Below are 144,179 nucleotides of genomic sequence, written 5' to 3'. Positions count from 1 at the left end.
GTACAAGAATACCAGAAGGTAACCCCACCTTTCTGGCATGGTGACCACTAACAAAACTCACATTCTGCCTAAACAGGAATTGGATCAGTCCAGTTGGGATGTGCTGTTCTCTCGCATCAGCGGATCAAATCTCCACAAGCATACTTAAAAATGCAGCTGATAACATTGTTCAAACCTTTTAAAATAAAGCCTTAAAGAACAACATGTTTAGCATAAATCGGATGAAAACTGTGAACAAAAAATAAAGTAAATGAAAAAAATATTTATGAACTTCAAATACTACAGTGCTAGTTTGATGAAGCTTGTTTTCTTGTTTTGAGGAAAGGGCCAAACCTTCCAGTTAGTGGAATAATGTATTGAGAAAACTGAGGAATGGGAAGAAACTTAGAGGTTAATTTGTAATTTGGGGTTATGTTAATCAACAAAACGGAGAGGCATACAGATATTTCCTAATGTTAACTTGAAAGTGAGCCAAAATTGTATCACTCTAAAGAAATTATATTAAGCCTAGGCTAAAAAAGGAAAACCACTGCTACAAAAATGAAATCTTGATTCCTACTGACAGACCTAAATATCCAGTCCCCAAGGCCAGTCAATATGTATGGGGACCCGTAGAATACTGGCTGTCATTGCCTGTGGAAACGTCTGGTTAAGTTTACATGTGTATTTGCTTCTCCAGGGCCCAGTTGCTGGGAATGTATAATTCCAATAAACACATATATTAAAGGGTAATTAATCAAACTGTGTAGAAAAAATAGAATACAATGTTAATGTCTGTCAGTGATATACTAATTCCTAATCGGATTTCATTGATATTTTGATAATTTTTAATCTTATACCTGGGTCGAGTTCAAAAATGGTTCCGTCCGCTTAAAACCATGGCCGTTAGGGGCAGGGCAGTTTTCCTTACATGGGTATTGTAAAATCTTTTTACCACTCTAGAAATCACCTTTACTGTCTATCCTTCAAGAAACTTGGTCAGGGCATTTGTTCTAACGATATCTTGGCTGATTTGTTTATGAATATTTATCTTCAAAACTAACATTGGGCATATAAATTAAGCATTTATGTTTCATAAAGTACTTTCATTTTTTAGCTCGGCTGTTTCCGGAGAAAACCCTAGGTATTGTCACAGCCAGCTCGTCGTGTCGTGTCGTGTCGTGTCTTTCTGCCGTCCGGGGTCCGCCCCTAAAACCTTAACATCGGCTTTTAAATCAAAGTACTTCCACCTACAACTTTGAAACTTCATATGTAGATGCATCTTGATGAGTTCTACACGTCACACCCATTTTTGGGTCACTAGGTCATAGGTTAAGGTCACTGTGACCTCTTAAAAAATATTCTGACCAGTTTTTATTATTTAAAACTGCACCCGCAGCCGAGCGTCGGCATCCGTTATGCGGTGCTCTTGTTGTGATAATAGTTTAGTTCCTTAGAGATTGGGAAATAAATGTGGCCTCTAGAGTGTTAACAAGGTTTTACTATAGCCAAATAGGGAAAAATGCTCCGCCCCCTTGCAGCCATGTTTTTCAACCAACCAGCATCATTTTGAACGCTTCCAAGATATTATCGGGATGAATCGTCTGACCAAGTTTCATGAAGATCGGACAGTAAATGTGGCCTCTAGAGTGTTAACAAGATTTAACTATAGCCATATAGGGAAAAATGCCCCGCCCCTTGGAAGCCATGTTTTTCAAGCAAACATTATTATTTTCAAACTCACCAAAGATATCAATGAGACCAATCTTCTTACCGAGTTTCATGAAGATTGAAAAATAAATGTGGCCTCTATAGTTTTAACAAGGTTTTACTGTAGCCATAAAAAGGAATAATTCTCCGCCCTCTGGCGGCCATGTTTTTCAACTAACCGACACCATTTTCGAACTCTTCCAAGATATTATTGGGAGTTTCATGACAATTGGACAATAAATGTGGACTCTAGAGTGTTAACAAGGTTTTACTAAAGCCATATATAGCCATATAAGGAAAAAATCCCCGCACTCTGGCGGCCATGTTTTTCATTTTCGAACTCTTCCAAGATATTATTGGGATAAATCTTCTTACCAAGTTTTATGAAGATTGGACAATAAATGTGGCCTCTAGAGTGTTAACAAGATTTTACTAAAGCCATATATAACCATATAAGGAAAAATGCCCCGCCCCTTGGCAGCCATGTTTTTCAAGCAAAGGTTACCATTTTTTTAAGTCATCCAAGATATCATTGGGTCAAATCTTCTGAGCAAGTTTCATGAAGAGCGGAAAATAAATGTGGCCTCTAGAGTGTTAACAAGGTTTTACTATAGCCATATAAGAAAAAATGCCCCGCCCCCCTGGCGGCCATGTAATTCAACCAACCATCATCATTTTTGAACTCGTCCAAGATATTAATGGGATGAATCTTCTGATCAAGTTTCATGAAGTTTCATGAAGTTCAGACAATTAATGTGGCCTCTAGAGTGTTAACAAGGTTTTAATCTAGCAATATATAGCCATATAAGGAAAAATGCCCCGCCCCTTGGCAGCCATGTTTTTCAAGCAAACGTAACCATTTTCAAACTCATCCAGGATATCATTGAGACCAATCTTCTGACCAAATTTCATGAAGATTGGTCTCTAGAGAGTTAAGAAAGCAAATATTGATGGCTCACGACGCACGACGGACAAAAAGCGATCACAAAAGCTCACCATGAGCACGTTGTGGGCGGGCGGGCGGGCGGGCGGGGGAGCGGGCAGGCAGGCATGCAGGCAGGCAGACAGGCAGGCATTTCCCTAGGCGGTTTTCGCTCAGCAGCCCCGCGGTACTTGGACTTAAAAATATATTTCGCCGCGGCGCTTGATTTTCCGATCATGTCGCCGCAACGCTTAAATATTTTACAAGCGCTTGCAAGCTATGCAAGCTATGGTCCGAATGTTTGTCTGCATTCGGCCAACGAACAACCAAAACATCCACGTGCTAATAATCATTGTGAGAATAATAACTTAGATAAGAGATGTAGACGTTTTACGGGTCGTCTTTGGTGGTCAAAAATGCTGTTTATCCACTAATAATGGTCGATATCCATCGATTATATCGGTACATATTACGTAATAGCAAGTAAATGTAGGCTACATTTGTTTGTTTTATTTTAACTTTTAACGACTACTTCAGCGGTGTTTTAACAATAAACAGTACCAGGTGTTTGTTGCGGTAGTGGGTAATTGAATTTATAATTACAACTTAATGGAGTCAAATGTCTCATTTGATTTCTCTCGCCTTCTTAAAATGTTATTTTGCTTGTTATTTAATATTATAATATTTGACATAAATAAAAAACTAAATTCAGAAAACATAAATAATAAAATAATATGTTGTGTTTTAATTGCTGTCTCGCCGCTGTGCCTGACCCAAGTCCTGGGAAAATGCCTGATATATACATATATATATACATATATATATATATATATATATATATATATATATATATATATATATATATATATCCACTAGCTTTCAAAAGTTGGAGGTCCTGACTTCCAAGCCTCAAATTTTAGAAGTCCCAGATAATACATTTGGAAGTCCAAATTTTATTTCAATGAATATTTTAGTTAACCCTACCGTATGTGTTGATCGCTGGATACATACATGTTCCAACACTATCCATTACCCTTTAATCCAGTATAATTGCGATTTCAATGTTCAAATCCAAAATATGACCAGTATTGACGCTGATGTATTTAATTTTTGGATGAGATAATGGAACATGTATAGTGAATGGTGCAGATGCGTACAAATGAACTGAAAGAATAGTATCACATGGCTGTAGAAAAATTGTAATTCAGTTCTATAAATGGACATGATGAAATATACTTGTACTGAAATTCAATTGTTACCGCATACAATTTGTAAAAAGCGGCTTTAGTAAAGGTTATTGTTTTCACAACTTAATCGCCATAAGTAATTAATTGCTAACAATTTGCATTTAACTTCACATAAGGAACAATTGTTGTTTAAGTAATTGTTTACCATAAAAAGTTTTGATGATGATTGATACCCGACACCGTCTTTCATGTACTGTTTTATAACCGATGGATATTTTGTACATTTTAAAACTGTTATTCCTTGTAAATCATTCTGCCATAAACGCCCGTTTAACGCTAACTTCAAGACTGATGTCAATCAAAAATTATGATCGCCAGTTAACCCTGCCGAGCTGTTTGATCAAAACAAACCAGGTGCTTGGAGTTTGTTACGTCACCAGCAATGTGTCAACGCTCTTTCTTGACAATAACGTAGTGACGTCACCATCTATGTATAGAATGACGTCACCAGCAAAAATAGCAACTTTTTGTTAAACTGGTTGGTAAAATCCATTTTATTTTAAAGTTAAATTATCGATCAAGTAAAATAAAGATAAATCAGTCCGTTCTTTTTTGTAAACATATTTTTTGTAAATATATTTCAAGTTTCTTTTCATTTTAACTAAAACACATTTTACTTCTTTTTTTGTTGGAAACAACGTCTTACAGTTTCCGGAATAATATCGGACCTTAGCAAATTTTATCGGAAATGTCCGAGGTCGGACGTCTTTTGCATGGGTTTGTACATGGCGTGTTTAATCTATAAATATTATACAGGAGCCGCTGTTCGCTAGAAACGTACCTTTTCGGACCTAGAACACAGTGGGCCGCCATTTTAATTACAAGGCCGATAAGGGTCCCATATAGGTCCCATATAATGCGCTTACAGGAAAAAATAAAAACTTTTATTTATTTTATTAAAAACTCATTTCTTAAAACGTATGCATGACTAACTTGATCTTAACTGCTAATATTTTACCCAAAAATAAAAAAAAACAATACATAAAATGATAAGAAAATAATATTCAGCCCATATGGGTCCCATACGGTTCCCATTTGGGCCGCCAACAAAGGACAACATCAGCTACCGGGCTGTTTCTGTGCAAACCCATATGGGTTAGCCCATATGGGAGTTATTTGGGACCAATATGGGCTAGCCCATATGGGAATGCCCATAAGGGCCCCATATAGGTACCATATTATTGCGCTATCAGGAAAAATATGTAAACTTTTATTTATTTGATTAATAACTCATTTCTTAAAACTTATGTATGACACACTTGATCTAAACTGCTAATATTTTACCCCAAAATAGCAAATCAATGCATAAGCAAATAATATGCAGCCCATATGGGTCCCACACGGGTCCCATTTGGGCTGCCCAACAAACAACAAAATCAGCTACCGGGCGCATTTTTTTGTGAAAATTCTGTTTTCATATGGCTTTGTTTTAAATAATGTGTATAATGTGATTGATATGAAGTTATGTTCAAAAGATAATTTTAATTTCAATTATCGCGCAGAAAAATAAAGTATTTAAATAATGTGCGCATGCGCAGATGTTGATATCGCCACGCCAAAACATTCAAAACAAAAACACTGGAAACGGCAAGTATTTGTTAAATTGTTACATTATACACGTAATTATATATTTGTTTGAAATCAGATAGCTGATAACGCATTATTTATTTATATGTTACTTAAATGAATGCTTGTGTGTTTAATTTTGAATTATAAATTATTAGATTCCTTTATTCGCTTTGCCTCTGTCATGTATTTTCGCGATATAAGTCGTAACGTTCGTTTGTCACCATAGATCAATCTCTTAGTTAAACTGCTTATTTCAACTTGTTTTGCCTAAAGTTCAATACATACTATTTATAGAAGACAGGCGCATGTCAGAAAAAAATGGAACACTAAATTAGTAATCATGTTAATGCACGAGAATCTTACTTATCTCATATATTGATAACGTAGTAGCCACTTTTCCTATGGTTTCGTTCATTTAATATTTTGAACAATCGTATGCGCATAGATAAGAAACAATTCAAAGAACATTTTGTATCATGAAATAGAGAAATATATGTTTGTTAGAATAAATAAAACAGTTTGTATAAACAGATTGTGTTAACGCTAAAAAATAACAAGAACATAAACATGACCTACACTGTATTACTCACCATGTCATTTCCTGTGGTTTCGTGAATTTTGATTGGTTGCCAATTTGCAGGTGCTAGATGAGGCCCGAACTGGTGTTAAAATGCATCCATATATCGTCACACACACAAAAAGAGTTAACAACAATGAAATAATTGATTCAAGTGCGCTATATTAACGATGTCAAATAAAAATTAACTAGAAAAAGTTAACTGGAGGGAACTGAACGCTTCGAAATAAATCTAAAAATAAACAGTTATGAACAGTGACGACACATGAACACGTCTCCTCGCCGCAAAACTATTTTTATGGCAAAATTGTAAATGGACCCAGTGTCCACATTGGTCACATTGGCCCCAGTTAACAATTTTTAAGTACGGCCTCTTGTCCAAGTTCGGAGGAGACGTTTTATTGCACACACAGCATGTGTCTGAATCGTCCATCTCCGAGTCGTCATCGGTCTCTGTGTCCGTGTGCGTGTTTCGTCTGTCTATTTGAATGCAGCTTGTGGATGGAATAGGGCTTGCAATAGTGGTGATGGTGTTGATGGTGGAATTCTGATTTAATTGAGACTGTACTGATATTCCGTTTTCCTTATTTTCTTCATATCTATCCAACTCGGCAATGAATGATGGGCTGGTTAATTCTCTACCACCTGCACTTGGTCGTTTTTTGTTCTCGGTGCATTATTTGATGTGCACGTGCAGCCGGCTTGTTGTTTCGATGCAAGCTTCTTTTGAAGATACTCTTCTACTTCATATCTTCCAGCTTGCATTGCCTTGACCTTCAGCACTGGCGTCGTGTCACGGAATGACTCACATTGGAGAAGTCGCTCTGGGGCTACCGCGTCTTTGTTGGGTGGGTGTATTTCCGTTTTTTTTAAAGCTGACATAATGTTTCATGGAGACATTGCCTTCAAATATGCCTTACTTGCAATGGCTGCCACTTCATATCTAGAGATAACCGTTCCCATATGCTCTTTCATGTACGCGGCGCACTCACTGTAATAATAGCGCTTGAAGGGGGAGAATACTGCAACATCCAAAGGCTGCAGTTCGTGTGAAGAATGGGCAGGAAGCACAAAGATGTGGACGTTTTTGGATAAAGACCAGTCTATCATGCTGCGCGACGTGTGTGTGGTGTGTCCGTCGAGAATTAACAAAATCGGTTGTTTGCCTTCCGGACCTCTACGTACGTATTTCAGGAAGTCCTGAAAGACGGAGGCTGTTGACCAGCCGGAATCGGACATGACAGCACGAGCCCCAAGTGAAGTGTTTTTCATTTTTCATTAAGTCTTCATTCATCCTCTTACCTGTTATATTTGACACACAATATAAAAATGTAAATATGGATTAATTTGTTTGCATTACTGTTTATTCTTCATTAACTTATTTTGCATTATATTAACTGATACGTATAACGTAGCGCATGAAAAGTTGGTTCGAAATGAATGATAATTGAAAAATTATGTGAATGTTAAGAGTGACTTTATTTTGAAAACTTGTATGTGCAGTAGAGGGTTTTAGTAAAGCAAGTATGCAGCATATATGTATATAGACCTTTGAAAAGAAAGTACGGTGGTAGATGCGTTCTTGCTGCGATTACGCAAGCAATAAAGGTTGTAGTGGAGGATCTCGGAGAAGTAACAGCTTGTGCTTTTTCTCGCACAGGGGCTATTATGTTGGGAGGTCAATGCTCTGGACTGTTGCCTGTTTCATCAAGGTTATATATAAATTCTGGTTTTTCGTTAAGACCCAGATTTCCGACAGCTTCGTTAAGGTTTTTGAAGTATTGATCTACGCTTTCTGGTGTTACATACTTTGCTTTATTTGAATCCAAAGCTGCTGGTTTCAGTGATGTAACGTTCTCTTTCCAACGATTAAGAAAGCTGTACAACCACGAGTTGCTTAGTGGCTTATCTGTTGGCCGCCTAACAAGTTCAAATGCCATCTCGCCGGCCGTTTTCTGAAGCCCCGTGTTGGAGAAACCATACCCTAACCTGGCACAAGATTGCAAGTGCTCGACAATGGCAAGCTCTTCTTCTTTACTAAATATAGTGTCATTTCCATAGTTTTCTATGTCAACCTTCCCAGTTAGTCTATCTCTAAGTGTTTGGTATGGTACGCTGTACTGCAGAGCTGCATTGCGTACACTGATTTTGTCTGATTTTACGGCGCTATATGCCTTCAACAAATTGTCAGAATTGTACTTCTTATAATTTGAGTGATATTTTTGGGGTTAAGGCTGAAGAAAAGAACAAAAAACAAATCTGTCTTACTAAATGAGCTTAAGAGAAAAGTATTCATATCATTATGATTAATCAAATAGATCTAACCACATGACGGGCCTCTTGATAAAGGTTAAGTCCCTTACGATCACGTGATATATCGAAAACAGCTGACAGCGTCTGCTGAAACTGGTGAAAGAAACAAATGACAGAAATCGCGAAATAAAAGGTTTTTTATCTTAAGAAATGGACATTTGCATTACAAAAAGTTTGCATTTACAGCATGGGATGTGGTAAACAGTGTTTAAAATACCTGTTTCTTCCGCGTTTCACTGTTTTCTGGAGAGCAAAATACTACCGGCAAAAGACGAATAGAATTCGGACGCGCGTGTGAACGTGCAGTGGTTTTAAATTGCGTCATCGATAAGTTCACGAAACCATACGAGTGAATGAAACCATAGGAAACAAGCATTAAAGAAGCAGTAATTCCAAAACTGCAATTATTTTAAGTTTAAAGTTTCAAGCACCAAGATTACATGTAGTTACTTCGTCCTCTGTACTGTCTTTGGGAAGGCTCTTCAGCTGGACTGTTAGTGATCGGCTTCTGTCATGCACTGCTGGATAGTCCTTGTAAAAGACGATGTTGGCAAATTTATATGAGTCCACAGACAAACACCCTTGGCTTGAGTGCATGTAATCAAAGACGTATAAAATGTATTACATTATATTTTAAATGTCCGTCTGTCCGCTGTCTGTCCGTCCGTTGTCCGTCACACTTAGCGTTTATAACTTCTATGTCCCTTGAGATATAACCTTCATATTTGGTATGCATGTGTATATGGACAAGGCCTTTCCATACGCACAAAAAAATTTCCCCTGTGACCTTTACCTTGAACTTTGGGTCCGCGTTTAGGTTTCGAAATCTGCGTTTAGGTTTCAAAAAATGCTCATAACTTATATGTCCCTTGAGATATAACCTTCACATTTGGTATGCATGTGTATATGGACAAGGATTTTCCATACGCATACACATTTTTATCCCTGTGACCTTGACCTTGAACTTTGGGTCCGCGTTTAGGTTTTTGGAAATCTGCGTTTAGTTTTAGAAAAATGATGTAGTTACACAAATTTTAACTGCGTTGGAAACAACAAGAGAAGAGAATAGGGAAATGAAGCGGATGCTGCTGCAGCTCATGGCTAGGTCAGCTACTGATGACCAGCCAGTGCAACTGCCAGAGAACATCAGTCTTCCAATTCGAACATTTGAGCAAATGGACGCGTTTGAAGAGCATCTTGGTTATTAAACTACAATTATCTTTTCTAGGACTGCTGCATAGTTCAAGCTTTTTTATCAAATATAAGCAATGTTGTAAATGTAATTGACAGTGCTTTCTTCATTGATCCTAAACCATTTATTTAAGGCACTTCTTGATGTAGCATGAAGTTGTAGCATATACATGCCTTAATATTTTATATTTTTTGTTTTGACATTAGATTCTTTTTTATATTTAATATATAACATACAATTTAAATATGTGCATGAGCATTGAGCAAGAACATATTTGTGATATATGATGTGTGTGTTTTTTTTAAATATATTAATCAAAACGAGTTGCTTAAAATGGGGTAGAAACCAACTGTACTGGATTGTGAAAGTTTATATGTTTCCATTTTTTGTTAAAAAATATGAAGTGTGTCGTCGTTGAGGGCTATTTCTTTTTCATTTTGCATCTGTACTTTTAAATAATGTATGAAACTGTTCAAAGTAGGTGTTTATATTTTTACTTAGTATTATATTGAAAATTTCGCAGTGCGCTATTAATTGTTGCTTGATATGGCATGATATATATGTGTTTGCAATTAAGTCTTGTTCTCAGGAAATTTGTTGAAGGTATTCCATATATGTAACATATTGATATTCGCTGCATGTCAGGACAATGACAAGTACCTTTAAAACCAAACACTAACTTTTAACATGATCTTTTAACTGTAACCTTTTAATCTGTTGTTCATCTGTATAATTCCTTTTTATTCACCTGAGCATCTACACAGGGCATATGACAGCCAAAACATATAATATATGCATTACGGTCCGTATTATTCACGACCATTTTACCCATAAACAATATTCTGGTTTTACGCCTGTGGATTATTTTTATTTCGTTTCCGAATAACTTGTCCGAATGTGAGTGCTGTCACCTGCCTCGTGATTTTCACTGTTGTTGTATTTGTATTTTAATCTCATCTTTAGCACTATGTAAAACATTATTATGTATATTACATTACTGCTGAGTAATAATGACCACAGTTACATATTAACAGTTATTAAACGATAAAACTTAACTTGTACATGAGACGCCGGTTCATTGTCAGCCATTTGTCGCAGTGCTTTATGGTCGGATGAGTCATCTCTTTTAAAGTAGCTTTCTTCACGATGTCTTATTTTAGATCAACGGTAATGTTTACATGTTCTAGTATTTGACCCTTTTGTAGTCGTCGTTTAAAGAGACATATCGACTCTGATTATTTTCAATTCTTGAAGCCATTTTCTCAAGTGATTGACGTTGCTTAGTGAGCGTTCTAATTCCGACCAGTTGGTCGCCCCGATTTGGCCATTTTTGGGGCGCCTATGGCCAACTGGCCCGCTCAATGACCAGTTATGGCCTTAAATGACCTTGTTTGGCCACATTTGCCCATACGCTAGTATAAAAGGACGACCAATTTTTGGTCATCAGCTCAGTTCCGTCACGAAAACTTAGAGGCAGGTCCTTTTATAAAATTAACAGCAAAAGCTTTATATCCACTTATATTTATTCGAAAGAGCTCATTTAACATCATACTTAAAGTACTTACCTGTGGCATTTCATTACGACATTTGGAAGCATTTTTTTGTCATTTGATGTACTTAAAATTGGTGCCATTATCGATTGTGAAAGACTCATAAATTAAACAAGTAAACTTGTAACACTTCAAATAATGAACTGTAGGAAATCTAATGCTCAGGTGAAAATATACCAACTGCCTTTATAAGAATATATAAACAGATACTAATGTAATGATTTTTGAGTTGCATACAGAATTGATTATTTTGTTCAACGTGCGACAATAAAAGTTTATAACTCTTCGAACAGTGTTGTTTGCATTCCTCATATGTTAAAAAGTGCAGCATGGACGGCTGAAAAGTCAGTGTATTACTCGTACGTACACACGCGTTCACAGGTGGAACGCAACAAATGGTGGCAGCGGTGGGATGGAAGTTATACCTTTTTCACAGTGATATGAACTTTACTCTCCGAAAATAGAAACTTACGGATAGAAATTACATTAAACTGGCAAACGTAAGAGCTATATGCAACACACGTTAACAGTAAAATAAAGCGCTGTATGCAACGTTGAACATTAAGAAGTTAAAATATAAGTAACCTACTCAAAAGTAACGTAAAATACAATATTAATAGCATAATTTTGATAAACGGTAAGGGTTACAAATTTTCACCTATAAAGACTATTTAACAAAAATAAATTTACACATAAGCTAGGCGTTTTAAGTACAAAATGAATGAACCGCAACAAGTAGACAGCGACGGCGAAATTTACTTCCGGTATCGACCAAGAAGTGCCGGATGTGAAGGGGAAAGATCGGAAATAACAGGTGATGGATCAAGACAATGCTTGGCTGCAGAAATGACGGAATCAAGCGGCATTGCGGAAGACGAGACGTTGGGTTCCAGCACAAGGGCGACCGAAGGGGCAGTCGTAACCAATTTAACGGGTGACGGATCGCTACAGAAGACTGTTGCAGAAATGGCTGCTATTCTTAAAGATGTTGTAAGCGAGCTGAAGATTTTAAAGGGATCCGGTATTAGTGATGCAAGAAGTGCCGAAGGCAATTACAACCATAACAAAACGCCAGCGATACACATAGATACACCATCGCCAGAGTATGCAGTGTCAGATGTTTGTGCCAATGTCCCGCAACGCGTGCAACAGATGCAACCTATATATCATCGCGACGGATGCTACACAGATAAAACAGGCTACGCCGAGTACCAACAGGTTCCAAACAGGGAGCACGCCTGGCAGAGACACCGCAGCGCTCGCAACTTTCATCATCACAATGAACGGCTCTATGCAAACGAATCAAGAGCAACAGCCGCGCGTCACAACAAACAAACGACCGTTAAAATAACGCCCTACAACGGTACCGAAGAATGGACCACGTGGATAACGCAATTTGAGACTATAGCGTACAGGTGCGGGTGGAGTGAAGATGAGAAACTCGATCAACTCCTACCTAGTCTTAAAGGTGTCGCGGCTCAATTCGTGTTTTCACAATTATCATCGCATGCCATCAACTGTTATGCTGACCTTATAGCGGAAATGAATAGCAGGTTCCGGGTGATCGAGACTCCGAGGTCGTTCGCGGCTAAATTTAGCAGAAGAGCACAGCGTCATGGTGAGACAGTAGAGGAGTTCGCAGCAGACTTGAAAATGCTGTATGATAGGGCACACCGTTGTAGAGATAGACAAACGAGGGAAGAAGATTTGGTTAGGCGTTTCCTTGACGGATTGTATGATGAAGAAATCAAGTTTGAAGTCGAGTTCAACAAAGAACCACTTACAGTAGATGAAGCAGTCTACCACGTTGTTAATCTGATGCAGATCCGAAATGGGAGTAGGAATGATAGAAAAGGGCGATTCAACACACGCCGAGCATACGAAACGAAAACGGACGAGAAGCGATATTCGTGAAACAACAATCGCCGCCGTTTTACTGATAATAACAGTGTCCCGAATACAGATCCTAGTAAGATCCCTGTGATAACAACCAGTGATAACGAAAACAATAGGCAAAGTAGTCCGATTCAGAACGAGCTCATTCAAGGGTTACTGGCCAGAATTGAGAAGCTTGAAAAGGAAAGAGTAAGGAAAAATGCAGTGAACAAAAGTGAAGTTGAATGCTATAGCTGTCATGGAATTGGTCACTACGCGAGAGAGTGTCCAAAACGGACCAATGAAAATCGTGAAAAGGATTCAAGCAGTACTCAGTTTAATTTAAACTACCAAGGACCGACCCTTGCGGCCAAAGGGAGGTCCCAATAAAGAAGACTGGCCAGAAAACTGAAGAGATAGCAGATAGTACGGTGCCTGCTAAGCACGCAGAACATATCGCAAGAGGTAAAGTGAAGAGAAACTTGGCTGAATGTGTCTACGTTAGAGGTTACGTGAACGACACGCCTGTTACTTTCAACGCAGATACGGATGCCTCTCACACAGTAATTTCCACTAGAGTTTTTGAAAATATTTGCGCAGCGAAAAGGCCTTCGCTAGTTAAGTCCTCGTGTTTGTTTGGGGCCAGTGGGTTGCCAATAAAGGAGGCAGGAAAAGCGAGCCTTACGTTAGAAGTAGGACCGATGAAGATTGAACAAGTGGCCATAGTTGCAGAGATCGAAGACGATGCTCTGTTAGGATATGACATTTTGAAAGGTTCAAAAGGTGGTCCGGCGGATATACTTCTTTGCAGCAATAAAATAATTCTCGACGGAGTGGAGATTCCAATATTTCAAGTAGGGAAGCACAATAAGACCAGGCGAGTGATGGTAGCTGAAGGACACAAAAGTACCTGGGTTAACTGAGATGATTATAGATGTTTTTGTGGAGCGATATGAAGAGGACGAAGCTGACGAATGTGAGTTCGTAATAGACCCAGATGACAGGTTTTACGATCAGTACCCTTTGCAAATGGCATCAACATTGGTGGATTTAAATCGAAATCCAACCTGCCAATTAAGAGTGTTGAATCCAAGTGACACAGTGGTGGCGTTAAAACAGGACGCAGTTATCGCACAAGCTGAGAGAGTTGAGAGAATACTTAGTGTAGTATCTCCGGCTGAAAATGCAGGCAAACAGCGTGACCGTTCAAATATTCGCCGAATACAGGTTGAACAACAATCAACGGATAGTAAGACAATGGAGTTTCAAGAAGCCAGTGAGTCTGAAGTGCCAGAACATTTAATACCACTTTACAAAAAGGCAATAGAAGGCAAGTCTACATGGGGAAAACGGGTTATAGCCGGTACCCTACTAAAGTTTAGTGATAACTTCTAAAAAACAGAATGGGACATTGGGCTCACAACGCTGGCTGAACACTCTATTAATACGGGCGACGCAGAGCCAATAAAACAGAGACCACGACGGGTGCCATTGGCGTATGCCGAACAAGAAAAGACGGCCATAGATGATTTGCTGCAGAAGGGCGTGATACAGAAGAGTACCTCGCCATGGGCATCACCTATTGTTCTCGTAAAGAAGAAGTCTGGTGCCATAAGACCCTGCGTAGATTATCGGAAACTGAACGCTTTGGTTAAACCGGACGGGTTTCCGTTACCAAGGGTACAAGACTGCTTAGACGCAGTTGCCGGATCAACTTTGTTTAGCAGCTTCGACCTCACTAGCGGATACTTTCAGATCCCACTGAAAGCCGAAGACCGACCAAAAAGTGCATTCTGTTGCAAGTATGGTCACTATGAAATGACCAGAATGCCATTCGGTTTAAACAATTCAGCGAGTACGTTTCAACGCACGATGGAATTGGCATTGCAAGGACTACAGTGGGAGACGTGCCTCATTTACATCGATGATATTGTGGTGTTCGGGGTTTCGTTCAGTCAGCACATGGAGTGAGTCTCTCAAGTCCTTCAGCGGATACAAGAAGCCGGAATGAAGCTTAAGCCAGAAAAGTGCAACTTACTGCAAACGGAGGTAGTTTTCTTGGGACATGTAGTCTCCGGTCAAGGTGTTAAACCGGACCCATCTAATGCCCAGAAGATCATTGACTGGCCTAGACCGGAAAATGCAAAGCAGGCAAAACAATTTGTGGCCACTGGTTCCTACTACAGGCAATTCATTAAGAATTTCAGTGCCATAGCAAGACCCTTAACAAACCTTACAAAGAAGGGGATCACTTTTGCATGGACGGCAGATTGCGAAGAGGCGTTTCAATGCATTAAAGACAAGTTAATAGGACCAGATATAATGGGATACCCACTGAACGAGGGCGGCACATTTTATCTTGACACTGATGCTTCTGGCATAGGTATTGGAGCCGTACTTTCACAAATGCAAGAAGACCGTGAACGAGTGATTGCATATGGAAGCAGAGCCACAAACAAAGCAGAACGCAACTACTGCATAACTGAACAAGAAGTCTACTTTATCCAGTATTTTAGGCAATACCTATTGGGACGGCGATATATAGTAAGAACGGATCACCAAGCATTGGTTTGGTTGTTTCAGATGAAGGAACCTTCGGGGAAGATAGCAAGGTGGTTGAAAATTCTTGCTCAATATGACTTTGCCATCGAAAACAGATCCGGAAAGAAACAAAGCCATTGTGATGCGTTATCGAGATGCGCAACTCCTAAAGATTGTACATGCGCAGAGGTCGATATGAGCGAACCACTTAAGTGTGGACCATGCAACAAATGCAAACGAAAGTCAGAGATGATGAGTTGGACCCCTAAAGTAAGCCTACAGTACGCGAACAAAGTAAATGAAAACCAAACAGAAGCCAACAAAGAAATCACAAATCCAGTAGACATGCAAATTCAGCTAAGCGAAGCAACGCATTCAATAAGAACGGCTAAGGGAGACAAACAATCCAGTCAAAAGACCGATGAAAGTAACAGGGTATGGAGTGAGACTTCGGATACATTTGCTATTAAACAGAGTGCAGATGAAGATTTAGCTGTCATAATCAAGGCAAAGCGAGAGGATAAGAAACCGGGAAGAGATGCCATCGACACTTGTAGCTCAGAGTGTAGACATTATTTGCTCATGTGGGATGATATATATCTGAAAAATGATATTATGTACAAGAGGTTCACCAAACAAAATGGAGCTGGTCAATTCGAACAAATTATCATGCCAAAGGAAAGAAGACGGGAAGTTATGAAGCAAATGCATGACACCCTTATCTCTGGACACTTACGAGTTAAGAAAACAAAAGAGAAGATATTACAAAGATATTACTGGTACAACCTGAAACAAGACCTGCAACTGTATATTAAACAATGCGACATATGCGCAGCTGACAAAACTCTTAACAAAAACCCCAAAGCTCCAATGGGACACCTTCGAAGTGGCGGTCCATGGGACACCCTTGCACTGGATTATATGGGGCCATTTCCGAAAACTGAAAGAGGAAATAAGTATATCCTTGTAATAACCGATCAGTTCACCAAGTACGTTGAAGTATTAGCCGTACCAAACCAGAGAGCAGAAGATTGTGCATCACGACTCCTCAATGAGTTTATATCTAGATGGGGAGCGCCTTTAAAGATTCATTCAGACCAAGGAACCACTTTTGAGAGCAAGATTTTTCAAAAACTCTGCAAACTGCTAGAAGTAAGGAAAACACGAACAAGCCCATGAAACCCACAGGGAAATGGCCAAACCGAGAGGTTTAACAGAACGCTGCTGAAAATGATCAAAGCGTACCTTACTCAAGAGCAGGAAGACTGGGATATGCATTCGGGTTGTTTAGCCGGTGCTTATAGATGTACGCCAAATGAATCAACTCAGTTTTCGCCGAACATGTTATGCTTAGGTCGTGAAGTACGCTTACCAGCTGACCTGGTGTTCCAATACAACGACAGCGACGTGGAAGTTGTCCAGTTCGCAGACTACGTAGAAGGCCTGAAAAATAAGATGCTGCATGCGCACGCCATCGCTAGAAAATCTCAAAAGGAAGGCGGAACTCAGCAAGGAGATCTACGACACCAAAGTAGCCGAGTACAACTACAAAGAAGGCGATTTAGTGTGGTGTTTACATGAAATAAGAAAAGTGGGCGTTACTCCAAAACTTGAAAAGCGGTTTGAAGTAGTGATTAAAAGAACATCGCCGTTTAATTTTGAAATAGCGCTGAATAATAAGGGTTCAATAAAAGTTGTTCACCACAATAAACTTAAACCCTACGAAGGCGTTAATCCACCAGTTTGGGCGCGACAATTTTCCAAGAAATTAAGAAGAAAATTTCGCAATTCAGTTATGTTCGCTCAGTAACTGTATTTAACACAGACGTATAAAGCATTATACGTAATATTAAACATTTAAGAAACGTTGTAAATTGTGAACATTAAACATTTAATTTAACATGTAACATTAAGCGATTTGTTATTAAGAGAATCATTTAAATAGTTCGTTAACATAGTTCGTGGTATTCAGAGTTGTGGGTAAAGCGTTAATCTGGAGGATATTTCGCAATTATTTGCATAAATATGACATTTGAAGGCAACAATTAAATATATTTTGAAAATGAAGCACGAAGCCAAGTAATAGGAAAGTCATTTTACGCGATAAGTCACAGATTACGTGGTTAAGTGACACGGACTATTTCGCACAGTGGCAATGGCACCAATTTTTTTTTGTCAATCATTTAATAAACAAATGTTCTTTTACATAACATGTACGCATGTAAGACAGCCAGCTACAGGAAACTGTATAAATGTCGATTCTGTCCAAAAGCTGACCGAAAACACCGTGCCATAGCACATGCACTCAAACACCATGTTCAGCTCGACAGAGTGCCGTTCTACTGCACATTGTGTAATTTCCGGTGCACGGCTACAGTAGACCTCCTGCACCATGTTAAGCAGTACAAGAGGCATGTAGAAGAGGTAGCCAGGAATGGTATCACTGATGAACAAACAGTACTGAGGCAGAGTACGAACCCGGTTGACCCCAACTCGCTAGTGGAAGTCATCGACATGGAAACGAGCGCGGACGACCAGGACGAAGAAGAATACACCACCACGCTTTCGTATCAGCGTCCAATGGTCAACCATGGTCAATCCAATTCGTCTATGTCCAATGTCTACGTTCTTCCGCCAACGTCTTCATCCATAGCGTTTACTTCAACCATCAACAACGAGGGCACCGCAAGAAACCCGACACCACACTTGATCAGTATCCCTGACCCATGAACGTCTCAAATTTCCATCCAGTCAATGCCAGCACTGTCTAGTATTCCAGTTGTAAACCTGACGTCGCCAGTTCAATTTACTGGTGTGTACAACAATGCACTGAAGAAAACTAACACGATACCGGTGTCTAGACAGGTTATTGTGCCACAGCAGTTGAGCTCAGCAAAAGATGGTTTCAAATCTGCGCTCTCCAAGTTTAAGACATCTGGGGACGCAAGGGTTTTCCAGACAACCCCTGTCCAAGCAACAACGTCCTCGGTGTCCGCCTTTACATGTGTGCCTATCTCCATAAGCAATACCGCATCTATAACCTCTATCCCAACCAGCACCGCCGTTCAGTCTAAACAACAGCAGCTGACTCCAACTTCAAATGAGACAGAAAACTATCAAAATCTTTTTCCAATAGCCACTCCATCGCGAGATAAAAATATCCTTCCCGATCTCCTAAAGTATGATTTAAACGAACCACTGTTCAGCAACAATGAGGAAAATGTGAAGAATACCAACATCGAGCAGAAGAACAAAGATAACAACAACAACAACAACAAATTGGAACTCATAGATTTATCAAACGTGATTAAGCAATCAACACTCGAGGTCGTTAACGCCATAAACAAAGGAAATGATGTTTTAAGTGAGGAAAATAGGGGGCGACAAATCCAACAACATAAGGAGACAAACAGACTCCTTCAGTCGATCTTTGAAGAACTGAGAAGTCTCAACAGACAAGTTGCGATGCAGAACCGGAACCACGCATGGACTCGACGGGCGCCGTCATCTCACAGAACCCCATCTCGTAGCCAGGATAAGAGGGTCAAAAGTGTAGTGAAAAAATATAAACCTTTCAATCACCGCCAATCGTTCATGTCATCGCCGAAAAATATGTAACATTTTAATTAATATTAACGTATGTGAATTTAAACAATAACTAATTACCGGTGACAAAGTGCAAAGACTTGTTTTTAAAGTGTAAACTGTGAAAAAAAGGATTAGTGACAGACAGAATTGATATTTTAATCGGGCATTCTGTGTACGTGTAATCTTTCGTGAAATCAAAGGACTGAGAGAATTTTTGGTGTAACATAAACGTATGGACGATTTAACTGTCATTTGTGTCAGGACAGTCTTCTATTACATGTGTATATATTTCATGATCTTTATTATATAGAGTTGTGAAGTTTAATATAAACTCTTGTTTGTGTTCCCAAACTTGTTGTGTAAGCTAAAGCATGTTAAATATATATTATTGTTGTTAATAAGATTTTAAATGAGTAAATCATTATAATTTAGTACAATGTGATTGGTTACAGGAGTAAACCAAACTCGTTGGAGGGGAAATTTCTTGAAGGTATTCCATATATGTAACATATTGATATGCGCTGCATATCAGGACAATGACAATGAACTTTAAAACCAAACACTAACTTTTAACATGATCTTTTAACTGTTTCCTTTTAATCTGTTGTTCATCTGTATAATTCCTATTTATTCACCTGAGCATCTACACAGGGCATATGACAGCCAAAACATATAATATATACATTACGGTCCGTATTATTCACGACCATTTTACACATAAACAATATTCTGGTTGTACGCCTGTGGATTATTTTTATTTCGTTTCCGAATAACTTGTCCGAATGTGAGTGCTGTCACCTGCCCCGTGATTTTCACTGTTGTTGTATTTGTATTTTAATCTCATCTTTAGCACTATGTAAAACATTATTATGTATATTACATTACTGCTGAGTAATAATGACCACAGTTACATATTAACAGTTATTTTACGATAAAACTTAACTTGTCCATGAGACGCCGGTTCATTGTCAGCCATTTGTCGCAGTGCTTTATGGTCGGATGAGTCATCTCTTTTAAAATAGATTTCTTCACGATGTCTTATTTTAGATCAACGGTAACGTTTACATGTTCTAGTATTTGACCCTTTTGTATTCGTCGTTTAAAGAGACATATCGACTCTGATTATTTTCAATTCTTGAAGCCATTTTCTCAAGTGCTTGACGTTGCTTAGTGAGCGTTCTAATTCCGACCAGTTGGTCGCCCCGATTTGGCCATTTTTGGGGCGCCCATGGCCAACTGGCCCGCTCAATGACCAGTTATGGCCTTAAATGACCTTGTTTGGCCACATTTGCCCATACGCTAGTATAAAAGGACGACCAATTTTTGGTCATCAGCTCAGTTCCATCACGAAAACTTAGAGGCAGGTCTTTTTATAAAATTAACAGCAAAAGCTTTATATTCACTTATATTTATTCGAAAGAGCTCATTTAACATCATACTTAAAGTACTTACCTGTGGCATTTCATTACGACATTTGGAATATAAAGAAGTGAAACTCCAGCTGCTGGAGCAGTATTGAATTTTCATTAAAAACAATTAGTTGGTCATTTATTTAAGGCAAGTGACCGATTGCCCAAACAGTACAAAACAGCACAATACAGCACAATACAGCACAATACAAACCAACATAAACACAAAATATGAATAAAGCTGGGGTCACCGCCTTGGAACGGTCAAGCATTTATTGTCATTTGATGTACTTAAAATTGGTGCCATTATCGATTGTGAAAGACTCATAAATTAAACAAGTAAACTTGTAACACTTCAAATAATGAACTGTAGGAAATCTAATGCTCAGGTGAAAATATACCAACTGCCTTTATAAGAATATACATGTATAAACAGATACTAATGTAATGATTTTTGAGTTGCATACAGAATTGATTATTTTGTTCAACGTGCGACAATAAAAGTTAATAACTCTTCGAACAGTGTTGTTTGCATTCCTCATATGTTTAAAAGTGCAGCATGGACGGCTGAAAAGTCAGTGTATTACTCGTAGGTACACACGCGTTCACAGGTGGAACGCAACAATATATTATCAAAAGAATAGAAGTCCTTAATTCTATAGTTGTATAACTGGTCGACATATTTAATGTTTCATTCAAACCAAGGTTAATAGAAAAACGTCTTATTGTTTGAAGTTATGTCTTTATTGTTCCATAAAAATAGTTTTACTGTTGGTTTGGGTTTCTAGATTATGAGTAACATCACTGCATGCTGATAGAACATTAGAAAGATACATGTTTTCGTTTGCAATTTAATGTTAAATATTTTGCTGATGTTACATTCAAAAAGTAAGGAATCACCATACTTTTTTTTATTTTCTGGTAGAATGGTTAACATAGGAACTAGGGATCCTCCTGATATGTTTGTATGTATCCATGTATATGCGTGTAATACTATATGTGAATCAAAGAGGTTGAGATTACTTAATTAAATTTTTAAGTCTTTAATATAAACTTTGTTGTTTTTCTTGCAGGATAATTGAATGATTAAGCTAGACTTACCTTCGTAGAAGTAACGCGAAGGTTGATCATAATTTCATCCGACACAAAACTCCCTAAGGGCTCACACAGATTATGACGCGGCTCCGCCGCAGCTCGGGTAGGTTCATATTTTAAAGCAGATTTAAAATAGTGTTTTATATTTTGAAGTAATCGCATATTAAACAGGGCGGTTGTAGGCGGGTGTGTGAGCCCTTAGGGAGTTTTGTGTCGGATGAAATTATGATCAACCTTCGCCTTACTTCTAAGAAGGTAAGTCTAGCTTAATCATTCAATTTCATCCAACACATAAACTCCCTTAAGGGCCCCACAGATTATTTAGAGCCGATTACAACAAATATAAAACAACAATAGTCATTTGCAAATTTGTATCGTATATTAAACTTACATATACATTTTTAATGCTCAAGTATAGCATCTTGAAAAGAACATGCTGACTCGTGTATTGGTTAGTTATAAAATGTTGCAAATGTTTTTGAGTTATTCCAACCCGCAGCATTAATTATATTATTCAAAGGAACACCTTTGCAGAAAGGTTTGGAAACCGCTGCTGCACGTGTGCTGTGTGGTTTGAAATGTTCCTGAACACCCGCTTTTGTCATAACTATTTTTATCCATCGTCCAACAGTTTGCTTTGAAACCTGCGCATGAGGTTTTAATGTTGAAATGAGAAAATGTGTACATGTATTTTTACGAATATTTTGTGTTCGAGATTTATATTCATCAATAGTTTTGACAATACATATTTTTGGGTTGGATTTATATTTCATTAATACAATCGGTTTAATGTGAACATTAGGTTTGGTTTGTTTCAGAACACAGGAAACAGTTATTGTAATATGATCCTTGCCAAAATGAAAGTAAGACATTTTTAATACAAGTAATGTTTGGCATCTTTGTGCCGTGACTAATAAGAACAACATGCACAATTTACATGATAAAGCCAAGAGAATACTCGTGTACATACGTTAGGAATGGAGAGTAACGTAATGAATAGACCGGGGGTGTCCGACGATGCGTCTAAGTTATCATATCATGAAAAAATTCTTCACAATGGCAACCTATGTAAAAGACAGAGCCAATCCGATTGAGATAGCTCGATTTTTCTAATCGGCATTCCTCGCTGATTATCATTGATAAAGGTATAGGAAGCTCAGTTAAAAATAGGACAGCATATTCTGGGAAAAGTATTAATAATAGTTTGAAAACGTTAATTTTAAATCAGTTATATCCAATCCATTATATGTTTATAGATCAATGAAACAACTATGCATTTTCTGTATTGTATTTGACATTTGTCGTGATTCAGTAAATAAATTGCGAATTAAAACGTGTATAATTAACTTTCAACGCGATCATGAGTGTAAAGAAAACGAATTATTTCGAACCTGTCATTTGTAAACGTTGTAGCGACTATGGTATATAAACAGCATAATAGCCGTATCATATCTGTGATACTTGCTCTTCTGCGTGCTTTCTCATCTAGCATATTTTATAAACTTTTCAAACATAAATTACAAAGCCACATCAGTGCACATACTAAGTTTGACAATTCATTCGTTTGTTGGATATTGTTTGCTGTTTTAAACACATATTAGGTCATATCGCGGAGATTTAGTTAACCTTACCATGTGTTCATTGGCGAACTCACGTATTCAAGTGCTCTTACGACTATGTGCTCATACCCACTTTCGATCGGGAATCATTATGAAATAATTGCCGTACTTAACGAACAAACATGCCTAAGCTAATTGAATTAGAGAAAAAGAACAATAATCAAAAGAGAAAAAGTATATGTTCATGCACATGGGATTGTGAAATCACGTCCGTACACATAGCATCATTAACTTAGGAAAGGAAACAACGAAATATAAAGTTTGGTATGATATACATGTGAAATTAAAGAGCATGGTGTAATTGAAGAGCATGTCAAGTTTTGCATTTATATGCTGAAACGCAATGTTATAACCCACAAACGTTTTACTGTAACAGACAGTTTTTTAAGATAAGTGGTACAGAAAATACACGTCGAATACCTTTTTAAAGATATTTCTTGTTGTATTTGATCGAGAATGTAACGCGCCTCCCAGTTTCGCTGAAAGGATCAAGTTCCCCACGGGTACTACTTCCCCGTACCCCCAATTTTTTTTCGTACCCTACATTTTTCGTACCCAATTTTTTTCGTACCCAAGTTTTTTTCGTACCCAAATTTTTGCTCGTAACCAATTTTTTTTTTCGTACCCATTTTTTTTCCTACCCAAATTTTTTTCGTAACCAAATCTTTTTACGTACTTATGTTTTTGTTGGCATAATTGTTGTACCCAAAATTTTCGCACCCATTTTTTTCCTACCCAAAATTTTCGTACCCACATACGCAATTGTGGTGATGTAGATAAACTTAAATAGATGCTTTTATATCAATCCTGATCAAAAGCATCGTCACACCAGTACTGTCAGTACTTTGATTTTCTCTATACACCAGAGCCAAAGCTGTCTCGCAATTATATCTAATGACATTATTTCTCCGTATTTATTAATATATGCACAACATGTTGTGTTGTCAGTGAAAATTCGAGCGTGGGTATCATAAGTATGTTTACAGAAAGTTTTTACACCGATCTCACAAGCTTTGAGTTCTAAAACGTTTATATGTTATTTTTGTTCCTCAACTGACCAATAACCACTTGTTCTAATATTGTTTGTTTCATCATAAGCTCCATACATTTCAAACGACGCATCCTTAAAAAATATAATTGACGGTTGTTCTGTGGCGATTTGTTTAAAGCTATTCCTTATGTTTTGAATCCACCAGATTAATGTACTAGTTATCGAAGGGGGAATTTTCATGAATTAGTCGAAATTGCCCCGGTGTAGCGTAAATTGGTTATCTCGTATTTTCTCCAGTGGTCTTATAAATAACGGCGCGTATCGGACACCTGGAGTGGCAGCTGTTAACTTCCCTATCAGTTTAGCAAATTGTCGAATGGTTGAACGCCGTTTTTCTAAAAATAGTGTGCAAACGTCTATTATGTCAGTTTGTCTTTCTGGTGTTAATCTCACGGTCATTGTTTCTGAACAAAGGACGAATCCTAGAAATACAAGTCGTTTGCAAGTTATCAATACTGACTTCTGTTTATGAACGGTAAGTCCAAGACTGTCCATTAATAGCATCGTATCCCGCACATTTATCGCGCATGCCTCTAGTGATTCGCCCATTAAACAAGAATCGTCAATGAAATAAACGCTGATATGCCCCAGCGATCTGAGATAAGCCAAAACTGGTTTCATTAATTTTGTCCAAATTTTGGGACTACAAGAATATCCCATCACTAATGCTGTAAATTGATATTTTATACCATTAAAAAAGAATCTGAAATATTTTCGGTCGCTGCGACGTATCATGATTGAATAATATGCATCCGACAAATCTACCGATGCTAAATAGCAATTTTTCCTCAAAGCGTTTAGTGCAGATTGAAGCGTTTCCATTTTGAAATGAGTCTTATTCACGTTCATTTCGTACCCCCTCCCCTCTTGGCTAAAAAATGACCCCTACTAGTAGTTGTACTTTTCATGGTTGTTAATTGCGTTTTTTTTTCTTTAAGTTTGTTTAATTTTTCATGTAAACGGTCTCCAAATAGTTGAGTTGCTGATGGTGTGTATTCGCAGATCAGTTTATATGTTGGCAGCTAGTCCCTTTTTATTTTATCCATCCTTGTCTGGTTTGTTGTTGTGATTGTATGGGCCAAAGACTTGAATATGTCACCAACAAATTCTCGCAATAGTTAAACGTTGGGGTCGTTTTCCTTAAGAAGTTGCAGTGCTTTGATCGAAGGCACTAATGCAGTTGCAATTTCTTGCGGACATTTTTGAATTGCATAATCGTATGCTTTTGTCTCTGGTCGTAACGGTCTCCATATATGTTCATCCACTTTGGATATTTGCAAATTTTCAATATTGCATGGTCTTTTGTGTTTATCTTGCATCAGTTTAGCTTTTTCCGGATTCGCCTTCGATCGCAACGCGTTATTGACAACGCTTGCTAAAGTGTCATCAATTTTCTCACCAACGTCATCATTCGATTGGAAAAATCACTTAATTGCAACCATTCATCGTCCCCGTCTGGTGCCCCTTGACTGGCCTGGAGAAATTGGTCTAACTCATCATTGCTTGACTCATCAGTGCTGATAAGCTCATCCACTTGACCCACTTTTGCTTGTTTGTTTAACGGTTGCGAATCTAGGTAATCACCAGAATGTGCACGCTTTAGTGTATTTACGTCTTGTTGCAACCTTCCCATGGTTATGTTGACTTGTTGTAAGGTGCTCTCCAGTTTATTGGAGCCTGGTGGGGCGGAAGAAATCGTTGCGTTTCCCATCTGTGATATTCGGGCAAATAAATTGTCCGTAGCAGTTTGTTCGTCCGCAGCAGTACTTCCGCCCTGGCGTTCAGCCAAATCATTCTTGAATATTTTACAATCGACTGTTAAACTAGTTATCCGTGATATATAGTGGTATGGTATCTACCAACTGTATAATGCATATATAGATATACATATATAAACTCATATATGTACCGACAATAATATAGTGGCATGGTATCTACCAACTATTGTATTTTATGTACATCCAAGTAATGTGTGTTATATAGTGGCATGGTATCTACCAACTATTAAATTATATACACCAGTATTTTCTATATGTAGTGGCATGGTATCTACCAACTATTAATTATATATATCGGTATATTTTTGTGTTATGGTAGCATGGTATCTACAAACTATAAGATTTTTTTTTCACCGGTATGTTTGGTGTTATAGTGGCATGGTATCTACCGACTATAAAATTTATATAAATACCGATACGGTGTTTGCTTTATATTGGCATGGTATCTACCAACTATAAGCTTTATATTTCCCCTCGTTATGTTCTGTGTTATAGTGGCATGGTATCTACCAACTATATGGTATCTAACAATTATTTAAATGTATGTCATAATATAATAGTCCTACATGTATAAATATAGATTCACTGTATTCGTACTACAATCAACTATCTAGTATTTTATTTTGATTGATAACGTATTTAAAGTTATTACCTTTTTTTAACCTTCTATTATGTTTAACTGTAGTAATCCATTTTTACTATGTTTAATCACACCTAGTAATTTGTTTCTGTACACGGCCTAACCCTAGCTGCTGAAGCCTCGTTATGAACCTACCCGAGCTGCGGCTGAGCCGCGTCATAATCTGTGGGGCCCTTAAGGGAGTTTATGTATTGGATGAAATGCTATTAAGCAATGCTATTTAAACCCTATAATACCACTCTGTTCCAGCTAAAAGAAATCGATAAAACATAAAAAAAATGAAAGTGGAAGTACATGTACAAGAATCTTATGTCTGATGTTAAATTGAACATACAGTATTTCATGTTTGCAGCCTACATATTATTTATAACAACCTGAATTTCCATTAATGCGTTTAAGTCATACGTTATCAAAAATGTTCAGGCTCTGTTTACGTTTGGGACCCATATTGAATACAATTCCATCCGTTTGTAGCCCATATTCAGTACAAAGGCTGCCCATATAAAGCCCATATTGAGTATAAGGGCTGCCCATGTGGGGCCCATATAGGCACCTATATGGGTCCCATGTGGGCTGCCATCATGGACCAGACATATATGGGGCAGCCCACATGGGACCCATATAGAGCCCGGTTGCACTCCCCTTCTGGGTCCCATGCTGGCAGCCCACATGGGGCCCATATAGGTGCCCACATGGGTCCCATATAGATTGTTAGCTAGGATATTACACAATACATTAACATACAACTCTACTCAATAAACGGTATAATAATATACTTATCTTTACACAACACATCCATTTATTTGCAAACAATATTACACCAAACATAAATCTTTACACATAAAACATAAAGATATAATCAAATGCATTAATAATTTTATTATTATTATTGTATTATTATTATTATTATTATTATTATTATGAATTTTTATTATTTGGAATTATTATTATTTGGAATTATTATTATTTGGAATTATTATCAATAATATTAACATCATTATTATGTATAATGTAAGTACCCTAGCAGTGTATGTATATATCCATCACTGCTTATCAGCTTGTTGCCGCTATTTACTCTATATGTATAAATACACACAGTTTGTATAATCCACGCTGCCAATTTAAGCCTACTCTATATGTATAAATACACACAGTTTGTATAATCCACGCTGCCAATTTAAGCCAACTTCTTTAATTGCCAATTAAAGACGTGAGTCGCTAATTAATGTTTGCAATGCACTAATTAATAGGTTTGCACTATCAAGTCATCAATCATTGAAATATCCTATGATCGTAGATTGGTAGTCGATAGGGTGTATACGTGTTTTCATTTGCTCCACAAGTATGTGTTTTATTCGTATATTACGCGACCAGAGAACGTTGATATAATGGTAGAAAAAAAGGATAATATGCAAAGTGTTTTGCAAGTGTTACATTTTTACGGATAAAATCAACAGTAAAGACAAAACAGCATCTTTATTTAAATAATAGACATTAATTATTGCCTGTTACATGTGAATATATTTTTTTCTTAAATATAAAATTACACTGACAACATTTTACAGTTTTAGCTGGTACTACTACTACTAAAATAAATACGATTCATTTATGACAAACAGTACGCTGTTTAACCTAAGTCAAACATACATCATTTAAATTATATATACAATTCAAACCATCATTTCTTACAATACTCAACTCAATAACACTAAAAAAAAAACATTAAGAAGCATAAATCTCACTATATTTATTAACAAAATCATATTCAATGACAATATCTTTTTATTCTATACAACATATCAGTGTGACGAAACCTCTACTGCCCTCCTGACGAAACTGCATTGACGAAACCTTCATCACCCTGTTGAGGCACGAACGACAACTCTGCCAGGAGAATGGCTACCGGATACCTAATGATGTAGAGTAATGTAACCTTCCTTCGATGATTCTGGAAAGGTTGAGATAAAAAGTTCGGCTGTCCATTGATTCTCATCGAAGGTAATGGCGTTTTTTTTTTAACGAAACGCTCGGTAAATGGCACAGTTTGATTCCTCTGTTCAAAATGCAATAAACGAGATCAGTTCCGCTTTCAAATCCTTTTAAAAAGGGGCGAGGTATAAAACTAGCAACCACCACCACAGGTGGAAGTAACGTATGCTACGATGCTGTCCGGTAATCTTGCGCAGTTAAGGGTCAATTGGTTTAAAAACATGTTCTGTTATAAATTGGCAACATAATATCTAAATTTATTATGAAAATTATACGTTCATGTGCTTATTAACACAAAAATATCTGATTAATTCAGTGAAGAACGGTCCGATTTGATTTCAAAACAAACATGACTCACCTCATTTTCAAACTATCACAGTGTCCGGTAATCTTGCGCACTTTGTATAATGACCTCGTTTAGGCAAAATTGTAGACATATGGTGTCCAATTATTGACAAAAAACATTCCAGAAAAATATTTTAAAATTCAGTTTGCAAAACCATTGAAATTAAATGTGGATTTCTAGTGCAGTTTTTGTTCACTACAAATCAAAAAAAAATATAATCACTAATAATAGTGGACAATTACAACAATGTAATAAAAAAGTACCGGTATGCGTGAAAAAAATGCATAACAGGTTTGATACCACGATCATGCTTCCATAGTGTACAGAAAATATCAAAACTAGGCCATTGCGCATGCCGAGATCATACCAAATTGGTTTGACAGAATGGCCGGAAATTATGACTATGTCGTCTGATGCGATATATTTTCATATACCATAACTGATCGGATATTGTGAAATGGAATGCTTAATTACACGTTGGATTTATGAATTCTTAATTTAAAGTATGAAAACGCTAAAGACTGCAGGGAATTTGTGATTCATTTTGAATTTTTCGTTAGAAGGCCAGTGTTTACGATGTATAGGGATGACGCAACCGGTGTTTAAATGTAATGATCGAATTTAATTTTGCATGGAATACGTAACTTTTAAATCTGTTAATTCTTTAACATGTGAAATTCCATCTTTCATCACTAAAGAAAACCATGCGTCGTCTGCCAGATTCGCAAATGCGAAGTGCGCAAGATTACTGGACGCGCAAGATTACCGGACTTAACTGTACCCTGGTAGTCCATATAAACGGACTGCCAGAGCCTTTGATACTTTTTGCTATGGCGGCTCTGGCAGTCCATATGCACCCCTTCATAAACATGGGTGCAGTTCAGCGCAGAGAATCCGTGCGCTTCACTAAACAGACGTCGTTCGAGACAAATTGAGGAAAATAATGAATAAACTTCATAAACATGTTAAATTTACCTGAATGGCAACCTACGGATGTTATCCCAGGGCTCAACATAAACCTAAAAACCAACTTGCCCTTCCGGGCAAGTACTTAGAAAATCTACTGGCCCTGAGCGTAAATCCACTTGCCCAAACATGACATATCACATTTACTGTAAACCTTATATTTTTTAATAAAGATCAAAATGATACACCACAAAACCGTTTTTATGTTTGCATATTTTACAAAATGATTACAGCAGTTAAAGTCTAATTGTAGATTTGTGCCAATGTTTGATTATAAATGAAATAATTAGTCATTCTCTTCCACGTCTTCGTCATTGCTTCTAACGATTAATAATATCTCAGGCTCTCAGCCATTCAAACTCACTTTTCCATATTGGTAAAAAATTGTGTTTTCGCTGCAATTTCTACTTGTTGGAACTTTCGAATGATTTTTCTGTGCATTTTTCATTGGATTTTTGCAGACTTACAGTTTCGTGTAAAGCCGAAGCTAAATAAACTAGACATTTCTCGTCTGCTAACAGTACTGTAAACAACACGTGAATTGTAACAAAAATGTCAATTGATGTAAAGCAAAAGATTGTTGAAAATGAATGTCGCAAAATATGAAATATATATATACCGTAGCTATTTGTTGTTGTTTTTATATAGTTATATAATTTTAGTAGTTGTCTTCGTGACTGAAAACACCAACAATGTTATTTGTTACTGAATAGTAATGAAAAAGATAAACAAAAGCATTTGAAAGCCGATGTTTGGAATCCAAAGCCATTTACGGCGTTTCTAAAAATAAGTTTGGAAATGTATGCGCACCATGCGTAGTTAGTTTGGACTGATAAAACAATCGCCGAGGTAAATTCATGCAGGCAATTCGTTCGTGATTATTTGTACTAATTAACCAGAGGAACACACGTTTTTCTTTGTTCTTTTTTGCACTTGCCCGTGCGGACAACTAGATTATAAAATAACTTGCCAGAACCCAACTTTTACTTGCCAGGGGCAATTGGACAACCGTTAATGTTGAGCCCTGTATCCTTTGCATGCACCCTATAAAAACACTACGATGTTTCAACACACTTTCCTCATTGACATGTTTTATGTTTAAATTTGAAACAGTGTATTCTGTATCGAATAACACATGTATGTTGAACTTACAGCTTATACGAAATATGGGATTTGAGCTGTTCATTATTCAGTCACGCGCTGATCTGGATTCAAACTGGTCGCAATCCCTATAAATATATTATACGCTGGGTAGCTCATACTTGTCGATAGTTGACTTCTTTCATTTGAAAGTGACTACAGTTTGTTCTTACAAGCATTTTGCCACTGACTGTGTGGTATAAAAAGACAGTGGATTAAAACCTGTCCTTTTTACTGTTATAATATAATGTCTTTTAGGTCTGTTTTCCCATGACTCTGTTCAATAATGAATGTGTTATGTTTGATAATGCTCAATAAAATTGTGTCTGGGTTGTTCATAAATGAATTGAATTATGTGGTCCAGGTTGTCACATACATGTACATGATCAGGTATACCTAAATGTGGTATGGGTTGTTCCGGATCTTTTAGTACCAAATCAATAAGTAATATTCTGTCACCTTACAATAAATTTGGACTACCGGTATACAGCTACATATATACTGAGTTTGGGCCATGAAAATCAGACCTATACAGCTACTAGTTGTCAAGTTACATTGAAGTAACATAAAATATATGAGCAGCATCACAGTAAAAGGGACTTTTAATAAGGCGCTTGTGACCAATTTGGATCCAGATCAGCCTGTGCTTAAAAGCGCAGAATGATGCAGATCCAAACTTTCGCTATTTAGTCAGTGAAACCAAAGATGTTAAGCAAAGAGTTTCGATCCAGATCAGCCTGCGCTTGAAATGGCAGACTGGTCGCAATAACCTTAAGGTCCATTTTCCTGTTATTGTTCAGGTTGCATGGCTATTGTCAGGGTGGTGCTATTAAAAGATATTTATGCTAGGTAGCTTGGTTCTCTTGGGGAATTTTTCTCCAATTTGGGGAAAAACATAATTTTCAGCTTGGGGAATGGGGCCTCATAACAGCCCCAAATTTTCCATAAACAAGGGCTGTTCCATATAAGGATATCTGATATTTCAGAAGTATCACACATTTGGAGACTACACACAGGAATATAGGGAATGAAACACCCTTTTAAATTTCATTTAAATAACATAATAATTATGTCATATAAAGTAACAAAACCTTATCAACTGACTATTGTTTTTATTAATTTTGTCTGAAGCTTGATATTTTTCAAAAAGATAATTATACTATAAGTTATTAAGGACATTTTTAATAATTTTTTTACTAGATCATCATTCATTTCTTTCTTAAATTGTGAGAGGGGAGGATTTTTTTTTTACTTTTCAAAACTGAAATAAAGGCATACAAAAGGGTAGTATGAAAACAGTGTATGATATTAAATTGTGTATTAATAGCAATGGGAATAGTATCAGAAAAATAATTATTTTGAGTGAAAATGGCTTTCTCATCATATTATAATTTTATTTCTAAAATTGATAAAATTGTATGGACGACATGATTATATATGAAGAAGTGGGGTGATAATCTAGTAATAGATTTTAGCAACATAATTGATCTACATCTTTGACAAAACCTGTTCTATCGACAAAGAACAACTTTCGCATAAATATATAACACAAAGTGAAATGTACTGAAATATGATTCAAACAGAACATAGTGTGCTGCAATATTTTTAACCAGGTTTTCCGAAGGAAAAAACTGGTTATTAGATTGGCAAATGCGGGCGGGCTGGCTGGCTGGCTGGCTGGCGGGCGGGCTGGCGGAACAAGCTTGTCCGGGCCATAACTATGTCGTTCATTGTCAGATTTTAAAATCATTTGGCACATTTGTTCACCATCATTGGACGGTGTGTCGCGCGAAATAATTACGTCAATATCTCCAAGGTCAAGGTCACACTTTGAGTTCAAAGGTCAAAAATGGCCATAAATGAGCTTGTCAGAGCCATAACTATGTCGTTCATTGTCAGATTTTAAAATCATTTGGCACATTTGTTCACCATCATTGGACGGTGTGTCGCGCAAAATAATTACGTCGATATCTCCAAGGTCAAGGTCACACTTTGAGTTCAAAGGTCAAAAATGGCCATAAATGTCCCTTGAGATATAACCTTCATATTTGGTATGCATGTGTATATGGACAAGGCCTTTCCATACGCACAACAATTTTGACCCCTGTGACCTTGACCTTGAAGTAGGGGTCTGCGTTTAGGTTTCAAAATCTGCGTTTAGGTTTCGAAAAATGCTCTTAACTTCTATGTCCCTTGAGATATAACCTTCATATTTGGTATGCATGTGTATATGGACAACGCCTTCCCATACGCACACAAATTTTGACCGTCCGTCCGTCCGTCCGTGTGTCCGTCCGAAAACTTTAACGTTGCTCATAACTTTTGCAATATTGAAGATAGCAACTTGATATTTACCATGCATGTGTATCTTATGAAGCTGCACATTTTTAGTGGTGATAGGTCAAGGTCATCCTTCATGGTCAAAGGTCAAAAAAAATAAATTCATGTGCATATCTCCAATGTCAAGGTCGCCACGACTAAAAATAGATTTATTTTAAAACAAACTTACAAAGGGGGTTAATTTTCTTTGTTCATTTCAAAAGTTCAGTTTGAGTTGTCTCCCTTTATCAGATTTTTTTTCACAATGAAAACCTGGTTTTGTGACAATTTTGTCCCTTGTTTCTTAATATACATGTAAGAATGAACAAACTGTTTGTTATTAAATATACTATATGAAAAGCATTTCTTTTAAGTAGACAGATAGATAGATATGCTATATTCAGGAAAAAAGGCAAAATGCCCATCATTCAAAATATAAAACAATACAAAGAAATATATAACTGGTTAATTGTGAGGCATGTTACATCATGTTAGATATCTGTGCATACATATTGTAAATTAAAGATACAGAAACATTTGGTTTTGATAATAAAACACATTTGGAAGTAATTGGAGGAAAAAAGCAACTTATCTTTTTTAGACCATAGATTGGGTTCTTACGAAGAAAAATGTAAAATTATAGCTAAATGACATGGAATTATTTATTGAAAATGTACATTTAAAATTGAAAAGTATTTTTCGAATACATTTTAAAGATAAATGTTATATGCTCCAAATATGAGGATCGGAATACAAAAGATCGGTAAACACACACAAAAAGTTTATAAGATCTAGGTGACTTAATCTGTATTAGAGCAATAATAATACATTTTTAAGATGTGAAATGTATATTTCTTACGAGAAAGCCAAAAATAAAGAAAACACATACTGTAAAACCATTAAATTTCGTGGGGTACGAATTTTCGTGGATTTCGTTGGTCCACTGAACCACGAATTCAAGTACCAACGATTATGTATACATTTTTAATTTGAATCGGTCATTTCCGACATTTTCTTTTGTGGTCGGTTATCCGAGATATTTGTTTTTTGTAATAGTTACTTCACTTCAATTGGTCACATTACACTATAATTTGACTAAATAACATTTATGCTTCGTTATTACTCTGGTTATTTTAATAAACGTTTAATTATGACAGTAAGTCTTCCCCGAAAATTTGAAATCCACGAAATTACGTGTCAACGAACTAGTTGTTTTTTATTAAACCACGAATTTTCATACCGACGAATTTCTATACGTTTACAGTACATGATCATGCAAAATGTTTCATTTCAGTTAAAAATGTACATTTATCAGTGTTCCTTATTTACATATATGATTGTATATCATATAACAGTTATACAAGATTGCGTAGGTTATTAACACACATATTTAAAAAAATATATATATACAAAAACACATGTATGCTCTGCCTCCCAAAATTTACAAACACGTGTCTGCTCTCTAATTCGAGTTGTTTTCATCCGATCTTCACCAAACTTGGTCAGAAGTTGTATCTAGATGATGTCTAGGTCAATCTCGAACATGGGCCTTGCCGGGTCAAAAACTAGGTCACGGGGTCACTTAGTGCGTTTTAAACATTCAGCATGTTGTCCGCTCTCTAATTCAAGTAGTTTTCATCCGATCTTCACCAAATTTGGTCAAAAGTTGTATCTAGATGATGCCTAGGTCAAGTTTGAATAGTCCAGCATTGGAATTACCCATACAGGATATTGAAACTGTTGAATCTGATGAGGAAAACATATGTCACATTCTTTTCTGCAGAACATGGGCCTTGCGTTGTATTTAGATGATGTCTAGGTCAAGTTTGAACATGGGCCTTGCCGGGTCAAAAACTAGGTCACGGGGTCAACTAGTGCGTTTTAAACATTCAGCATGTTGTGCGCTCTCTAATTCAAGTAGTTTTTATACGCCCGTCTATGACGGGACGTATTATGGTATACCCCGCGTCCGTCTGTCCGTCCGTATGTCTGTTAATGTCGTACGCTACGTCAAATATCCTTCGATGGATTTTTTTCAAATTTCAACACAATCTTAATATTGATAAACCCTGATCCCCTTTCGTTTTTGACGGAATTCTGAATTGTCGTTCCAGAGTTATGGGACTTTGTTCGTCAAAATTTCGTTATTTCATTGAATGTCCTACTGTAGCTATATAAAAATGTTAAAGTTGTTATAACTTTGGTATGCTTGGACCTAGAGTCTTGAAACTTGACATGAAGGTTGGCCAGAACTAGTAAGTAACCCCTGGACATTTCAAGGTCATTCATTTGAAGGTCAAGGTCACTGTGACCTTGAATGTAAAAATGTTAAAGTTCTTATTTCATGTTATAACTTTGGTATGCTTGTACCTAGAGTCTTCAAACTTGAAATAAAGATTGGCCAGTACTAGAAGATGACCACTGGTCATTTCAATGTCATTCATTTGAAGGTCAAGGTCACTGTGACCTTAAATGTTAAAATGTTAAAATTGTTATAACTTTGGTATGCTTGGACATAGAGTCTTCAAACTTGACATGAAGGTTTGCAAGCACACTTAGATGACCACTGGTCATTTCAAGGTCATTCATTCTAAGGTCAAGGTCACACAAGGTCACTGTGACCTTAAATGTTAAAATGTTAAAATTGTTATAACTTTGGTATGCTTGGACATAGAGTCTTCAAACTTGACATGAAGGTTTGCAAGCACACTTAGATGACCACTGGTCATTTCAAGGTCATTCATTCTAAGGTCAAGGTCACTGTGACCTTAAATGTTATTGTTGTTCATGTATCCTACCGTAGCTCAAATATCCCCCGATGGATTTTTTATACGCCCGTCTATGACGGGACGTATTATGGTATACCCCGCGTCCGTCTCTCCGTCCGTCCGTCCGTCCGTCCGTCCGTCCGTCCGTCCGTCTGTTAATGTCGTACGCTACGTCAAATATCCTTTGACAGATTTTCTTCAAATTTTAACACAATCTTAATATTGATAAACCCTGATCCCCTTTCGTTTTTGACGGAATTCTGAATTGTCGTTCCAGAGTTATGGGACTTTGTTCGTCAAAATTTCGTGATTTCATTGAATGTCCTACTGTAGCTCAAATATCCTTCGATGGATTTTTTTCAAATTTCAACACAATCTTAATATTGATAAACCCTGATCCCCTTTCGTTTTTGACGGAATTCTGAATTGTCGTTCCAGAGTTATGGGACTTTGTTCGTCAAAATTTCGTGATTTCCATGCTCATGTACTTATAAAATAAACCATGTATTCAAATACAAATAAACTGAAGTAAAAAAATGATTCAAAGGGTTATTTATTACCTTACTACTTCATTGGCGAACGACGGGCGTATCATGCGCTCATGGCGCAGCTTTTATTATCCTTTCTTCACCAAACTTTGTCAGAAGTTGTATCTAGATGATTTCTAGGCCAAGTTCCAACATGGGCCATGCTGGGTCAAAAACTAGGCCACGGGGTCACTTAGTGCAATTTTTAACATTCAGCATGGTGTTTGCTCTCTAATTCAAGTAGTTTTCATCCGATCTTCACCAAACTTGGTCAAAGGTTTATCTAGATGATGCCTAGGTCAAGTTTGAACTTGCACATGCTTTCCCCGAGCTTTCAGAGCTCTTGCTATTCTGGTCAAAAGAAATGTCTTACCAGTTCCTGCCTGGCCTGTAACTAACACGTTATGTCCTTACAGACACAGATCAAACGCTTTTTGTTGTTCAATATCCATATTTATAGATATAAGTACTCATAAATAAGACACTACATGTATTTTTTTTTTAGAACTACAAGTATTTAATACGCTGATCAAGATCACAATTTTGAAACACCAATACTTTCTGCTACACGAATTCAAACTCAAAGTATATCCCCACTACATGATTGTGTTACATACACATGTAATAACGAAGAAATACACACAAATCTCGATAGATTATAGACCAGTTTGAATGTTATTGTTATACACATGTATTTGTTTATTTTGGGTTTTGTGCCCGGCATGGATTTCCCACGCTATCATATAGCGTGAGGAAAAGGTAAACACTAGGATGAAGCCGGGGGCAAGTTAAATTCCTGTATGACTGACCAATCAGCGTTCTTGTTTCAGAATATTTCATACATACGGATCAAATCCAAGATTCTTCGAATGTAAAACATACAGCGCCTGTTAATATTTCTCGACAAACAAAAAACACCGAAATTTGATCGCAATGAAGTCGATTTGAATGAACTTTTTGGTATCCGTGGTTGCATATGCATGCATTATGTGACACGCCTCGTTGTTTTAAATGAATAGGACGCGAGCTATCAAATAAGGGGAGAAAACTCAAAAATATTGTTTGAAAGTCTGTAGAAGATTTATTCGGGTTGACAAACGGACTCGAAATATGGCTCGGTTTTCGACCGACTGTGAGTTAATGGCTGGACAGATATTTTTGAAGTTACCTTTTTTTAAAGGTTGTCCAATTGTCCATAGGAGGATCAAGGGATGCTTTGGATTAAAGCTATTTTGACATTTTTGCGGCCCGCGAAGACAGGTCTATAATAAAGTCTTGTTAATGACCTTGTTATGATTTCAATATCAGAGGGTGGGGATTTTTTAGTTCATGGCTCTTTGTCAATTTGTTTCTCATTAAACATGATTTTATATATTTATTTTAATATATTGGTCTCCAAAAAAAAAAAAAAAAAAAATTATATATATATATATATATATATATATATATATATATATATATATATATATATATATATATATATACACTATCCAGGGTACGTTACTTCCACCTGTGACCACCACATATTTTTATGCCCCCCTTAGAAGAAGAGGGGGTATATTGCTTTGCTCATGTCGGTCGGTCCGTCCGTCCGTCCGTCAATCCACCAGGTGGTTGTCATACGATAACTCAAGAACGCTTGGGCCTAGGATCATGAAACTTCATAGGTACATTGATCATGACTCGCAGATGACCCCTATTGATTTTGAGGTCCTAGGTCAAAGGTCAAGGTTACGGTGACTCGAAATAGTAAAATGGTTTTTGAATTATAACTCAAGAATGCATACGCGGCCAACAGGGCACACTCTGAACAATATTATTGAAGCAACTGGTCTGTAACCCTAAATCTATAATTATCAGTCCAATGAAACATCATCCTTTTAGTAAAATACAGTGGATAAGTAAAAATATTATCAGAATATGAGATTTTTTGTATATTTTGTATATTCAATATTGTGTTAATGTTTAATTTTGTTGATTAATCTAAATATTAGCAGGACAGGGGAGGTAATACACTCTTATATACAGGGGAAACAAATGCAATAAGTTTAAATTTATTGTTACAGCATTTGCCTCCACCCCACCAACCCACCCACCAACCACCACCACCCACCCACCAACCACCACCACCACCACTGTTCACAGTGACAAAAACGTATTCACACAATGGCTGCTACTACAACTTATAGCCCATATAGGGGGGCATGCATGTTTTACAAACAGCCCTTGTTAATGTTACCATAATCAATGGCAAATTCTACATTTTCTTAAATAATTAATAAATACTAATCAGAAAATATACACTTTGTACCCTATATGTAAAAGAGTAAATGTTTAAATATAGAATAAAAATTGCAAAATTCAGGGGAGGTAATAAATGGCTATACATTTTTGAAAGAAAATTTAAACCCACATTAACATATTTTACATTTATTAAACATTTCACACAGAAAAGGAAACCCGGTTGGCTGCAACAGTGCTGTATAAGAGTTATTTAGAACTTCCCCCTCCTGGATTGCACGCTGTTATGAATTGAAATGCACATTTTTTTTATGATAATAATGAAAAATACTATGTCTTTTTTGCACAAAAAAATACCTCATTAAGAAAATATAATGTAATAATATAATAATTTAAAGTGCGTAACTGTCTTATGAGTATTTAATTTATTATACCTGCACAATGTAATTTCATGACATGAAAGTTCATTTATATGACATTTTATGACAAACCATTTTTTCAAATGGTTATATATGTACAATAAATAGCACAATGCTAATCAGGGAAGACGCTTTCCGCTTTTATTGTATTTTTCGTTTAAAGATCTCTCCCCTTAACAAAAATCCAGTTTTGGTAGAAATTGTCGTGCCTGATGAGCCTTTGCGGACTCCACAGGCTAATCTGGGAGGACACTTTATGCACAGGCATTAAGCTGATTTTCCCAGATTGAGGCTCATATAAAATAATAAATAAATAATAACATTGTGTACATAATTCAAAAATTGGGACTGTGAAAATACTAATGTAAATGATATACACTAAATATATCAATAATACCTCATTTGTGTACACTGTTTTCTTAGTCTCCGATCACCATAGGATGGAATATAAAAATAATAATCCTGAAATACATGTAGAGATAAAAATTAAATAATACATGGTTTTACTTTATCCCACAGTACTGCTGAATTAATTATGATGACAAATATTGAAAATGAAATAAACATTCAATACGTTTCGATTCTTATACAATTTAAATGCAATGATAGAGATGAAATATGTATAAGCAATACTATATGATTACCAAATACATGTATTTGCAAACAATGACATAGAAAAACAACCATAACCTTATTTTGCATTATTTAACAAATTGAACTGTTAGTTTAACGTTTGTTGATGATAGTTAGAAAGAATGAAAAAGGCATTTATATCATGTGAATGTGAAAAATGTTTATCCATTTCAGTGCTTAATTGCTCCAATGAGACCACAATACTGATGTTATTGCTGTGTGTTGATGAAAATGAAGTGAACATTGATGTAGTCTTATAACTTGGATGATGGCTTACAATCTGCAATCTGCTACTCCTTCCATTGACATTCTATGTAAAATATAACCTCAAAGCACAGACATTTGAAAAAGTATGACGGACAGACAAACATACAGACAGAAATGCAATCACTAGATGCCCACCTTTGGGGGCATAAAAATGTATATATAGTCCTGTTAAAAATCACTTGCAGGGGTGGCGAAATCAAATGTCCGAGTTGCCTGAGTAGTACATTTGCTTTTCTGGGCAACTGATTTTTTTCAATTAAGTTGTCCGTGGACAACAAGTTTTTTTAAAGTCGGGTCCAGGTATACAAAAAAATACATTGTATTAAAGCTGTAATTAAGTTTTACAAAACCGGATGTTGACCTGCGAATACATAGTCAGTGCTAATTGCGGAGCAATCATGCTAAAATACGGGCACTCTCCTGCGCAGTGATCTCCCTTATTCTGTAAGAGACCAGGAGCATGCCGCATTTTAAACATTCGGCCCGACTGTTAGACAGTGTACAGACTGGTTTCTTTATTTTTACAATCAGACGGCATGCAATAAAAAGTATCAAAGTAAGATAATCAAAACACGGTCTACCTTGTTATTTAAGACGACTTTAATGGTAAAAATGGAACATTTAGTTTTTTTAAATCTTCAACAACGGAGCAGAAACCCCAAGCTTTGAGCAGTCCACCTCCCAAAAAAACAAAGAAAGATTATGATAAAAAATATGATCTAAGTAAACGCACCAGAACTTTTCAAGAAACTTGGCTCACAGATTTTCAATGGTTACCAGTTGATGATAATCAAATTGCTACCAGTAGCGGCGCAGAGCCTCAGTCTGATGAGGTCGACATATTGGGTTAGTTTAATTTGTTAAGATTACGATGTACTCATGTTCAACACATGTTCTAATAACACTAGCTTTGCAAGGTTAAAAGTTTTAGAAAGTCTTGATATTGTTTATAATATACTGCTATAATGAATGTACTATTGAAATACAACTATAAACAAAACTAGCAAATCATACTCATTTTGGTATATTCCGCATTGTTTTACATTAATCAATAAATGCGTTTATAATTTATATAATCATTAACGGACAAGTGTAGTTCAGCAACGGACAAGTTAAATTTCCTAAATGGTTGTCTGTGGACAAGTATAGTTTTTTGAGATTTCGCCTCCCCTGACTTGACACTTTTTAACATGTTTGCCTTCACCATTACTTACAAAATATCCTAATGGTGACTGGGACCATTCAACTTCCTGGCTGTGTTTCTTTGTCAGATGGCGGCCAAGTTTCGTCGGAATCTGAAATCTTTATTTTAAAAAAGTATTTTAACATTGTAATAAATGTATTAAAACACATGTATTTATTTATAGTTATTAGTTGTATATAGTAACTTTAAACAGTATGAAAATGTGTATTATATTTTATTTAATATACAAACAAGTTATTGTTTCATGTCAAACACAAACAAGTCAATGAGTTAAATAATTTCCTTTCATCTAAAATATGCCATATTTATGTATTAATGTTATGATCAAATCAATATCTTATTTGCTCATTTAATTAAATTAATAATCTTATATCTTTTAAAGAATATAAAATAATTATACCTTCCAAAAATATATATTACATAAATTGTATTGCTTTTAAAACATAGCACTTATACAAATTGTTAAACTATTTATGAAAAGATTTTCTCAAATAATCCTTGCTTTCCCCTTGCTTGCCAGTGTCTGTACCTCTATAACTGCATCACTGCCATCAGTTCCTTCAGAATCATACTTATACAGGTCTTTAATTACTAATAGTTCATTAGTGACTGTGTAATCTATAAAATATACAAAATTTCAATCAATAGGTACGACTATCTGTATCAATGTTATTTTCAATAATTATGTAAAATAAATGAAATTTGGTACGAATGAAGTTTGGTACAAATTGTAAAATTTTGTTTCATAAATAAAACAGTTATATTCCATTGTTATCCTTAATGTTTACACAAAAACAAGTTCAATGGGTTCAAACAAATAAAAAAACAAACAGGTGTAAGTTTTATAATTATATTATTAAACAAACCAATAAACTTCTCAAGTGTTACAGCCAAGTTGTTGTTGTTTGTTTACAATGTAACAGTTACCTCCCTTGTATTTTACCAGGTAATTATAAAATAACAAACATAACATATACTTGCAAAATATTTCAGATTTTTATTTTTTATTATGTAAAGTATACTTTTTTTTAAACCATTAAATACGTAGAATTCGTAATATAACAAATAAATAATTTAAAATGAAAACTTACCATAAAAAATCGGCAAAGAAATCAACGCGATCGCGAAATATGTTGGTCAAATTCTTCAAGTTTGTTCATCGTTCTATTAAATCCATGTACTTTTTATTTGCTAAAAATACGTTTTCAACGAGTAATTGACGCGTATTTCGGCAACCTACAGTGGGGTCTGTTTTCGTGAATATACAAAAAACTTATCTCCCCTCAATTAGGTAGGTGCGGTGGTTGCTAATAAAACCCGGAAAACCTGGAAATCTTTGTAAAACCATAGTTGCAATAATTCAACTCTAAGCTTTATAGCCCAATGGGCTGCTTTGAATTGCAATGCGCTCTCTCTTGTCCATGGGTGCAAAATGTTATCAAAAATGCAAGGGTTAAGGAACACTGAAACTGCAAGAACTTATTAAAGTTTAGCTAAAGAAACTTCAGCGTACAGTTTATATAGTATTGACATACCTGTACGCTGAAGCCAACCCCGTATCGAAAGTCGACCAGAGTCGTAACATATTTATTTCACGCTATAAATCAAAGAATGCTCATTTTCTAGGATACATTTCTACATATATTGGTGAATGAATATAAATTACTGCATCAAGGAATATTTTACGGTTCAAATGTTTTAAATGCATCTTACAATAGATGAAAATAACTCTCATCAGTCTGAAATTCACAATTTAGACGCCATTGTCGCTTTGTCACATGATGAGTTTTCATTTGGATACTTTCGGATCGACCTTGACATTTTATGCTGAAATTGTAAACATTACTTTTGTTTTCTAAAATCTATTATTTGTGATAAACAACTAACGTCTGGTGGATTATAAGAATGATTTCAGTGTGAATCAGGTAGTTTTAAATAATATTTACTTTGAGTTTGTATTTACACTACAATTTGTTTACAAAACAAGCCAGAATAATCTAAAATACCGGGAAATGTCATTCTGAATTTGAAAACACTTGAGCACATGGTATGTTACTAAAAATAGAAATAACGTCATATGACTGTGAAATCTCGGGAGATTCGCATTTCAAGAAAGTCTGTCACATCGCTGTTTTTCTCGATATGTAAGAGCAGAATAGATAAATTTTAAATGTTTAAGATAGTATTTTGTGAAAGAATATATCAGTTAAATGTGAAAAATGTCAATCTTTCCGATCAAGTGGTTGATTTGGGCCAATAACTGCATTTAAAAGCTGTTTTGGACCGCTCTTTGTTAATTGTCAACTTTTCGGGAATTTCTGGTTAACTTTCCTAACGGGGTTGGTCCATAACTAAAGTCGCGCCAGTCAAAAATCATAAAAAGCAACATTTAAAGTTATGGTAGCCAGAACTTATTAAAATTTACCTATCTAAACCACAAACTAATCCAAATGGTACCATTAAAGCAAGAAATATTTGATTTTATTGTTTTGTACGCTGTATCCGCCATATTGGAAAATTTACCCGGTTAGGTCGCAGTACACCAATATTTTGGACGTCGGGTTATGTGCTCCAGCCTATAGTCGATAACGATGTGGTATTCGCTACAGAATACACTGTTTTAAATTTAAACATAAACATATGTCAGCGAGAAAAGTGTGTTGAAACGTCGTCGTGTTTTTATAGGGTGCATGCAAAGGATAACATCCGTAGGTTGCCATTCAGGTAAATTTAACATGTTTATGAAGTTTTTTTCATTATTTTCCTCAATTTGTCTCGAACGACGTCTGTTTAGTGAAGCGCACGGATTTGCTGCGCTGAACCGCACCCATGTTTATTAAGGGGTGCATATGGACTGCCAGAGCCGCCATAGCAAAATTTATCAAAGGCTCTGGGAGTCCGTTTATATATGGACTAGGTAAAATCACAGGTGGAAGTAACATACCCAGGATAGTATTTTTTTAATTGTTTTTTTTAGGAGCCCAATATATTCAAATAAATATATAAAATCATGTTTAATGAGAAAAAAAATTGACAAAGAGCCATGAAAAAAAATTCCCCACCGTCTGATATTGGAATCATAACAAGGTCATTAACTAGAATTTATCATAGACCTGTCTTCGCGGGCCGCAAAAATGTCAAAAACAGCTATTATCCAAAGCATCCCTTGATCTTCCTATAGCCAATTGGACAACCTTTCAAAAAAACTTTTAAAAAAATCTGTCCAGCCGTTAACTCACAGTTTGTTGATAATCAAGCAATATTTCCAGTCCGTTTGTCATGTCGAATTAATGTTCGACAGACTTTCAAACAATATTTTTTAGTTTTTGCCCCTAAATCAATAGCTAGCGTCCTATTCCTTTAAAACAACGAGGCGTGATAAATAATGCATGCATATGCAACCACTTACCCCTAAGATATAAAGTTAAAACTGAAGAAAACTTTGCTAATCAATTTAATTAAGAACTGCCTTAAAACAATGGTAAGATACTGAAGGAAAGAAAAAAAGCACTATCGCGCATAAGTATGTAAGAATATCAGATTACCACTTTTATAAGTGTCCAAAGTTGACACAAAAATGTATGATTTCAAATGCCTACCTAAAATATGTTTTCCGTAAACATGGAAAACATAAAAGTGATTATAAAACCTATACATGTATTATTCTTTCCATATTATTTAAAATGGTATCCTCTAAGGTTTGTAAAAAATGAAACAATAATGTTTTACAATATCAAATTAGCACTCTTGTTAGTGTCCAAAGTTGGTATAAGTTCTTTGATTTCTAATGCCTAATGTGTTGCGTAAAATTCGGAAAAGATAAAAGTGATTATAAAAGCAATATTTTTCTACCGACTTGAATTAAAATAATATCTTTTTAAGGAAATTGTATGACGTTCCTAAAATATGCAAAAGTATTTTTATGCCTCCGGTAGGGTGACATATTGCAGTTCAACTGTCTGTCAGTCTGTCCGTCCGTCCATCTGAAAACTTTAACATTGGCCATAACTTATGCAATATTGAAGATAGCAACTTGATATTTGGCATGCATGTGTATCTCATGAAGCTGCACATTTTGAGTGGTGAAAGGTCAAGGTCAAACGTAAAAAAAAAACAATCCAAGGGAAGTAATATTCTTTAAAAGGGAGATAATTTCTAAACCTGCCAAATTATATATTGAAATTTTATTTCAAAGCGGCGCAATAGGGGGCATTGTGTTTCTGACATACACATCTCTTGTTCAATATCAGATGTACGCTGTAGATTGGTACAAGTTGTTTGATTTCCCTACCAAATTATGACATTTTCTGTTTTTAAGGGTACAGTTTTAAAGCGTAAAATAGTTGTTTGTTTCCGGTAACCCGACCCTACGTTTTTTTTCTTGCCTACCCTAAAATTTAGTTGAGAATATTTAAAGTCGATTTCTGTGCAACAGGCTTTTCTTTCGACATTATCACTTTACATGCATATATATGTAGTACCTTTTTCCCGGATATTACTAAACTGGTTTCAAAGAATATCGCAAAATCCTCTTAAGTTTCCACAACCCCTGGGTACAGGGTTGTCATTATTAACCGATTGCCGATCGAATTCATCGGTTAAAATTGCCAGAAAATCGGTTGTTTTTCCTGAATCTTTAAAATTGCTATCGGAAGTTGTGATCACGCAAACCGACAATAATTGACGAGGAATAACCGTGGTATAGTAGAGCGACGCCCATTCAGTCAGTACATTAACTCCGCCTAAGAACTACTGTTTTCAATGAATTTCTCAGCGAGTGCCCAATATTAATTTTTCCAGCTGTCAATCAAATTCTTCTTGGTAGGCACGTCAACCAATCAGCGCTCAGGCAGCCGAATACACGCCGACCCCACGTGAAATTGTATCAAATAGCTGTACATTTCACAGATTATTACTGACCGTATCTCAACGAATGTAGCAATGTAGAGCGTAATTAATTAGTTTTTTTAGTAAGAGAAAAGGTTTCCACATATTAAAAAATGCTCTTCGATTTTCTACCAAAATAAAATATATTAGTGACCTCTGCGTAACGAAGTTGTTATTTAGCATCTAAATATTAAAGTCCACGCTTTCCCCGATGAAGAATGACGTGATGTTATACATGAAGTCTCATTTTGGCATTATTTTCATCTGTGCATGAAAAACACGAGAAATGTGTCTCTGTTGCTAGAATTTTCTTAATTTTCCGTGAATAATGAAATCTGGAAATGATTTCGGATAACACATTTAATTATACGCATTTGAAAATACTTCAATTAAATAATGTATTTTGTTATACAAATGGGCATAACACATAATGTAATAAGTAGGGAAATAACGTGTTTTGAGATTGCCAAACTATGCATATTTATAGGTCTACATGCATGAATGACCTGACAAGTTATATCACAATCCGGAATGAAAAGTACTTGGTAAAATTTAAAAGAAGGCGCGTCTTTATTCTCAGAATTTCACTTTCGCAAACTTTTCTGAAAGGAGGTACATGTAACAGTTTAGTCGTCGATTTGTCTTAATTACTAAATATAAACAATTTTCAATGCTCTCAAATCGCGTCACGTGATTCACGCATGTTAAATGGGAATTCCCCAATCCCACATCTCAATTTGTATATGCACTTGCGTTAAATGGCCGACGATATTCATCGTCAATATTTGCCGTTATTTGGTTTTGAAAAAAAGAAATCGTAATTATACTGGATTATCGAGTAATGGATAGAATTGGAACATGCAAAGATCTATCAATATAATATGTTTTTACATTGTACAGTTTACTAAACATGTGAAAATCTTAAAATTTTCTATTCTTTTTAGACCTCGTTTAAACTTTTTATGCTCTGAGAATAGCAGTATTTTGTCCCTAAAATGTGTCTAGAATTCGTTTTCGGTCGGGGGGCTTTGCCCCCCCTGACCCCCTTACCAGGGCCTTGCCCTGGACCTACCAGGGGGCCTAGGCCTTGACCCCCGGCCGAATCGGTTACTTTTCCAAAATAATCCTTTGTTTACAATCATAATGACAACCCTGCCTGGGTAGGTAGATTGGCACCTTAGACCACTAAGTTACGGTAACTCCACCTGTTACTGCTACTATTTACTTGATACTAATATTGCCAGTCAAATGTCACTTTGATAACATGGCTCATGCAATACCCTGAACTTTTCTGGGGACACAGTAACAACAACTGCCAATTAAGGATACAAGGGTCGTGATCACAGGTATACTGGTTGTAAAGCAAGTAGTCACAATGTGACATATTAATTATAGCTTGCATTAGTTGCAATAATTTTGTTAAGTGCACGTGCCATTGAACGTTGAGTTAAGAGAGAGGTGCGAATTAAATTACACATAAAAAACTGATACTATTCTGTCAGATTGAATTTTGCAAACATCATTAACTCAATAGTGCCAAATAATATAAAATGTGCGGAACGTTCCATTGCAGGTTGAGTGAATACTGCATAAGCGAGAGGTGTGAATTAAATCTCATATTATTACAAACTGATATTATTATGTCAGCTTGAATTGTGCTGACACCTTTAACTCTATACAGTAGTATCAACTTGTATAAATAAAAACAGCACAATCTGACTGGCAGAATATTATTCTACAACGGCTTAAGTAGTATTGTTCGGTGATCATGGAGATAGCTATATTGATTTATGGATGTTTCGCGCCAAGTTCAAACCCCTGTGAACCCAGTTGATCCTGCATACTGTTTTTGCAAGAAAAAAATGTAAAAAATCTTGAGCCTAAAAATAGTATGAAAAACTATGGTGGGCCAGAAATGGCAAATATAAGTTGTATTGAATTTTTTTATGTCCCCCACTATAGTAGTGGGGGACATATTGTTTTTGCCCTGTCTGTTGGTCTGTCTGTTGGTCTTTCTGTTTGCGCCAACTTTAACATTTTGCAATAACTTTTGCTATATTGAAGATAGCAACTTCATATTTGGCATGCATGTGTATCTCATGAAGCTGCACATTTTGAGTGGTGAAAGGTCAAGGTCATCCTTCAAGGTCAGAGGTCAAATATATATGGCCAAAATCGCTCATTTTATGAATACTTTTGCAATTTTGAAGATAGCAATCTGATATTTGGCATGCATGTGTATCTCATGGAGCTGCACATTTTGAGTGGTGATAGGTCAAGGTCATCCTTCAAGGTCAGAGGTCAAATATATGTGGCCCAAATCGCTTATTTTATAAATACTTTTGCAATATTGAAGATAGCAACTTGATATTTGGCATGCATGTGCATCTCATGGAGCTGCACATTTTGAGTGGTGAAAGGTCAAGGTCATCCTTCAAGGTCAGAGGTCAAATATATGTGGCCCAAATCGCTTATTTTATGAATACTTTTGCAATATTGAAGATAGCAACTTGACATTTGGCATGCATGTGTATCTCATGGAGCTGCACATTTTGAGTGGTGAAAGGTCAAGGTCAAGGTCATCCTTCACAATGTCAAGGTCATCCTACAAGGTCAAACATCATATAGGGGGACATTGTGTTTCACAAACACATCTTGTTGGAAACAGTGTAAAACACCATTTCAACAAATACATTTATATATCATTATTTATTTATCATTAACATATGCAATAAAGTTACAGACATGGCGAAAGACAATTACACTTCACAGGCCAGCTGGCCTATGAGAAGACAAAATTTACAGGCCAGTTGTAAATTTCACAGGCCTCATTTTTATACGCCCGTCTATGACGGGACGTATTATGGTATACCCCGCGTCCGTCTGTCCGTCCGTCCGTCTGTTAATGTCGTACGCTACGTCAAATATCCTTTGACAGATTTTCTTCAAATTTTAACACAATCTTAATATTGATAAACCCTGATCCCCTTTCGTTTTTGACGGAATTCTGAATTGTCGTTCCAGAGTTATGGGACTTTGTTCGTCAAAATTTCGTGATTTCATTGAATGTCCTACTGTAGCTCAAATATCCTTCAATGGATTTTTTTCAAATTTCAACACAATCTTAATATTGATAAACCCTGATCCCCTTTCGTTTTTGACGGAATTCTGAATTGTCGTTCCAGAGTTATGGGACTTTGTTCGTCAAAATTTCGTGATTTCATTGAATGTCCTACTGTAGCTCAAATATCCTTCGATGGATTTTTTTCAAATTTCAACACAATCTTAATATTGATAAACCCTGATCCCCTTTCGTTTTTGACGGAATTCTGAATTGTCGTTCCAGAGTTATGGGACTTTGTTCGTCAAAATTTCGTGATTTCATTGAATGTCCTACTGTAGCTCAAATATCCTTCGATGGATTTTTTTCAAATTTCAACACAATCTTAATATTGATAAACCCTGATCCCCTTTCGTTTTTGACGGAATTCTGAATTGTCGTTCCAGAGTTATGGGACTTTGTTCGTCAAAATTTCGTTATCTCATTGAATGTCCTACCGTAGCTCAAATATCCTTCGATGGATTTTTTTCAAATTTCAACACAATCTTAATATTGATAAACCCTGATCCCCTTTCGTTTTTGACGGAATTCTGAATTGTTGTTCCACAGTTATGGGACTTTGTTGAATGTCAAGGAGACGGCGCTCCATGCTCATGTACTTATAAAATAAACCATGTATTCAAATACAAATAAACTGAAGTAAAAAAATGATTCAAAGGGTTATTTATTACCTTACTACTTCATTGGCGAACGACGGGCGTATCATGCGCTCATGGCGCAGCTCTTTATTAAGTTTACTCCAGGAGGGACATTGCGCTTTTAATTAATCCATATTAATTATATGATGTCCGTCAGTTGTTTGATTGTTATTTGTCCTTTTTGCTGAGCATCATAATTTCTTGTAATATGTTTTTCCCAATTCAAACAGATTCGGCCCCATTCCCAAAATGGTGAAAAAACACACTGTTAGGTATATGTCAATGAAACACATCATAATTTACAACCGCAACAAAGTCCATACTAAAGTTGTCTCAGGATAAATCCGAGTTAATGTGAGCTCTCTGCTCAAAACATGTTTGAAATAAAACAAACTGTAATGCTAACTTATAATCTTAAACTTATGTTTCTTTGAACTAGATTATGGTTATATATTTGTCAATACAAGTGTAGATTTATTTTTGGAATAAAAAAAAAGAAAATTGCTTTTTTTGCTCCTATGACCTTTTGGTTTCTTATTATATTGCAGAACGGCAGACTGTCAGTGAAGGTATCAACCGGTACAAGAGAACCCAGTGAGACAAAATGACGTCCCGAGCGTTTTGTTATAACTGCGAACATAGTTCATATTTGAGGTAAGCTCAAATCAAAAGATGCTTTAATCTTTTAACCTAATGGGTTATATTTACATGTAAGTTTTTACACATTGATGTTGTACCTGTATGTCTAAATCAATGTCTGTTCACAAGAAAGAAAAGTTTGTATTTTCTGGTTAGAGATTAAAACTAAAAATTAATGGATTTGTAATTCCCTATATTTTTATCAGTAGGGACTACTTTTTTAACCAGGTTTTCAACAAATTAGATTTAAGTGTGGCGAGAGGACGGCTTGCATTGACAAATCTTGATGAAACTTTGGATAAAGCAAGCTTGAATGGAGACCTCGGATTGTATGTTGGTGTTGGGTCTACGTCATGGTCATGGTCACGGTCAAAATAGAAACAGTTACATCCTAAAAACTTTCGTTTGAATGGAGAAGTTGCTTTTAATTTTGTGTGTAGGTAGCTAACAAGAATACATGTACCTAACTTAGGATTGCCAGTTGGTAGAAGTTTGATGTCACTGTTACTAAAAATAGACAATTGGTTTCCAGTAGATAACTTCGGATGGAGGTATTTTATTGAAATGTTGTGTGTTGGCTGATATATGAATATAAAGAAGTGAAACTCCAGCTGCTGGAGCAGTATTGAATTCTCATTATATACAATTAGTTGGTCCTTTATTTAAGGAAAGTGACCAATTGCCAAAAACAGCACAATACAAAACAACATAAACACATAAAAGAATAAAACTGGGATCACCTGCTATGGGTGAGGAAAAAAAGGTGAAGTTGAAGGTCACTGTCACTCAAGTAGAAAAACAAGCTCTGCAGAATAACTTGAGTGATGGAGATATGATGCTGAATGATTTGTTTGCGAGTTGGTAGCTTAGAGGAGTGAAATAATAAGAATGAGTCATCATTTTGTCTTCTTTTTGTTGTGAAACAATTGCTAATCATGTCTTAGGAATCCCGTTGCTTATAGTATCTAACCTGTACATGCGCGAAAACTTTCAGACAAAAATATTTGTCAGACTTTCTCCATATTTTAAAAGCCTAAAATCAATATTTTAGAATTAAATTTAACAGAAATACACAAGGTCACTTACCAAGCATGGAAAACACTGTCCGGAGACAGGGGTTTTTTTTACTAAGAAAGAAACGCCAATAGTCGGCGTCTTCCCCTACCAGAATTATTTCCCCTCGAAATACACTTTCCCCTCCAAGAATATCATTTTTCACCAAAACATATCTTTTTTAGCATTTATTTAAGCTTTAAATTGAATATTGTTAATTTTGATTGCTTAATTATCCATCGTAAAACTAGCTCATTTGCGGTGGTCGCGAAAACACGTTAAAATAGAAATAAGCGTCTACTCAGTTGGATTAGAATGTGAAGTGTGTGGTTCCTGTTAATTTTTGCAAAGTCATGCAGAACATTTCGCACTTTATCGCTGTAAATGTATATACTTGATTCTACTTCCTTGCTGTATTATATATAAAGCTCTCCATGAATGGAGGAAAATAAAAGTCTGTCTACCTCTTTGTTTCAATGAAATTGTTCGCAATTTGAACAATAAACGAAAACGGGTCTGCACCAGAACATGAGCCATCGCTTGACCTTACTGTAATTGAAGCGCACGTGGAAGCTGGCCAATCAACATTGAGTTCGCTCACACAGTCTTATATTGGGTCATTCATGCGCAGACACTGTTTTCATGGAATACACAGTTTATATTGTCGTCTGCCAACAATATAGCGGCCGATGGCAAACGTCGTTTTTAAAGATAAACAAATGAAAAAGAAGCGTAACAATAGTTAAATAATTTCTAAGCTGATCACTTATACACCTTTCTACCGACTATCGATCTGAATTAAAGGATGATAATGAAATAATTAGTTCTATGTCGATGAAGTAACACCTTTCTCAGTTTTTACCGATTATCGTTTGAAATTCAAAGGTGATAATTAAGTTGTTTTTTACCCACAAACTTTGCTATTGTAAAGCAATATGCAGGGCTCGAAATTAACACTCGCACACTCGCAAAATGCGAGTAAAAAATACCGATTGCGAGTAAAGTTTAAAGCCACTAGTATTTTTTTGCGAGTAAATAAATAGTGAAGAGAAATGAGTAGGTATAATGCTGCTTGACGTCATGATCGCTAAATCTTAGGTCAATTTATAGAACGCCAAAATACCCTTATGCGTAAGCGCGCACCTTGTATGTAGACTGGTATATACAGATACGCGGATGGTATTGGTACAAAGGAAGTGAAACAGTCGACTATTCACACATGTTCATTGAAGCGAAAAATAACTTGTCACTTTATTCCCGTAAGACGGAAATAACACTAAATATACATAATACAAAAGATAAAGCAAAGTTAACCGTTAAGTTAGAAAAAACGGATTTTAAATCCTTCTTCGAAAAACTGTGAATTAGTGGGAAAAATAACTTAAAATAAGACTAAAACTTGTTGTAGATTAAGATGGTCAATCAACCTGATGTGGGCCCTTATGGTCCAAGGAACTGATATCTTTGTATGGTTGCAGAAATAAAATGTGTATACATATTAAGTACTTTTATTTTGTTTAAATAGTACTAAACTAATGTCCAAGGTTTTTTATGTTTCCATCAAAATTTGCGAGAATGTTTTTGATTTTGCGAGTTTGTATTAAAGCTGCTCTCAATTTTTTGCAAGTAGAAAATAAAGTTAAATTCAAGCCCCGATACATTGTATGTCAATAAAATTGTATATTAATGACATATTTGCTAGGTAACTGGTTTCATTGTCTGCAGTCAAACGATTTGCATATTTTAATTCATTTGCAAAACGCACACAATTTTTCGGACAGTCATTTTTCGGATACATTATTTTTCGTTGATTATAATTTATTTTCGAAGTTCTTTATAGAAGAAATAGAATGACGAATACACATGCGGTGATACAGACGGTGTGGTTTATAATATTTCGAATTGTATTCAACTGAAATTTCAATTGAAAATACTTTTTTTTTTTTAATTATTAGTAAGGGCTCTGGGTGAGGTGGGGGGCTTTGCCCTTTATTTCTTATGGGTTCCTACGGCTGCGATTCCAAGACCCCTGGCCTAATTTTCAGGATTTAAAATTTGGGACAATCGACACCACTGTTAAATGAGCATGTATAAAATAATTTATGTTTGCACTTTGACAAGTACCATAATCATTATACCCCCACAAATGAAGTTTAGGGGGGGTATATAGGAGTGAGCTTGTCTGTCGGTCTGTCGGTCGGTACGTATTAAGTGTTCGCTCTCTATTTCAAGTAGTTTTCATCCGATCTTCACCAAACTTGGTCAGAAGTTGTATCTACATGATGTCTAGGCCAAGTTCGAACATGGGCCTTGTCGGGTCAAAAACTAGGTCACAGGGTCAATTAGTGCGTTTTAAACATTCAGCATGTTGTCCGCTCTCTAATTCGAGTACCTTTCATCCGATCTTCACCAAACTTGGTCAGAAGTTGTATCCAGATGATCTTAAGGCCAAGTTCGAACATGGGCCTTGCCGGGTCAAAAACTAGGTCACTTAGTGCGTTTTAAACATTCAGCATGTTGTCCGCTCTCTAATTCAAGTACATGTAGTTTTCATCCGATCTTCACCAAACTTGGTCAGAAGTTGTATCTACATGATGTCTAGGCCAAGTTCGAACATGGGCCTTGTCGGGTCAAAAACTAGGTCACGGTGTCAATTAGTGCGTTTTAAACATTCAGCATGTTGTCTGCTCTCTAATTCAAGTAACTTTCATCCGATCTTCACCAAACTTGGTCAAAAGTTGTATCTAGATGATCTTAAGGCCAAGTTCAAACATGGGCTTTGCCGGGTATAAAACTAGGTCACGGGGTCACTTAGTGCGTTTTAAACATTCAGCATGTTGTCCGCTCTCTAATTCAAGTAGTTGTCATCCGATCTTCACCAAACTTTTAGAAGTTGTATCGAAATGATCTTAAGGCCAAGTTCGAACATGGGCCTTTTGCCGGGTTGAAAACTAGGTCACGGGGTCACTTAAAACGTTTTACACATTGAGCATGGTGTCCGCTCTCTATTTCAAGTAGTTTAAATCCGATCTTCACCACACTTGTTCAGAAGTTGTAACTAGATGATGTGTAGGTCAAGTTCGAACTAGGTCACGGGGTCACTTAGTGTGTTTGAAACATTACAATGTTGTCCGCTCTCTAATTCAAGTAGTTTTCATCCAATCTTCACCAAACTTGGTCAGAAGTTGTATCTACAGAACAGCCAAAGCGGAACAAACGTATTTCGCGATCCGCGGCGGCAAGGCGTAACAAGTTGATGCCGCGTCAGTCATTGAAGCCGCCTCAGTATGCGGCGGCAAGTTGCATTTCGCCGCGAAACATCGCATCTGTCCGCCGAGGCATTCCGCGATATGTGACATGATGTCGAGTCGATGCGCATCATGAAATAAAAAATCTTTTTAAAATAATTAGATACATGTAGTTAACAAATTTTGAAAGAACAATTATAATAATCATTAAAATCATAATAAATTTATTGTGCACAGATTGTATTAGCATATACATGACAGCATAGTTAATGTGTCTGGCCAATTAATTTTGTTCCCCGCCCGTATTGTATGTATTTCACACATAAACAAGGTCACGTAATTATGTTTTCGCACATACAAGTGGTCCAGGCTCCAGCATATGGTGGATTTATAAATTAATTGCATGTTGATTTTGCTATAACATTTAAGCTGAGAAAATTAGCAGTTTGAAGCCACATCAATTATCAAGACTGTGACGACGTATTTGTTGTTTTGTTAATTATCAGCTTATTATAACTATTGTTTGAATATGCGTATATAAACACGTTTTATTTTGTTCATATTATACAGTTAATATCGCTACTAATTACCTGATAATCCCGTATATTCCAGTTTTAAAGCAATTGCTGGTAAATATTAACGATACACAAACATTCTCGAAATTTCCGTAAGTATCAAATACATTTTGGCATTTGTTACTATTTATAGAGATGATGAAATAATGTCTAATCGGGGCTTTTTTTTTTCCACTGAACACGCAATTTACGCCTGACGTGATGTTCATGTATTTATACAACACAAAATACACCCAAACTTTCCAAACGATGTTCTACATGTCTGCATAATTTTCGCGAACTTTTTATGAAACAAAGGATATTTTAGCACTGTTTATTTGACGCTAGAATTTGCCAAAGGTCGCGTTAGCATTAAAATTCGGAATTGTGTTTTGGATTACAAATTTATTAATGATTATTGAATGAAACATTAACAGTTGTGCGTAATTAATTCTACGCTACACATACATGTATGTACATGTAGGTGGATATCTTTTTACTCGATCCGCCGCGTACGTATGCGGCGGATTTACTCCGCGAAAGAATGCTAGGTTAAAACAGAGTCGGCGTCGTTGCGCGGATCGTTGCCGAGTGCCACGGCGATACGCCGCGTGAACACACGATTCGGCCGCCGCGTACTAATAATCTGGCCGTGGCGTAGCCGAGGATTATGTTTGTGACGCGTTGGCTGTACTGTAGATGATGTCTAGGTCAAGTTTGAATATGGGTCATGCCGGGTCAAAAACTAGGTCACGGGGTATCTTAGTTTATTTTAAACCTCACCATGTTGTCCGCTTTCTAATTCAAGTAGTTTTCATCAAATCCTCACCAAACTTGGTCACAAGTGTTATCTAAATGATCTTTAGGACAAGTTTAAACATGGGCCATTCCGGGCCTAAAATTAGGTCACGGGGTCACTTAGTGTGTTTTTTAGCTCATCTATTTTTTGAAAAAAAATTATGAGCTATTGTCATCACCTCGGCGTCGGCGTTGGCGTTGGCGTTGGCGTTGGCGTTGGCGTTGGCGTCGGCGTCCGGTTAAGTTTTGCGTTTAGGTCCACTTTTCTCAGAAAGTATCAATGCTATTGCATTCAAACTTGGTACACTTACTTACTATCATGAGGGGACTGGGCAGGCAAAGTTAGATAACTCTGGCGTGCATTTTGACAGAATTATGTGCCCTTTTTATACTTAAAAAATTGAAAATTTTGGTTAAGTTTTGCGTTTAGTTCCACTTTTCTCAGTAAGTATCAATGCTATTGCATTCAAACTTGGTACACTTACTTACTATCATGAGGGGACTGGGCAGGCAAATTTAGATAACTCTGGCATGCATTTTGACAGAATTATGTGCCCTTTTTATACTTAGAAAATTGACAATTTTGGTTAAGTTTTGTGTTTAGGTCCATTTTATTCCTTAAGCATTAAAGCTATTGCTTTCATACTTGCAACACTTACTAACTATCATAAGGGGACTGTGCAGGCAAAGTAATGTAACTCTGACTGGCATTTTGACAGAATTATGTGCCCTTTTTATACTTAGAAAATTGAAAATTTGATTAAGTTTTGTGTTTAGGTCCACTTTATTCCTACAGTATCAAAGCTATTGCTTTCATACTTGCAAGATTTATGAACTATCATAAGGGGACCGTGCAGGCAAAGTTATGTAACTCTGACTGGCATTTGAACGGAATTATGGGCCCTTTATACTTAGAAAATTGAAAATTTGGTTAAGATTTATGTTTTGGTCCACTTTACCCCTAAAGTATCATAGATATTGCTTTCATACTTGGAACACTCACAAACTATCATAAGGGTACAGTAAAAGGACAAGTTGCATAACTCTGGTTGTCATTGTTACGGAATTATGGCCCTTTTTTGACTTAGTAACTTTTAATATATGGTTAAATTTTGTGTTTCGATCCACTTTACTTCTTAAGTATCAAGGCTATTGCTTTCAAACTTCAAATACTTACATGCTATCATGAGGTTACTGTACCTGGCAACTTTAATTTTACTTTGACCTTTGAATGACCTTGACTCTCAAGGTCAAATTATTAAATTTTGCTAAAATTGCCATAACTTCTTTATTTATGATTAGATTTGATTGATACTTTGATGAAACTACTCTTACCTGACATACCACAATAGACTCCACCCAAACCATCCCCCGTGCCGTCCCCTCCCCCCCTCCCCCCTCCCCCCCTCCCCCCTCCCCCCCTCCCCCCCCCCTATTTTTTTTTTTTTTTTTTTTTTTTTTTTTAAGATCATCTCACAAATGACCACCACAACCCTCACACTATACCCCCCCCCCCACCCCACCCCCCCCCCCTAATTTTTTTTTTTTTTTTTTTTTTTTTTTTTTAAGATCATCTCACAAATTACCACCACACCCTCACACTATACCCCCCCCCATTTTTTTTTAAAAATGGTTATGTTTGAAATACCGTCCAACCATCGCACCCAAACCCCCCCCCCCATCGCCCCCCCCCCAACCCCCCCCCCCCCCCCCCCGGATTTTTTTTTTTTTTTTTTTTTTTTTTTTCGCTTTTTTGGAAGATAATGTAATAAATGTCCACAACCCCACACTATACACCCCTCTTCACTCCACTCCTCCCTCCTTTGTGATTGAAAATGAGAGTCCCTTCACCTTTAAAAAGAAAATAGATGAGCGGTCTGCACCCGCAAGGCGGTGCTCTTGTTAACATTCAGAATGGTGTCTGCTCTCTAATTCAAGAAGTTTACATCCGATCTTCACCAAACTTGGTCAGAAGTTTTATGGAGATGATCTTAAGGCCAAGTTAGAATATGGGCCTTTCTGGGTCAAAAACTAGGTCAAGGGGTCACTTAGTGCGTTTTAAAAATTGAGCATGGTGTCCGCTGTTTTTTGTGAAGACGACATGCAAAATATTATGTGTCAATGCGGCATGTGGGGTATTCGTCACGTCTGTGACAAAGCTCTTGTTATTTTTATATTGAAAACTGTATGTTATATTATGATATGTGATATGCCCTTGTTGTCATTAAAACAAAAATAAACCAGTTGATAGTATATTTATAATATAGACATTGATTAAAACTGTTTTTATTTTTTCCCCAAATATGTCTGTTTCGCACTCTATTTTCCCCTTTCACTCAGCGTCCAGCGTCTTCCCCTTTTTCTTAAAAAAACCCTGAGAGTGTAGTCGTAGTAGCAACACTGTTGTTGAAATTTTTATAACCCCACAAATGAAGTTTAGGGGGGTATATAGGAGTGAGCTTGTCTGTCGGTCAGTCGGGTCGGTCTGTCTGTCGGTCCGTATTAAGTGTCCGCTCTCTAATTCAAGTTGTTTTCATCCGATCTTCACCAAACTTGGTCAGATGTTGTATCTGGATGATGTCTAGGCCAAGTTCAAATATGGGTCATGCCGGGTCAAAAACTAGGTCACGGGGTCACTTAGTGCGTTTTTAACATTGAGCAAGGTGTCTGCTCTCTAATTCATGTAGTTTTCATCCAATCTTCACCAAACTTGGTCAGATGTTGTATCTAGATGATGTCTGGGTCAAGTTCGAATATGGGTCATTCCGGGTCAAAAACTAGGTCACTTAGTGCGTTTTAAACATTGAGCATGGTGTCCGCTATTTTTTGTGAAAACAATATGCAAAATATTCTGTGTCAATGCGGCGGTGGGGGTATCCGTCACGTCTGTGACAAAGCTCTAGTTTCTTCCAGCTAAGTGGAGCATTTCTGTCTTTAAGACAGAACCTGAAAAATCTCATTTTAGAACTCTTCTCAATTAATATGTGTTATGATCATCAGCTGTGAGCTTCTCATGTCAACTTGATTACTCAACAGATGAGTCATAATTATACCCTCACTAAACAAAGTTTAGGGGGGTATATAGGAGTGAGCTGGTTGGTCGGTCAGTCGGTCTGTTGGTCGGTCTGTGTCCGCTCTCTAATTCAAGTGGTTTTCATCCGATCTTCACCAAACATGGTCAGAAGTTGTATCTAGATGATATCTAGGCCAAGTTCAAACATGGGCCTTGGCGGGTCAAAAACTAGGTATAGGGGTCACTTAGTGCGTTTTAAACATTCAACATGTTGTTCGCTTTCTAATTCAAGTAGTTTTTATCAGAGCTTCACCAAACTTGGTCAGAAGTTGTATCTAGATGATGTCTAGGTCAAGTTCGAATATGGGTCATGCCGGGTAAAAAACTAGGTCATTGGGTCACTTAGTAGGTTTGTCGCTCTGGAGAGTGGCGACTAGTATGTAATGCTTTTTTTTTCGCTTATGGGAGGAGCAGTTATTGTACGGATCAATGTATTTATTTTTGTTTTAAGAATATCTTGCATAGCGGTGATTTTTTGTGTAAATTAGTCTAAATTAAGTACTGCATTTGTGCCTATTATATTTATTTCAACATTTTTTGCCAATAATGCAAAGTTAAATATTTTAATTAATAGCTAAACACAGGGACTGGACACTAATAAAATATCACAGGGACTGGGCAAATACGCGAACCGGTGAAACTTTAAATAAATACTCAACATTTTTGTCTGAAACTTTCACCAGTCGGTGTGGTGTAGTGGATGAGGTGTCCGCCTAGCGATCGGGAGTTGGTGGGTTCAATTCCCAGGCGGGGAGCTTTTTTTTATATTTATTTTATTTATATATTTATATTTACAGTCCAACCCCTCTTAAGCAGCCAGTCAAGGGAAACGTCCAAATTGGCTGCTTAAGCGGGGTGGCCTCTTAAGAGGGGGTTGGGTCATAGGGAGTCTGGAGTTGATGAGTGCATGGCAAACTGTTCAATTTTTGTTTAAACAAAATGGTAAATATGTGTACATATACTAAACAATGTATAGACTTAAAATAATTTTATTTCTTCCTTTCTAAAATCAGCTATAACATAAAATTTTCATTAAAAAAAATAATATTCATCTTTCTAATCATCATCAATATCATCATCAGAATCAAGTCAATGAAAAAGAATCATTCTCATGATTCATTGTTTACACAATGTGCGTTGTATGGCCCCAATGCACTTAAGATTGGAACAGTTGTGAATCAGTTATGCGTGAATAACTCCCGTATCACTATCAATCGATAATTTAATTGGTTTATTGCAGTTTTATGGCTTTGTAATACCTACCGCACCAATTGGTCCCGACAGTGATCCCCTCCACGATAAAATTGTGGCCAGTTACTTTAGAGACTGATAATAGCAACCGGGTGTAATCCTCCTGGCAATCTTGCTTTTCATGCATAAATTATAAAAACATTTTTTCGCTGCGTAAAGGGTTTTATAAAAAATTAATAGATTGAAATCATTGTAAATATAAAACAAATATAAATGCTACTCCCGATTGTTTTATGTAAACGAGACGTTTACAAATTCTAGCATAAAAAAAGTCCTCATGTATTTCCTTTGTCCCGACAAAAGCGAGCGAAAATTATGCACCATTGTACAATGTCACGTGAAAAGCGTGCGTGTATTGATTTTTGGATAAAAACTTTGTAGCACAGAGAACATGTAGATCAGTTGATTTCGGCAAAATGTTTCGATGTTCTTTTTAACTTTTAATTGGCCGATAATTGTCATTATGTGTGCTTGAAATAGCATGATTCAACAGCTACTAGTAATAAATTATAAATTAAGAATCTCTTTTCCAGTAATAATAGGTGATATTCGCACATGCACAAACAAAAAAAGATCAAACGGTCGCATATTGCTTTTAACCCGATAATCCGCCGCTAATTAATTGCAATTTGCAAACTGGCTGTCAAAATGTTTATCACACATCACGCTTCAGTATTACAGTACCTAAACCGCAGACTGGAAGTAAGTATCGATTGTATCGCCGTTGCGTCGGTGTAATTTTGGCAATGTACATGACTGACTTACTCGCGTGAGACCACTTATATGGGGGAAATTTAACATTTGGGATGCAAAATTGCTGGCCGCTGGCCGGAGAAACGGGGCTTCCGCTTAAGAGGGGTGTATTATATAGTGTTTATCGACGGTCGCGGCACAGACCGGCCGCCTACACGGGGCGACCGGCGATGAGGGGTGACCGGAAGTAGGGGTTGGACTGTATATTATTTTTAATAGATTTTATAAATACTGCGTTTTAATGCGACCTAAATACAACGTTGCACATTTTTATTAACATTAATGGATGCCGCGTGGTGACAACGTTAATTAAGATTTCTTACATCTCTTAAATATCTTATAAAAAAAATATACATGTTTTTATATTAACAAACAAATGCAAACAACACATCTATTTTGCATGTATTTTTGTTGTTGTTTATGGTTGTCTATCATAGGCCCTAAGTACTATCCCTACCACATATAGAGCGCGAAGCACAACACGTATTATTGATTGTTACAATGAGTTGTGATAAAGGAAGCAGCCGCTTATCAAGGAAGAGCTGTGTCCCAGCAACCCGTTTCCCTAGAGTCAAGCATTCCTCTGATTTTTTTTTAAGAACCACATATAGTACGCGAAGCACGACACGTATTACTATCCAGGTGGTATGGACCCTTTGGTATGGACTTTTTTAGGTGACACTATCAATGCGCATTTTGTGAGATGAAGCAGATTTTTTAAAACATACACAGTTCTGTTCCATTAATGAAAATTGCACTTGGATGCCAGTAAAAAAAGTTAATAAAATGAACTCAACTATCGAATATTTGGGGGTTACAACACAAAATCATAGATAATGGTTATTTGGGGGTTATAACACAACATCATAGATAATGGTTATACCAGTATCTTTTTCTATTTTGATTAAAATAATCGGCCAATATATTAATATTTACAGTAGCACAAAAATTGTTCCATGTAACTTCATTGAGTGCCTTTAACATTGAAATTCCCGACGCCCTTTGATGCTTTGGATCAATACTTATATTGTACCTAAATGATGTGTAGGTCAAGTTCGAACATGGGCCATGCAGGGTAAAAAATCAGATCACGGGGTCACTTAGTGCGTTTTAAACATTGAGCATGGTGTCTGCTGCTATATATTCTGTGTCAATGCGGCATGTGGGGGTATTCATCACGTCTGTGACAAAGCTCTAGTTGTATCAGATTGTTCATAGCATTAAAAAAGTAATTGTGGTGAAAACTAATTTATGACAATTTGTTTCAATCAAACTTAAAAAAAGGCTTTGTGTACTTGGTTGTAGTTGAATGATCAGCGTTGTTGAAATTTATTTTAGGCTTTGCAATGGTCACCATAGACAACCCATGATCCTGCCATCACAGTATAACTGGAAAAGAAGGTATATTTAGATATTAAGAAAGTGTCAATAAGCCATGAAGTACTGTATTTTGTAAAGTGAAATTGAGAGATTACAGAGCCCCAGATAAGCATCTTTTTATTGTTATTGTTATTTGTTTTTAAAGAAAAACGAAAAGAAAATAAAAATCCATCATATCAAAACGAATTGAGACAGACGGATCCGAATTATGACCGGCCGTTTGATCGTACGTATTTTCCGAGTTAAGAGCAGCGAAAGTTAAATGATTACAAGATTTCTGATACCGGATCCGTGAATAAGTTGATTTTAACCAATAATATTCGCGTTTCTGTTTCCGCTCTTCTGTTTACAAAATTAAACATTTGCAAATTTAACATCTGCAAAGCGTGGACGAGTTCAAAAGAAACTTAATTCGGGGACAGCACCAAGTATACTTATTTTCATTTCGTGGCAAGAACAAAGTCCAAAGTCTATTGTTGGCAGTCTATTATCTTATATAGTGTCAAAAGCGGTTGATGAGGTGTAATCAAAGATCTCCAAACCCAAACATCGCGGTTTCACGCAAGACAGATCTAGGCATGGAAAAATGACTTTCCCTGGTTACAGATTGATGGCTCGGGTGCCAATATTCATTTGAAATGTTCTTCTTGTATTAAATACAATGTGGCGTCTGTCTGGGCTCGTGCAACATTCAAAGAGACACAATAGTCAAGCATAACAACAGTGCAGAACATAGAGAAGCTGTAAATAAAACACTTTCTGCTACTGTAGTACATCGTCCCATTTGGAAATCGATGATGATGATGATGATGATGATGATGATGATGTAAGTGTAGATGAAGATGACAAGAAATTGTTTCGAACTGTATTTTATGCAGCATTGTAATTATATATTATTCATAGTAAGAAAAAAACTAATTGAAAATGATGAATTTGCAAAAAAACTAATTGCGAAAATAATCTTGTAGTGAAAACTAATTGACCCGAGACCTTATCTGGAGCTCTGAGGTTAAACATAGAATTAATATGATTTGATTGTTTTTCTCATATAAAACTCTGTATTTAATGTTCTTTAAGTATGTTAGTTGTACTTGTTCAATACTTATTACCCCAGCAAAATTTATAAAAACAAATATTTTATCTAAATATTGATGTTATACCCTATCTTCACATACAAGTTTGTAACATGTATTGACTGTTCAGTTACTGGTTTTGTCAATGGTAAAGTCTCATTACATAGTGTTGTTGTTTTTATGCCCCCGTTATGGTGGCATATAGCAGTCACACTGTCCGTACGGCAATCCATTCGCCACAGGTTTTTTAAGCTAGGCTTTAAGATATTGAACTTATTTTTGTTACTGGTAATGTGAGTCTATCTACATGACCTAAAGAAAAAGTGTAAAATTCGCTCCATTCCATACATTTTTGATGAAGATAAAAACCTTGAACTGATATAAATTTTTGCCAAGAAAAGCAATAAGCTATAAAGGGAGATAATTTTTATTTTTCATTTGGTAGGTACAATGTCTATTTTTATGCCCCGGGTAGAGTGGCATATAGCAGTCCCACTGTCCATCCGTCTGTCTGTCTGTCTGGCGTTATATTTTCTGGAGTGTTTTGACACAACGTTTTCAGATATTCAGCTGATTTTTGGTATGTGAGTTAAACTACATGACACACAGATGAAGTGTAAAATTCGTTCTGGTCCATTTTGGTTTTTGACGAAGATACTGGCCTTGGACTGATCTAAAACAATCCAAGTGATGCCATACGCTTTAGAGAGAGATCTTTTTTTGTTTTATTTGGCAGGTACAATGTCTTTTTTGACAAGGGAAGCAATATTTTTTAAGGGATATAATCCAAGGTAGGAGTTATATTAATAGAATGAAAAAGGCATGGAGATATGAAACTAAAGTGAATATAGAAGTTATCTCTATAATAACTCTTTTCCAGTTTTTTTGAAAGAAAGCTTTCACATATTGAGCTGATTTTTGGTATGTTAGTCTACATACATGACCCACAGATGAAGTGTGAAATTTGTTTCAGTCCAGTTACAGTATTTTAGGCAAAGTTATGGGCCTTGAACTTAGAAATTTTCTCTATATCAACAGTTTTCCAGAGATTTTTAGCTCGACTATTATATATGAAATATTTATAGTGGAGCTATCCTACTCACGTCGGCGTTGCCTTTTGCATGAGCGTGCAAATGTTAAAGTTTGCGTACTACCCCAAATATTTCCAATGTCCCTTGACATTATTGCTTTCATATTTTGCATACTTGTTAACCATCTTGACCCCAACCTATAAATAAGAGCAGACAACTGTATCAAGCATTTTGACAGAATTATGGCCCCTTTTATACTTAGAATATGCATATTATTGATAAATCGATGTTAAAGTTTGCGTACCACCCCAAATATTTCTTGTGTCCCTTGACATATTGCTTTCATATTTTGCATACTTGTTTATCAACATGACCCCAACCTATAAACAAGAGCAGACAACTGTATCAAGCATTTTGACAGAATTATGACCCCTTTTATACTTAGAATATGCATGTTATTGATAGTTCTATGTTAAAGTTTGAAAAAAAACAACACTTACCTGACATACCACAATGCCAAACCATCTCTCACACCCCCCCCCCCCCCAAAAAAAAACACACTTTTTTTTCTTATTTTGAAAGATCATCTATTAAATGATCGCACACCCACATTATACCCCCCCCCCCCCCCCCCCCCACCCCGAAAAAAAAATTAATAATTTTTGTTTCTTATTTTTGAAAGATCATCTATTCAATGATCACACACCCATCCCCCCTCCCCTTTCCATGATGGCTTACGTTATACTGTCAAGCACTCGAATAGTTGAGCGCGCTGTCCTCTGACAGCTCTTGTTTAAAGGGGCTTTTTCCTATTTTGGTTTATTAAAAAAAAAATTTTTTTAATTGTTTCAGATTTGCAGACTTTTGTTGTAGTTATTACTTTTTAATTAATTTCCATTATATGCATCTTATAACGATTTAAAAACCTGAAAATTATAAGAAGTTGACGCAAAACGATTGAATAATTTATAGAGTTCTGTTGTTGTTGTGATTTTTTGGGATACTATGAGAATTGCTTTTATAGGGTCTAAAATACATCACTCATTGTATGAGCACATGATGGCTGATTGGTCTATGCGATAGACTTTTACTCCAGGGGCAGTGGTTTGAACCCAGTTGAGAGTTACTTTTTAGCTCGACTATTATATAAATTACAAAATATACATTTATATAGTGGAGCTATCCTACTCACCCCGGCGTCGGCGTTTGCGTTGGCGTTGCTGTTAGCGTGCAAATGTTAAAGTTTGCGTACTACCCCAAATATTTTCAATATCCCTTGACATATTGCTTTCATATATTGCATACTTCTTTACCAACATGACCCCAACCTATAAACAAGAGCAGACAACTCTATCAAGCATTTTGTAATAATTATGGCCCCTTTTCCACTTAGAATATGCAGCGAATGTTTAGTTTGCGTACTACCCCAAATATTTTCAATGTCCCTTGACATATTGCTTTCATATTTTGCATACTTCTTTACCAACATGACCCCAACCTATAAACAAGAGCTACAACTCTATCAAGCATTTTGTAATAATTATGGCCCCTTTTCCACTTAGAATATGCATATTATTGATAAATCTATGTTAAAGTTTGCGTACCACCTCAAATATTTTCAATGTCCCTTGACATATTGCTTTCATATTTTGCAAACTTCTCTACCAACATGACCCCAATCTATAAACAAGAGCAGGCAACTGTATCAAGCATTTTGTAAGAATTTTGGCCCTTTTTCCATTATAATATGCATATTGCTTTAGTTACATTGCCATAACTTCTTTATTTATGATCAGATTTTATTAATACAAAACAACACTTACCTGAATACCACAATGGATTCCAACCAAACAATACCCCACGCCCCAACCCAGAATACCTGCCCCCCCCCCCCCCCCTCCGCCCCCCCCCCCCCCAAAACCCTTTTTTTATTTTTGAAAGATCATCTAATAAATGACCACACCCCGCATTATACCCCCCTATCCCCCCCCCCCCAAAAAAAAAAACATTCAAAAAAATTCCCTTTTTTATTTTTGAAAGATCGTCTAAAAAATTATTGAATATGAACAATTTCCCCATGATGGCTAACTTTACACTGTCAAGCACTTGAATAGTTGAGCGCGCTGTCCTCTGACAGCTCTTGTTTTTCTTCCATTAATTTTATTCTTGTTTTTTGATGGGGCTTTTAAGATCCAATTTTTACATTTATCATTATAAAGAATTTAATAACAAACGTCAATACATGCCAAAATCTGTGAAAGGGCCCATTTAAGCAACTCTGTAAGATATTTAGCTGATTTTTGGTATGTAAGTCCACCTACTTACAGATGAATTGTGAGTTTCGTTCGGGTTAATTGATTTTTGGCGAAGTTATTGGCCTTGGACTTGACAATTTTCCTTGAAATAGCCATTGTGCTGCTTCAAAACGCAGTAGGGTGCAGTGTGTTTCACAAACACAGGTGTTATTATCCCATGCAGTAGGTTGGCGATATTGTTTAAGCACTGTCCGTCAGTACATCTTTTGTCCGTCTGAAACACTTGTGTGTCTGGAGCCATATTATCGGAACTGCTTTGGCCGATTTCATTGAAACTTCGTTTGAGAGTGTATGGATAAGAAGTTGATGCATGTTGAAACTGGTTGCAAGTCATTTGCAAAAACGGACTTATTGCCCTTTTTTGAGTTAAAAATAAGCATACTTTTGTTTCTCAATAGGGGTGTCCTTTGACTAAAATTTGAAATCCAGAAAATTAGGGGTCTTGTTAATCATCTGTCACATGCAAGGCCCATAACACATTTAGGTCAAAGATCACATATTTGATATGTTATTAATAATTTAGCCAATTCTTCACTTCATGTCAAGGGATTCTGGAATAAGTTTTTTTTATAATTTTTCTTTTTTGTTTGGTTTTGTGTCTCAGGTAAGACTCACATCTCTAGGGTCAAGGTCAAACACTAAGATTAAATATTTTAATTTTTAGCTCACCTGAGCACAATGTGCTCATGGTGAGCTTTTGTGATCGCCTTTTGTCCGTCGTCCGTCGTCAACATTTTGCCTTTTGAACACCCTAGAGGCCACATTTATTGTTCGATCTTCATGAAACTTGGTCAGAACATTTGTCCCATCGATACCTCGACTGAGTTCGAAACTGGGTCATGTGAGGTCAAAAACTAGGTCAAAAAAAAGAAAAACCTTGTGAACACTGTAGAAGTCACATTTGATGCCCAATCTTCATGTTACTTTGTCAAAATGTTTGTCTAAATGATATGTTGGTCAAGTTCAAAAATGGTTCTGGTCCGTTGATAATCATTTCCGCCAGGGGGCGGGGCAGTATACCTTATATGGCTTAAGAGAAACCTTGTGAAACTTGGACAAAACATTGGTTCCATTGATATCTCGCAGGAGTTCGAAAATGGTCCGGATCGGTGAAAAAATATGGCCGCCAGGGGGCGGGGCAGTTTTCTCTATATGTATATATAGTGAAAATATGTGAACTTTTTTGGTCCAATCTTCATGAAAGTTGGTCAGAACATGTGTTTTCTGGTGGATATGACGGTTGAGTTCAAAAATGATATGGATCGGTAAAAAAACATGGCCGCCAGGGGGGGGGGTCATTTTCCTTATATTTAATGTATATAGTAAAAAAAAACTTGTGAACACTCTAGAAGTCACATTTTTTGCCTAATCATCATAAAATTTGTTCCTAACATCGATTATATAGATATCTCTGACAAGTTCGAAAATGGTCATGATGGGTGGAAAACCATGGCCGCCAGGGGGTGAGGCAGTTTTCTCTATATGTACATAGTGAAAACATGTTAACAGTATGTTAAAGAAAGATAACCTGTACATGCATACTTTCTAATAGTTAACTCCCTTGTTAAAACCTTGTAAACACTCTAGAGGCCACATTTATTGTCCAATCTTCATGAAATTCGGTCAGAAGATTGGTCTCAATGATATCTTGTATGAGTTCAAAAATGGTTACATTTGCTTGAAAAACATGGCTGCCAAGGGCGGCCATTTTTTCTTATATGGCTTTATATGGCTATAGTAAAACCTTGTTAACACTCTGGTGCCACATTTATTGTCCAATCTTCATGAAATTTGTTCAGAAGATTAATTGGTCTCAATGATATCTTGGATGAGTTCGAAAATGGTTACGTTTGCTTGAAAAACATGGCTTCATTAAGGGGCAGGGCTTTTTCCTTATATGGCTATAGTAAAATTTTGTTAACACTCTAGAGGTCACATTTATTGTCCTATCTACATGAAACTTGGTCAGAAGATTTATCCCAATAATATCTTGGAAGAGTTCAAACATGATGCCGGATGGTTGAAAAACATGGCCACCAAGGGGCGGGGCATTTTTCCTTATATGGCTATAGTAAAACCTTGTTAACACTCTAAGAGGCCACATTTATTTTCCGACCTTCATGAAACTTGGTCAGAAGATTTTTCCCAATGATATCTTGGATGTGTTGAAAAAAAGTTTCGGTTGCTTAAAAAACATGGCCACCAGGAGGCGAGGCATTTTTCCTTATATGGCTATATATGGCTTTAGTAAAACCTTGTTAACACTCTAGAGGCCACATTTATTGTTCAATCTTCATTAAATTTGGTCAGAAGATTGTTCTCAATGATATCTTGGATCAGTTCGAAAATGGTTACGTTTGCTTGAAAAACATGGCTGCCAAGGGACAGGGCATTTTTCCTTATATGGCTATTGTAAAATCTTGTTAACACTCTAGAGGCCACTTTTACTGTCCGATCTTCATGAAACTTGGTCAGAAGATTCATCCCAATAATATCTTGGACGAGTTCAAAAATGATGCCTGTTGGTTGAAAAACATGGCCGCCAGGGGGCGGGGCATTTTTCCTTATATGGCATGAGTAAAACCTTGTTAACACTCTAGAGGCCACATTTATTTTCCTATCTTCAGTGAAACTTGGTCAGAAGATTTGTCCCAATGATATCTTGGATGAGTTCAAAAATGGTTTCGGTTGCTTTAAAAACATGGCCACAAGGGGGCAGTGCATTTTTCCTAATATGGCTATTGCTTTATTAAAACCTTATTAACACTCTAGAGGCCACATTTATTGTCCAATCATCATGAAATTTGGTCAGACCATTTGTCCCAATGATATCTTGGATGAGTTTGAAAATGGTTCTGGTTGGTGGAAAAACATGGCTGCCAAGGGGGTGTGGCATTTTTCCTTATATAGCTATAGTAAAACCCTGTTAGAAGCCATATTTATTGTACGATCATCATGACATTTTGTCAGAAGATTTGTCCCAATGATATCTTGGAGAAGTTCGAAAATGGTTCCAGTTGCTTGAAAAACATGGGCACCAGTTGGTGGGGCATTTTTCCTTATATGGACTTATGAATCTTTATGAAACTTTGTCAGTATATTTGTTTAAATGATATCTTGGATGTGTATGAAAATGGTTTTGGTCTGTTGAAAAACGTGGCTGCCAGGGTGTTCACTAGTCATGAAAGTTGGTAAGAACATTTTGTTCTAATGACATCTTGGGCTGCACAGAACAGGTCAGTTCCTTTGAATCTCAGGTGAGCGACTTTGGGCCTCAGGCCCTCTTGTTTAATTAAATATGCCTTATTTTGGTAGGATTCTTGCATCAATCAAGGGATTTTCAAATTCCCTGATGTAATTGTTTATCGTTATCAGGCAGTGAGGCACATGCAAAGCCCATGTCCTGTAGGTTAAGATCAAGAGCCATACATTTTTTTCACACTGCATTTTAAGAGAGGTATCACTACATGTATTCCTTCCTTTAAAATATATTTGTTAAAGTTTTTTCTGGTAGATTCAATTACAAGGTGGTGGTGATTATATACAAGGTTGGCTGAATGAGGCACAACAATTGTCATTCCACAGCATCTTTTAATTACACCACCTTTTAATAGATTCCTTTGTAACTTAAACAAATTATACTTTATTTAAGATGGCAGTAGATATCAATTCAACAAATTTGCTTGTTTTTAGCACACCTGGGCACAATGTGCTCATGGTGAGCCTTTGTGATTGCTTTTTGTCCGTCATCCGTTGTGAGTTGTGCGGCGTCAACATTTGCCTTGTTAACTCTCTAGAGGCCACATTTATTGTCCAATCTAAATGAAATTTGGTCAGAAGATTGGTTTCAATGATATCTTGGATGAGTTCGAAAATGGTTACGTTTGCTTGAAAAACATGGCTGCAAAGAGGCGGGGCATTTTTCCTTATATGGCTATAGTAAAATCTTGTTAACACTCTAGAGGCCACATTTATTGTCTGATCTTCATAAAACTTGGTCAGAAGATTCATCCCAATAATTTCTTGGATGAGTGCGAAAATGATGCCGGTTGGTTGAAAAACATGGCCGCCAGGGGGCGGGGCATTTTTCATTATATTGCTTTAGTAAAACCTTGTTAACACTCTAGAGGCCACATTTATTTTTCAATCTTCATGAAACTTGCTCAGAAGATTTGTCCCACTGATATCTTGCATGAGTTCAAAAATGGTAACCTTTGCTTGAAAAACATGGCTGCCAAGGGGCGGGGCATTTTTCCTTATATGGCTATATATGGCTATAGTAAAATTTTGTTAACACTCTAGAGGCCACATTTATTGTCCAGTTTTCATGAAACTTGGTCAGAAGATTCATCCCAATAATATCTTGGACGAGTTCAAAAATGATGCCGGTTGGTTGAAAAACATGGCCACCACGGGGGCGGGGCTATTTTCCTTATATGGCTATAGTAAAACCTTAACACTCTAGAGGCCACATTTATTTTCCAATCATCATGAAACTTGGTCGGAAGATTTTTCCCAATGATATCTTGAATGAGTTCGAAAATGGTTTTGGTTGCTTTAAAATCATGGCCACCAGGGGCGGGGCATTTTTCTTATATTGCTATATATGTCTATAGTAAAACCTTGTTAACACTCTAGAGGCCACATTTATTGTCCAATCTTCATGAAATTTGGTCAGAAGATTGGTCTCAATGATATCTTGGATGAGTTCGAAAATAATTATGTTTGCTTAAAAAAAATGGCTTCCAAGGGGCGGGGCATTTTTCCTTTTATGGCTATAGTAAAATCTTGTTAACACTCTAGAGGCCACATTTACTGTCCGATCTTCATGAAACTTGGTTAAAAGATTCATCCCGATAATATCTTGGACGAGTTCAAAAATGATGCCTGTTGGTTAAAAACATGGCTGCCAGGGGGCGGGGCATTTTCCTTATATGGCTCTAGTAAAACCTTGTTAACACTCTAGAGGCCACATTTATTTTCCGATCTTCGTGAAACTTGGTCAGAAGATTTGTCCCAATAATATCTTGTTATCTCAGGTGAGCAACTTTGGGTCTTTCAGGCCCTCTTGTTTCTATAATTAAATGATGTGTTTAAGGATTGTAAAATAACATGGCACACATTTTTAACTGTATAATATGTTTTTTTTTGGTTCTAAAGAAACACTTGCCTACCTTGAAGGTTATTCTTTGAGTTCAAAAATAAAAATGCAGAATTGAATGTAAAGGCTGCCTGTCTTTGTCAAAGCCATACTTGGCGGTATTTTTCACTATCATTGATAACTTAAGTACTTTATTATGGTGAAATGCAATAGGTTAATCTTATTTCAAGTCATTTGATTAATTATATTTTATGCTGTAACTTTATCGCAAAGAACTGTTGAAAATATATATTTATAATCAGACTTGTATAGTTGTCAATTACTTGTCATTAAGTTGAAAACTTTCTGTACTTGCAGATTCTTTCAAAAGTGTTTGCTGAGGGTGAATGATGGAACATATTCATGGTCGTTGCCAAGTCCAAATATAGAGAGAAAGAGACAAGGCCTTATACAGTTGTTGCACAGTTCTGAAGACAACCCTATAGGCTGTACACACCTTTTTGACGATACTAATGACGACCCTTTGGGTCTTACTGTTACAGAGTTGGTGAACAATTTTGAAGATCACGCTGTAGGCCTTACACAGTTGGTTGATAATTCTAAAGATCACCCTGTTCACCATAGAAAGGTTTTCGATAACTCAGAAGACCTCTATGTGGAACATACAGAGATTATGAACAATCCAGAAGATAATCATGTGGACCAACCAAATATTGAAGACTATTTAGAAGGCCACCATGAAAATGCTATAGACAATCAGGAAGACCACCCTATTGGTCTTTTAAAGGATATTGGCTGTCTTGAAGGTCACCTTTTACCTCAAACAAAGGTTGTGGACAATCTGGTAGACCACCCTGTTGGCCATACAAATGTGGAGAATCCAGAAGACCACATTGCAGCCCAATCTATGACTGTGGACTATCAAGAGGACCAACCTGTACCCAAAATCAAGATTGTAGACTATCTAGAAAACCAACCTGTAGACCATACAGAGGTTGTGGACTATACAAAATATCTTCCTCTAGGGAATGCACATGTTGTGGACTTAATAGAAGACCACATTATACCCAAAACAAATGCTTTGGACAATCTAGAAGACCACCCTGTAGGCCATGCAAATGTTGTGGACATTATAGAAGACCACCCTCTAGGCCATACAAATGTTCTGGACAATATAGAAGACCACCATGTAGGCCATACAAATGTTGTGGACAATCTAGAAGACCGCCCTCTTGGCCATACAAATGTTGTGGACAATATAGCAGACCACCATTTAGGCCATACAAATGTTGTGGACAATCTAGAAGACCGCCCTGTAGGCTATACAAATGTTGTGGACAATCTAGAAGACCACCCTGTAGGCCATACAAATGTTGTGGACACTCTAGAAGACCGCCCTGTAGGCTATACAAATGTTGTGGACAATATAGAAGACCACCCTGTAGGCCATACAAATGTTGTGGACACTCTAGATGACCACCATATAGGCCATACAAATGTTGTGGACAATATAGAAGACCACCATATAGGCAATACAAATGTTGTTGAAAATCTAGAAGACCGCCCTGTAGGCTATACAAATGTTGTGGACAATCTAGAAGACCACCCTCTAGGCAATGCAAATGTTGTGGACAATATAGAAGGCCACCATGTAAGTCATACAAATGTTGTGGACAATCTCGAAGGCAGTCCTGTAGGCCATACAAATGTTGTGGACAATCTAGAAGACCGTCCTATATGCCATACACATGTTGTGGACAATCTAGAAGACCGCCCTGTAGGCAATACAAATGTTGTGGACAATCTAGAAGACCGCCCTGTTACAAATGTTGTGGACAATCTAGAAGACCACCCTGTAGGCCATATAAATGTTGTGGACAATCTAGAAGACAACCATGTAAGGCATACAAATGATGTGGACAATCAAGAAGTCCACCCTGTAGGCCATAAACATGTTGTGGACAATATAGATGACCGCCCTTTAGGTCATACAAATGTTGTGGACTATCTAGAAGACCACCCTGTAGCTCATACAAATGTTTTGGACAATCTTGAAGACCACCATGTTAATCATACAGACCACCCTGGTGATCATACAAATGTTGTGGACAATCTAGAAGACCATCCTGTAGATCATACAAATGTTGTGGACTATCAAGAAGACCACCCTGTAGACCATACAAATGCCATGGACAATCTAGAAGACTGTCCTAAAGGCCATACAAATATTGTGGACAAACTAGAAGACCGCCCTGTAAGCCATACATATGTTGTGGACAATCTAGAAGACCACCATAAACGCCATACAAATGATGTGGACAATCTAGAAGACCTCCATTTAGGCCATGCAAATGTTATGGACAATCTAGAAGACCTCCCTGTAGGCCATACATATGTTAAGGACAATCTTGAATACCTCCCTGAAGGCCATGCAATTTTTTTGGACAATCCAGAAGACCTCCCTGTAGGCCGTGCAAAGGCTCTAGACAATTTAGAAGAACTCCCTGAAGACAATACAAATGCTTTGGACAATCTAGAAGACCTTCCTGTAGACCATACAAATGCTGTGGACAATCTAGAAGACCACCCTCTAGGCCATACATATGCTGTAAATGATCTAGAAGCCAGCACTGTAGGCCATACAAAGGCTGTTGACAATCTAGAAGACCTCCCTGCAGGTCATGCAAATATTGTTAACAATCTAGAATGTCTCCCTGTAGGCCATACCAATGATGTGGACAATCTAGAAGACCTCCCTGTAGGCCTTTCAAAGGCTCTAGACAATCTTGAAGACCTTCCTGTAAGCCATGCAAAGGCTGTGGACAATCTAGTCAACGAGCCGTTAGGCCATGCAAAGGCTGTGGACAACCTAGAAAACCTTCCCGTAGGCCATGCAAAGGCAGTGGACAATCTAGAGGACCGTCCTGTAGGCCATGCAAAGGCTGTGGGCAATCTAGAAGACCTCCCTGTAGACCATACAAATGTTGTGGACAAATTAGAAGACCTGCCTGTAGGCCATGCAAAGGCCATGGAAGATATAGAAGACCACCATGTAGGCCATACAAATGCTGTGGACAATCTAGAAGGCAGCACTGTAGGCCTTTCAAAGGCTGCTGACAAACTAGAAGAACACACTGTATGCCATACAAATGTTGTGGATGATCTTGAAGACCTCCCCGTAGGTCATACAAATGTTGTAGACTCTCTAGAACTCAACCCAGTAGGCCATGCAAATGCTGTTGACTCTCCAGAAGACCACCCTGTAGGCCAATCAAATGTTTTTGACAATCCAAAAGACCACACTGTAGGCAATACACATGTTGTGGACGATCTGGAAGAGCTCAATGTAGGCCATACAAATGATGTAGACAATCTAGAAGTCCGCACTGTAGGCCATACACATGTTTTGGACAATCTAGAAGACCTCAATGTTGGCAATACAAATGTTGTGGACAATCCAGAAGGCTGCACTGTAGGCCATACACATGTTGTAGAAAATCCAGAAGGTCGCACTGTAGACCATACAAATTTAGTGGACAATCTAGAAGACCACCCTGTTGGCCATACAATGGCTGTAGACGTTCTAGAAGACCACCCTGTAGGCCATTCAAAGGCTGTAGACGATCTAGAAGACCTCCCTGTAGGCAATACACATGTTTTTGACAATCCAGAAGACCACTCTGTACCTAGTGCACTTCTTGTTTTTAAACCAGAAAACCACTCTGAAAGTTATATAAATGTTGTTGACAAAGCCGACATGGAGGTCTCCTGCATTGTCCACAACCTTTGTAATCAGCGTTACAACTTCAACTGCTGTTTAGGTCTTCGTTTTATCTTGTTCTTGCTTTTTCAAATGTTTTGTTTGGGCAATCCATACGCAGTGTTGCATAAAATTATCTTCAGCAAATTAGGAGAACATGTCACAATTCATCTATCTTTGAGTACTGGGATTGATAGCTCTGTTAGCATTGGAGGAATTGCAGTTGGTTTCTGTGACATGCAAATTTCACAGCGCTGCTACTTAAATGATCAAACATTCAGTGGGGCTTACAGTTTCGATGGTAATGCTAGTGAGTGGAGATTGCTAATACACCAGTTGTCATGCTCAGCTACAAATGTTTCTGTTACTGAAACTGGTCCCCAGTTGATTCCGTCTCAGATAGTAGAACTACAGATACAAGAATGTCAACCAGAGTCAAAAAGTGGTTATACAAACAAAATTGAAACTGGTTTTGTATCTATCCCAAACCCAGTTAACAAGACAATCAATTGCACAAAAGGAAAGCAGGTCACAATCGAATTATCAATTTACCCAAACACAGATTGTTCTGTTATCTTAAGGGATATTGAGATTGGTGCGTGTGACATGCGCATTCAACATATTTGTCACATTATTCAAGATTTTGTTGGGTTATACAATTTCATGAAAAGTGTGGGCATGAGCTGGAATTTGACCATAAACAGAGTTACATGCAATGATACCAGTATTGCAGTTAAGGTGACTGGGGGTCAGATATTGCAATTTATCAAAATAAATGTACAAGGCTGTGAAGATACCCTTTATGATGTAGACACTACAACAAGAACTCAAAATGAAGGTGAATCAATCACAAAACATGATAATGGCTTTATTATAAGTGTGGTTGTTGCAGTTGCATTTACTCTCCTCTTTTGCTTTCTTGTTGCTTGTTGTATTGTAAAAGGAAAAAACTCATTAGTTCTTCCCATGAGCTATTTGTTCAACAACAGAACTGAAATTGGTATCTAAGAAACAGCGTTTTGGAGTAGTACGTTCATTTAAAGAACACACTAGTTTAAGCTTTTAAATAGTTATTTTACCAAATGATTTGTGTTAAACGTTTATATATTTTTTTACCCCTTGGTCTAACTTTAACAAGTTTTAATTGTTATGCCCCCGGATTGAATGATGGGGGCTATATTGTTTTTGGCCTGTCTGTCATTCTGTCTGTCTGTCATTCTGTCCCAAAACTTTAACCTCAAAACTTTAACCTTGGTTAAAGTTTTGCGATAACTTTTGAAATATTGAAGATAGCAACTTGATATTTGGCATGCATGTGTATCTCATGGAGCTTCACATTTTGAGTGGTGAAAGGTCAAGTTCATCCTTCAAGGTCAAAGGTCAAATATATGGCTTCAAAGCGGCGCAATAAGGGGCATTGTGTTTCTGACAAACACATCTCTTGTTTTTAATAACTTGGAGATGTTGTGTCGCGAGCAGCAACCGTGTTACTAAATAAAACATACTTCATTGATAAAAAAGGATTTGTCCCTCTATAACTTTAATATTAATTGCTGGGTTTTAAAACAGCTTTTCACCAATAAGAGTTTGTATGTTTCGCGCAAGAAACCATTTGGTGACATTCAAGGTCAAGTTCAAACATTGAGGATCAAGACTTCATTCTTAAAATAGGGCTTAGTTTTTTAACAGTTACCGGTAATTGACAGATTTTAAATGTATGAGGCTGTGTGTTTTGCATAATAACTATGTAACTACCGTCTAGGCCGTACAGAGAGATCATAGGTCAAACTTTAGCTGATATCTTTTGGAAGAAAGGCTTCTTTATACTATTACTAGACCATTAATTTCAAGGATTTCAAAAAACAATTGCATACATGTTTAATTATACGAGGTTTTTTGCCAACACCGTTTTTTGCTAACACCGTTACCCTGAAGGTCATAATTAGAGATCAAGTCAATATGCAGCATTTATTGTCAAGTCTGTATGTCATTTTAAGGTGTATGCATCAGTCTCTGTCAGTGATCTCTCTAATTATCATGGTAATAGTACTTTAAATTCACTTGCTCAATTGTGGGAAAAACAATTGTCTGTATTGTTCATGTTGTCCGGAATATGTATGGAGTACTTTAAATTCACTTGCTCAATTGTGGGAAAAACAATTGTCTGTATTGTTCATGTTGTCTGGAATATGTATGGACAAGTGAAAATTAGTCAGAATTTCTTTATTTGCAAATAGCATTTTCAAAATTGAACAAGTTAGCCACTATGAGATTTACCCATCCTTGAAATAAATTCTAAATTGATGCGTTATATAAGTTTGTGTTTATAGTAATAACATATTTTAGACAACATCATTTAAAATATTCATATTTCAACGTGCTCAGCATTTTGTTAATAAATAAAATGAAAAGTTAAACACTCATTTAAAATTGTCAAAAAAATACTGACCATTATCTGTGTATTAATGTACGCATTATGTACTTTTTTATGTATGTGTGTTACACTAAAAATGTACAAGCGTTAGTGATCTTAGATAATCTTGCATATATTAGTTTGGATAATGTTTTCTGTTTATGATATCTCCTGCAAATAAATGTGTAACCAATAATATTTAGATAAGAAATATTTTTATTTTTACTAAATAATATCAAATTTACTTGAAATTTAATATGTTTTAATAAATACAAATAAAATAATGAATGTGTTACAAACTGTCTAACATTAACATTTTTGCTTGAACATTCTTTGTATATATATATGTATGTTGGCATGAAATGATTTGTATTATTAGCTTTATTTATGTAATTTATCCACCTGATATAGAATACTGTGTTTTCTTTTATTTGTCTTGTCAAGGTCATGTTTGTTATTAAAAAATCTGAAAATGACTAACATAATTTTAGATACAGACAAAATGTAAAGTACATATTTTGTATGTGCTTTTTATTAATGTTTTAATGTTACATAAGATTACCTAAAATTCAGTCTCAGATTTATCAATTAACCAACAACAAATAAGCCTAATGTGTTATCTCTGGAAAATTGCCTCACTCATTATTTTTTTCTGATATTATACTTATTTTGATTCGGTACTCTTTTGTACTATCTATTTCCCTTTCTTCTCTTTTCAAAGCTTAATAAAGGTGTCTGATATTTATTGTTTGTCTTTGTATGCTTTGACCCTGTAGTATTTGACATGTCATAAGAGCCTCACTACTGAGTTAACTGAAGGTGTAAAATACATAGTTGTTTGTTTCCACTCACCCAACTGTGGCTGATTGTTCGTACTGACCCTAAATTAAACTTCCTTTGGTTTTGGTTTTCCTGGACGAGTTTATGTTGATGTGTTTAATGTGCACACAATTAATTTTTCATTTACGAAAAGAAATGTTGCAAAGAGGTATAAGATTTTCATGATTGTATTAAAGGACCATTTTCATCAGTCTTGTACTAATAGAAATTAAGTGACTTCAACTTGATAACAAATGGGTTGAGAATTGGTAAATCAACAGTGTACAAATGTGAATAATGTTATTTACAGACTTTTAAATCCCCGAATAAAGTTTTAGGAAGCAAAGTTTAAGTCAAAAAGTGTTAAAATAATAGAGCCTTCAAGAAACTCCCTTATTCTAAGCCTTAAAGTCAAGAATATGTTGCCACTTATATAGCAATAATGAAACCCCAGAAACAGCGTCAGAAGAGAAATTCTAACCCGCAAGTCTTTTATTTAAAATAAGTGACCAATTGCAGGACAATATAAAGAAGTGAAACTCCAGCTGCTGGAGCAGTATTGAATTTTCATTAAAAACAATTAGTTGGTTTCTTAAAAAATAATAGTCATAAAAGTAAGTACCTTTTAAAGAAAACATATAAAAGCGCATATAAGTGAGACAGAGGTGCCTTAACAAAAACATGTAAACGCTAAGCGTCCCAATGGTCAACTAGGCAAACTGGCGGACCGGAAGTTTCCTCTTGAAGTTAAATTAACTGTGTCAATTAGCACCGTTTAGCATAAACCGATGCACTTCAATATGACCCTTTTCACAATAGGCCAAAATTGATAAGAAAACGCGAAAGACAAAGCCGAGATGCTCAACGACCAATTCTGCTCTGTATTCACCAAAGAAGACCTCGATAACATCCCAAAGAAAGGTTGCTCACCTCACCCATCTATGCTTAATATCCAAGTTTCAGCACAAGGAGTGACAAACTGCATTAAACGGCTGAATGTAAAAAAAAAGCAAGTGATCCAGATAAAATGCCCATCATAGCGCTGAAGGAAACGTCGGAGGAGATAACACCAATCCTACAGAACCTTTACCAACAATCACTAGATACACATGAAATACCATAAGACTGGAAGCGGGCCAATATAGTACCAATCTTTAAGAAAGGCGACCGAACAAAACCGTCAAATTACAGACCAGTTAGCCTGACTGCAGTTGTCTCAAAAATGCTTGAACACATAGTCGTCTCTCAAATAATGAAACATCTAGATGATAACAACATACTTCATGAAAATCAACATGGGTTCCGTGCTAAAAGATCGTGCGAGTCGCAATTACTAATGACAACTGACGAAATTTCCAAATATATGAATCAATGCCTCAAGGTTGATATGGCGATACTCGACTTTGCAAAAGCGTTCGACAAAGAACCTCATCGTTGACTAGCCGAAAAACGTCCTTCTACGGCATACGTAACAACACCTTGTCCTGGGTGAATAACGTCTTAAATGATCGCTTACAACAAGTTGTCATAGATGGCGAATCTTCGGACCTATCGCGGGTAACTTCAGGAGTGCCGCAGGGAACTGTCCTAGGACCAACATTATTTCTTCTTTTTATAAATGACATTGCCACCAACATATCTTCGACCATTCGTCTATTTGCCGATGACTGTGTCTTATACACACCGATAAGATCTCAAGATGATCACATTCCGCTTCAGAACGATTTAAACACCCTGGTCGATTGGAGTACCACCTGGCAGATGCAATTTAACATTGACAAATGTGCAATAATGAACATAACAACAAAGAGAAACATCTTAAAATATGACTATAAAATGCAAGGAACATGTCTTGAAATTGTTTAAAACCACCCATACTTAGGAGTGGAACTCCACGAAAAACGGAAATTTAACCTACACATCGACAACATCACAGCAAAGGCCTCCAGTGCCCTACGATTCTTGAAACGCAATCTAAGACATTGTCCTAAACAAGTTAAAGAACGTGCCTACCACACATTAGTGAGACCCAAATTGGAATACAGTTCTACAATCTGGAATCCTCAACAGAAAACGCAAGTGTCACAAATTGAACAAATACAACGAAATGCTGCCAGATTCGTCCTTGGCAAACCCTTTAATTACCAGAACCCTAGTAGTGTAACATCAATGATTCAGCAGTTGAATTGGCCTTCTTTGGAAAACGTAGATATAACGCAGACTTAGTACTTATGTATAAAGTTGTGCACAGCCTATATAGTAGCAATACCAACATCGATCATGCCCGTTCCATCAGCCCGGCACGATATGAGATTCATCCCTTACCACTGTAAGATAAATGCATATCAACATTCATTCTTCCCGCGAGTTATTGTTCCGTGGAATCGCCTACCTGACCAAGTAATTCAGCTAGACACAGTGGACAGTTTTAAGGCTGCTCTACAGCCGGTTGCGGTGGTGTAATGATCTACCATTAACAGTGTATAGTGTAGATACAAGTTGGACATTTTAATTCACGTTTTATTTTGGGAGCATCCGGACCCGCGCACATGTATAGTCACCTGCACCTTCACCCGATGGATTTTGTGAAGTACCTCGTCGAAGTCGAAAATCTCCCTTGAACTGAAGGTTAAATTCAACTATGTTTGTACGTGAGTTCGAACAAAAAAAATAAGTGTGCAATATGCGCAAAACAGTAAGAAATGAAATTGGAAATAGTAAGAAGATGAAGCAAAAAAAGAATTATAATTATTATAACTCAAAATATAAGAATCGACAGTAACGAAATACCTGTTGTGTTTTGATCCGGTTAGCTTTGGTGTTCGTGGCCCGTACTGGTAGACTAATCAGGAATAATGATAAAGGGTGACTTACGATGTGATACGTTTCCCGGCTTCTTTAATGTGCACAACAGTTCAACACGTCCTCACTCGTGAACGTCTGGTCTAGGAAGGGCTGTTTGGCTGCACTCTCCCATCCACGAGAATCCCGGACCCGCTTCTCGTGGAGCTCGGCCAACATCCACTAACATCTACGCGTAGTTCAATGGAGGTTGCACATAGACGACTGGTGCCCGGCACTACACTCTTCCCACTTTTCTCCTCTTGGGCCGCCGCCCCATGGTAATCGTACGGTCGCACCCAAGGCAGAAGAGACAGAGACTCAAATGGGACCATGATTTCCCCCTTCCCGCAGGCACAGGAGTGCCCTTGCCCAGCGGGGTATACACAGAGACAGAGACTCAAATGGGACCATGATTTCCCCCTTCCCGCAGGCACAGGAGTGCCCTTGCCCAGCGGCGTATACACCGAGACAGAGACTTAAATGGGACCATGATTTCCCCCTTCCCGCAGGCACAGGAGTGCCCTTGCCCAGCGGGGTACATACAGACCGCTGCATTCTAGCGGTTAGTGACCAATATGTTTCTTGCATATTTAAAATTCCATCACATTAGATAATTAAAAATAAAAAAATTAATGTCGGCTATCGTCCGACAATTAATTAATCAAGAAAAAACATTCTTGTTGGCTTTCGTCCAACAAGTACAGTCACTTATGTATTAGAATGTGGAGATCACACTCAGAAATAATGTACTTTACAAAAATGTAACCAAAATTAAAGTGTACATGCACCGGGTAACATCTCCGGTCATTCAAAAAATCAAAGTGAAGCTACCAGACAGTTGCCGTCAAGCACGGTAACATAAAAATTTAAAAAGACAGGCAAATATTGTTTAAAAGAAAAACTCCGGGAAATACCACTTCCGGCCCTGTTTTTTTTTTGTTTTTTTTTTAAGTATGGAGTGTGACAGTGGTCGTCAAGCACTGTCACCTATAAGAAACAAACTCATGCGACAAAATTCTAGGACATTGCTTAAGCATATTGTTGGTAAATTTATTCATTTACAGAAGTTACTAAAATAAATGACATGATACAGAAATGACGAAGTGATTTAAGTAAGATCGATTCACGAATCTTAACATGAGAGAATAAAAGATGACGGAGATGCCAAGATGGGTATATTGCAGGAAACACCCAAGTATTTGTGTACAAATTTCCCGTATTTTCCCGTACCAAAACAATGGCGAATGTTCGCGGACCACAACAATAGTTACTACATCCAGTGGTGTGGTGTAACAGTGGTCGCTAAGCACTGTCACATACGACCACCAGGAAAAGACTGGACTTAATAAGAAAATACAAAAACATCCGTGAATGTACGGGAACCTCTCAAAAAGAAGGAAGAGCTGTACTGGAAAAAAACTCATCTGCCACAGCAGGAATATTTCCTAGGCCTTTTAATGGAAAAAGACCCACTTCACGGGAAATAAACACATCCGTGAATGTGCAAAGCACCTTAAACCTCTGTCATATAATGGAAAATTACAGGAAGTTTAATGTGGACGGCACCAGCTAATCTGGGACGATGCCTTACGCTCATGCATTAAAACCCCTTTTCGCAGAGCACTACTCAGATTAATTTCAATTTTGTAATTCCGACAATATTGTGATAAAAACCCGAGTTAAAAATAAAACAATAGGACATATACCTATTCAAAACAATTAAATTAATTTTCTCAAAATGTTTTAAGATAACTATTTACTTTTATACTCCGCGTACCCCGTAATACATGTACATTATCAACACCGCGAATAGGATAGAGTTTTCAGTAAAGAAACATCAGAGCAGTCCTACTTGGTTACTCCTTTCTCCATAGATTCAACAAGATCATGGCTAATCTATCTAACTGTTTAGGGGTCATTATCAAAGTGGTGTGAAGAGCTGATCACTGTTGGTAGTGATAACTTGAGGGGATTTATTGGCCATATCTAAATTTAAAATTGTTCACACACTAAATGAATAATTTGATTGTAGAAAAATACAGGGGAATGCATTTTAATAGGTATCAAGAGTTAATTAATATTAAATAACTAAAGCACATTTTAATAAAGAGCATCATGCTTGTATTTGAATGATGGATTAAAATATTTATAAAAAAAAACAGATCAAAACTTTTACATAGTTTATTATTGAATTTACAACATGTTAATTAAACTACATGTTTGTTATGTAAAGTATATGAATATGCGAAGAGTATGCAATGATCTCAGAGCATAATTATAATTATGTTATATAAAATTATAATGCAATTTATTATACACATAATTATCAAATTATTCAGAAGTAAGCAATTGAATATTCCTTATATTTTCAATGTACATCTATTAATGTTCATATAAACAAGTTGAAATAGCATTAATAGTATGCCACATAAACTCTATGAATTATAGTCAATTTATAATAATAAAATGATAAGCTGCTGTATACATTTATATTTAGTACTGTCATGATTGTAACCCAAACTTTTCTTGCAAGGACATTTCATGGAAAAAAACATTAATATATACACCAAATACCAACTTCACCATTGTAATTCACATAACAAATGTTCACATAATATACATAACAGGTAACCATGTTACTAATCAGTAAGTTAAAAAACAATTTTTTTAATAAACAACTTTACATGACTATCAACATGAGTATCCAGCATGAAATTTGCTAGTGGAGTGTTGAACTTAAATTATACAATTAAATGAATTAATTAGATGTAGTATCCTGTGGTTGATAAATATTAAATACCAAAATGTCCCAACTTTAAGTCTTATCAACATGAATTTTGCATTGATGTACTTCAAACATATTATCCATCTGTGCACTACTTCATCAAACATCATGTTTCTTTCTTATTTGAAATTCTTCTCTGTAAAATAACAGCATGCTTGTATTTGTGTACACTTTTTTTTAATATGTAACCACTTACACAAATTGTACATCTATTCAGATTCAAGACATAAATTCCAACACTATGTAGGCTAGCTACATAAAGTCAGTTGAAAGGTTGCGCCGTTATACGGTACCTGATCAATTAGATTTTAATAATGATTAATACTAACGATAACTGACATTATGTATAAACTTATCGATATCATGTGTTCGAACCATTACAACTTCCTACACAATCAAAATAAAACATATATAATTTATATATCAGAATTAAAGTAAAATGTAATTATGCAGCATAAAGCTACAAAATTTGAAAGCAACATTTTGCTATTGTAGGCATATATGCCGGTACATGTGTATCTCCTTCTCTCATAAAATGCATTTCAAAGAAACATATTTTCCTCCAGCTTTCTTCAGTAAACTCATTTTTGTAAAATGAATTTAATGTTGTAATGCCACTTTCCTCAATTTTAAGTTCCGACAAAAGAATTTTAGATAGAAAGTCAGCATTAACTATATGTTTGTATATCTCTTTTGTAGATGTTATGGGGGTTTCCTCTGACTGTTTAACTAATATCCTCTTAATTCCTTCGTAACCTGTCTACACACTTCATGTGTGTAGCGATATGACATACAGTATTGCACTATATGCTCTCCAGTTTAAATAAAGGTTTTCCTTCAACACATTTTACACTGTGATCTTTTCCTTTCAACCAACTGAAAATGTTGCCACTTTTAATTGCTGGTTCAACTCCACACTTATTGTTTTTTAGAAATGCTTTGAACTCATCAAAGATAATATATTCTGAATCAGTTTCGTCAAAAACTATTCTAAGTTACCTCAGTCATGGAATATGAAAAGTCATTTTGGTTCTCAATCTGATAAGAGTACAGAAAACTATCTTTTAAAATCATAATAACTTCTATTAGTTTTAATTTCAATCATTTCATATTACATGTTCGGTGCTTGTTACATGTCAAATTTAAAATGTAACAAAGGTGAACATAAAATTATTTTACTAACAAATGTCAAGCTTACCTGTTTTATAAATATAAAATATCAAAATAAATGTTGTATTGGCTATGAATATTTGGCAGAACTGATAATTACACTGGTCGATAACTCTCTGAAACATGTTGCAGCATATTCAGATTTGGCCAGATATAACACCTAGGTTCATTTATTATCGCCAAGCAGGCTGTTGTCAGCCTGACAGGGGAGTGTGCTTTATGACCACAGAACAGTTAACACTAATTAGTTCTGCTGATAAGCCGATGGCTAAAATCTAGCCGTCCTGAGAGTAACTGAGTAGGACTGAGAGTATTTGTCTTGTTTGTTGTTTAAATACATTTTCAATGTTCAGTGGCCTATTCTAATCGTCTGCTCAGGTAGAGCAGTCTATTTTTAGACATGTATAAAAAAACAGTTAAGTTCTCATTCGCCGCAAAATTTGTTATAAAACGTGATTGTCCGGTGCAGTTTGTAACAGTTTCATTGCTTGTACAACAAACAAACGGCCACGTGGTATTATTGCTGGGCAATTAAATTTTAATTGTCTTCCAATAGTAGGTTATGTAGTCTATGCTAGGCGTCTGATACGCTACAAGCCGTCTAGACGTGAATTTATATTGTCTGTTTTCGAGGTCGCGTAATCAGTGGTGCGGATTAAAGTGCACCAGATGACCTGATGACCTGAATGTTTACAATATCTGCGTCGCTGATAAAAAATGTAAACAATGTGCCAAGAAAATGGGGTTTAACGCCATATAGTTTAATGAAGATGAAGTGGTTTGTGACCCAAATTGTTCAACTATTGAAACAGACATAACTCAATGGATTATTATTATTATATTTGTTTATTGCTTATTAATGACCGAACAATATGTAATTGTTGTACTGAATTAAATTGATTAACGCATTTTGTTTTGTGTGTTTTGCAATAATTAATTAAAATGTCCCGTAAGCCGTAAAAATTTGCTTACCGGGTATACAATTAATTCGCCGGCCAGGAAATTCGAGTAATATTTCAATTGAAAATAGTTTACTCGTTTCTCGGGGCCAGGGAACAGGGAAAAGCCTGAACAGCCAGGACGAAAAAACCGGGAAGATGAAGTTCTAGAAGCGTTTATGAAGACAAAGTTTGGAAATGGCCTTGAAAAACAGCAGTCTGGATTTAGAGTAAAAGGCAACGCATTTATAAATGTCTGCAAACAGCGATACCAAAGAAGGGAAAGTGAACTTGGCAGTATTGCAGTCTTCACAGACTCCACAGACTTTGGCAGTATTGCAGTCTTGGTGGTAAAAAAGTTGACATTTGCAACCTACAACAAAGGGTTGATGTGATAGTGAATACCTGTCCTGGCAGTCTCGACCTCACCAGGTTGCGACATCCAAGACTCTGCTAGCTCAAATTGATTTTTATATTAAAACACTCGAGTTTAAAGGCATATTGAGACAATTGAGTTAATGGGGTATGTCTATGTCCCAATGTAAGTATTGTGTGAGGAATTGTGAGCCTGCATACCCTATATGGTATTGTATTGTATAATTTATTTTATTTTAATATAACCAAGAGGATTTTTATTGTATATTATGCAGTCACATGCAGAGGGCGTAGGCCTTCTCATTTGGGCTGCGAGGAGATGTATTTGTATGCAGTTATTTTATTTCTTAAAATTTGTGAAAATAGGTTGGAAGGTGGGTACACTTGTCCAATTATTGTGCAGACAAGAAAAGGAGCAAGAGTTACCGGACCTTATTGTGAACTTTTATTTTTAACTCTTTATTAACAAAGATTATGGCTCATATGCGTTCATATTTGTGCTAAGGTGCTAAACACAAATGGTAATTTAATGGAGATGCATTAACTTAAGTTGTGGTCTAATGCAGGCGTTGCGCAGAAAGAGAGATCGGACGAAAGGCACTTCTTTGCGTAAATAAGTCAACTGACTCTTGCTCGGTAATGTTGTTATTAGTATCTAAAACCTCAACATCACACCGCACCAAAACGGTTTCCATAGTAAGGGTACACTCCAGCAGCAACACCAAAAGCAGCAGCAGCAGCAACAGAAGTAGTAGTAGTAGTAAAAGTTGTTGCTATAGTAGTAGTTACTATAGTTGTAGTTATAGTAAAAGCATAGTTGATATGAAACTAAGTTCTAGAGTAATGTTGAAAATTTTAATGGACGAATGAAGACAAAGTTCATTAAATGAATTCATTAATAAATGATTGATGATTTACCAAATACCTAATAAGAACTCCACATATACTACCTCCATACAATAAATGAATATTACCTAAAGTACGCGGAGAATGATTTTGCAGCAAGAGTTAAACTCATTAATGCGCCCGTTGCACTGAAGGAAAAACCTATTTGTTTTGCTGGAAAAAGCTGCAGTTTGTAGTTGTTTACTCAGATGGCAGAAGGTTAGTGGAGATCCTACACAAGGAAAAACAGAGGCTGTTCTGCGTTCTCTTCGTCCGACGATTGATTCAATTTGGAATACCGCTCAAACTCAAGACGCGGAAATAACTCAGTCGGTTATATAGCAGAGTTTAGAACAGAGGTAGAGACTGTTTTTGTGCTCTGGACGTCGACCTACGACACAGGAAGATTTTAGTCTCAGTGAAATAAAGCCATAGCATCTGTAATAAATATAAACAAAGAAGCTGTTTCGTTCTGAAACTAGAGGGCGAACTCTAGGTCAATAGCTTCTCCCAGAAAGGAAAAACCAAAGGCTGTAGTCCTTCTGAAACTAGAGGAATAGTTCTATGTATTATATTATAACCTGACATTAATTATCTAAACATTTAATGATGAATACTTAATATATTAATGTTTTATTTATTATTTTTATTTTAACTGGGGTCACTCACACTTTTTTATATACAGAATTAACATTATTGTTTACATTATTTTTACATTACATCACTCTCAGCAATGATACTTTAACAGAGACAGAGTTCTACAGTGTGGGTTATTCTGTGACCAGTGTGTAAATCTGTACAGTCAGCTGTTTACAAAGCACATCATTTATAACAAAAAGGAATACGTTCAAGTGGCCGGTGTCGAAGGCGACGGAAGAATTTATATTTATTTGTGATGGTCATCACTGCTGGGACAGGAGGAATACTGATGGCCGGAGGGTTATTAGTGACTAAGGGGTTATTTGTGGCCTGACCAGACACAATAGGGGGATTTGCATCTTTCCCCGTGAATTTCGCAATAGCTTCCGCAGCTCTAATCTGGGAAGGACGATAGCCGGACTCCCAGAGCCATTAAAAATGCTAATCTTCTACGGGTCAGGGACAAATTTTGGGACAGGCGGTACAAATTTCCCCTTATTATTAAAGAAAAGATAATTAATCCATGTAGTACTGATAGGAGGCGCATATTAACTTCCCTGCCATCCTGATCTCCCTTTGACCCCGTACAGTGAAGGATCAAAACATGCAGTTCTTCCAGAAAGCAAGAAAAGATAATTAATCCATGTAGTATTGACAGGAGGCGCATATTTACTTTTCCTGCCCAGAAAAATGACTTAATAACTTTAGTAAATAACAGGTATACATACATTAATAAATTATTATTTATTTATGGACTTTTGTTTTCATCCATTTACTGCTTGATATACTATTAAAGTGTTGTGTTATATGTATAATTTACTGTTTGACACAGTGGCTGTGAGCACATCCCTTGTGCTTTCGCCTCTTATCATTCCCACATTCCTAGCTGCCAGCCCCACCACATTCGGTGAAGAAAAAGGACTAATGTTTGATAAACTATTAATGTGTTGTGTTATATTTATAATTTTAAATTATACGAGTCTCTATCTTTGTATGAGTCTTAATTTTTGTATGAATCTTAACATTTGTATGATTTGGCGAAAGTGGTTACTTCCCAGAGGAATTAGATATATGTATATACATTACGATAATATGAATGTTTACAATTGCTAAAAATGCGCAAATTCTGCAATAACAATACTCCCACCCTCACTGCCAAATTTTTGGGCGGTACGGATTCTGAAAATTAGACAATGTCTGTTAGCACATGCTTTGTGCATTATTTTTTAATTGTATGAGTCTTTATATTACATTATTAAGATGAATTCGTTTTATTCATTGACATTTGTTTTTAAATTTATACAATGGATATTTTAGAACATATTAAATGTTCAGTATTACTGTTCGAACAAAATATTACTACAAAGCAATTTTGGGATTACATAAAAAAAATGGCGTAGCTCAACAGCGAGGACCTCCCAAAATTAGAAAACAAGTCAAACAAAAAAAAGAAGAAAAAAGAAATCAGGTGCGACCAGAGGTGTAACCATCATCTAAAACAACAAAGATATGATAAAGCAATAACAACGTAATATTTTTACGCAAACGCAATTACAATTTTATAGACACTGTCTGCACATATTTTGTGCTTTATTTTGCTTTTACTTAAATAGCAATTACGATGTAATATCATTACATAAATTCTACTGGCAATACACATCGCCCTTTATAACTTAAGGCGGTACAAATCTTCAAAGTTTGACACAGTGGCTGTGAGCACATCCCTTGTGCTTTCGCCCCTTATCATTCCCACATTCCTAGCTGCCAGCCCCACCACATTCGGTGAAGAAAAAGGACCAATGGTAGGGTTGACAAAATAAGGAGCATCTGTTTCCACAAGCAATCGCTCTGAGGGTATTGTGCGCAATGCTAGTAGCGCTGCTGGTGACAAATCACTAGTTTTGTGGGTATACCCAACATAAGTATTTGGGAATGAATCCGTGAAGGCCCGGAACATTTCCAGGTCTCCACGGAAACAATGCAGGTGGATTCGCTGATTGGGACTAATTAATCCATGAAGTATTGATAGGAGGCGCATATTAACTTCCCTGCCATCCTGATCTCCCTTTGACCCCCTACAGTGAAGGATCAAAACATGCCGTTCTTCCAGAAAGCCAAGGACACGCCTTAGTAGAATGGACTGCCCCAACCATTCTGTATAGGGCACAGAGTGATCCAAACCCACCTCCCCAAACCCCACTACCTCGGGCCTGCCAAGTAATTTGGCGAACTGATTTATGTCGGTGTCTCTATACCTGGAGGCCCCCTTAGGGTGTAAACCAATGGTGGGAAAACACCGCAAGGAGGATAGTGTTTTCAGTAGTGAAACATCAGGGTAGGTGGGGGGGTCACAAAAATTGGTAACCATAGCCTTCACATTAACCTCTACTTCTACCAAAGGGGAGTGGTCCTTAAGATGGGTCAATATATTGCCATCCAGGCTCACCCCCACTTTGATAGACCATCTGTCCAAATGGCAATGGCTGTCAACAGCCACTTGCCACCTGGACTCCTGTTCCTCAGTTGTCAGGGAATAAGTCTCCTGAAAAAACTTCTGCTCATCGCAAGTAAGAAGGGCCCATAGCCGGCCCAATACGCTCCAGTCCAATAAACTAAAAAAGGTATTTGCCTCTTCCCCTGTTAATCTCGCAATAGCTTCTGCAGCCCCAACCTGGGAGGGTTTTTTCCCACCCCCCTTGGGTACATAGCCCATCTTATATGCAAACCTCGCCAAATCCCCTACAGAAGTTCCGTCCCGGACAACCCGGACCCCCAGCGCCATTAAAAATGCTAATCTTCTTCGTGTCAGGGACTCACTTAGTGGGACCCTGAGGTCCATGACCTGCGGGACGTGAGATTTAAGAACGTGTCTCAAGTCAAAGGTCTTTCCGCAACCCCGGACCGGACAACACGAATCTACCCTAGGCCTTTTAATGGAAGAAACCCCATCATTCCCCCATATCTTTCCCGCTGGGCCTGAGGCCTCTTCTTAAACCCTTCATTGCTCCGGACAGGCATTATTCGTGGGTCTAGAAGTGGGAGAGGTTGTACAAAATTGTAATTTCCCCTTTTTTCTCCTTCAAATTTTGGGACAGGTTGTACATATTTCCCCTTATTATTAAAGAACGATTGGGATCTTTCCCAACGGCGGGGATCGAAACTTCTTCTCCCACGCGGCCGCCTACCATTCCAAGGCCTACCATAACCGCGACCGTTGGAATACGGAGCGGCTTGGTTATGGTCAGCCTTACTATGGCCAGCGACCGGGGAGGCACTTATGGTATCTAATACCTCAACATCTGGTGAGCATGCAGTGGGCACTTTACCGGACCGCTCAGCTATGATGCGTTGGGCTGCCGCGGTCCACACCCTATCCCTCTCATCCATCTGCTCAGCCCAGCTTTTACTGGGTGAAGAACCCTCACCTTCTGGCTCTAACAGCAACTCCTCATCAAAGGAAGACTCCACTTCCTCGACCTTTATTAGATCTGAATCCATCCTAAAACAATGAGGGTAGAATTAAAACACAAGTCAAGTCGTTGTAGTGTTGTTTGTTTTTTCCAATTCTAAAATCTTTAAAAATAGATTTTTGGAGAATAGGGCTTAATGCGCATACATTTACTTTTATCCCCGACTTATAACAGAGACTCTCTTTTAAACAAATTCCGGAAACACTATCAAAGATCAGCCTGCGCACACCGTACAGGCTAATTAGTGTTCACGGTTTAATTAGTGTTCACAGTTTAATTCAATTAGACATGCATTGAGCACCATTGATCCTGAAATGACCATGGCAAGACAAATGATAAAACGCCTGTAAACATTGATCAGCCTGCGCACATTGCACAGGATAATTAGTGTTAACAGGTTGTTTGTTTTGTTGTTTTCTACCATTAACATTAACATTTCGGACAACGGTACTTTTGAATGTCCAAAGCATCAGTGGCCGTAACATTCACACATGATCCATGGTACCATTCATCGCAATGATCACACTGGATCATGAATCGGCCTTGCCAAGGTTTCCTACATAGACAGTATAATTGCCCATCTGTCGTTTCGTCAAGGTCAGATTCGGGCTGGTCCCTTTCTTTTGTAAGCCAGGCTGGCAAGGTTCTATCTCACATGGTTTTAGACGATCATGGTTCATGACAAGGACTGCATTCTTTAGTTTGATTTGAAAGAGAAGGTGTGATAGTTTTCTTACCACCAGTCCGGGTCCTTTCCAAGGAGGGCATATTTTTTTGCACTTACCTTTTATAGTGGCGGTGTCAAGGAGGTATACTGCATCCCCAACTTCGAAATTACGTTCTAACAAACGCAAATCGTAATTGCGCTTCATGCGCTTTGTGGTGGCCCTTAGTTTGCTCCTTGCGCACTCATGTGCGGTTTGGAGATCATTCACCAATTGGTGAGCATAATTGTCTTCTTCCATAGGTTTCCCATTTAAAGGAAACATTAAATTTGCCGGAGTATTTACTTCCCGATCCAACATAAGTCTGTGTGCCGTAAAACCTGTGCTACAGTTGACAGAAGCACGTAGTGCTCCTGCTATTTGTTGTAGGTTTTGGTCCCACCGGTTCTGGTGTTTGCCAATATAACACCGGACAGCGTCCATTAGCGTTCGGTTGTAACGCTCTACTTGGCCATTAGCTGAAGGCCGGTACGGCGTGGTACGAGCCTTATGAATCTCCAGCACCTTGCATAACTCTGCGAAGAGCTTGGATTCAAAGTTTCTTCCCTGATCAGAAAAAACCTGAAGGGGAAAACCAAATCTGGAGAAAAAATGATTTACAGCGGCACGAGCTGTGTCCTCTGCCGTCTGCGTTGGGAGGGGTACACATTCGACCCATTTAGTGAACTGGTCCACCATCATGAGTATATACTCATTGCCATCACGTGTTTTTGGTAATGGACCTAAAAAATCCAAATGGACCCTCTCCATGGGAGCTCCAGCCTGATACTCTGTCATGGGACCTTTTCCCTTCCGATCGGATTTTTTATTCCGGTTACAGGCCTCGCACACGGACACATATCCGGCCACCTCTTTGCTCATACCGTACCAGGTGAATTTCTCCTTGACCTTCTCCTTGGTTCTCTTGATGCCCTGATGGCCCGCGGAGGGAATATCGTGATTCAACCGGATTGCCTCCTCCCTCAGGGATTTTGGCATTTCCAACAGCTTATCTCCAGTCACAGGATTTTTTTCATATAAAACATCATCAATTAATAACAATTGACTTTTGTTTAACCAATGAAACTTAGCACCTGGACTGGCTGCAAACAGTTCCGCTTCCCCGGGCTCGATCCCCTTGCTCAGCCACTGCAGAGCAAAGCTTAAATCCGGATCCTGACTTTGCGCCTCTAGCAAATCCACACATGTGAAACCCCAACTGCTGGGTTCCGACACGGCTGGCCCGGCTTGAACCTCCGATTCCGGTTCTGGAACACAGGCACATACCCAAAAATCGCCACCAACCGTCAACACATCAACCTGACATGAATTCTGAAACAAATTTTTCAAAATGAGGTCTTCCTCCTGGAATTCAGGATCCGACTTGCCACTCTTGTCTCCTGTTGCTGCTCCTATAACCTCACTGACGCTGCCAGTCTCACCATTGTCTCCTTCAGTGCTCTCGTCGGTGAACACCCCAATGTCACGGACGACTGATTGCACTGTTGGCAGCACCAATGGAACGGCATCATCAACGTCCTCAGTGAATGCATCCCACAGATCTGCACGCTGGCAGTGCTTGCACCCTCCACAAGGCAAATCTCCAGACCGAATATCGCATGAGCACTCGGGAATACGGGAAAGAGCATCCGCATTTGCATGCTTTCGGTCAACCCTGTGTTGCAGCACCATATTAAACTGTGATAATTCCTCCATCCATCTAGCCAGCTGTCCCTGTGGTTGCTTAAAGCGCAACAACCACGTTAAACTCGAGTGGTCAGTCCTGATTGTGAAAGGTCTACCTAACAAATAGTGTCTAAATTGACGCGTAAACCGTACTACCGCCAGTAGCTCCTTCCGGGTAGTGCAATAACGCCTCTGTTCTTTGGTCAGGGCGTAGCTACCGTACGCTATCACCCGTTCCTCCCCATCTTGAAGCTGGATGAGTTCTGCTCCTATGGCAACATCCGACGCGTCGGTATCCAGGATAAACTCATCATTCTGATTTGGGAGCCCTAGTACGGGTGGAGACGTCAATGCCCTTTTCAATGCATCGAACGCTTTTTGTTGCTCATCTTCCCACCGGAAGAGACTCTTGCCCGTGACCTGATACAATCGCGCCGCTATATCAGAGTAAGTTTTAATAAAAACTCTGTGATAATTTGCTAAACCGGTGAACCTCTCAACCTCCTTGGCACACCTAGGTATCGGCCAATCTAAAACAACCTGAATGTCGGTGTCTGTCATGGCAATCTCATTGCTGCTCACTCTGCGACCCAGAAACTCAACCTGTCGCTGAAAAAGAACACACTTTTTAGCCTTTAACTTCAAACCATGCAAACGAAATCTGGAAAAAGCGTCCCGCAGATTTGACAGATGATCAGCAAATGAGCTACCCAAAACCATGACGTCATCCAGGAAAGCCAACATGGTCTCCCAATTGAGACCCCTAAGAACCAGGTTCATTACCCGGGAATAGGTCGCGGGGGCATTGCAGAGTCCGAATCCCATTTTTACATGTTGGAAGAGGCCGTACTTCGTTACAAACGCAGTCTTCTTCCGGTCCTCCTCCGCAATGTTCACCTGCCAATAAGCCGAGTTTGCATCGAGCTTAGAAAACCAGACACTACCTGCTAGAGTGTCTAGACAGTCATCGATCAGGGGTAAGGGAAATACATCCTTAACAGTGACGTCATTTAACTTCCGGTAGACAATACACCACCTGACGCTACCATCTCGCTTCCGGATCAACACTGGGGCTGAGGACCACTCCGACGTCGATTCCTCAATCACACCGGCCCTCAACATCTTATCGAGATGAGACTCCTCCTCCTGTACAAACATGGCGGGTGTCCGCCGCATACGCTCTGTGACCGGTAGGGCGCTTCCGGTATCAATAGTGTGTGAGATAGCTGTGAAATTACCCAGGTCAAACTCATCCCTGGCGAACACATCTTGATACTCGGTCAGCAGGTCCGCTAACTGCTTCCGCTCTAACTCATTTAGATGCTTTCCGGAACGTTCGTATAATTCCCGGATGTGCTCCGGTAATGCTTTCGTCATCACCGGATCCACACGAGAGCAAGCTTGTACCCGGCATCCCATTGAATCTGGGGCAAAAGAATCCTTGGAGAGGAACTCTGCAACTGGATACGCCCTTGCAATAAGAGAATTCTTTTTGACCAGTTGAAAGCGGTCCGTAGGGTTGACTAGGCACAATACGGGATCAGAACCCGCAGACAGTACAACCCTAGGGACAAGTAGCTTCGAGTTACCAAAAGATTCAACCACATAATCTGTCTCAGATTTAGGCATCTGGCATTTAACCTTAATAACTGAATTTGGGGGTACTACACGCCTCTTCCCCACTCGCACTTCCGCGATCTGCCTATGTCCGTCTGTTGACCCCATGTCTAGGCTCAGAACCTGTCCATCAAAAATTAGAATGGCTTCTGCCATGTTAAGAATAACTTTCCCACGATTAACCAGGATATCAAAACCGAGGAGCATATCTGTATCTATTGGGGCAACATACAAATTTTCCTTATACCAACAGTTGCCAATTTGTAGCTTTACTGGGCCTACAATAGAACCATGCATGGACAATTTCCTGCCTGCAGTCAACAGTTTGACGTCACGTAGCTTAGGAGGGGGATGTTTCATGGATTTATATATTTTATCCGAAATAATGCTGACCTCGGCAGCTGAATCAACCACAGCGTTTACCACTATGTCGCCTACCTGAACCTTCATGCAAAACTGTGAAACCGATCCGAGTTGGTTAACATGAACCACTTCCGGTTGACCTGACTGTTCAGTTGTTATTACCTCCACAGGCGGCGCCCTCCCCTTTTTGGCCACGGACGTCAAGGTCGGACATGGGCCGCGAAGCCCGACCTTTTCTAGTTTAAAGGTTGTTGAGGGGCAGGGGCGGGCTGTGGGCATTCCCGCTGAAAATGACCTAAGCCCCTACATCTGAAACACACCACATCTTGCCTTCCACCCCCGCGTCTTCCGGGTCCTGGTGGAGGCGCATAGCCAGGGCGACCCCCCCCCCTGTTCGCTACAGGCTGGTAAGGGTACCTACCTCTGTTAGCACCACTATACCCTCCGCGCTGCGCACCCACTGGGATTGCATTGCGATTATTGTAGGGGTTGTACTGGTTCGGGTATCTAGGTGGACCGCCGGCACCCCTACCCTCGGCGTACCTACCCTGGTTTTGGCCATAGAATCCCCGATTAGGGGCGTTCCCTTGATAGGGAGAATTATTAAAACCTCCATTACGGGGCGGCTGACCCAGTTGTTGCGATCTGGGATCAACGCCCGAATTTCCCCCGGCCCCGGACAAATGCCCAATAGCGCCCTCTAGGCGCTCTACCGCCTGAACCAACCTACCAACAGTGGACCCATCCACTGCGACTGGGTTTGGCTCTGCATTTACGGCGTGCACCCGCTTTGAGTCTTCTGGCCTTACCTTAGCACCATCCCTGGGAACAGAGGCACATGCTGCGAGGACATAATTGTGCATTTTAATTTTGTTCATGGCGTCCCCCATTGAGGTGGGTACTTGCAGGCTCACATGTTTGCCTGCCTCCTTATCGCTCAGGCCTTGGCAAAACTTTGCCACCGCCTGTTCGGTAGCATATTTTGAAGGCAAGTCCCTAAAGGCTTTAGTTGCCAGCGTCAGCACACGGTCTGACCAGTCTTCCAGGGACTCACCTGATGCCTGGTGGGCAACCTGAAAACGACCCTGAGCCGTGGCGGGGAGCTCCTTTGCCCCAAAACGCTCCTCCAACCGCTGCATAAGATCAGCGTACTGTACTTTAGTATATCCTTCGGTTAACACCGCGTAAAAATCTGATGCCTTTCCTATAAGACACCAGGCTAGGCACTATGCGATTTCCTCGTCTGACCATCTGTTCAACTTGGCGTACCCTTCAAACTTACCCCGAAAGACTGGCCAGTTGCTGCGGCCGTCAAATTGCAAAGCTTTGGAAAGCTTGGTGAGTACATCCCTCTTTAAAGGGGTAAGGAGGTTTGGTGTGATAGGTGGAAGTGGGACGGAAGTAGTATGTGGTATAGAAGGCGGAAGTGGGACGGAAGAAGGGATGTTATTCGTTACAGGTATTACTGCTGGGACAGTTAGAATATTTGGAGCTGGAGGATTACTTATAGTTGGGCGGTTGTTTGGAGCTGGTGTGTTGTTTGTAGCTGGAGGGTTGTTCGTAACTAGGCCAGACACCACAGGGGGATAAGTTGTGGCTGGAGTACTTGTCACCGGAGGACTTGGGAGAGCTCGTGCAGCGTTTAATAGTGACAGTTGATGCAAAAAGGCCTCATTGTCATCACTTAACACGCCCAAGTGCAGGCGGGGACGAGTTATTGGGGAACGGGTATCTGTCTTGAGCGTCGTCACTGGACTGTGCCACCTTAGCACAGGTTCCCTATCTGGTCGTCCCAGGGGCAGATTAAATTCCCTAGATATCCTTGGGGTCTGGGACAATGTCACATAGGACTCTGGCCGGGGCAAGTTTTTTGCCTCTTGGGGATCTTGCCCATAGTTTAATGAGCGGGATGAAGATGTTTGTGACTTAAAACGTTCATAACTAGCATTTAAGTCAGCTTCAAGAGCTGTAATTTGGGCAATAAGTTGGGCGTTTTCTCGCGACTTACCGGATCCTCCAACACAGGCATATTTGCTCGCCTTCCGTGTGGGAACATGGGACTACTTGCATTTTCCGCACCGTCCCCATACCACAGGGTTTCTCTAAATAATGCGGGGTTAGTGCTAAAATCCAACTCGGTCATGTCACCCAAGGTCAGCGGCCGCCCTATAATTGTACCCAAGGTATTTGGTACCAAATTTCCCGTGTTTTCCCGTATCACAACAATGGCCTGTGCCAGTTGTCTGCCCACCCCCAGAATATTGCATAATCTAGTGGGAGTGTCAAAATTCACACGAACTTTCCTGGGGGCTACCGGTGAAAATGGTGGGGTATATCTTTATATTTTTATATTATATTTACTTTTGGGGTATGTAGTGCCGGGCACCAGTCGTCTATGTGCAACCTCCATTGAACTACGCGTAGATGTTAGTGGATGTTGGCCGAGCTCCACGAGAAGCGGGTCCGGGATTCTCGTGGATGGGAGAGTGCAGCCAAACAGCGGTCCGTCTAAAATACGTATATGACTCATATCCGCGGATATGAACGAAAAGTGCGGATATGAACGAATATAGGCAATATGTATGCGTTTTTTGCATTTTTTTTATGAAAAAATCACTGTTGAATAAAACATTCACAATTTGTGATAAATCTGTTAACATTGCCTCAAAATAGAGCAATGTAATCGACATTATCATGTTTCCAACACTAAATTCATATCCGAGACCATGACGAAGGCTACACACCACCAACAATATTACTCCACAATTGTTTGCACTCTGGACCCAACCGGCCTACTCTTTACGGAGAATCCAAAGATGGACGAGGTGTTAGGATTGATTTTTGTGTGTGTTAGTTTACACAATGTTTTGTATACATACAAATGTTTATACAATATACTGAATATATAAATATGTTTGATATCTGAATGTATATACTCGTAGGAAATTAGTAATATCGTACGATTAAGACAACAAATGCGACAAAATTACTTAATCTACAAGTATACAATACCTTCATCGTTTGAAAAATAAAACAACAACAATAACAACCAAAAGCACATACATTATAAAAATATTTCATGTGTGATACGGTGAAAGTAAATTTGTCAACTTGAGGATTTTCCCGATTTTTTTCCCGCTGGGTCTAACAGTATTTCTATGTAACGATGGCCTATGGGAATCAGCATTGCGAATTAAAGTGAGGTATACTATACAAATTAAATAACAATTAGGTATGTGAACAATTTGGGTACTATAAAAGTGGCCGAATTGATAACTTTAAACTGAATACATTAGCGCGTCTCTGTGTTGGCAGGCTTAATATTGCCAATTCTTTTTTGTTTTATTTTCGCTTTGCATTAAACGTACATATTTTAACATACTCGATTGGGTATAGAAATATGTTATAATAATCTTTACGAATATGGATATATATATATATATATATATATATATATATATATATATATATATATATATATATATATATATAATTTCAATATTTAATATGTGCCGTGGGAAAACGTTAATTGGCCAATATTTTCAGCATTTCTGTTTATCCAAATTGCTTATATATGCTGTTTAAAAAAATCTTTATACATAAAGAGATATTCAATATTCTAGTCTTTTCCGCTAAGTACTAATATAGAAATCGCGGAGGCGGGTTCTTAGCTTTAGGATGAATGATTCTATTTTAACTGCGTTCGGATATTACCATATTTTGTGTAAACCAGAGGATTGAAGTATAAAGCGCACCTGTGAGGCCCAGTTTGTACGAGAATTGTTAACATTTATGTTACTTAACTGTTCATTTAAAATGGTATTTAATAAACATTTTCTCGTTTAACCGAGTGAATCTTTAAAAAGTATTTAAAGGGCATTGTCACGTTTTGGTAAATTGACAACTTAAAAACTATTGTTTCAGAGTCGCAAATTTTTGTTTCAGGTATGATATTTGTGAGGACACAGTAATACTGAACATTTACCATGCTCCAAAATATCCATGATATGCATCTATTGACGATTTGAAATCCTGGAAATAAAGTTATGTAGAAAGTTCTGTTGTTTTCGTTATATTTTGTGAAACTACGAGGAGTGCATATATAAAGTAAAAAATACACCTCCCGATAACATCAGCATGGATGTCCGTGTGGTCGAATCGGAGAACTTTTACTTCAGGACGCCTGAGGTCAGTGGTTCGAATCCAGTTGAGGGTTACATTTTTTAAATTGTATTTTTTACTTGAGATTTTAGGTCCAATGTTTAAATTTATCAATATAAAGCATTTATTGACAAACTTTAATACGTGTCAAAATCTGTGAAAAGTCCCCTTTAAAGGGATCTTTTCGCGGTTTGGTAAATTGACAAAATTGAAAAAAGTTGTTTCAGATTCGCAAATTTTCGTTTTAGTTATGATATTTGTGAGGAAACACTATTACTTAACATTTACCATAGTCCAATATAGCCATTATAAGTATCTTTTGACGATTTGAAAACCTAAAAATTATAAAGCGTTGCAACGCGAAACGATTGAATAATTTGGAGAGTTCTGTTGTTGTCGTTTAAATTTACTAAACTACGAAGATTGCTTATATAAGGTATAAAATACTCTAGCTGTGTATATTCGGCGGAATAGCCGAGAGGGCTTGTGCGTTTTTACTTCAGACTAATTCCAGGACTCCGGCGGTCACTGGTTCGAGCCCTGGTACCGGCTACTTTTTTTTCCTTTTTTAAATGTTATTCTTGATTTTTTACTGCAGCTTTTAAGATCCAATGTTTACATTTATCAATATAAATCATTTAATGAAAAACTTCAAAATATGCCAAAATCTGTGAAAAGGCCCCTTTAATCTTTCTGAAGTATCTTTCAATATACAATAAAAATCTTTCCAATTCGCTATACAATGCAAACGTATTTGTAGAGGATTTATCATTAAAAGCCCATTTACAAAACAGTGTGCCCTTTCTATAGTATCACATTGATCATAACCCAAAACTTCCGAACAGTAATTTTTGACTGATAGTACATAAAATTCAAACAGATTGAACATTATATTTTTTTGTATTTTGTTATTCTTAATAAAATAATAGTGCATATCAGGATCGTTATCCTTTTTTTTCGCACGTGTTCGTAGCTAGAGCGAATGATCCACCGCTGGTAAGCACAACCCCTAAGTCGTTGAAAAATGTAAAGACTTTTACTTCTTGGTAATTATAAAACCATTTGTCGTTTACACCTACCCTCCTACCTTACGAACCATCGTTACTTTAGTGTTTATGCCCCCGGTAGCGTGGCATATAGCAGTCGCGCTGTCCGTTCGTCAGTTCGGCATTCAGTTTCCCGGAGGATATTGACGCAACACTTTCAGATAATGAGCTGAGCCGTTTCACCACTCTTTTGAGTTATTCGCCTCTTTAAAGCGTGATTTTCGAATACCACATTTTTTTCCGAAATACGTTCTGCCGTATTTACCTTAAAAAATGGTAGTATCGAGGTAAGACATATAAAATTTCCATTTCCGTTAACACATTAATGTTTAATAAGTGTACCATCTCCGCAATGTCGCAGAAGACACCCATTTTACGTAGTACTTCTTTTTCGCGTTTCTGAAGATTCGCGTCTTCTGAAAATATCATTATTGATAATTCTTGAACTGTTAATAACGTAACGTGTTCACACCTACGAAATACTGTTCTACTAAGCGTGCGTATCAGGCATTAATTTTGATTTGGAGTCATGAAACGTAGAAACCTAAACACGAGTAAATAATTTCGATTGTATGATAGCTACAAATCGGATCAGAACAAGAGAGATCTGTCGCTTTGCCGATGAATAACGATGATGCGCATATTGTTCACATTCTGTTTTAGTGCATCTATTTTACTACGATAAGTTCCCGTTTTGCCAAAGTAAATTTACAAAGGGTAATTTTACTCTTTTTTCAGATGGATTAAACGCATGTAGCGGCATTTACAAACATAATTATACTTTTACAATAAAGTTATTACAGTTGACAACACATAAGAAAAATTAAATAAATATGTATTTGCACCTACCGGTATATTGTAGTTTATCGTAAACATATCAAAGTCACCATATAATAACGCATACCGTATTCAGCAGCTGCGTCAAATATCTATTTGAGCAAATTATCAATAATTTAATCAAATTTTATTAAATTCCTATTCAATAAAATAATGCAAATTTATTATATTCCAATATATTGTGTGTGTATTTTTTATTATCGAGAAAATGACATTATTGATTTATTAAAAACCTCCAGAAATAAATGATAATATAGATAGCATTTTGTACATGAACTTCGCCGAAACAAGAAAGAACAAGTCGACGAAATTTCTCATTTGCTTCATACTTTAACTGTGGATTACTGTGGATTGAGAGACAACATTTACTTTTGAAAGTTATTGTGCTAATAACGTTTATAATTTTTATATTTAACATTTGATCTGACTACGGATGTTTGTCACCAGCGACATAATCAAAGCACAATTTGTTGAGGAACAAATTGCAAAGCTACAAATGTGATTAAGTGAAAAAGATATTTCTGATTGAGGTATTAAACCAAGCCAAGATCATAGATGTGTCAACACTACTAGGGGCACTAAAAACCACGTTTCGCCTAAAAATGGGCGTCTTCCGAATATCACACAATCCGTAAGAACCGGACTTATGGTCCTTTGGGAGTGACTATGGCAGAAATTCTTGTCTGATAAGGGGCGTGATAGGGGTGTGGTTCAATCCACTAATGGTCTGCGCATATTCTACAGAGCACCCTCATCAGGCAAAAACCAAACCAAGTTAAAAGAAAAAGGGCAGAAAAGTCGCACACACCTGTGAAACGATTAGTGCTTGGAACAAATCAGTTACAATGAACGTCCTGTCAGTAAAATCAGACTCAACAAAACATACTATATATTGCACCGACGTTGTTTTTCAATAAAAACATGCACTCATGTACCGTTAAAATCCACGGTGTTTTATTTTAGCATTTGCATTAATAATATTACTGCTGATAGTCGTGTAATTTTTCTGAATATAGAATACAACGAAAAATATTGATGTTGTTTTAATATCTACTTAGTAAAATAGTCTTGCATTTAATGGCTGGAAGTACTTTTATCTTCAGTGTGTGTTGTATGATATGTGCTGTTTTAAACATACTCGTTAGGGCATTACAGTCAAAATAACGCGTTTTTTCTCACTCACCTTCTGCAAAATGTGTAATTTTTTGAAAAACGGACAACATTCTTACGCTTATGTACGTTCAGACCATAGCTTGTTCACGTGTGTTAACAGCATACGGTCCAAGAAGTAGTAGTAGTAGTAGAGCTAGTGGTAGCAGTGATGGTGATGGTAGTAGTAGTAGTAGTAGTAGTAGTAGTAGTAATAGTAGTAGTAGTAGCAGTAATAGTAGTTGTATTAATAGTAGTAGTAGAAGTAGTAGTAGTAGTAGCAGCAGTAGTAGTAGTAGTAGTAGTAGTAGTAGTAGTAGTAGTAGTAGTAGTAGTAGTAGTAGTAGTAGTAGTAGTAGTAGTAGTAGTAGTAGTAGTAGTAGTAGTAGTAGTAGCAGTAGCAGAAGCAGTAGCAGTAGCAACAGCAGCAGCAGTAGCAGCAGCAGTAGCAGCAGCAGTTGCAGTTACAGCAGCAGCAGCAGTAATAGAACAATTATGAACAATTATGATTATTGTTTTCAGTTTTAAGTTACATTTACCTGTCAAATTTATATCGAATACACGGCATATACCGTTTATACAAGCGCTCTTGTTTCAATTACTCCAGATAGTTAACAATTTTTTTTTAAAGGCACTCACGTTGTACAGCACTGTGACTTAATACTGCATGCACATCTATTTTCTAAAGGGATACTATTCTGTTTATGTCTTGCCTATGCGACAATAAGGAATTGCAGTTAAAATGTGTGATGAAAATTAGCGACTCGTTTATCTAAATTAAAAAGTGTTGTTTATATTGATCAAATAATCGTTGTTTTCTTGTTAGTTTTGTGAATTTTATTAATTTTTTTTCGATAAGACGTTCGAAGATATGCATATATGCCTACCTGTTCAAATATTGTTTTGCCTAATGTCGTTCAATTTCGCTTCTTTGTTCTGCGTCATTATTTGCGTAAATGTATTTCAGTGAAATGGTAAAGCTAAATAACGAAATATTAAGCTATTGTTATATAATGTTTTATTCCGTTAATGGAATTCATTCAAACTAAAATCGTAAAACATGTAATATTCACATATCATTCAAGGATATTCTTCACCTTAAGTTACCCTCTACAGCAAACCTACATCTGTTAATTTCTTACAATTTAATATTAATAATTTGTATGCTTCATATTTTACACGTTTTTCTTATCAAAATAATTAGTTTTTTATCTTATTTAAAGTTCTGGTTTGAACAATTCCTTGCTTTTGGAATTCATATTGATTTATAACTCTTACATGAATTATTAACATTTTATGACAGTATCTCAATATGAACTTTAATGTATCGCCAATTTTCATTTTGTCTCAAAGTCCTTGGACGAAAACACTCTTGTGTCTATGTTTCATGATACAAAAACACAATTTTATTAATAACTCGAATAATTGTATTAACAAAATTACTACCTGCGTTGTATGATGTATTTTGAATTTGTTATGAGAAAAATAATATAGATGTTTTTAATTTACATATTTTACCTAAATCTTAATTTATGAATAATTACACGTGAAACAAACATGTGTAGTCATTGTTTGAGAATGTACATTCAACACAATTAAAAAAATGTTTAATCAAAACTGTTTAGTAATTTTCGTATGATCAATTCTATTCCCCGTTTAGATGCTTTGATATGGAGATATTTAAGCCATATTCCTTATAAGAATTGTAATCTGCGGTAGTCAGCAAGTTCAAAGTTGCATACGTTAAGGAATAATCATGCTTTTAGTTTTATTAAAGTTAAAGCATCGATATGCTATGTCTAAAAAAACAAAAAAAATATTCATTAATAATTAAAAAGAAAACACTATATTTTCTAAACAAAGATATCCCTGTTTGCTATGACGACAGTTTAAAAGTGTTTCCTTTTCACGCATTCAAATGGAAATAAAAAGAATTATTGCCTATATGTTTGTAAATTTATTTCACACATATTCCTTCACAACATAGTGCATGCTTTTCTTTCACACTTATTTTGTTCTTCAATTTATATATCACGATAAGCATGTACTGTTAAATGGACAATAAAATTGTGTTTTTTTATTCTATAATACCCTTGTGTTTGTATATTTATATTTTTTAACATAGAGAAATATGTGAGTGCGTATGTCTACGAACATTGAAAACTACTTCTCCGTACTGAATCGGCATTTTCATGGAATTTTCGTTAATTACCAATGCATTGTTTAAAATAACATTTAAACATTCATTCAACAATCACGGATACAATACAGATTTATGTGAGTTCACCCGAGATTTCTCCCGCATTTTATGACCGTCTTGCGGCTCTTAATGCCCATATATCAATAATTGGCAGGTTCGCAGCGAACATTACCAGGGTAGCCTGAACAGGTTTATTTATATTGCATAAGGGCTGGCAATGTCTGTTTCACAAAAGTAATAGATTATTTTAATCGCAATGAATGTATATTTTAGCATCGGTCTGTAAATATAAAATAAAGATAATAATTTTAGGTTTTCTGTGACCACGCTTTATTACTTTGACATTATACAATAGCAAATTATGTGGTTTTAATTCCATGGCAAATTATTGTAACGCCACGTGTAAGTAAATGGGCCAAACATAAAAGCAATGAGCAAGTATACATTGTCACGTCTAGATACTGGTATATATTTGATTGTCCAATTCATTTTGTTTGTACCATAAAAACATAACAATTATAAAGTTGGTATTTTCGATTCATTAAAAAGTTTTTTAACCTGCACCACGTACTTAGCCGATAAATAACTCTAAACAATCATGTATTTATAATTCCCAATTGATGTATAAACCAAAAAAGCTGTTTTATCTGATATATATATATATATATATATATATATATATATATATATATATATATATATATATATATATATATATATATATATATATATATATATATATCTATCTATATATATATATATATATATATGTGTGTGTGTATGTGTTTAAATTGCTATCTGTCGGCGGGGCTTTTGGGTGTGTGGCTGCCGACCAGCTCGTGCCTTGACGGTAAAGTATTATTGACAGGTGGTAATGGGTTCTTCTATTTGGGTACCAGCTCTCTAATCGCATCTCCAAACAATGTAGATAAATATCATAGATACTTTATTACACATCAAATCATGCTTTTAAACATCGATGCATAAATACTGAGTGCAATGATTAAAACATATAAACATATACACACATACATTACACATTATACAGGTCAACAAGTACATATAATACAGGTGCATTGATGTTTCAGGATAGATACAAAAGCATAATTAACGAATAATAGCTTATAGAATAAACTTATCAGACAAGATTTGAACAATCACATGATACAATCAAAGACAAAACATAATGAAAAGCACTAACATGAAACAATGTAGATAAATATCATAGATAATTTATTACATATCAAATCATGTCTGTATACATCAAGATGTAACATAAATGAAAAACAACAACCCGATTATAATTCATGAGCGATAATAATTATATACAAATACACCATACGACATATCCATCTAATATATAACAAAAATCCACGTTTATAGTCATGCGACGTGAACATTAATTTGTTACAAATGAGCTTTTATAACGGTTGTTATATTATCGTTATCTTAACGTCATTAAATTCCATTCAATACTGTTCGAGGCATTATCCAAACAAGAAGCAGGGCGATAGGATTAATATATGTATTCATTTTGGAGCAAATAGTCCAAAATATAACACAGGCCTACGTTCATTAAACAACTCTTATTTTTCAAACGCTTTAGATAATTTTATGTGTCAATATATGATTCAGGGCTATTTGTAAAATAAAAAAAAATCTATAGCTTTATACAGTTTATATATAAGATAAACATTCTTTTTGAGAAAATAATAATTTATAAACAATAAAGATATATGCATAGATTTACGCTTATACATCAATTTAACAAGACTTTATTTAAAACAAAGTACATTCAATAGACATATTATGCGAAATAAAGTATGTGCTTATCGGAAGATAAATACCATAAAATATATAGAATTTATATATTAATCATACAAATACTGGCTTTACTGGTGCAATTTTGGTATTGGTGTTGTGTAGCCTAACAGCGGTGCTCTGACTTGGCGTTCATATCCGCGAATATGAATTGAGAGTTACTGAAATTAAAAATGCCAATAAAAACGCTTTTAAATTATTTCGATCGTAACATAACACATAAGCGATGTGTATTTTTGTCGCAGAATGATTTTCATACAATTTTTTTGGGGAAAATCCATCTAATAAGCCGTTATTTGTTCATATCCGTACTTTCCATTTGTAGTGTTTTCACCCGGTTAGCTATTCGTGGGTTTTAATGCAATTATCACAACCGCTAGCAAAGATAATATACTAGACTACTCACATGGGCATCGACTGGAATCCACGTCTGGACGGCACCAATCGTCCTCGTCGTCTTCGAGGGAACTTGTCGGCTTCACGCGTCGGCTCGTCGGGTACACTCGTCGGCTCGTCGGGTGCACTCGTCGGCTCGTCGGGTACACTTGTCGGCTCGTCCACGTCACGAAATGGCACTATACATGTACTTCTGGGAATACACTTCCAGGCAAACACGTACTTAAACACACAGTCACCGGCTTACATACATAGTCACAGACTCACTTATATCTTCTGGGAATGGCCTTCCAGGTAAATACGTGTTGAACGCACATAAAATACAATATAATACAATACGCACAGGCTCACAGCTAGACACTGGCTTACATACACAGGCTAAACCCCCTGGAACTACTTACGTACTCAGGGTTACACGCACAGGTTCACAATTACAGGCTCACAGTTACCGACACACATATACAATACAATACCATATAATACAATATAAACTATACGCAGGCTCACTATTTCACACACAATACTCACATAGGGACATAGGCACATAAACACATCTACTCACCTCAACGTCCCGTGCACAAGAGACCGTACAAACTCGTGCTGCCCAGCATGCACTATATCGATTTGTCGCTGGTTCCCAGTCACGAGGTATGTGCGCGTTTTGTAGGCCGGGCACCGGCACAACACTCCTCCCACTTTTCTCCTTTTGGGACGACGCCACACAGCGAAGGAATCGTACCGGAGCTACCGATGAAGTAATAGTGCCCCTCGCGTAAGCACCTTGACCTAACACCTCAAAGTCAGGTCTGCATGCCGGCCAGCTTTCGTCCGACCTCTCTTTCTGCGCAACGTCTGCAATATACAACAACTAAAATTCATTCATCTCCATTAAATGTCAATAACCCCCTTTTCATAATCTTAGAATAATAACCAACAATAACCCACAATTGGTTATGCCTTGGTGCAAATAGGCTTGCTTACAAAATGCAAAGACATGATAAACAAAAACAGTTTCAGTGAATTGCTAATTTGCACAACTATGAAACTATACGCTTTAACCATAAAGCCATAATTAAATTAAATCAATAGTCACTGTGACTGCTTTTAATTTGATGATGCATATAAGCCTAAAATTGTGTAAAAACAAATCTGCCAAAAAATTCGCCTTCTTTTTCAAAACAAGGTCCTGTAACTCCTGTCCTTTTCTTGTCTACACAATGAATGGACAGGAGCACCCACCTTACAACCTATTTTCACAAATTTTAACAAATAACATAAATGCGACAAATACATCCGCTTTGCAGCACACATGAGAAGGTCCTCACCCCCACATGGAAATGCATTATCTACAATAAAAATCATCTTGGTTATATTATACAATCACAAGAATTTTAACAAAGGGACTACAAATGCGTAAAAATACATATCTAAGTGGCAAAAGGTTAAAAGTATAAGAATAAAAATAATCTTATTTTTGTCCAAGTATAATACCTTTAATTGCTTTTAATGTTACAAATTCATTTTATTGACATTATCTGGAGGGAAATACAACTAAAATAAAACAAAAACTATTGTACCCACTACACTCCTCCCACTTTTCTCCTCTTGGGCCGCCGTTATCATGGTAATCGTACAGTCGCACCCAAGGCAGAAAAGACAGAGACTCAAATGGGACTATGATTTCCCCCTTCCCGCAGGCACAGGAGTGCCTTTGCCAAGCGGGGTACATACAGACCGCTGCATTCTAGCGGTTAGTGACCAATATGTTTCTTGCATATTTAAAATTCCATCAAATTAGTAAATAAAAAAAACATTCTTGTCGGCTATCGTCTGACAATTACTTAATCAAGAAAAAACATTATTGTTGGCTTTCGTCCAACAAGTACATTCCCTTATGTATTAGAATGTGGAGATCCCACTGAGAAATACAAATGTACTGTACTTTACACAAATAAAAACAAAATAAAGTGTACATGCACCTGGAAACACCTCCGGCCATTAACAAAAAATGAAATTGATGCATCATGACAGTTGCCGTCAAGCATGGTCACATAAAAAATTCAAAAGACCTGCAAATATTGTTTAAAAGAACAATTCCGGGAAATACCACTTCCGGCCACAAACAGTATGGAGTGTGACAGTGGTCGTCCGACAATGTCACATCCGACCATAAGGGAAACCAGACTTCACGGGAAATAATCAAACACATCCGTGATTGTGCAAAGCACTACTTAGCGCGGTAATACAAACATTACAGGAAGTAAAGCGCGGACGGCACAAGATAATTTGGGACGACACTTTATGCCTATTCATTAAACCCTCATTTCGCAGAGCACTGCTCAGATTAATTTCAAGTTTATAGTTCCAACAATATTGCAATAAAAGACTGGGCTTAAACTGAGACAATAGGACATATATATATATTCAAAACAATCTAATCAAATTAATCAAAATGTTTAAGAGAACTATTACTTTTATACTCCGCGTACTTTAGGTTATATTCATTTATTGTATGGAGGTAGTATATGTGGAGTTCTTATTAAGTATTTGGGCATACTATTATGATATAAAATATATCTCCCAGGAAACAATCATCAATCATTTATAAATGAATTTATTTAATGAACTTTGTCTTCATTCATCCATTAAAATTTTCAACATTACTCTAGAACTTAGTTTCATATGAACTATGCTTTTACTATAACTACAACTAAAGTAACTACTACTGCAGCAACAACTTTTACTACTACTTACTACTTCTATTACAACTACTACTACTACTACTACTACTACTACTACTACTGCTACTGCTACTGCTAATACTACTACTACTACTACTACTATTACTACTACTACTACTACTACTACTACTGCTACTGCTACTTCTGCTGCTGCTGCTTTTAGTGTTACTACTAGAGTATACCCTTACTATAAAAAACATTTTGATACAACAATCCTATTTCAAATCTACTTTTATAACAAATACTACTACCACCAATCATAGTGTTGGCTTTAAATTGTAAAAATGCAATATTTCCAAAAAACATTGAATATGTCTTAACACAAGCAAATTTATTATAATCAAAATGTTTAAGAGAACTATACTTTTGTTATTCTGCGTACAACGTAATACATTAACAACACCGCGAATAGGATAGAGTTTCCAGTTGTAAAGAGGATCACAAAAATAGGTGACCATACCGCTGTTTAGTATTATGTGACTGCAACGTTACTGTAATTGTTTAAATTGGGGGAATATTGTATTTTTAATTGTTTTCCTAGTTTTACTAACAATTAACCTCGCCATTTACCATGTTAGGCGGAACAGATTTTGGAAGTTAGACGCTCTGGTGGTCGCCAACCTAATTTCCAACGCTGGGACCGCTCCCAGCGGCGAGAACTAGAGGGTCGCCACCCTCTTAAGCCACGCCTAACAGGCCTTCGAAATTCATCCTCCCTTCTTTTGTCCGGGGCAACTCGGTATCCGGATGCGCCGACCCCTCGGTTGTCACCCGCGGCGATTCCGTATCCGGTCGCACACTTCCGGCGGTCCGCCGCAGCGACATCGGCCGGATCCACATGTCCGACGGTCGGTTTGGCTCCATCTCCAGTGGCCGACCTGGCCATCTCTCGAGCTGCCTGGCCAATTTCCCCTCCCTGGGCAACTTCTGCCGCCTCTCGGCTGGCTGCTTCCGCAGACTCCCCGTACACCCGTTGTACGCGAAATGCATCATCGCACACAGAATCTCCATGGTCTCCTTCAGTGCTCTCGCCAATGACCATCCTTGGATCACTGACGACATCTGGCACTGTTGGCAGCACCAAGGGAACTGCATCGTGCACGTCCTTGGCATGCTGCACCTTCATGCAGAACTGGGAAACCGGACCTAGCTGGCTTACATGATCCACTTCCGGTTGGCCCAACTGCTTAGTCGTCGCAGCTACCACAACGGGCTCCTTCTCCTTATGGTTGGGCAAGGACATGGCATGGAAATGTCCCCAGTTGGAACCATATCTGCCGCGATACGATCCCTCAGGGCGGACTTTTGAATTTTGGTTCCGATGCCCACGTAAACCTCCGCCACCCACACCCGCAGGATACATAACCTGGCGTTGGTCGTTGTACCACCGGTTCCGGACCTTCCCTGGGTAGGGGCACTCCACAGGGTATTCGGCATAGCCTTTTTTATTTCGAAACGGCTTACCCGGTTGTCGGACAACGGGATCAACGGCCGAACTTCCAAAAGAGTTTGACAATCTCTCCACAGCATCCAGCAACTTCTCGACCACCTGGGTCAATTTATCGACCGCCGACACACTGACCTCATCCGCAGTGGGTGCTTTCTTCACCTCGTGAACCCACCTTGACTCTTCTTGCTCAGTCTCCTGGGTAGGGGCACATGCAAATTGAATGTGATGGAACATTCTAATTTTTTCAATTGCCTCTCCTATCGACTTTGGTTGCTGCATGCTCACCTGCAGGCGTGCTTCTTTGTCATGTAGCCCATAGCAAAACTTTGCCACTGCCTGCTCGGTGGCGTATGTTTGGGGCAGATCTCGGAATGCCTTAGTGGCTAGCGTGAGTACGCGATCTGACCACTCATCCAATGATTCTCCTACCCCCTGAGAAATTGCCTGGAAACGCCCTTGCGCAGTAGCAGGGAGCTCTTTGGCATCGAAACGCTCTTCCAGACGATGCAGTAATTCCTTATAAGGGACAGTTTTCCTGCCGTCAGTTAATACAGCATAGAAGTCCGCAGCTTTTCCCACCAAACACCAAACCAACCCATCAGCGCACTCATCATCTGACCATTGGTGCAAATTGGCATAGCGCTCAAACTTGCCCCGGAAAACTGGCCAATTGCTTCGACCATCAAACTGTAAGGTTTTAGGTATTCGGGTAATCACATCCCGAGTAGCAGGGTTTGGTGTAGTTGCAGGCAGGAGTGCAATAGGAAGGCTCGGTATTACCGGCGGGTTGATGAGCGCCAGAGTAGCCTGCTGATTGGGTAGGCTAGGTGGGTTTATGGGCACTGGATTAGCAGGCTGATTTTGTACCGGCTGATTAATGGGTACAAATGTAGCAGGCTGATTGTACATGCTAGGTTGGTAGATAGGTACCAGGTTAGCAGGCTGATTTTGTACCGGTTGGTTAATGGGTACCAACGTAGCAGGCTGATTGTACATGCTAGGTTGGTAGATAGGTACCAGGTTAGCAGGCTGATTGTACATGCTATGTTGGTTAATAGACGCCAACGTAGCAGGCTGATTGTATATGATAGGCTGGTTTATCGGTACCTGGGGTTTTGTAAAAAGGGGCAATGGTTCCCTCATTCTAACCTGAAGCTCTTCCCAGCAAGCCGTGATATCCGCCTCCAAGTCGGATATCTGGGAAGCAAGCTCGGCCTTTACCCGATCCTGAGCATAGGGCCCCTCCTTTTGGACAGGCATAACTACCCCCCACCTTTCGTGTGAGTCAACTGATCCACCTAATAACAACCGCCCCATCCCCTCATCATGGGTTTCATCCTCTTCCCCAAAGGCCTCAGCCAACAACATTGGGTTAGGACGGAAGTCCAACAACCGCATATCCTCTCGATCCAGAGGCCGCCGAATAATCACTCCCAACGAGTCTGGGGACAGGTTCCCCGTAATCTCCCTAAACTGCACAATGACCTTAGCCAATTTTGGCCCCACCCCCGGAATAGATGTCAATACATTGGGAGGGTCAAAATTTACTCGTATTAATTGTGGCCCCGGTGAGCGACTCTTGCTGCCCACGCAACTCATCATTGCCAATTTATTTATTTAAAATTAAAAAAAATACTTCGGAAAAATAAAATTCCAATCAGCGTAGAACTGGACGACAATTAACATAAAATTGCTCACTAATAAACGATAAATAAAATCGCTACCGCTGTTGTTCCTATACATAATTAATCAAAAACTGCAAATAAAAAACACGTCGCTTTAACTTGTAGTTAAGCACCAATTTCCTGGGACCCAGTTTACATTCGCAATAACACTGCTATAAATAGAATTGCCAAGGACAAAATTCGTGCCCCGTAAACTTCTATTTCCTCGGACTTCAGTTACCGATACATCAGCAATTTACACTGCTATAATTTTATACAGCAGTCAACCAAACACGTTTTTCATGAACTGCTGCGCACAGAATACGCGCCAACTAATCACGGGAAATTGCCAAATAAAAAACACGTGGCCGTCTGTTAATTACACAAGCAATGAACCTGTTACAAACAGCATTGGACAATCACGTTTTTTAACAAATATTTCGCCAACTGATAACACGGCCGGCGAATGTGAACAATGAAAAAAACTATGATGCCGTCTGTTTTTACACACGACTAAAAATAGACGAAAAATGCGTGCAACTGTTAAATTATAGAAATAACGTTTTAAAACGAACACAGAACTTTAAATTAAATTTGATGCGACGGTCCAAACTAAATTTCACGATGCCGATTTATTTGCAACAAAGTTATATATAGAACTAGCCTAACCGTTAAAACACAATTACACAAACCCCATCCGTACTACCATTGTAGTGTTTTCACCCGGTTAGCTATTCGTGGGTTTTAATGCAATTATCACAACCGCTAGCAAAGATCATATACAAGACTACTCACATGGGCATCGACTGGAATCCACGTCTGGACGGCACCAATCGTCCTCGTCGTCTTCGAGGGAACTTGTCGGCTTCACGCGTCGGCTCGTCGGGTACACTCGTCGGCTCGTCGGGTGCACTCGTCGGCTAGTCGGGTACACTTGTCTGCTCGTCCACGTCACGAAATGGCACTATACATGTACTTCTGGGAATACACTTCCAGGCAAACACGTACTTAAACACACAGTCACCGGCTTACATACACAATCACAGACTCACTTATATCTTCTGGGAATGGCCTTCCAGGTAAATACGTGTTGAACGCACATAAAATACAATATAATACAATACGCACAGGCTCACAGCTAGACACTGGCTTACATACACAGGCTAAACCCCCTGGAACTACTTACGTACTCAGGGTTACACGCACAGGTTCACAATAACAGGCTCACAGTTACCGACACACATATACAATACAATACCATATACTACAATATAAACTATACGCAGGCTCACTATTTCACACACAATACTCACATAGGGACATAGGCACATAAACACATCTACTCACCTCAACGTCCCGTGCACAAGAGACCGTACAAACTCGTGCTGCCCAGCATGCACTATATCGATTTGTCGCTGGTTCCCAGTCACGAGGTATGTGCGCGTTTTGTAGGCCGGGCACCGGCACAACACATTCATATCCGCGGATATGAGTCATATACGTATTTTAGTCATACCCGCCAAACAGCCCTTCCTAGACCAGACGTTCACAAGTGAGGACGTGTTGAACTGTTGTGCACATTAAAGAAGCCGGGAAACGTATCACATCGTAAGTCACCCTTTATCATTATTCCTGATTAGTCTACCAGTACGGGCCACGAACACCAAAGCTAACCGGATCAAAACACAACATTGGCGTTGTCGGCAGGATTCAGTGTCTCATGTGTTTTTGTTTCCAGGTTTTGTCTTTTGGTAAACCACGTGTTGGACCACATGTTGTAGTTTAACAATTTTGTTATTGGTTTGAACCAGACACGCAACGTAGGAATACTCTGACGCCATACTCCATTAAAAATTTTATTTGAATTTCCCGGCCACGTGTTAACTCGTCCGTGTCGGCCATCTTTGTTGTTGTCACCACAATTGAGGGTTTAAGTTCACGTGGAAGATAGGGTGAAATTTGTTATCTTTTTAACATTTTAATATATAAATGACAATTTAAGCTACAAACTTGCCTACATGTGTGAAAAAAACAAGAAGGCGCTCGTTAACGTGTAAGCGTGTTTGTAAACAAAGCCGTCGAATGCCAGTAATTTTCTCTTATTGTTTATTATATTAATTAATGAAAACTTTATGTTACACCTTTACATTAATCAATACATATGTACATGAAACAAATACAGTGAACAGAACAACAATACATAATATAGTATAATACAATGAACACATTATGCAACACATTTACATTATATTAATTAATGAAAACTTGATGTTACACCTTTCCATTAATCACCCTGCTTCGGGGCCAGGAACCGCTCATCGTTAGTAATGTCCGACATGACATCAGCCACAATATCCATTGCCCGGGCATGAGGCTGTTCCTTAATACGCTGTTTGACCTATAACAAAACATAAATACGATAATGCTTTAATGGGAATAATGCATGTGTGTAAAGTGTCCCGGATTAGCCTGTGCAGTTCATTTAAACGAAAAATTCCATAAAAGCTGAAATTGTCGTCCCATGTTTTAATGAATAATTTAAATATGTTAAATTGCATGAACAATAACTTACAATGGTGGAAAACTTCGCTTGAAGAGGAAGCTTCTGGTCCGCTGGGTGCACGTGCGCATTGGAGCATAGACGAAAGTCATTGCCTTTCTGTAAGACTGTCGCGTGACATCCCAACTTTTTGCTTCGCACGCTACACCGCCAGAGTGTGGAACTCTTGTTCGCATTCTGGAATTATGTGTATTATCTTACATGGCAATCGAGTTTAATATAGTTAAGCACATTTTATGAAATTCATAATCATTAATGAAGCGTTCTCGTAAATTAAGGACTTTCACTGACAACACGGCTTTAATTGCTTAAAATATAGTCCGTAATACAATTTTTTATAGTTCTGTTATAATTAATTAATAATAATCTCATTCCTTAATGTATTTATTATAATTGAACATTTTCTTTGAGACTAATTTCTACACAATTTAAAATATACCGCTCTGTTTCATTTACATAATTTAAGTTTATTTTCTTAATCATACGCTAATAATCATATTAAAGATAATTTCTAAAAAAAATAATAATAACAGTTCTGTTTTATAAACATGATTTATGCATGCATCAATATAAAGTACTCTTTAGGATAATAGTTTCAACTTAATAATCATATTCTACATAACTATTATCTATATGATTTAGTAATTGTTCTCAATGTTAACTATTTTAGGTTAATACGACACTCAATCAATCAATATCACAGACCGTTATCTCTATAATCTCTTAATTAATCGACACCGATCAATAAAGGCCGGTTGCTACTTCACACCGCGCAATACACGCGAGAATTATTGGAAGTTGATCAGTTTAGTAAATTGAATATTGATGATGTTTTTATTGAGATTTAATGATGTTTATATGAATTTTAAATTTATTTGCCTATGCAGGGATCGACAAGAATACAAGAAATTAGATAATCCGACAGACGGTGGTTATATATTGCTGAATGAAAGAACCATAAACAACGCAAGAAGTTACACTCAAAATCTCATTATCTTAATGACTATATTACACATATTAATGTACAAATAATTTATAAATTTAATATATACAGCTTATATATAGAATAATAAATGATGCACTTTATATTGTGTACATATTTGTAATATTTAAATTTCCATTTTAACTTATTTAATAATTTTAATTAATCATAATTAATAAAGTTTTACTTAATTTCAATTAACACAATTTTATAATTACTATTGCATATTTTTTAAATAACTATTGCATATTGTTTAAAATAACTAGTGCATATTGTTTAAAATAACTATTGCATATTGTTTAGAATAACTATTGTATATTGTTAGAAATACTTAAGGAATTGCGCAGTCCGTATCACGCATTAATTTAAGCCCAGTTTTCACAAAACCACATCGGTATACTTTTTGTGCTAGGTGAGCTACAAACTCTAACATATGGAAAAAATACATTGATGTACTATAATAAAACAGTTTAGTAAGCTAAGAGAGCGAGTAGCAAATTCCAATCTAAATTGTTTACCAAATCAAGAACGCAAACGTAAGCTTCTTTAATTAATTACATCTATTATGGATCAAAGGATATTAGCGCTAAACGCTAATGTGCATACGTCGAAGAATGGTAGCATTTAAATGCTCATTGAAAATGAAATACGATAGAGACAACATTCACTAAGACTGTAATGGACAGAATGATTAATTATTAAGAACTAAATAATTTATCGTACGTAAATGAAGATCCCGTTACCAGTTACATTAGATGGAAATAATGAAATCCTCAAGGAACATTAAAATATATAGAAAAAGTACGTATGATATGTTTTTATTATATGCAATTGACAAATTAAATTAAACTAACCAGTTCCACATAGCCGATGCTGCCACCATTCACAAACGTCGCATGTAATCGCATGTTGTCTTGGTCGTAACTCCAAATTGCACGAAATGCACAACACATTATCCATTTTTGAAATAATAGAACCAGACATTTGACAGGGGTGTGATTTTTCCGCGGATCCGCGGATTTCCGCGGATCGGGTTGTCCCGGATGTCACTTCTGAGATTTGCGTAAATTCGTTTTAAAACATGTGGGGGAGAGGGGCTACCACCGATTCCGCGGACGTATTTCATAAGCGGCCCGAAATATCCGCGGCCCGCGAAATCTCTTCGCATTTTACACTGGTAGATTCTGCCTAAGCATTTTTAAAACGAGCCATATAATTGGCTGTCGTTTCCCAATCTTCCAATTAAAATGCGCTCTGTGATTTGTTTGCAAATGGCGCCGTTGTGAAGAGAAAATTAAGATTATTGAAATAACAAATAGCAATCAAATAAACGACTGACATCACCTAGTCTGATAGGAATAATGAAATGTGTTTGTCAAAAAAAAGAATACGTTTTAGATACACATATTTTGTTAAGAAATGTGCCCACTGAATTTGTGTCACGGAAACCAGTGTTTGCAAATTGGAGTTTAGTCTACTCGCGAAGTAAAACAATTTTGAAGAGTATCGTTCGAACATGGAAATAGACAAACATGATTTGATTTTTATATGTCTGTGGGTCTGTGTATAATCAGATTCATATGCATATTCTGCTTTATTATGTTTGTCACGCTGTTCAGTTAACTGAAATAGCTTTGAACTGAGTGGAGATGTGAAATGCAAGATATTGAAAGGTAAACAAATTAAATATATTAATTTAACTCAGTTAATACATCATTAACACCAGAAGAACACTCAAGTGTGTTTGTTTATATTTAGTCTATTAACTGTAATTCAATACATTGAAAAACTGCTGCTATTGATCACAATAAATACTTAACTGTTTACTTTGCATCCTCAGTATGTTAAATGTGAAGTTTAAAAGGTTTTTATAAAGAAATATTGTTATGAAGTTCAAAAAGTTGTTTATTATAATGTCTGTTTTTATGTTTGTCATTGTGTTATGCGCGCCATTCGCGTAGTCAAAATCAGTCAACAGAATTTTCCTCCCCTCTGACTTTGCCTCAATCACACCCCTGTTTGAGCTCCATTTTATATACTGTGATAATTCACAGTTAGGTTATTCCGAACATATCAAACAAAAAAGTGTTACCGAAATATAAAAGACGGCGCTCTTTAACTTGTAAGCGTATTTGTAACAAAGGCCAGTAATATTCCTTAATTGCTTATTATATTAATTAATGATGAAATCTAAGGTACAAACTTGCTTACATGTGTGAAAAATCAAAACGGCGCTCTTTAACTCGTAAGCGTGTTTGTAACAAAGGCCAGTTATTTTCACTAATTGCTTACTATATTAATTAATGAAAACTTAAGGTTCAAACTTGCTTATATGTGTGAACAATCAACTGTTCATACCCCGATATGCACATGATAATATAGGGCGAACGAACCCAGGTCAAACGGACCCAGGGCGAACGTGTAACTAGGGCGAACGGACCCGATACCCCCCAAAAGTAAGAGGTACGAAATAGCTATGGTACAAAATAACAACAACAACAACAATGCCAAAATGGTTGCCTTTGAGAAAATGATCGCTCCATGTCTATGATTTTGAATGAAATACAGGTAATTTTTGTGATCTAAGTTCATATTTGCCAAACAACAGCTAGATTTCATATATATATATATATTTGTAAAGTAATTCCCATAATAATATTGTATTTATTTTTCGTTATGGTTTTTACAGACCGGAGTTGCAGCGTTCAGATTTATTCTGAACGCGAATTATTTCAGCTACTTCTGCTATAACATTAAATTTCCGTTATACGCCGTAAATTTCCGTAGTCGTCCGTAGCATTTCGGAACGACTGTCAATTGACATCATTGTATCATGCATGCTTGTATGTTGCTTTGTGCTTGAGCCTTGAGTGAAACTCGCATCTTGCCATCGCATTAATTTATTCAACGCATCAATTTTTTATTTCATTATGCACTGCGCCTATTGCAAAAGTCTCTCTGCACAAACCAACATACACATAACCAGCATGCAATTTACGAACAAGAATGTTGCATCTGTACACATGAATAATACCATTTAGCAGAATGTAAGTATACATTGGTCATCAGGCAAGATGTAAGTGTCATCAAGCATGAAAAGGTGTCTAAATACAAATTGAAAGTACTGCAAGAATCATGACATAGTCATAAAGAAGGATGTAATTTTTACCTAAATACCTTTCCATAGTATTTGTATGGAGTTCGCGAATGCTAGGTTGTCAAGCAAAACCAATCATAAATTGGTGAGAAAAAACCATTATACATTAGTCGGTTAACGTGTGTCTATTTCAGGGGTCTAGCTAGGCTCAAAATTTTGGGAGAATTCTCTTCTCCCTAAAGCCAAAATAGGGAGAATTGGTAACATTTTTGGGAGAAATGGTACATTTGCGTCATAAATCTTAGTTTTAGGTATATTTTGCAGCAACCTAATGGATAAGTGGTTTCTGTTCAGCTTTCAATCACCTCTTAACTTGTTTTATACAATAAGACATGTTAAGTGTATAAAACTGACATTTTCCTTATTTCTAATTGATTGTTGATTATGATTGTACTTTTAATTATTTTTTTTTCTGAACAGGTGTATCAAATAAACTTCAATAGTAACAAGCCAGTAATGTTCAGAATCTTTTTACTTCCTTGTTAATTTTAAGCAATTCAACATACAATCAAATTCATATTTTGCTACAAATATTTGTTTTAAATTTAAAATTCATTTAAAATCTCATTTTACAGCAGAGATTTCAAAGCTGACCTGTAAATGAGCCCCATATCTATTGCCAGTGCTATGTAACATCTTCCCATTTGATCATTCCTTAGTACTGTTTTAATGGGCCATTTAACATTGCTGAATCATAGTTATTGGTAGCCAGCAGAAGGCAATTAATCAAGGCATCATCTATTAACAATTTCAAGAAGTGTAATAGCTCCAGACTGTTCTTTTGAATGTTCAACTTTGCATGACCTGTAAATGGGGCAACTTATGGCTGAGAATCCTCCTGTGTCCAATTCTCCACATCAAATTGATTTTAATCGGTCAATGTCTGGCACAAAGTAAATCTTTTAAAGGAGGAGAAATCACTTTGCCTTCATGAAATTAATGTGTGAAGTGAAGATTAATTGGGCGAAGAAATCGCCCACTTCGCCCACTCCAGAGACCCCATGCATTTGAAGCATTCAAATTTCAATGCACTTTCATCAATACCTAGTAACATTATTTGCCCTTAGTCATTTTGGATTCATTTTGTTCTTGATTTGTTGATGAATGATTTGCATTAGCATGTAACTAATAATTTACTATTTATCTCCATTATTATGTTACAGAGTCAGAGGATATATGAGAAAGAGAGCTGAAAAATGGCCACCAAAGCATTCAACCCTGACCCTCTGAACAGCTCCGATGAGATTCTCAGGTAAACTTATTTATTTACCCTTTAAAGGTTGTGTTAGATTTTGAGTGTGTTTGTGCCTTACCAAGTGTTAAACTGATGCAGTGATGGCATCGATCGTCTTTCAGTTTCGCACTTTTGTCGACAACAATAGCCTAATTAGTGATCTGATCACGAACCATGCCCTTGGGGCATGCTAGCACTGGCTTATTCTGCTCCAGTTAGTGACTACCATAAACTGGCTGCTCAGTAGAGATTTGAAAAATCGCCAAATTTGAAAACTTGTTGCTATTTTAAGATTTTGTCCTTGGCGACAATGGCGATCACCCGGGGAAAATGTGGTGAGCTTAAATTATCACTTTTTCCATTGTATATTATCAAACAAAAATTCTTGTGAACCCTCTAGAATGTTGATGAAAGTTTTTCAAAACATTAATTTTGTCCAAATCATATCTGACTCACAAGCAAGGTCATTAGGTCAAATTAAAAGATGGTTATGGACATTATAGAGATCACATTGTTTGCCCAATCATCATGAAACTTTGTTCGTATATCTACGCGGATATCAAGATTTTGTATAGGGGGTAATAAAAATGGCCTTTAAAGGGTGATACTTATTGTAAATGGTTTAGGTTAAGACAAAATGTTAGACTTTGAAGTAATGATAAAAGAATTTGATGCCGTAAACCTTTCTGGACAAATCAATTGCAGCATTCATTCATCTGCAAAATATTATTTTAGACATTGCATTATTCAATATTTTGCTTTTTGCAAAGCAAAAAAGGGTTGTACTAGCTCCCTTCACCTGTTGGTCAGTCTTACCATAAATTATTAGTGTCTTGTTAACATCTCTCACACCCCTTTTACAGTTTCCATTAAATGTGTCTCATAAGGCCACTCCAAAGTGATCTGTTGGTTGTCGGATTTGCCGCGCCCTTTTTTCAAAATGGAAAAAAATATAAAAATTTACTGCTCACACTCATTTTTGTGTCCTTCTGTAACTATGGCGCATGTTTTTTTTAATATGTGAAAAAAAAACGCGATCTAACAGAAACCATTTTGACGCTGAATACGAATGCCAAATATAGTGTTTCGTAACCTTTTTAATCGATAACTGCAGACGCTAAAAAATTTGATCCAGAAGACTAGAAAAAAAATGGCTACCTGCGCAAGCAGTACATGTTTCGCTGTTGTGACCGTTTTAACAAATTGCGGTGAAAAGTTGCTGCAGCCAACCCCTAAAAATATAAACACATCTACGTTCTGTGACTTATTTGAATGTGTTTGTTTACATTTAAACATGCAACTATCAGCAGATACTGTAGAAGCATGTTTAATTTCAAACAACATCGAGAAACATGACATAAGATTTTTTATACTTTTTTCTTCATTAACTGGGCATATGGACGGTATTTCCCTATATCACGGCCGTTAATAAATTCATCTAAAAATGTACAGAAACATTCAATCACAACCCATTTGGAAACGTGAGGACCTTTATAAGTTGTGGCATGGTAGAATTTGTAAAAGCAAATCGATGTATTTTGCCTGTTTGACAAGAAAATTCCCTGTCAATTAATTCGCTCATTACATTAAACGATTGCTTTGAACCTGTACAAGTTAATGCGTGCACAAAAACGTCGGCTTCTAGCCGATCTAATAGATAAATTTGCATGTTTCAAAAAGAGATGGAGCCAATGCCAAGGAGGTGGCGCTCATATTAGGAGGTGGCGCCAATGCACATTTATAGCTATTTTAAAGTGAAATATTTTATGTTATGGTTTCTATTATGTTTACAGGACTAACATTATTAACCAGGTTTTCCGAAGGAAAAAACTGGTTATTAGATTGGCGAATGCGGGCGGGCTGGCTGGCGGGCTGGCGGAATAAGCTTGTCCGGGCCATTACTATGTCGTTCATTGTCAGATTTTAAAATCATTTGGCACATTTGTTCACCATCATTGGACGGTGTGTCGCGCGAAATAATTACGTCGATATCTCCAAGGTCAAGGTCACACTTTGAGTTCAAAGGTCAAAAATGGCCATAAATGAGCTTGTCCGAGCCATAACTATGTCGTTCATCGTCAGATTTTAAAATCATTTGGCACATTTGTTCACCATCATTGGACGGTGTGTCGCGCGAAATAATTACGTCGATATCTCCAAGGTCAAGGTCACACTTTGAGTTCAAAGGTCAAAAATGGCCATAAATGAGCTTGTCCTGGCCATAACTATGTCATTCATTGTGAGATTTTAAAATCATTTGGCACATTTGTTCACCATCATGGGACGGTGTGTCCCACGAAAGAATCACGTCAATATCTCCAATGTCAAGGTCGCCACGACTAAAAATAGATTTAAAAAAAAAAAAAAAATTACAAAGGGGGTTAATTTTTTTTGGTCATTTCAAAAGTTCAGTTTGAGTTTTCTCCCTTTATCAGATTTTTTTTTCACAATGAAAACCTGGTTTTGTGACAATTTTGTCCCTTGTTTTTGTAAGTTGACTACTTCAGCACATTTGAGTCGCGTGCGTTTTAATTAGAAAAAATAGTTTTCTAATGATGTATTGATGGATTTAAACGTTCCTCTTTGTAAGATAACAACATTTAACCTGTTTTATACAAAAATGTTAACGGAAAAAGACCGAGCTATCTTCATTTTTTTTTTAGTTAATAGTGGGAAAAACAACATAACTGAGCCTAATTAAGATTTGTTGACCTTGGTCTTTTAGTAAATTAAGCATTCGGATTAACGGCCACAAACCATAGTTTCAAGAAGAGGTGTTATCTATACTTGTTTCGTGAATTATAATACTGTATACAAATATTGATGTCGATGCATTATTTTGATAATGTTGAAAATTAAGTTATTGGTTTGATTGAGTATTACTTATTGTTGGTATACACCGTACAATATGTTTCATTCATGTTGGTGACTTCTTAACTGAGTTGATCACTTATATATTTAAAAAACTACGTCATATTTATTATAGATTGTGTTAATGTTCTGTAAAGATTTGGGCCTTCGTATGTACGTTGAAAAATAAATTTAATATAACAAATATCATTATCTATCAAATCTACGTCATGTGATAATGTCATTGAGATACGACTGTTAATTGATAACATCCTGCATTAGCGCCACCTCTTAAGCATTGGCTCCATCTCTTTTGGAAAAATGCAAAATTATCTGCTACGTCGCTAAGAAGCCAATATTTTTGTGCATGCAGCATATAATGTATGTTGTACGCAATCGTTTGATGCCGTTGGCGATTTAATTGGGTGGATATTTTCTCGTCACACAGGAAAAACTCATCGGAATGCTTTTTTAACTCCACCATGCCACAGCTTATAAAGGTTCTCACGTTTTTAAATGGGTTGAGAATGCACGTGTCTGTACATTTTTAGACGATTCAATCTTCGCTTAATTGCACTACATTGCCCGATTTTAAAAATAATGCGAAATATGTTTTACAAACCTATTAATCCTAATCACCCTGTAAAGTTGTCCATGAAATTTCAAAACATCCGGGCCTGAGCGCCACCTCGGAAGTTGCATTGGCTCATTTATTAATGCATCGCAAAAAAAGAGGTGGCGCGCGTGATTAACGGCCGTGTATATGTAGGCAAATAAACATAAAATCATTAAATGCTGGTTCTAAAAGTTTCACAGGGACAATGTTTTATAATTTTTAAAATACATTGTTGACAGAACATGTTTAACAGCTAGGTCAGTGTATTTCAGAAACATCAAATAAGTTCTTTGAAATGTATAAATTTATTTCAGAAAAATACAATACCGTACTAGCCATCGATATGCCCCTTTTAATTTAAGGTAGCGACAAATGGATTATATGCATGGCCTTTGTCCGACTGTCTGTCATTGTCATTTTGATGATTGTTCCTCTTCAAGTGTTATTGCAACATGGTATACCTTTTCACAGTTTGCAACATGGTAAACCTTTTCACAGCTGTTTGAAACTTCAAACAAATATAAGCAGCAGTAGGTAGACATGTGTCCCTCACTTCAATGATATGGTTACATGTATATTTCGTGGTCAAAGGTTATATGCAACCTACTCCTATAAATATTAGGTCGATATATATTCTTTGTATAAGAATTGATTTGAATGTAAAATATAGCTGTTTAAACCTGTATCTCTTGATAATGCAATATTTTTCTATCGAAATGTGATTATTTTTTATTCTTTGCTCGCTCAAGAATTTTCCTGTTTTCAAAAAACAAATTATTTTTTTCACTCGCCTCTTCAACTTTTTTCAAAAAAATTCGTAGACCAACAAATCAATTTGGAGTGGCCTTAAGTGCAGAAGGCACTTTCAAGTCATGCTGCCTAATGTCAAGGTCATGGTTTGAGCATATGATCATTTCTGACTAATCTACTATAATATCATTCTTAAAATGTTGTATGCATTTAGACTGTGTGCAGAAGGCATGAGAGAGTGCCTGCTCAAGGTAAAGGTCAAACTTGAATGTTAAGAATGAATTTTGGACAAGTTGAGTCTATGACATGGTTAACAGATCTGAGATCAAATCTTAGACAATCTTTATAACTCAGTATCAGAATGTGGATCTTGACAATATATAGACAAAGGTTAAATTTGGGTCAAATAGTATAAAATAAGGTCACAAGGCCAATAATCAGAAAAACCTCATTACCACTCTAAAAGGCACATTTATGACTCAATATTAATGCAAAAAAGGGTAAATTTTTATCAGATCTTGACAAAATAGAAACAAAGTTTGAATAAAGGTCATGTGAGGTCAAAAACTGTGTCAAATTGTTTTAAAAAAAACAACATTTAGCCATTACATGAAGTAGAAAATAATGGTACCAGACATGGCTTTTTTTCCTTCTGTGAGAATGACCATTTTTTTTTAGCTCACCTGATTGCTCAGGTGAGCTTTTGTGACCGGTCTTTATCCCTCGTTCGACCGTCCGTCGTCCAACCGTCCGTCCACATTTGTTCGTTAACACTCTAGAGGCCACATTCATTGTCCGGTCTTCATGAAACGTGGTCAGAAGATTTGTCCCAATGATATCTCCATCGAGTTCGAAACTGGGTCATGCTGGGTCAAAAACTAGGCCACTAAGTAAAAAAAAAAAAGAAAAACCTTGTAAACACTGTAGAAGTCACATTTCATGCCCAATCTTCATGTAACTTTGTCAAAATGTTTGCCTTAATGATATATATGTTGGTTTAGTTCAAAAGTGGTTCTGATCCGTTGAAAAACATGGCCGCCAGTGGGCAGGGCAGTTTTCCTTATTTGGCTATAGAGAAAACTTGTAAACACTCTAGAAGTCACAATTTTTGCCAAATCATGATGAAAGTTGGTCAAGACATTGGTTTTATTGATATTTGGGACGAGTATCAATAGGATTCAGATCGGTGAAAAACATGGCGGCCAGTGGGCGGGGCATTTTTCTCTATATGTATATAGTGTAAAAATGTGAACACTCTAGAAGTCACATTTTTGGCCCAATTTTCATGAAATTTGGTCACAATGTTTGCCTTAATGATATGTTGGTTGAGTTCAAAAGTGGTTCCGGTCCGTTGAAAAACATGGCCGCCAGTGGGCGGGGCAGTTTTCCTTATTTGGTGTAAACACTCTAGAAGTCACAATTTTTACCCAATCATGAAAGTTGGTCAAAACATTGGTTTTATTGATGTCTCGGACGAGATTGAAAATGGTCCAGATATGTGAAAAAACATGGCCGCCAGTGGGCGGGGCATTTTTCTCTATATGTATATAGTGAAAACATGTGAACATTTGTTTCCTTGATGCGAGAGTTGAGTTCGAAAATGGTTCCAGTTAGTTGAATAACATGGCTGCCAGATGTGTGGGGGGGTGGAGGGTGGTGGGGGGTGCAGTTTTTGTTTTATTTATATAGTAAAAAAAGCTTGTGAACACTCTAGAAGTCACATTATTTGCCCAATCATCATGAAACTTGGTGAAAAGATTGGTTTTATATATATCTCAGATGAGTTCGCAAATGGTTCCGATTGGTCTAAAAACATGGCCGCCAGGAGGGTGGGGCAGTTTTCCTTATGTGACTAGAGAGAAACCTTGTGATCGAACACTATAGAAGTCACATTTTTTGCCTAATCATCCTCAAACTTAGTCAATACATTGGTTTTATTGATTTCTCGTACAATTTGGAAAATGGCTCAGATCGATGAAACACACTTTTTAGCTCACCTGATTGCTCAGGTGAGGTTTTAGGATTGGTCTTTGTCCGCCATCCGTCTGTCCACATTTGGTTTGTAAACACTCGAGCATTCACATTTCTCAAGCATTTTTTATCAAAGTTGCTGAAAGATCTCGGTCAAGTTTGATAATGAGCAAAATCACATAATTAATGCTATAATTATTGCCCTTAGATTGTCCAAATTTTCATTATATTATACAAAATCCTTTTAATTTTGTTTCAGATTTTATGAATCTTGGTCATAATATTTATTTTTGTAAGCAGAGTTTGATGTTTGGTTAGGGGGTTCAACTCAAAAAATAGGTAACCAGGTCAAATCTTACAAAAAGAAAAACACTCCATGCACCAGAGTTTTGGTTCAATAATGATGAAACTTGACCAGGATGATTGTCTGGACATTATCTAGGTAAAAGTTTGACATTTGGTAAAGATTGAATGAACCGACTCCTCTCAGGTGAGCGAACTAGGGCCATCTTGGCCCTCTTGTTTTAACAATTTTGGGAAATTCACAATTGTAGAAAGTTCGTGAATCATTTTTAGCTCGACTCGATAATATATATATATATATATATATATATATATATATATATATATATATATAGTGGAGCTATCCTTCTCACCAGAGTGTCGGCGTTAGCGTTGGACAATGTTAAAGTTTGTGTACCACCTCAAATATTTTCAATTTCCCTTGACGTATTGCTTTTATATTTTGCATACTTCTTTACCAACATGACCCCAAGTTATAAACAAGAGCAGACAACTGTATCAAGCATTTTGTAAAAAGGTGGCCCTTTTTCCACATAGAATATGCATATTATTAATAAATCTATGTTAAAGTTTGCGTACCACCTCAAATATTTTCTATGTACCTTGTCATATTGCTTTTATATTTTGCATATTTCTTAACCAACATGACCCCAATCATAAAATAAGAGCAGACAACTGTATCAAGCGTTTTGTAAGAATTATGGCCCTTTTTACACTTAAAATATGCATATTACTGATAAATCTATGTTAAAGTTTGCGTACCACCTCAAATATTTTCTATATCCCTTGACATATTGCTTTCATATTTTGCATACTTCTTTACCAGCATGACCCCAATCTATAAACAAGAGCAGACAACTGTATCAAGTATTTTGTAAGGATTATGGCCCTTTTATCACTTAGAAATTTTAAAATTTGGTTAAGTTTTGTGTTTAGCTCCTCTTTATTCCTAAAGTATCAAAGCAGTCGCTTTCATACTTGCAACACTTACTAACTACATGTATAATAAGGGGACTGTGTAGGCAAGGTTATGTTTCTCTGACTGGCATTTTGACAGAATTATGGCCCCTTTTATACTTAGATAATTGAACATTTGGTTAAGTTTTGTGTGTTGGTTCATTATACTCGTAAAGTATCATAGCTATAATTGCTTTCAGACTTGGAACACTCGCTAACTATCATAAGGGGACTTTACAGGAAAAGTTGCATAACTCTTGTTGTCATTTTAACAGAATTATGGCCCTTTTTATGTCCCCCACCACTATAGTGGGGGACATATTGTTTTTGCCCTGTCTGTTGGTTTGTTGGTTTGTGTGTTTGTTTGTTTGAGTCAAACTTTAACATTTTCCATAACTTTTGCAATATTGAACATAGCAACTGCATATTTGGCATGCATGTGTATCTCATGGAGCTGCACATTTTGAGTGGTGAAAGGTCAAGGTCATGGTCATCCTTCAAGGTCAAAGGTCAATTATATGTGTCAAAATCGCTCATTTAATGTCCACTTTTGCAATACATGTATTGAAGATAGCAACTTGATATTTGGCAAGCATGTGTATCTCATGGAGCTGCACATTTTGAGTGGTGAAAGGGTAAGATCAAGGTCATCCTTCAAGGTCAAAGGTCAAATATATAGGGACATAGTGTTTCACTAACATATAATGTTTGACTTAGTCAATTTGAATATTTTATTAAATTGTGTGTTTAGATTCACTTTACTTCTACAGTATCAAGGCTATTGCTTTCAAACTTCAAATACTTTTCATTATCATGAGGATACTGTACCTGGGAAGTTGAATTTGACCTCGACCTTTGAATGACCTTGACTCTATGTCAAATTAATATTAATAAATTTTGCTTAAATTGCCATAACTTCTTTATTTATGATCAGATTTGATTCATACTTTGACAAAACAACACTTACCTCACATACCACAATGGACACCACCCAAACCATCCCCCATCCCCACCCCAGAATCCCCCCCCCCCAAAAAAAAACAACATTTTTTTCCCTTTTATTTTCTTATTTTTGAAAGATAATCTAATAAATGACCACCCTCTCCACATTATACCCCCCTCTCCACTCTCACCCCCACCCAAAAATATTTTTTGTTGTTGAAACATTGTAAAAAAAACACAAATATTTATTTATTTCATTTTTGAAGGACCATCCCACCCAAGTTATTGCTATCAAACTTGAAATAAAATCTTATTACTTTGTTTTATGTCCTTACAAATGTTCAAGAGAATTTGGAAAATATACCTGAACTCAGAATTGTCTATAAAGTACAACTTCTTTAAAACATTAGCGATCAATATGTTTTAATTATGGTCCTCTTCCACTTAGAATATGACTATATTACCTTGACCTTATTGAATATGAACAATTTACCCATAATGGGTTTCGTTATACTGTCAAGCACTCCAATAGTAGAGCGCACTGTCTTCTGACAGCTCTTGTTTTCACTATTTTCAAACAGTTCGCTACTTATTTTTTCACAAAATGAGAGGGCCAAGGCCGCTTCACAAAAAACAGGGAAAAAAGCCCTGCCAGGTCATATCATCTATCTATCTTTATTCTGTGTTGTGCCTTGGACTTGGTAGAACTCTTCAGGACCATCAAGACTTGCTTGTTAAAAACTTAACTATTGCAGACATTTTTTACATTAAAAGGGTAAAAATACTATATTCAGTAGACAATTAAATTGAATTTTCTGTAAAGCATTTGAGTGCGATCGGGCAAACATTGTCCTCTTCTTATATCAAAACACTTTTTAAAAGCATATGTCAAAACCAAAGACAGTGCATGTTGTTTATTTAATATTTCTTTTACAAAATTTTAACATTTTTTTCCTGTTGTAGAATGGAAGTGGACCGGGAAATGGAGAAACTTTTATCTGAAGTTCTACAGACAAGAGAGAATTTTGAGCTACGAGAAGAATTTGTAGAACTGTGAGTAAAATACGAAATTAAAAAACTTAAGAGTTTGAATTACTTTGACTCTGATATTGATAGTTTTGCTCATAATATTAACACTTGTTAAAAGTTTCTAACATTTTAAACAAGAATGCCCAGACCTCAGCACAGAATTGCAATGTCCAATATATATTGTGAACCGACATTTATGTTTTTATGCCCCATTTTTCAGAGGTGGGAATATTGATTTGCAATTGTCCTTCTGTGTGTCAGTCAAATTTTTGTGTCATTCGTAGCTCTACAAGTATTGCGGCTAGAGGGCTGAAACTTTAAAACATATTAACCAGCATGTGATTTTGGGCTTTACATATTTGTTAGGGTGTTTTCTACATAACTGAAGTGATATTATTATGTTAGGCATATAGTTATTGACTTGTCCGTTTGTTTTTCAGTTGTTTTTTCTTCAGTGGAGATGCCAGCAAACAATACCAGCAGAAGATGATAGAGAATATACAGAGGGCAAAAATATCCCAAAATATTAAGGCATACCCTTCAAAAAGCAATGGAGAACAAACATCTACGTACTCTCCAGATAAAATATATTCGGATGATCCACAAAAGGACACAGAAGGCACTGAACTTGCTCAACCCTCTTCGGATGATCCACAAAAGGACACAGAAGGCACTGAACTTGCTCAACCCTCTTCGGATGATCAACAAAAGGAAAAAGAAGGAACTGAACTTGCTCAACCCTCTTCAGATGATCCACAAAAGGAAACAGAAGGCACTGAACTTGCTCAACCCTCTTCGGATGATCTACAAAAGGAAAAAGAAGACACTGGACATGCTCAGTCTTCTGATGTTCTACCAGGGACAAAGAAGGCACAGACGGTGCTCTTCCTTGTGATTTTCTATCAGTGGACTCAGAAGTTTGTGAAGTTGGTTATCCCTCCTCTCTTCCGAGGGACAAAGATGTTTGTGAGGTTGGTCGTCCCTCCTCTCTTCCGAGGGACAAAGATGTTTGTGAAGTTGGTCGTCCGTCCTCTCTTCCAAGGGACAAAGATGTTTGTGAAGTTGGTCCTCCCTCCTCTCTTCAGAGGGACAAAGATGTTTGTGAAGTTGGTCGTCCCTCCTCTCTTCCGAGTGACAAAGATGTTTGTGAGGTTGGTGGTCCCTCCTCTCTTCCGAAGGAAAAAGATGTTTGTGAGGTTGGTCCTCCCTCCTCTCTTCCGAGGGACAAAGATGTTTGTGAAGTTGGTCCTCCCTCCTCTCTTCCAAGGGACAAAGATGTTTGTGAGGTTGGTCCTCCCTCCTCTTTTCCGAGGGACAAAGATGTTTGTGAAGTTGGTCCTTCCTCCTCTCTTCCGAGGGACAAAGATGTTTGTGAAGTTGGTCGTCCCTCCTCTCTTCCGAGGGACAAAGATGTTTGTGAAGTTGGTCGTCCCTCCTCTCTTCCAAAGAACAAAGATGTTTGTGAAGTTGGTCCTCCCTCCTCTCTTCCGAAGGACAAAGATGTTTGTGAAGTTAGTCCTCCCTCCTCTCTTCCGAGGGACAAAGATGTTTGTGAAGTTGGTCCTCCCTCCTCTCTTCCGAGGGACAAAGATGTTTGTGAAGTTGGTCCTCCCTCCTGTGTACAGCTGGACAAAGAAAGCTGTGAAGTTTCTCAGCCTTCTTCTGATGCTTTACATGTGGACTAAAACGGCAGCAATGTTGCTCCTCCCTCCCCTATACCAGTTGATGAAGAAGGCTGAAAAGTTTCTCAGTCCTCTTCCCAAACTCTACAAGTGGATGAAGAAAGCAGTAAAGTTTTCCAGTTTTCTACTGGTGCTCTACCAATTGGCACAACAAGCAGAAAGATTTTGTTTGTTTTGTTATGAAATGTCGAAGAAAATATTGAACCTGTTCTGCTAGCCAACCAAAATACAGGACCTGCATAACAGCTTAGTGAAGTTCTGCAAGTGAAAAATGAGCCCATTTAATATTCTCTCTATTAAACAATGGCACAGGAAACAATTTACTTAAACTTATCTTTTTGTGTTTAGTTTTTTTTCTTGTCTTGCTTGCAATTCACGTATTACTGGTAATGAAGTTTAAATGAATAGTCCGATGGCAAGTTATCTTGGTTACCTTTTCTAAAGGAGAAAAGTGTTGATCACTATGCCTTTTAGCATTTGGGATTATTCTGTAAGCTTAGCTGGTACTGAAATTGGTGCCTGTTCAGTGAACTTTAGAGGTGGTTGTTATTTAACAATTCTCAAATACAAAGTTATATACAATTTTTCTTCTATTGTGCGTAGGTAATCTTTTATGTTTAAGTTTTGATGAAGTTTTGTGTCTACATATAACTTGTTCCTTGCAATTGTATGTATATGAAGATATATTTTATATTTATATTATATTTTATAATAAAAATATTTTTAAACAATGTATTTACTGAATGAAATCAAATTAAATTATAGTAAATATGCCTTCATAAATAAAAATATCATCATAAATGTGTTACAAGCTGAATAAAATTTATACCATATTGTAATGCTTTAATTTTTTTATACCCCCGTTACCATTGGTAATGGGGGCTATATAGGAGTCACTTTGATGGTCTGTCGGTCGCGAAAATTTCATCCGATCTTCACCAAATTTGGTCAGAAATTGTATCTAGATGATGTCTAGGTCAAGTTTGAATATGGGTCATGCCGGGTCAAAAACTAAGTCACGGGGTCACTTAGTGCGTTTTAAACCAAAAATTTGTCTGGACCATAACTATGTCATTTATCATTAGATTTTTAAATGTACATTTGTTCACCAGCATGGGACTGTGTGTCATGCGAAAGAAGTCGATATCTACAAGGTCAAGGTCACACTTGGAGTTGCCCATAAATGAGCTTGTCTGGGCCATTACTTTGTCATTTATTGTGAGACTTTAAAATCATTGTGCACATTTGTTCACCATCATTGGACAGTGTGTCATGCGAAAGAATTACATCGATATCTCCTAGGTGGAGGTCACACTTTAAGTTCAAAGGTCAAAAAGGCCATAAATCAGCTTGTCCTGGCCATAACTATGTTGTTCATTGTGAGATTTTAAAATTACTTGGTACATTTGTTACAATCATTGGACGGTGTGTCATGCGAAAGAATTACGTCGATACTATTACATTTAACACGATATTCATATGTTTCCATTTGTGAATGAATATGGTTAGAGAACTCAAACCTCTTGCATAAATTATACAACTCTTTCTCGCGCGGATACGGCATGTGTGATGCGTAGTTAGGCTCTCCGTAGATAAGCCAAACCGATTTGAAATTTGAGTAACAACAAAAATGAGAAAAAGACTATAAATCGATGTCCTCTGAGCATGGATATGTCAAGCACGGCTGGACTTTTACAGATGGACCGAAGTGTCGCGGGCAACGAACGGGGTGCTATGTCAATCTAAACTAATGGAAAAATAAAATAAAGTCATCTTGAACATTTTGTCCGGAGCATAACATGGTTCAGCATTAAAGGGACTGTCAATCGCGATTGACGAAAAAAGAAAAGTTCTTCAATACCGTATTTTCTTTACAATTATTAGTTTATATTGATTAAAATATCACAACTGGTATATTACATTACTTGGAATAAGTTGTTAAGTTTTCATATTTTCAGTTTATTCGGTAATAAATTTTACTGGGTATGTCTACCAGGTAACTAACAGTTAACTATAAATAAAGCAAGTATATTGATCATCATCGTCACGTGGTAAACCCAGGAATGCAAATTGTGCATGCGTAGTGAATTGAATATATTTATTATAAAAAATGATCAATCTACTTGCGTTATTTATAGTATGTATATCGTTATGTCAGCTATTTTCGCGATGTACTTTCGATTTCACATTGCGAAATTTTATTACCGAATATACTGAAAATTGAACTTTTTTCAAGTAATGTAATATAGTAGTCGTGATGTTTACAGTATTACTAATAATTGTAAAAAATACGGTATTTTAAACTTTTCTTTTTTCGTCAATGGCGTTTGACAGTCCCTTTATTAATGATTGTACAGGAAGAATCATGCCATACAAAGTCAATTACTTGTTAAAAAAGAATTCTGCTTAAGACTTGTTCCCAGCATTAATATATTCCCATAACGTGCCAGATGTGATATATGAGGAGATGTAGTGTCACATGCACCCCCTATACTCCCCAGTGCGCACACGTAATTGGATATGCAAAATGCGATATTGATACTGATGGTTTATGGACGTTTCGTGCCCCTACCAGTTCGTGCCACTAATATTTGTGTTGAAAAGGGGTAGACGTTTCGTCCCACTGATAATATATAGGCGGATAGGTGTGAATAATGCCGTATAGGTGTGAATGATATTGGGGTGTTATTAATGTTATTATAATTATTAGAAAAACATTTGTGCATAGTACATTATGTTCATTATGTTTAATAAATATAAAACATTAAGCGCTGTTATTTTTTATGCTTCATGTGTAGGTACTATATACATAAAAATATAAATAACACGAATGAACAATAATACAATTTACAAAAACTCAGTCGATTTGTCATTAAACAGTTTGTTTAAAAATGTTAATGTTTTAGTTGCTGTACCAGTAAAATTATGTAGACCTTTTACACAGTTTGTTTTACATTTGTTAGTTTTGGTATATATAAATATGTTTTACCGGTACACCTTTAGAATAAAAATGTTGGAATGAGTAATACATAAGTATATGGTTTTACATTTTCAGTTAAGTTAGTAGTAGTATTATTAACAAATACTTTAATTGTTCCAGTTTGGTTGAATAGAATGTTAAAATAAAACTTTGTTTAAAGGAAATTTTTCTTTCATTTATTTAAGGAACTGGTAATATGGTAGGCCCTTAACAATGCCAACAACAATTACAAATAATTGAGGCCAGACAGGGACTGGGGAATGGTTAAAAGTACCAATACTATGTTGTTGTTGTTTATTGTTGCTGGATAGAAATTTGCTGAATTTACTTGTTACAATTTTGTGTGTATCGTATGACTACTATGTTGTATTATGCTGACTAGTCTTGTTACTATTTTTTGTGTATCGTATGACTTCATTGTTGTATTTTGCTGACTAGTCTTACTTGTTATTATTTTTTGCGTATCGTATGACTACTATGTTGTATGTTGCTGACTAGTCTTACTTGTTACAATTGTGTGTATCTTATGACTACTATGTTGTATTTTGCTGACTAGTCTTAATTGTTACTATTTTATGTGTATCGTACGCCATCCAGTTTAAAGAAATGGTTATTTTATTAATTGCCAGTGTATATAGACCAGTTTTGATAATATGGGTGATATGAGCCAGTTATACATGTATGTTTGGTAATTTTCCATGTATACATTATGCATGTTGGATACGTTCGTTTTTCATAATTCTCTATTTTATTTACATTTGCTGAATATTCTATTACCAAAATACAATACTCAATTCATTTTGTCATTTAACATTTTGTTTCAATATGTTTCTTTTTCAGTTTCTTTACGAGTAGAATTAAAGAGTCTGTTTAAATAATGTCTTTTACATTTGTTGTTAGTCAACGTATATATTAATTAATTTTACACCATAAGAATCGAAATGTTGGAATTAGTACTAAATAAGTTTATTATTTTCAGTTTCAAAACAGTAGTATAATTAGCAAATACTGTGTTCCAGTTTGGTTAAAAAGAATGTAAAAATAAAATGTTGTTTGAAGAAAATGTTCTTTCATTTATTTAAGAAACTGTTTTAATGGTAGGCCCTTAACACTACCAACAACAATTAAAAACAATTGAGGCTAGACAGGGACTGAGGAATGGTTAAAAGTATGTCGGCACCATGCTGGCTCAAAAAGGTATCGCCGATATACATACCAATGTCGGGCCAACATCGAGCCGTCTTGCAATCCCGATCTCGGGCCGATGTAATTACCGATGTCGGGCCGATATACATACCGATGTCGGACCAACATTGCGCCGTGTTGCACTCCCGGTCTCGGGCCGATGTGATTACCGATGTCGGGCCGATATTGAAATAAATATCGGGCCGATATAGGACCGATTTGAAATGTTTGCTGGGTTATTGCAAATGTTTCAATACATTTATGTAATCAATCTAGAAATTGTTAAAATGTATGTATGCATTCACTTTTGATATGGTTCATGTCAATTTATTGAAAATGTTTTGAAGTCGCAGAATACTTTTAAACGGAATAAATAATCTTGAAATAAAACAATGTTGTTTTAACATTGAACAGATGTTACAATCAAAGGTTCGAAAGTTTCCTGTTATGATTCACACCTATACGGTATTATTCACACCTATCCGCCTATATATCATCAGTGGGACGAAACGTCCAATGCCCTAAGTCTAAAGACTCCAACAAACCCATTGCAGTATATACTGAACAGTGGGTCTAGTAATGATGATGCCACATACAACAGTATGTGTGTTTTCACCATCTTTACTTATAACAAGGGCTGTTTGTAAAACATGCATGCCCCCCATATGGGCTGTCCATTGTAGTGGCAGCCATTGTGTGAGCACGATTTTTGTCACTGTGACCTTGACCTTTGACCTAGTGACCTGAAAATCAATAGGGGTCATCTGCGAGTCACGATCAATGTACCTATGAAGTGTCATGATCCTAGGCAAAAGCGTTCTTGAGTTATCATCCGAAAATCATTTTACTATTTCGGGTCACCGTGACCTTGACCTTTGACCTTGTGACCTCAAAATCAATAGGGGTCATCTGCGAGTCATGATCAATCTACCTATGAAGTTTCATGATCCTAGGCAAAAGCGTTCTTGAGTTATCATCCGAAAACCATTTTACTATTTCAGGTCACCGTGACCTTGACCTTTGACCTAGTGACCTCAAAAACAATAGGGGTCATCTGCAAGTCATGATCAATCTACCTATGAAGTTTCATGATCCTAGGCGTATGCGTTCTTGAGTTATCATCCGGAAACCATTTGACTATTTCGGGTCACCGTGACCTTGACCTTTAACCTAGTGACCTAAAATTTAATAGGGGTCATCTGCGAGTCATGATCAATCTACCCCTGAAGTTTCATGATCCTAGGCGTATGCGTTCTTGAGTTATCATCCGGAAACCATTTTACTATTTCGGGTCACCGTGACCTTGACCTTTGACCTAGTGACCTCAAAATTAATAGGGGTCATCTGCGAGTCATGATCAATCTACCCATGAAGTTTCATGATCCTAAGCGTATGCGTTCTTGAGTTATCATCCGAAAACCATTTTACTATTTCGGGTCACCGTGACCTTGACCTTTGACCTCGTGACCTCAAAATCAATAGGGGTCATCTGCGAGTCATGATCAATCTACCTATGAAGTTTCATGATCCTAGGCGTATGCGTTCTTGAGTTATCATACGACAACCACCTGGTGGATGGACCGACCTACCGACCGACCGACCGACCGACATGAGCAAAGCAATAAACCCCCTCTTCTTTGAAGGGGGGCATAAAAATTGAGCTATTCTTTTTCTCTCTCCTCCTTAAAAAACAAAACAAACAATAACATACAATAACAACATCATATAAATAATAATAATTAATAAGAAGTACAGTAACATAACATAAACATAGTAATTTATAACTAAGTCCAAGTTCTTTTGGATTTATTCATCCTTTTCTTTCATTTATATTTTTTGCATATAAACTATTATTGTTTACTTTTTGTTAAAGTGCAACGTCAGCCGTGGGAAAATTCTATTTATAAACGGATTGACCTACTTTCAATCCTTATTAAGAAATTTTGGCCAATCAGCGCCATCGTTTTATAAGTGTATCATCCAATAAAAACGCCGCTTTTTAACAGCGTAAGGCCCAGCCAGTGTAAAGTACTGCGTTTTCCTTATAACGCTTCTTAAATAAGTATAGATATTTTTAAACCAATAGATTTTTATTAAGGCACCGCACCAACACTGCAAAGTTTTCTATTTATATCAATGGTACAGCCCAGTAAAATCGGGCTGTCCATTATATGGCCGTTTTCGACCTTTTTAAGCAGAGTTTTATGTTAAGCAGTGTGCTCGGGCAATGGTTTTTAACCGAAGTCCCGAGGATAAACAATCCCATTAGTCAGACGTCCAATGCCCTCCTACACAAATATCAGTGGCACGAACTGGTAGTGGCACGAAACGTCCAGCACCCATACTGATCATCCAGTGCAACTGATTAAGATTGTTGACTACATAACTGCACTTTGTTCGCAGGTGTACAATGTAGATCTGTACTTATGCGCGTAGAGGGAGGTAGGGATCGAGGGGGGTAGTGGCAGGGGGGAGGGAGGAGATAGAGAATCTTAAAAATTCCTAAAGCCTTCTAATAATCGATACAGTTTAGACTCCTCACCTATTGCCTCGTTATTCATGCATTCAACACATACAGTAGGTAACAGTTCACGAGATCTAATACATTGACATCGCAAAAACTTTTAAGTGAGTTTGGGATACATTGTTGTTATCAATAACTCATCTGTACTGTAGTGTGAATACAGTTAGACGCTAAAACTAAACAAATATCCAAAATACTCTTATGTTATTGAATTGTTGCCTTTCCATGGAAAAAAGCACAGTGCTATTCTGGTTCCAATCGTACTATAATATTGTGACAGAGACAAGTAGTCCAGACCACTCTCTTCATTCATGTATGTAAAGGAACGAACGATAACTCTGCTAGGGGAATGAATCCAGACAACAGTATGTTTTATGCTTCCTGGTTTATCATAATTTCACTGATTCCGAATCAGATCAGAAGTCCGACTGTCTACGGATTTTCATCGAAGGTAAAATCGCTTTAACTCGCTTGGTAAACAGCACAGTTTTATTCTACAGTACATAATGCACCAATGCATACAGGATTAGATTCTTTATCAATTCCGTTTGAAAAGGTAGCAACGTTCAAAGTAGTTTTGGAAACCAAAGGCAAAGGTGTCACGATTGTGTAATCAGATTATCTATCTGTCAGTGTCACAATTGCATCATCCTTTCAAATAACGTAAAACGCAAACTTAATGTTCTTAGGATGACCTAGTATATGTAGTGTTAATCCTAGCATAATTTATTTGATGTTTCACAATTGTTATCTTTGTTATTTTGATGAACACATCATTATATTTTTTGCTTTTTCGTCTTTGTTTTGCATATTGTATTTGTCTATAAATAGATGGTAATGGTCGATCGATGTGTAGCTCTACTGTCATGACTCAACGTGCATATATATTTATTCGGAAAGCTCTTGGCCAAAATGTATGTGTTTTCCGTCAATGGACGTCCAAATCGCAAGTTTAGATTTGGTATCAAAATAAGGTTTGCATATCACAAAGTTCAGGAGATAAAACTCGCCGAAAATTCGCTATATTCCAGTAGACCATAACTCCTTGCGGCTAGACGAGTTGGTGACTTCCGGTCAAATGTAAACAGATTTGTCTGTTGCAACAACGAAAACAATCAACTTCGGTTGATAAAGTATGTTTACAAAATGTTTTTGTTTGTTTTGTACTAAAAGTGACCAATTCAAAAGTGTTCTAATTAAATCGTGCTACTAACATTTTAACATCAAAGGGCACACACCACACCCTCGATAAGTTTTGCTCATAAGTGAGCTAGTTTCGAGTACCATACAGATACAGTTTGATACTGATGGGTATTTTACGATATTTATATTTGATTTTGTGTATTTGCACTCAAGTAATTGTCTCTAGATGTGTGTGCAGATTCTGATTTTGAACAATAATTATCAGTAACAGGATCAGTATCTTGTGTACTTTGTGACATCTCGTTCCAAATTGTTTGTGTAATTGTTGTCATGGTGTCAGACCACAATTTCCTGTTTATTGGGCTCTTAATGTGATACCTCCTTTTACTATTGTTACACAATAGGAGACTGAAAAAACAAATATTAAAGATAATATTAACATGTATTACTTGAAAGTGCAGATGTTCTTGTTTTTGAATGATTTTATATGAAACTACATACATTGTCTTAATGTGTTTTTGTTTGTTTTGTTTTTACCCATGCACTTGAACTTATTACATGTGTCTATTCAATATTTTTGTGATACTACGTTGTATATAAATGGTAGTTTTATTAACAAACAGAAACTCATCAAGATAGTAAATACAATTAATCAATGAAAAATATGAGCTGAAAAACTAAAAAAAATCAAATGCCTAAAAAATTAACCTATTCTGTTCACAATTCTTGTTATTATTTTTTGGTATAAATGTTTATATTCTAAAATATCATTTCAACTTATTATGAAATGACTGAATATTTTACAAGTATGAGAAGTAAACCATGCAATAACAATATTCACTTCAGAATCAATGTATTATTTGCCATCTTTTAATGTTTCAATTTCTTAATTCAAATAAATATTTATGTTAACCAATATTTTTATTGTATTCATTTAAACTTTTTTTTCATGATTTGTAATAAATAATCATCAAAGATTGTGAAATCCTGGTAGATCCATGTTCGTTTCTCTGTATTGGCTGACCTAAAATCTGCGTTGTATACCCATCCTTGAAAAATTATGTTTGGTAAAAATCACTATTGGGATTACAATATGCACCTAGAACCATCCTGCACTTGTAATGAAGTTTCCACTACAGTACAATTATCAATGGCACTGTATGCATGCACATATACTTTTAATGTACTTACTATTAGTAAATATTACAAAATCTTTTTTTCTTACATTAGTACAAAGTACCCAAGAACAACATTATTAAGATCATTAAGAACATGGCCAATCTCAGTTTTGGCGCGAAAATGGGTTTTTACATGTTTGCAATTGTGAAAACGACCCGGTTGTTCCGCGAAGAATTTCAAGGTCCTATCCAATCGGCTTTCAAAGTTATACCCATGTAAATGTGTGCAAAAATTTCCATAGAAAATGCGAACATTTCCAAAGTAAATGCGGCAGATGATAAAATATGACAAAATTGTCTAACTCAAGCTTTGAAAGCTTGAGTTAGACAATTTTCTCAGAATTTTTACAGAAAAAAATCACACGTTACTTAAAATATTATGATAAATGTAGGGTTATTGGAAAAGTCATCATGCAAAATTTTAGCTTCATTCTGTAATCAAAGAGAAAAGAATTTTTTCCTTCTTGTAAATATTAAGGTTGTTCATTTTCGCGGGGAGGGGACGATATGTTGTAGCTTTTTTAAGTTTCCTATTTAAATTAATTGCAGAAACAATATGTTAGAATGTGAATACAGACCATAGTAAGCCATTCTCTTAGCACTTGTTATAATTTTTTTTTCAGCAACTCGAAACTCTACAGAAGACTCTGAAAGATTACAACAGCGTGGAAAGCCTTAAGGCCGATCAGTTGAAAAAGCTTGGTCAACTGTACAACATTGACCCCAAGTTCCCTAAACAGGCACGGATTGTGTTACTCTGCTATGTACTTGGCCTTTCAACAACCGGTCACATTCAGACAGTGGCAACCAGAGACTCCTGTCAGCATTTAAATGATGATCAACAGAAACACTGACTGTAATAACTGTTATATCGCTGTGATAACTGTACATTTTTCGCGAAAATATTTTCTAAATTAATAAAGCTTATTTGTCCAAAATTTGTTGTATAAATTATTCCAGAAATGTTCAAAATAAACAAGTTTGGTCATATTTATGTTTTTCAATTGTCTGGTTCTTTCCCTGGTTACAACCCTATTGTGTCTAGTCATAACAAAGAGCACATGTTTTAAAATTTACATTTGAGCCTTGTTCTGAGAAAACTGGGCTTAATGCATGTGCGTAAAGTGTCATCCCAGATTAGCCTGTGCAGTCCGCACAGGCTAATCAGTTATGACACTTTACGCCTAAACTTGATTTCCGGTAAGGATGGACTTCCTTGAAACTAAAAACACCATTAAAGCGGAAAGTGTTGGCCCTGATTTGCCTGTGCGGACTGCACAAGATAATCTGGGACAACATTTTGTGCACATGCATTAAGCCCAGTTTTCTAAAAATGCGACTCATTTATTTATTTCTGTTTCAAATACAATTTAGTAATAATATTAAAGATCTATCATGTATGTAACAGTGTATGAATAAGAAATAATAAACACACACTCATTAGTTGTGTCATCTATGAACATTTAATAGCATTTTCAAGTTCAACATAAATATTTAACTTTTTTTTTGTTTGTGTTAAGCAAGTCACTAAAATAAGGGTTAAAGTCTGTGTCAATAATTCATGGCATAAAAGCTGCGGGTCTGCTAAACTGTTCCTTTGTAGCCTCCTGCAAGTCGTGGTGAGCGGTTGATAGGATATCTTAAAATAGAAATTGTTAAAATGGACCAGTGATTTAAAATCTAGTTCAGAAAAAGGATGTTCAATAACCTATAAGACAGCATTGTAGTATTTTAAAACAACTTAACAAGTCTAAAAAAAATTATTTTACTGAGTCTGAGTACGTTTTCACCAATTTTAAACTGATCAACAGTAT

General features: G+C 36.9%; 3 protein-coding genes and 1 long non-coding RNA gene across 4 annotated transcripts; 3 read left to right on the top strand and 1 right to left on the bottom strand.

Annotated features, from left to right (window-relative positions):
* The first annotated feature begins 28,516 nt into the window (after window positions 1–28,516).
* On the top strand, window positions 28,517–79,287 carry LOC127837520 (uncharacterized). Its single transcript, XM_052364675.1, has 4 exons — window positions 28,517–28,653; window positions 50,669–50,774; window positions 62,828–62,890; window positions 72,747–79,287. The coding sequence occupies exons 2-4, from the start codon at window positions 50,725–50,727 to the stop codon at window positions 77,155–77,157; spliced, it is 4,524 nt and encodes a 1,507-aa protein (XP_052220635.1). The 5' UTR covers window positions 28,517–28,653; window positions 50,669–50,724; the 3' UTR covers window positions 77,158–79,287.
* Window positions 79,288–90,683: 11,396 nt separating this feature from the next.
* Window positions 90,684–91,799, bottom strand: LOC127839792 (putative deoxyribonuclease TATDN2). Its single transcript, XM_052368179.1, has one exon. It carries the CDS (start codon window positions 91,797–91,799, stop codon window positions 90,684–90,686), a length of 1,116 nt encoding a protein of 371 aa, XP_052224139.1.
* A 24,047-nt stretch (window positions 91,800–115,846) lies between these two features.
* LOC127837529 (uncharacterized) lies at window positions 115,847–134,030 on the top strand. The gene is made up of 4 exons (XM_052364695.1): window positions 115,847–115,930; window positions 122,185–122,273; window positions 131,608–131,697; window positions 132,114–134,030. Exons 2-4 carry the CDS (start codon window positions 122,218–122,220, stop codon window positions 133,570–133,572), a joined length of 1,605 nt encoding a protein of 534 aa, XP_052220655.1. The 5' UTR covers window positions 115,847–115,930; window positions 122,185–122,217; the 3' UTR covers window positions 133,573–134,030.
* Window positions 134,031–140,409: 6,379 nt separating this feature from the next.
* Window positions 140,410–143,353, top strand: LOC127837536 (uncharacterized). Its single transcript, XR_008029334.1, has 3 exons — window positions 140,410–140,495; window positions 141,076–141,177; window positions 142,989–143,353. It is a non-coding gene; the product is annotated as an uncharacterized LOC127837536 (long non-coding RNA).
* Window positions 143,354–144,179: the final 826 nt, after the last annotated feature.

Source organism: Dreissena polymorpha, chromosome 7, assembly GCF_020536995.1.
Source record: "Dreissena polymorpha isolate Duluth1 chromosome 7, UMN_Dpol_1.0, whole genome shotgun sequence".
NCBI classification, from domain to species: domain Eukaryota; kingdom Metazoa; phylum Mollusca; class Bivalvia; order Myida; family Dreissenidae; genus Dreissena; species Dreissena polymorpha.
This window is presented reverse-complemented; position numbering and strand designations above follow the sequence as displayed.

Bases quoted from the DNA above. Each gene is read 5' to 3' on its own strand.
- LOC127837520 (XM_052364675.1), top strand. From the start codon at position 50,725: ATGACGTCCCGAGCGTTTTGTTATAACTGCGAACATAGTTCATATTTG. The intron at 50,775-62,827 runs GTAAGCTCAAAT...AATTTATTTTAG, and splicing joins GAACATAGTTCATATTTGAG to GCTTTGCAATGGTCACCATA. The intron at 62,891-72,746 runs GTATATTTAGAT...CTGTACTTGCAG, and splicing joins CAGTATAACTGGAAAAGAAG to ATTCTTTCAAAAGTGTTTGC.
- LOC127839792 (XM_052368179.1), bottom strand. From the start codon at position 91,799: ATGGCGCTGGGGGTCCGGGTTGTCCGGGACGGAACTTCTGTAGGGGAT.
- LOC127837529 (XM_052364695.1), top strand. From the start codon at position 122,218: ATGGCCACCAAAGCATTCAACCCTGACCCTCTGAACAGCTCCGATGAG. The intron at 122,274-131,607 runs GTAAACTTATTT...TTCCTGTTGTAG, and splicing joins AGCTCCGATGAGATTCTCAG to AATGGAAGTGGACCGGGAAA. The intron at 131,698-132,113 runs GTGAGTAAAATA...TTTGTTTTTCAG, and splicing joins CGAGAAGAATTTGTAGAACT to TTGTTTTTTCTTCAGTGGAG.